This window comes from Populus alba, chromosome 19, assembly GCF_005239225.2.
Source record: "Populus alba chromosome 19, ASM523922v2, whole genome shotgun sequence".
Classification (NCBI taxonomy): Eukaryota; Viridiplantae; Streptophyta; class Magnoliopsida; order Malpighiales; family Salicaceae; genus Populus; species Populus alba.
Genome location: NC_133302.1, coordinates 11,016,430 through 11,160,608, shown reverse-complemented (window position 1 = coordinate 11,160,608; position 144,179 = coordinate 11,016,430). Strand labels below are relative to the sequence as shown.

The 144,179-nt window shown below is 31.4% G+C and overlaps 5 protein-coding genes and 2 pseudogenes across 5 annotated transcripts; 3 read left to right on the top strand and 4 right to left on the bottom strand.

Annotated features, from left to right (window-relative positions):
- Positions 1 to 13,614: 13,614 nt before the first annotated feature.
- LOC118027738 (transcription factor MYB60) lies at positions 13,615 to 15,322 on the top strand. Its single transcript, XM_035031178.2, has 3 exons — positions 13,615 to 13,915; positions 14,070 to 14,199; positions 14,365 to 15,322. Exons 1-3 carry the CDS (start codon positions 13,783 to 13,785, stop codon positions 15,077 to 15,079), a joined length of 978 nt encoding a protein of 325 aa, XP_034887069.1. The 5' UTR covers positions 13,615 to 13,782; the 3' UTR covers positions 15,080 to 15,322.
- A 10,615-nt stretch (positions 15,323 to 25,937) lies between these two features.
- LOC118027739 (cysteine synthase) lies at positions 25,938 to 32,695 on the bottom strand. Its single transcript, XM_035031179.2, has 11 exons — positions 32,358 to 32,695; positions 32,053 to 32,162; positions 31,674 to 31,731; positions 31,302 to 31,565; positions 31,060 to 31,197; positions 28,820 to 28,871; positions 28,680 to 28,729; positions 28,028 to 28,087; positions 27,514 to 27,594; positions 26,465 to 26,647; positions 25,938 to 26,380 (listed from the first exon to the last, which is right to left on the bottom strand). The coding sequence occupies exons 1-10, from the start codon at positions 32,652 to 32,654 to the stop codon at positions 26,558 to 26,560; spliced, it is 1,200 nt and encodes a 399-aa protein (XP_034887070.1). The 5' UTR covers positions 32,655 to 32,695; the 3' UTR covers positions 25,938 to 26,380; positions 26,465 to 26,557.
- Positions 32,696 to 40,637: 7,942 nt separating this feature from the next.
- On the bottom strand, positions 40,638 to 43,927 carry LOC118027740 (probable arabinosyltransferase ARAD1). Its single transcript, XM_035031181.2, has 2 exons — positions 42,378 to 43,927; positions 40,638 to 41,609 (listed from the first exon to the last, which is right to left on the bottom strand). The coding sequence occupies exons 1-2, from the start codon at positions 43,338 to 43,340 to the stop codon at positions 41,055 to 41,057; spliced, it is 1,518 nt and encodes a 505-aa protein (XP_034887072.1). The 5' UTR covers positions 43,341 to 43,927; the 3' UTR covers positions 40,638 to 41,054.
- Positions 43,928 to 49,765: 5,838 nt separating this feature from the next.
- LOC118027808 (uncharacterized) lies at positions 49,766 to 53,640 on the top strand (annotated as a pseudogene).
- A 13,737-nt stretch (positions 53,641 to 67,377) lies between these two features.
- On the bottom strand, positions 67,378 to 74,487 carry LOC118027741 (chromo domain-containing protein LHP1). Its single transcript, XM_035031182.2, has 6 exons — positions 73,848 to 74,487; positions 73,553 to 73,578; positions 73,294 to 73,380; positions 72,197 to 72,970; positions 67,841 to 67,901; positions 67,378 to 67,686 (listed from the first exon to the last, which is right to left on the bottom strand). The coding sequence occupies exons 1-6, from the start codon at positions 74,160 to 74,162 to the stop codon at positions 67,645 to 67,647; spliced, it is 1,305 nt and encodes a 434-aa protein (XP_034887073.1). The 5' UTR covers positions 74,163 to 74,487; the 3' UTR covers positions 67,378 to 67,644.
- Positions 74,488 to 94,642: 20,155 nt separating this feature from the next.
- LOC118027781 (RNA polymerase sigma factor sigB) lies at positions 94,643 to 100,582 on the bottom strand. The gene is made up of 7 exons (XM_035031266.2): positions 100,373 to 100,582; positions 97,839 to 98,020; positions 96,871 to 97,476; positions 96,044 to 96,274; positions 95,603 to 95,743; positions 95,216 to 95,416; positions 94,643 to 95,092 (listed from the first exon to the last, which is right to left on the bottom strand). Exons 1-7 carry the CDS (start codon positions 100,467 to 100,469, stop codon positions 94,811 to 94,813), a joined length of 1,740 nt encoding a protein of 579 aa, XP_034887157.1. The 5' UTR covers positions 100,470 to 100,582; the 3' UTR covers positions 94,643 to 94,810.
- A 5,272-nt stretch (positions 100,583 to 105,854) lies between these two features.
- Positions 105,855 to 130,559, top strand: LOC118027813 (AUGMIN subunit 7-like; annotated as a pseudogene).
- Positions 130,560 to 144,179: the final 13,620 nt, after the last annotated feature.

Here is a 144,179-nt window from a genome sequence, read left to right as displayed (position 1 = left end):
TTACTCAAAGTAGATTCAAGTTGATCATGAACTAATTCTTCAATATGATCTACTTCTTGTAAATCATTATCATCTCCAGGCTGCTTGCAAATGTTGAAAATATTCATCTTCAATGTCATGTTTCCAAAAGATAACTTCGTGAGTTCATTCCTACAATTAATCATTGCATTAGAAGTTGCAAGAAACGGACGTCCTAAAATAACAGGAAATGAATTACAAGCTTCAACAGGTTGCGTGTCCAAGATAATAAAATCCACAAGATAAATGAATTTATCGACTTGTACTAACACATCTTCAATTATTCCTCTAGGCACTTTTACAGATCTATCGGTAAGTAAAAGAGTTACAGAAGTTGGTTTTAACTCACCTAGATTGAGACTCTGAAAAACTGAATATGGAAGTAAATTCACACTAGCTCCAAGATCAAGTAAGGCTCTTTCAATTTTATGTTCTCCAATAAAGCAAGAAATTGTAGGACAACCAGGGTCTTTATATTTCAAAGCATTATTATTCTGAAGAATAGCACTTACTTGTTCGGCTAAAAAGGCTTTCTTTTTCACATTTAGTTTTCTCTTCACAGTGCATAGATCTTTCAAAAATTTAGCATAGGAAGGAACCTGTTTAATAACATCCAACAAAGGTATATTGATCCTTACCTGTTTGAAAGTTTCAAAGATTTCAGAGTTGTGATTGACTTTCCTTTGTTTGGTCATGGCATGAGGAAATGGAAGTGCTTGCGGAGAATCAGTCTTTTCTTCACAATGTTTAGATTCAACCCCTTCCTTACCCTCAGAGATTGACTCATCATCTTTCTCACAAGGTTCAAAGTGGGTTTTTCAATAACCTTACCACTACGAAGAGTGATGACTCATTTGACTTGATCCATGTGTTGGCTTCCGGAACTACTTGCATTTACATTGTATTGTCCCTTTGGATTTTGCTGTGGTTGAGATGGAAACTTACCTTTCTCTTAGAAACTAAGAGCAGATGTTAATTTTGCAAGAGCATCTTTAAAATTTGCCATGCTTTGAGCAAATTGAGTGTTGATTGTCTCTTGCTTTTCAATGAATGTATGCAATGTTTCCTCAAGATTTCTTCTAGGAGGTGGAGCATAAGGAGGTGCATATCCATAAGAATTTTGAAAATTATGGTGTGCTTGAAACGGTGGCTGTGAAGTTTGTGCATTATTGTTATCACTCTTCCAACTGAAATTTGGGTGATTTCTCTAACCAGGATTGTATGTTTGCGAGTATGGGTTATGATTGGGCCTTTGAAAATTGTTTAAAGCATGGGCTTGTTCATGGAGGCATTCCTTGAAAGAAGGCAAAGTTGGACAATCATTGGTTGCATGTTCATTTGTTTCACAAATTTGACACACAATGTCTTGAACATATTTTAATTCACCACTCTTTTTCATTTATAGTGCCTCGACTTTTCTAGCTAAAGATGTAAACTTGGCTTGGAGGTCATGATCTTCCCTAGATGTATGAGGTTGGGTTTTACTTGGTGCCTTATAAGTGCCCTTAGTGTCCTAATTTTGCACATTTTCAGCTAGCAAGTCTAGGTACTCCATTGCTTCATTAGGATCTTTATCTTCAAAAGTTCCATTGCACATCAATTCAACCATTTGCCTATCTTTAGGTGTTAACCTTTCATAAAATTGTGAAACCAATCTCCATGTTTCAAAACCATGATGAGGGCAAGTATTAAGCAAGTCTCGATACCTATCCCAACATTGGTAAAATGTTTTACCTGGTTTTTGAGTGAAAGTAGTGATTTGTCTTTTGAAAGAGTTGGTTTTATGAGATGCAAAAAACTTCTTTAAAAATTGTTGTTGCATTTCATCCCAAGCATGAATGGATCCTGACCTAAGATTTTGTAGTCATGTTTTAACTTTATCTTTTAATGAAAAAGGAAAAAACTTTAATCTAATGGTATTCATGCTACAATTTAAGTCATTATAGGTGTTACAAACTTCTTCAAATTCTCTCAAATGCAAGTATGAATTTTCTAGATCTAAGCCATGAAAAGAAGGTAAAAGTTGAATAATGTCTGGCTTAAAATTAAAATGAGATGCATTAGGAGGAAAAACTATGCATGAGGGTGCACTTGTCCTTGTGGGATTCATGTGGTCTCTAAGTGTCTAACACGGTTATTCTCATTATTCTCATTATGAAGTGACTGGTTATCTTCTTCGGTCATATTTTCTGAAAATGATGAGGATACCCTACAAAGTCTACCACTTAATGTACGTGACCAAACACTCATGCACGTGTAGAAAGAGAATAAAAGGAAGAAGAAAAGGAAACAAAACAAAAGAAACAAAGTTAGATACAAGAAAAGTGAAAAGAGAAAACAAAATAAATACTATAATTTGTACAAGAATTTACCTCCCCGACAACGACGCCAAAAACTTGACACGACCAAAAGATTGATGTCTTCTCCCAAGTGCAGGAGTGTCGAAGTAATAAATAACCCGGAAAGACCGGGGTCGAACCACAGAGAGGTTAATTGTATAAATTATAAATAACAAGACAACAACAACAATAACAACAATAACAATAATAATAGCAATAATAGTAGTAATAGTAATAGTAATAGTAATAGTAATAGTAATAGTAATAATACTCAGTACGTGGCGTTGTTATACCTGAGAATGATCTAAAAGATCGGGTCACAGGTTTCCAGCCTATATACTGAGTTTATGAAAAGATTAAAGAGATATATTATATAATATAAACAGAATGTAAATAATAATAATAGTAATAATATTAATAGTAATAATAATACTAGTACTAGTACTAGTAGTAGTAGTAGTAGTAAAAGAAGAAGATGAAGAAATTAATGAGAACTTTGAGATGAAAGATTAATGTAAGGATTAAACAATGATAAAAACAAATGTCAAGGTTAGAGGATCCACTAATGGTATTTCAAACAAGTATAGTATAAACTCTTATTATTCAATTGGAAACCACACACAAAGGAGGTTTCAATCGAATGATTTCTCATTAATAGCTCATTATAAATTATTAACATGATCATATTAATTATCTTATTTACATAACACCAAAATTTTAAATATTGTTAGGAATTCATGATGTTAACTGATGTTAACAACAAATCAAGTTCCTTTCATAGCCCAGGTGTAGGTAATACCATACGGTTGGGCTATGAGAGTTCCAAGCATTTGTTGTACCAAGTGTTATACAACACAAATTTAGATTAACCATTTAACAAGCAAAGTATTAAGAATTAGTAAGATAAAAATATATGACATGTTAATATTAAACATTAAGGTCCATGTTGAGTTTACACCATACTTGTTCTTACACCATTAGTGCAACCTTTTTACCTTGACATAATACACTTAGCTAAACATAATGAAGAAGAGAAACATAAATAAACAAAACAAGAACATAAATAAGATACAAGTTAACTAAGGAAAGGAAAGGAAATGAAAAGCATAAACAAGAAATTAATGAAAACAAAACTTAAGAATTATAAAAAATATAAAGAGAGAAATAAAGAGCATGAACTTGATCTGAACAACCAAGCCCCCAAATTCATGGCAAATGCCTCCTTTTATAGGCCAAAATTCGAAATTATTGATTTGATGACTAATTGTTGAGTGGGTGGCCAACTTTTGACTTGGTGAAAATCCTTATCTTCTTGTCTGAATAAAAAAAAATGCTACCATTCGAACTGGGTCCACTGGAAAACATGAAAGTTGTAGGAAATTGACTCGGCTTTCCAGAAAAAAAAAATAGAGGTCATTTGGACTTCTAGAACTCCAGATATAGGCCACACACTGAACAGTGTCCGGGCTGTAGGACAAATTCAGACTTCTCCGTTGTTGCTATAATTTGGACTTGAAAACGGTCTTCTTAGATCTTGATGAAAACATGCAAGTTGTAGGCCCAATTATCGAAAAGTGTTCCAGTTTGGATTGCTCCAACATCTCTTTTCTAAGTTTCACCCTCTCTTTATCTTCATAAATTTCAGTAGTTGAATTCATTAATCAATCCTTTGATTTATGTGATAGGCCTGCATTTAAGATGAACATTTACTATATATTAGGGCATTTTATAGTATTAGACTTGTTATTATAAAACATGCTTTAGTTAAGGAGTTATTGATACTTAAAGTGCAAAATGATGATATAAAACCTTGATAAATATGCACTTTTAAGTACTAATCAAGAAACTCAATGGATAACAATGAAGGAGAGAGAAAGTTGTTAGTTAACTATATTTTGGAGACTAAAAAGGTTGATCTTGGTATCAACGAGTTTAATTTGACAATATGAGTTTAATAGAGGTCTTTATAAACTTTTAACTTGCTTAAAAAAATAGATCGAAGTCGAGAGAGTATTTTTTTGGTTTAATTTTGTGATTTTATGGACAAATTAAGAGGCATTTTGAGTTGAAAGATTGGTTTGTTAAGGTGCTAAGGATGTTTATTAAGTGTTTTTGAGTTGAAAAATGTTAAAAATATATTTTTTAGATAAAAAAAACTCTAGTACTGATTTTCCAACCACCTAATCTTGTTGTCTACTTCTTTTTCTTTTTTTTTCCCCCTCCAAGAAAATAGTGTGAAAGATATGTTGTCTAACCTTTTTAAAAAATAAAAGATGCGAGCTATGTAGGCTTGGCCTTGTAGGGCCAAATGCGTCTGGCTTTTCTTTTAGGTTAGGTGTAAGGTCCTGACCCTTTTATGTTTTTTTTCTCTTTATTTTTTTGGATTTAGATTTAAATGCATTATAATTTTTTTTAACAATACATTTCAATTATTATTTAGTTTTTTTCATGATTTTCAAATAATATTATAGGTTTCTACGAGGAAGTTATCATTTTTTTCTAATTATTTTGTGCCTAATATGAAAAAAAAAACTCATGAATATTTAATTAACATAAAATTTATGTTTTTTTTCTTATATTTTTATATAATTTGTTCACATATACCAATTTTGTTTTTCTCTTCAATTATATAGAAAACACCTAGACTTTGTTTTAACATCTTATTTTAAATCTGTTTAGCCATAATGTATTTTTTTGTTTAAAAAACAAAGCTTGCAATTTACAAATCACTCGGTTTTATATTGTATTATTAAATAATAAATAGTTTCCAACATAAAGTTATTAAACCTAGTAAAGTCCATGATCCAAATTGTAGATATAACGAGTTAACCAAAGTTATTATTATACTTGTTGGAGTCCATGACTCGGGTTAAACCAATTTTTTTAAAAAAACAAAAAAAAATTTAATATTCATTTAATATTGGTTTGATTGTGAATTTTGTTTAATAATTTATTTTAAGTTGCTTTCTATAGAGTTATTAAGGTCTCAAATAAATATGTTGATATTGAGTTAGTGCTTGATTTTGTAATCATTTATTTATTATCATATAATAAAATTAAAAAATAGTTTCACAAAAAAAGTTTTTAAATCTAGTAAAAGTCCATGACTTGAGTCACATGTTTGACGAGTTAAGTTAGGGTGATGTAGGTCGATCCAATATATTATTATCTCAATGTTAAAAAAAAAAATATCATCTCTATTTTTTTTAAAAGCCAAATTATATTTGTACTAATTGTCCAAGTTATCTTTAAACATGTTAAGTCAATCAGGTCATAGTGAAATAATTCTCACTCAATTTAATATGAAACCTTATTTAAATAAAGAGTCGGGTGGGAAAAATTTAAGATTAATTAATTAAACCGAGTTTAATAATATTATTAAAAAATTTCTATAATATTAATTTTTTATATATATTAAAATAAATTCTGTTCGATCCGTAATATACTGATAGCCTGCTATCTAGTTTAATTTCTCTTAACGTTGCCACGTGTTGAATTACATGATAATTGATCAAATTATGAAATTGCTTCCACTATTTATAATTAAAGGGCAGGAAGACATTCCAAATTCCAAATTACTTTTAATTTAATGTTTTTAAGTAAAAAAATAAAGGAGAAAAGAAGATGAAAAGACAGAAACAGGGATTAGAAAGGGGGCAGGCGTAGGCACCTAGCAATTGGTTAAAGATAGGCATTCCTTTCTAGTTGGACTGCCTCACACAAATACAAGAGATACACAGAGCGGGAAGTCTGTGGGTTCAGGACAAGAAGGTGCATGTGGATGAAGATAAACCCATCTTCTTCTCCATCCTCAAGAATCCCTCTGTTGGCCATGGACGGTTGCAGCTACAAGGCAGCTGCTGGTGGATCTCTTTCAAACAGCCTAGTGGCCCTGGCAAAACTTTGTTGTAAACCCATAGGAGGCCCATCCCTAAATGTAGCCATGGCAGGCAGTGATCCATTGGGAGGCTTCTTCAGGTTAGGTCTGATAACTTGCTTTATTTCTTTTCTCTCGTGGTTTGCATATGAGAGCAAGGTTATTAAAAATAATTTTTTAGCATGACATAATATATAAACTTGAATGGTAAATTTAAATCGTATAATTATAAATAAAATATTATAATTAATTATATATTAATAATTTCAATTAAATAATAATTAACAATATAATACAATTAAAATAAATAATAAAATAAATAATAAAAAAATCCTAACACTTTTATTCTATTCATATTAATTTCTCTATTTCTTGAAAAAATCAACCCATTTATTTTATTATTTACGAGTATTCCTTGGTAGGCATTTTAGAGAGCTGAACAAGTATTTTGATCCTCTTCTTGTCTACTCTCCCTTAATAATGTATAAAGAATGAATCTCAAAGTCGTTAATTTGACCATTCGCTGAGGAAGTAAAGGTTTTTTTTTAATAATATGAATGAGCACTAAATGAATCAACAATGGGTTCCAGAAAAGCATCCTTGATTTCATACAACTCCTAACCTTGGGAAGTTGGCATGTACTAGCTGTGTACTTCAAATGATGTCTATCTTGTCACTTCATCTAGTCTCCTCCTAACATCAACATACTTCTTCTATACGTCTTGCACTGCTTTGATGCGATCCTTTATGGTGACTTAAACCAACTCCGTGTCATACAACTTTCAATCTCTAACTTTTTCCCAATATAAAAGAGTTTTGCACCTCCTACCATACAGGGCTTCGTATAGGCCATCCCTATTATGGCTTGGTGACTATTATTATATGTGAACTTCACCGATACTATGTGTTCCTCCCAGTTTCCTCTAAATTCTAACACACATACCCGTAGGAGGTCTTTCAATACTTGGATGACTCTTTCTGACTTGCTATCAGTTTGAGGGTGAAACACAGTGCTCATATCCAATCTTGTCCCCAAGACTCTCTGTATGCTCAGCCAAAGTCGTGAGGTGAACTTGGGATCCCGATTCTAGACAATGGATACTAGAACCCCATAGAGCTGTACCACCTCGTTTATGTAAATCTTGGCAAGCTTGTTTACCAAATCAATCCTCTTTATAGGCAAGAATAGTGCAGATTTCATCAAGCAGTCTATGATGACTCATATTGCATCATTCCCTTTCCTTCTTTTCGGAAATCTAGACACAAAATCCATGGTGATCAACTCCCACTTCCATTTCAGAATTTGTAATGGTTGCAATGATCCCGTGGGTCTCTAGTGTTTCACTTTGACTTGTTGACATATTCTGCACTTAGACATATACTCGGCTATTTTCCTTTTCATTTTTGGCCACCAATAGAGGTGTTTCAGGTCTCGATACATCTTAGTGCTGCCACGATGCATAGAGAACTTGGACTCATATGCCTCTTGTAGAATCATCTGTTTGACCGTCTCGTCATTATGATCAATGATCCATCATCTGCTACCTAGAATTGTGTTTCTACCTCGGCCTCCACTTCCTTCCTAATCTTGAACCCCTCATTGTCATGGAATTAGGCTTGTATTATTTGTTCATGATATGTTAGTCACACCAACAGTTGGGCTAATAATTTACCTCCTAATTGATGCCCAATTCTGCACCCATCTTTTTCAATTCCATCAATTGTCGATCCTTCCACATTGTTGGCTTACCCAGGGTGGATTTATTATTGTGAATGAGGGCATTTGCTACAACGTTTGCCTTCTATCCACCTTCTTTGCCACATGTTCAACTTTTTTTGCGACATCAAATACTTTAAACTTTTGTGATTGGTAAAGATTTAAGTTTGAGACCCATACAATTAATGTCTCTATATTTGTAAACACCTAAAAAAAAAAGAGTAAAGCTAAAAATGACTCCACTATAGCAGCTGATTTCTAAATTGGCAATGACACAATTTTTCATTGTTGATTTTTGAATTGGCAGCAACAATTTGGCTATTGATTTATAAATCGGTTGTGGCACAGTTATTGGCTATCGATTTCTAAATCGGCAGTTGCTGATTTCTGAATTGGCAGCAACAGTTTGGCTATCGATTTCTAAATCGGCAGCAACACAGTTTTTTGCTACCGATTTTTAAATCGACAGTGACATGTTTTTCATTGCTGATTTCTGAATCAGTAGCGATAGTTTGGTTGTTAATTTCTGAATCGGTTGCGACAACGTTTTTCATTGCTAATGGCATCCGAGACGGATGACCAGGTTGTGATTGTTGATTAGCTTTGGCTAATGGCATTCGAGATGGATGGTCTGGTTGTGCTTGTTGAGTAGCTTCGGCTAATATCATCCAAGATGAATGGTTGGGTTATGCTTGTTGACTAGCTTCGACTAATGGCATCCAAGAGGGATGACCGGGTTATGCTTGATGATTAGCATCGTCTAATGGCATCCGAGATGGATGACCGGGTTGTGGTTGATGATTAGTTTTGGTAAACAGCATCCTAGATGGATGGTCGAGTTGATTATGACGATTGACTTTGGCTAATGGTATCCATAAGAGATGAGAAGTTTGACTTTTATGATTAGTTTTGGTTAATGGCGTCCAAGACGGATGACTGATCAGTTTAGATATTGCGATTAGTTACGGTTAAAAGCATCCCAGGTAGATAACCGGGTTAAGGTAAAGTTAATCTTCATCTGATAGTACCCTGATCTCAAATCTACTTTCAAAAATACTTTTACTCCCTTTAATTGATCAAATAAATTATCTATCTGCGAGAAGGGGCATTTATTTTTCATCATTATTTTGTTCAGCTGATGGTAGTTAATACAAAGTCTATTGGTTCCATCTTTCTTTCTCACAAATAGGATTGGCGCTCCCCAAGGTGAGTTACTGGGTCGTATAAACCCCTTGTTTAACAACTCTTGTAATTGAGTCTTTAGCTCATTCAATTATGCCAGAGCCATCCAATATGATTGTTGAGCTATGGGTGAGACTCTAGGAAAAGTGTCTATAGACATTTCTACCTCTCGCTCAGGGGGTAGTCCTGATAGTTCTTCAAGAAATACATCTGGGAATTCCTCCACCACAAGAATATTTTTTAGTCGTGGACCTTCGTCATCAGAGTTTAAGATGTATGCAAGGTATCCCATACATCCTTTTCTCAAAAGTTTATGAGCTGTCACAATCGATATTAAGGCGATCGGTTTGAGAATTCTCTCTCCCTTGAAAACCATCCTTTCACCCTCAGGTGTTTGGAATATAACAGTTTTAGCATAACAATCTATTAGCGCCTTATATTTACTCAGCCAATCCACGTCTAAAATTATGTCAAAATCATGCAATTCCAAGGGAATCAAGTCTATTTTTACATCATTGATCATGGTCATTTCATTAAAAGTAGTTCTTACATATACGCATAATATTATGTTTACATAATTACAACTTAGCCTTAAAATATTCATATATCAACTTGAGTTTGCATTCATACTAGTTGAACATGAGTTTGCATTCATATCATACTAGTTGTCATCACGAATTTAAACAAAAACATTTAATATCAATTATATATTCAGTACATTTTGTTCATACAAAATACATTATGACTTAAAATGCAACTACATCATTCCTTACAAAAGTGGGTTCCCGTGTCATAGGGTCCCTAAACACTTTATTGGTGTGATGTCCCTATTACAATACAAATATTTATAAGAATTATGAATAATTAATAATATACAATCAAGTAGTTTAATGAAGCATTAACGTTACTACATGTTCAAGGCATAACATTTATAGTTTCTTTATATACTTGGTTTATGCAAACATAATACACATGAACGCATCAATTCATGCAACTACTCATAACCTTTAAATCCTGTTATCCTTGTAGGATATCATTTATTCATTCTAACCATCCACTTATAATGCCATTAGCTGAAACATTCATTTATCCCAATCATTCATTCGCTTGCAAACTAAAATTCTCATGACATAATTTTAATCATGTTATCTCCTTTTTCTTATCATGTCAAATAAAAAAAGTGTGATCAAATGATACATGCAAATAAAGCTCATCAATACGATGAAAATGTTTTTCTAAGTAAAGCCTGCAAGTCCGACAACAATTTTCTTTCCTTTGGAATTTTATTTCAAGTAAATCTTATTAGTCTCATGGCAATTTCTTTTCAAATGAAATGCCATTTCAAACTAATCCCATCAGCCTAATGATAAATGTTTTTCAAATGAGATTTTTATTTCAAGAAAAGCACATTAGTCCATTGACAATTTTTTTTAGATATCTTTTTATTTCAAGTAAACCCAATTAGTTCAGTGGAGTTTTCTTCTCAAATAATATTTTTATTTCAATTGAAGCTAATTATTCCGATGAAAATTTCCTTTTAAATGGAATTTTATTTCAAAATATAGCACATCAATTCAATGATAATTTTCTTTCAAGTGATATTCTATTTCAAGTATAGTCCATCTATTTTATTGCAATTTCCTTTAAAATGATTTTTTTTTTAAAGAGAAGCCCATCAATTCAATTGCAATTTTCATTCAAACGCAATTTCCTTCTAAGTGAAGCCCATCCGATGGTAATTTTCTTTCTAGTAAAGCTTATTAATTTGATAGGAAGCTTCTTTCCAAATCCCATGGAACTTTTTATTTCAAGTAAAGTCCAATAGTCCAATGGCAATTTCCCTTCAGATATCTTTGTTTCAAGCCCATTTATCCGATGATAATTTTCATTCAAATAAAATTTTAATTCAAGAAAACCCCATTAATTCAATGACATATTTGCTTTTAAGCAAAACTCCTTAACTTTTTTTTCTTTACAAATTCACCATTCAAAGTCAAGAGAGAATAAGCTTTCATTGTCTTTGTCCCATAAATATTGTAAAGATGGGAAAGTATTCATAACCTGTTTTTCACATATATTTTTAAAATAATAAGAAATTAAAAAAAAATTTAAAAAATTAGTGAGTGAAACAACATGCAAGTGAAGAAATTGATGCCAAAATAAATATGAAAGCTTAAGCCCCTCTTCAAAATAATTATGTGATAAAATGATAGAAGGATAAAGAGATAAGAGATAAGAAGTGATGAAAAAATGAGTTTATTATAAATAAGAGAGCATAAGAAAAAAAAATCACAAGAGAAACAAGAAACACAAAAAAAAATTACAAAGACTAGAAGAAATAAAATAGAAAAAGAGAGAGAGAGAGAGAAAGTACAAAAAGAAAGAAAAAAGAGAAATGGATTAAAAAAAAAAAACTATCTTTCTTTTCTTTTGAAAAACCCTAGCCACCACTTCTTTCTCTCTCTCTCTTTTAATATGATTATTGTCATTGTCATCTAATACCACCACAATAATGCTCTATTTTGTCCTTCTTACACTGATCAAATATTGATATACTTCTCTTCACTGAAATCCTAGCCAAAATCAACCCAAAAGTAACTAAAAAATCACAACCCTCATTTCAACCTAAAAATCCGAGTTTTTCTTCTTCTTCTTCTTCTTTTTTTGCATATCTAATAACAATAAGTAAAGTGCACGCATATTCACCACTTTGTAAATTTCAGCAATGTCCAGCACCTGATGACAACGCATCACCATTACCTAGTTTTTTTTTTTTCCGGCCTTCTTCAATTTATTCTAACAGATCTCATATGTTGTTTTCGATTCCCAAATAAATTGTTTTTATTTTTTATAAATTGTAACATATTGTGATTTTTATGTATTATTATGAATATTTTAAAGTGTTAGGATCCACATCATTTTATGACAACAATGAGAGTAATGAAGCCATCATGTTTAATTTTTTATGTAATAAGATGAAATCAATACCCTACAACGGATTAAGAGGATAGGTTGCAAAAGGTGTAAATGGTATGGTAGCATATGGATATTTTTTATTTTGTGTTTGATTGTGCGTATTGGATATGTTTAACCCATGATTCTTAGGAATTTTTCTAAAAAAATAGTAGGACTATTTTCTTATAAAATGTTTATATTTTTTTTTTAAATGAGAATCAACCTAGTGGTAGTGTAGTATGATCCTTAAATGAGTCAATGTAATTTTGATCTTTATAAATATATGTTTTTGTCAATGTATGCAAATGTTTATTTAAAAAATTTCAAGTGCTATGATACATTATCCAATCATTATGACTGCATAAGGATTCATTGAGTGCAAGTGATGGTTTTTAGACTTATTTTAGACCTAATCAAATAGAAATGGACCAAAGTCTATTTTTTCATCATTAATTTCTCGGATTCAATACTTGTATTTTAAAAGTGAGAATTGGGTCTTGATATCAAGTCTAGGTCCTAAATTATTGTTGTGGGTTTTGATAATTTTCTTCTTTACACACATATTCTAATTTAGACAAACTTTAACAAGAATATATTAGATATTTTTATCGTTAAAAACAAGAAATAATACAATTTATCTTAGGTAATATATTTTAAACTGATTTTCAATTTTTTTTTGTTGTATAATCAACTTTTTATCTAGAAGTTTTATAGACCAGTTAGGATTTTTAGTTAACGACAACTCTATTTATATTTTTTTACCCTATCAATTCTAATCAAGCTCGCTAAAATGTGCCATACAATATTAATTAATTAATTAATAATTTTTCAGTTTGTCTATATATCATGTTTATGATTCATAGCATTAAGATGAGATTTATTAAATAAGATATTGATATTGCTAAACTTATTTATATTAACTTAAATTTTTTGGTGAATTGAATATTCGAATCTAACATTAGAGCGAATATATATGACGGTCATATGATTTTGGAACCTTGATTTTCTATACACTAGAAACCGACCCTGATCACATCATGATGTTGAGAATGTGTTGGGTGTCATGAACAAAACTTACCATAATACATCTTGTTGATTAGGGCATAATATTAATTATTTGGTCTCTTTCAAACATTAATCTCATTAATCCTATCTTAACAGCTTGGCCATGTGAAAGATTAAGACGACCAAACTTTCCCTCTTCCCTCTTCTGTATACATAGAAGCATTGATCCATATTAAATACAAAATTAGCATTATACTAAGTTTACATCAATTCACCTGAAGACATCACTACAAAGTGAGGTGCAGGATAGAAGAGAAATAAAGACTGAAGTTCCTACCTTTGGGTGATGAGAGTTGCACGTGATCGGCCAGATGGGAAAAGCCATAGGAGAGTAGACAATCACTTCCCTTCTGACCTTGGTTTTTCTTCTTACATTTGACTAAATAGTGAAATTTAATAAAAAGGCTAGTTGAGTCAGCATGGTAGATCAAATTTGGTGTATAAAGAAACTTGTTTCCCTCTCTCTTTAAAAGTCATCGTGTGTGTGTGTACGCACTTACACATGGTGATCGATAGGAGTCCTTTGACAGGTCCAAATAGAGAGAAGCCTAGACGAAAGGGAGAGTTAGTAGTGAGAGGAGAGAGAGAGAGAGAGAGAGAGAGGAAGTTGTGGGTAGAGGTAATAAGCCATGGGAAGACCTCCTTGCTGTGACAAAGATGGGATCAAGAAAGGTCCATGGACCCCTGAGGAGGACATCATCCTGGTGTCTTATATTCAAGAACATGGTCCAGGAAATTGGAGATCAGTTCCTACCAACACTGGTGAGTGCCACAACTTATTAGATCCAACTGATATATTGGTTATGATCATTTAGGAATTGAATCCCACTTGGTTTTTTTAATTTTTGGATGAGTATGTATGCAAACATTGAATTATGGAATACACTGATGGATCAGTATCTTGCTGTATGAAAAGGGTTGTTAAGGTGCAGCAAAAGTTGCAGGCTTAGATGGACTAACTACCTCAGACCAGGAATTAAGCGAGGCAACTTCACACCCCATGAAGAAGGGATGATAATTCACTTGCAAGCTTTATTGGGTAACAAGTAATCCTCAAAAACCTCAATCTTCTGTTTAAATTTATGTATTTTTCATTTGAGAAATCAAACTATACCATTTAATAGGAGATTTCTTTATTCTCCTTCAATTGTTTTTGATAGAATTACATATCAAGAATAAATTTGGATCCTTTTCGTTGTTGATATGGATAGATGGGCAGCTATAGCTTCATATCTTCCCCAGAGGACAGATAATGATATAAAGAACTACTGGAACACCCACCTGAAGAAGAAACTAAAGAAGTTGCAGTCAGCTTGGGACCCTATGGCACAAGACTCAACAAGCAGTCAGTTTATCTCAAAAAGTTTCAATGATAGAAAGAGCTTAGATAATTTCACCGCCAATTCCTCACCAGCCCTCAGGCCTAATCAGGCCTCCACATATGCATCAAGTACCGAAAACATTTCTCGTCTTCTTGAAGGTTGGATGAGATCATCTCCAAAGCCGAATAGTTCGAGTTTTCTTCTCAAAGAAAATCGGGAGCAAGAAAATAACAGCCTGGAAAATAATGATCATGACATTGCCAATTCAGTGGCTATAAATTATCTTCAACCTTACAAGGAAAAACCTGAGCAAGAAAGTGGTGATCTAATCTCTCATGAAGAGTTTGAGTCCATTTTATCACTCGAGAGCTTGCATGATGTTGCATGGGACAAGCCCTGTTGTGATTCTGGTACTGTTACTATCACCACTACTACGGAAGGTTTCCATAACTCTGCAAGTGATGAGAAGGAAAATATGACAATGATCGAGAGGAAGCAGAAATCTGAGAGTACTCCCCCCTTATCATTTCTTGAGAAATGGCTCTTGGACGAAAATGGTGCTGGTCAAGTGGAAGAAATTATGAAACTCTCTCCAATATTCTGATCATATCTTTGTTTCCTCTCTCTCTCTCTCTCTCTAGCTCACTCACTCGCTCTCTCTCTCTCTCTTATTTAGTTTGAGCTAAACCAGTGGAGGAAGAATTAAAAAAACATTGTGATCTCTCAGAGTTTAATCTTTGAGCATCTGGGGTTCTGAGAACGTGGGATCTCTTTGAGAATTGTAATTAACCTTATTATCTTTTAATGAATTAATTGTCATGAAATAACCAAAGCAATTCACTCTCTATGTAATTTGTGTGAGACCTTATTTGATTGAAAGAGAAATTAAAAGGCCCTGCAAAGTTCGTCATTGCAAAGAGTCAAATTACGCTGGATATGTATGCGTGGATAAAATTTTATCCAAGGGTTAGAAATGGTTGTGTCTACTGTCTAACCCACAACAGCAAAGAAAAATGAAAGAGATGAGTCACACATTTATTAGAGACCCTTTCATGGGTCTCCATCATATATTTAATTAACTAGTTATTATTTTTTTTAGATTCACCTTTGTAGGTATTCGACCAGCTTACATATATATTAATTAATATTATGAGTTTTGAAATTAATGATCATATAAATCTAATTTTGAGATTTATAAAATTTAAATTAGTGATTTTTATAAAATAAATTCAAAATTTAATTAAGAGTATTTACATCATATTTATCTGGACATACAGATGTAATTACACGTAATAGAAGAGATACACAAGTGGACACAATGTTGTTCAAGTCAAAATAAGAGCACTCTTTGCAAATATATCGATATTTGATATCACCAAAAAAAGTACTTTTAACTTTGAATTAAACCCTAAACCTAGCTAGAAGCAATATAATATATTACGTACAGAGTTCTCATATTTAAGGTTTAAGCCTAGAAGCTATCATGCACACAATTAACCTATTTTTGCTGCTGGGTCGATCGATTTTAGCAGAATAGGGCTTAAGACTTTAGAATTATTAGTATCTTTAACATTATTAGCACTCAACCCTTACAGTTTTCTTAATTAGATATCAAGGATATGCAAAATGTGGTAGTTTCTTGAAGCAAAATGGGACTTTTTGCAAAGTGAAAGCAAGAGGAATAATGGCCATACAAGTGAAAAAAGGAGATGGTGTCACGGAAGTCTTGCATCCAAATGAGGTAAAACGGTTGCTTCAGTAGCTTTTCAGAAACCTTGTAGTGTGTGTGCGAATGCTGGGAGAGAGAGAGAGAGAGAGAGAGAGAGAGAGAGAGAGAGAGAGGAAGGAAGTGAGAGAGAGAGAGGCGTGATCTTAAATGACCTTTCGGTGATGTGAAGAAAAATGCTCATCTTTGAGGCCAATCTTTCACAAGATACAGCCTCGGTTTTGGCTTCAGATCTCTTCTATACGTGATAAAATTCGGTCCCCCACTCCCCCCAAATCATTCGGCTATTGAGTGTTTGGCAGTGTGTTTTTAAAGTACTTTTAAAAAAAATTAAATTTTTTTTATTTTAAATTAGTATGTTTTAAAAAATTTTAAATTATTTTAATATAAAAATTATAAAAATAATTTTTAAAAATAAAAAATATTATTAATATATTTTTTTAAATAAAAAATATTTTAAAACATAATAACTACACTTCTAAATATACGAGCACAACCTCACAGGGTTAGGCTTAGAGATAAAAATATTGGAGCTTGGTATGTCAAGTCCAGCACTGTTGAGTACAATAAAACAACCGTCAATAAACAAAGGATAATATATATAACTGTAGTTGTAACAGATTATAACTGTATATAATCTAATGGCGATTTTATGTGTTAATTAGTTATTTTATTGTAAATTTTGATGAGTTATTAAAAACAAATATACTCTTTAGATTAGTTCAATATATATAAGATGTAAATCAAAATATATTATTTAAAAAATCCTCAAAGAAAATATTTATTATTATTATAAAGGAAATGATTGCATCCATAAATTGGTGTAGGTAGAAACAATTATATCATTAATAAAAATTCATTTATTTAGGAATTAATTTTAAATTATAGGGTTAATATTAAATCACTTTTAAATTGAGTAAAGACTTTTATAGAATCATTATCCCGAATTAAATTACTTGTTTCTGTCTCCACGAGGCAATCTAAAGGAACAAACTTTTTTAATTTATAAACTCTTATAATTTGATCAAATAAATCCTATAATATAATTAGGTTAAATCATTTTTTTTCAAATAAAAGAAAGAATATACTATGTGTATTGTTTGTGTTAAAAAGGTTTGGGATACAAGATTAGAATTTATTCTTTTATGGATATTGTTTAAAAGAAAAAAAAAATTAATCAAATTTTAAAACTAGATCATTACTAACAAAAAAAATCCAAATTATTTTATTATTATTAAATCAAAATTATAATACAATTTCTTTTTTAGATCCTGCTGTAGCTACACAACCCTTCTCATCTTGCCTTAATCACATAGAAATATAAAAACTTAATGTAAATAAAATAGAATAATAATAATTATGAGGAAACCACAAAATATTAGAACTAAGATTTCACTATCCAAAGCAAAAACAAGTTTTAAACTTGATACTCTGAATTACAAGGGTACAATCATTAAGTAACAAATCAATAGTGTGTGTGAGAGATAAAATCAATAATCAAATTAAAAAATTATCATAAAAAAAGTTCCACTACATGCAATTCACTCTTGCTATACTTTGACAGACATGTTTAAAAACAAATATAACAATAAATATTTTATTTTACAAGGTTAATTAGTCATTACCAATTCAACCGAGAACAAATAAGATTTTTCTTATCTCAATTGCATAATAAAACAATCAAAAATGTCCTTAGAATAAAAAAATTTAAAACTGAATTCAATGAGCAATTTCATACTTTCACAATGATTTTTTTTATAATTATTATGTCAAATGACAGGTAATTTAGTATTTGACTGGACATAGAAAATAAAATAAAAATCACATTAAAATAACTAAAATATCCTTAGAAGCTATAAAATTAAAACTTGATTCAAGAGGCTTTTTATCTTTTTCACAAATATTTTTTATTATTATTAGGTTAATTATAGCGTAATTGAGCATTTTAAAAAGTAAAATAAAAGATAGCTAGCAAGCGTAGCCCACACTAACATGTGCAATGCATATGCTTATTTTTTCTTTTAAAGTGTCATGTATTGGTGTTGGGTTCATAGTTTGTTATTAATGAGACTTTTTTTTCTATTTTTTCATCCCTGTAAAATGATAGCTTGATTTTCTTTTGTTATTAGTATTTCAAATTCACTCCTTATTCTTTTTATTTTTTTAACTTTTTTCTTGGTTAGTTTGTAAAAGTTTTATTTGTTTTTAATTTTATCATACAATCCAAATCTATAGTATATTATTTTTATAAATTTGATCCTCATTCTTTTGATTTTTTTTTCCTTTCATTAAAGTTTTTTTTTATTTCACCTTTCAAACAAAAAAAAATTATGTCAATTTTGATAATCATTTTTTTTTTATTTTTTTAGGTCCTTTTGCTAAATTGATTTTTCTACTATAATTTTGATTTTAATTCTTTTAATTGCTATTTTTTTTTAAAATCCTTTTGTATAATTGGGCTTCATGTTTTTTTTTTTTTTTTTTTCAGATATGATGCTTTGAATCTAATTATCTAGGTCATGGGTCTAATCACGTGTTTAAAAAGTTAACATGATCCGAAACTTAAAAAAATAGGTTTTGTTATTTTCTTTATTTTTTTGAAACCTTATAGTGACTTAAATTCTGTTCCGATAGATTTCTTATCAAAACAAACATAAGGGATGCATTGATTCACAATGGAACACAAGGGGATATACTGATTCAAGCGAAAGATCGAGAGAATAAACTATGGACTTGCCTCAAAATTCATAGGGTAAATAGAAATTAACTCTGAATTATGCAAACCTAGACTTAACTTATAATAACTTTAATTCTGGACCTATTACTCTTTTACATAAAACAAAATGAGTAATTAAGCCCCATACATGTTTATTTATATATCTCGAATAGATATATTGGATCTCGTTTTGCAAGTAAAAGTGTGCAAGTACTAATCCATGGAATTTATAAATCTTGAGCTGAAATAAAATTAATTTCATATTTGTAAATTCGAATCCAATAGTTGGATTTATTTAGTGTTTTTAGCATAATATTAAATAAATCCTTTCATCGTCTCTCTGCATTCCATTCCATTACTTCTTCTCTTTGATATATTCGATTTGAATTCCATTCTATTGCGTGCATTATCCAACAACTACATCGAACATGATCTCTTTCATTCAAGTGACTGCAGAAATCTTTACTCATCAATAATAATATGTGATGTTATGAGCTGCAGCATATTTATTGATTCACCAACTAGAAGGAAACGCAACACGCAGCATGACTTCAAGCATAAATTTGCTTTGCTGTATATCATTAACTGCACTGCTTAATTATCAAGGATCCAACGTCAGACAATAATATGAAAGTATCAATAGGATCATATATATATATATATATGATGGACTGAAACTTTCGGTGATTTATATATTGTTAGTGGCAAGATTATGTAATTTTTTTTAACTCTTGAAAACTCTTTGATGGATTTATTCCATCGATAATTCCGTTTGTAATGATAAGTGGTATTTCATGTATTTTTTGAACTCCCATTCTAATGGTCATCATTTCGCATGTAAGTTTCTACAAAATGCTCTATCAGTCTTGGTTCATATCCAAGAACTATAGCCTGTAAAAAGAGATTATTGATTAAGACGACCAAAAGATTGATGTCTTCTCCCAAGTACAAGAGTGTCGAAGTAATAAATAACCCAAAAAGACAGAGGTCTAACCACAAGGAGGTTAACTATATAATAATAATAATAATAAGTTAAAGAGGACTTTGAGATATAAAATTAATATGAGGATTCAACAATGATAAAAACAAATATCAAGGTTAGAGAATCCACTAATAATATTAGAAATAAATATATAAACTCTTTTTATTAATCAACTAGAAACCACATACAAAGAAGGTTTCAATCGGATGATTTATTCTTAATAGTTTATTATAAATTTTTAACATGATCATATTAATTATCTTATTTAAGTAATACCATACTTTTAAATATTGTCAGGAATTTATGATGCTAACTTAATGTTAACAACAAATCAAGTTCCTTTCATAGCACAGGTGTAGGTTATACCATACGGTTGGCTATGAAAGTGTCAAGCATTTGTTGTACCAAGTGTTATATAACACAAATCTAGATTAACCAATTAACAAGCAAGGTATTAATAATTAGTAAGATAAAAAGATAAGACATGTTAATAACAAACTTTCTTGGATATAAATATTGAAATCCATGTTGAATTTATATTATAACTATTCTAACACCATTAGTGAAACCTTTTCACCTTGACATAATATACTTAGATAAACATAATGAAGAAGATAAACATAAATAAACAACATAAGAACATAAGTTTAGTAAAGGAAATGAAAAGCATAAACAAGAGATTAAGGAAAATATAACATGAAATAAAACTTAAACATTACAAAAATATAAAGAAAGAAATAAAGAGCATGATCTTGATCTGAACAACCAAGATGCCTAAATGCATGGCAAATGCCTCCTTTTATAAGCCAAAATTTAAAACTATTGATTTGATGACTAATTGTCGAGTAGGTGGCTGTATCTTGACTTGGTGACAATCCTTATCTTCTTGTCTGAACACAACGTCATTGATAACGTCTAAATTTGAACCATCTATACCCATGAAAGTTCTAGGAAATTATCTTATCTTTCCAAGAAAAAAAATTGAGGTCATTTGGACTTCTAGAACTCGAGATATGGGCTGAACACTGAACAATGTCTGGGCTATAGGACAGATTCGAACTTCTCCGTTGTTGCTATAATTTGGACTTGAAAATGAACTTTTTAAATTTAGACTCCTCATGAAAGTTGTAGGCATATGTCTTACCTTTTTATCCATATAAAGCAGACTTAAATTCGAGATCTATAGCTCTAGATATGACCCAATTACTGAACAGTATTCCAGTTTGGACTGCATCAACATCTCTTTTCTAAGTTTGGCCCTCTCTTTGTCTTTTTAATTTCAGTATTTAAACTCATCAATCAATTCTTTCATTTATGTGATAGGCCTGCATTTAAGATGAATATTTACCATAAATTAAAGGTATCTTATATTATTAGATATGTTATTATAAAACATGTTTTAGTTAAGGAGTTATTGATACTTCTAATGCAAAATGATGATATAAAACCTTGATAAAAATATATTTTTAAGTACTAATCATTGATGGTTAAATATTTTCATTTAAAACAATAATTTTTTAAAAAAAACAAAAGAATGTAATAAAAAATAATCTTATCATCTACTTCACATGCAAAATAAAGGGAATGGATTCATTGATATGCGTGGTAATCGAACCATAAATATCCTTATTGTAATTCTTCACCTTAAACTGGGACTACCACATGAAATGCTCAAACATCAAGTAGTAAATATAAGTTTTTTATATAGTCTCCGAGACATGCGAAGGTCTGAAATCTCTCTAAACTACCATGTCTCCCCAGCATAGAAGACCTCTTTCTTTAGCATATTTTTTTACATCTCATATTAAAAATCAAGCAACCTATATGGTAGAAAAAAATTATCGGTTAAGATGAAGAAAAATAAAATTTTAACATTTAAATAAGAAAATAAAACATTGATAGTTTAATCTTACCTAATTGCATGCGTTGTGATTCTCCTAAGCTCTCCTAACAACAACGTTGTCAGCCCTATCCCAATAAAACTCTTTCTTACATGTCAAATTTGTAAAAGAACTAGTTCATTAACATTAAAAAAAAAAAAAAAACCTAATCGAATTAAAATAATAAAATAAAAATTGTTTAAGTATATGTTAAACTTGAACTTTCTAAACCATACATCAATCATAAAATTAATTTCCTTCCAGAATTTTTGAAAACTTGACTACACAAAAAACAATAGCACTTTCATCAATGATTTCATTAAATTTGTTAATTGAAATTAATTATTAAAAAATTATGCATTGTTGTTTATTTTTTAACCATGCAGGATATGAAAACAAACTTACATTGAGTTATTGGGCCTCCACTGAGCAATGTATTTTCCAATATATATTTTGCTCAAAATAGACACCCCCTTGTGAGGTGACATCGCACTCGACGAGCATGCATCAAGAGAGGATGCTTTTGCATAAGGTGCCTATTCATTGTTGACATCTAACGACTCATAATCATTAAAAGTGTTGCTACAAGAACTAGCAATGCTAAACAATTAAAAAGGTAATAACATTCATATTTTAAAAAAAAAAAAAATAGGAAGCACTTTCTATATACAAGAGACTATACAAAATTTATTACTTATAAATACATATCAATAAATAAAAACTTCAGACTAATTGATTTTATTTATGACAAGTCCTTGTTCATATCTCTTTGACTAACAAAAAAAAGTAGTTTCTATATGTTACATTGATCTATTTTATAAATCTCTTTGATTTAAAAAAAATCTTTTTATGTGTAGATTAAGTGTAATGTTTTTATTTTATTATTATTACTATAAAATCCTATTGATTTCTAAATAAAAGAGGAACCCCTAAAAATTCAAGGATTTAAAAATTTTCAAAATCCTTAATTTTTTAAATACCAAATATAAGGGTATTTCTATATAAGGGAAGAAAAAACACAGAAAAAAGAAAAGAAAAACGTGAAACAAATAAGATTGAAAATTTTAGTTTTTTAATTAGATTTTTTACTAATGAATAATTAAATATCCATATGTAATTCGTTTTATAATGAAAACTTCAAAATTTCAATTAAACTAGAATTTTTCAAAGAACAATTAAGTTAGGGTTGGGCTTTGTTCAGGGACTGCCTTTGGCAGCTTTAGAAAGGAGAGGAGAAAGTCTTCCCTCCGACCTTTTACTTTCCATCTATCCATAGAAAGAAGTGCGAGAGACAGTCAATGTCCGATGATTTTTCCAGCAAAACTAAAGGTTTTTTTGGTCTTTATAATTCAAGGAACGACCACCGGTTTGTTTTGGAATATAGTTATGATTATTTTTTAAAATATTTTTTATTTAAAAATATATTAAAATAATATATATTTTTTTAATTTTTTAAAAATTATTTTTGATATCAACATATTAAAATAATTTAAAAAAATCAAAAAATTATCAATTTAAAATAAAAATAAATAAATTTTTAATTTTTTAAAAATACTTTTAAAATATAAAAACAAAGAATAATATTCGCATTTTAGTGCTTCAAAGAACTATTTTTCTCCACCTTACTCTATTTAGAATAGTGGTCGATCCCTCCAGTAAGTTATGGATGTAACTTAATGTTATGTTCACGTGGTGATATTCTTTCTTTTCAAGCGTATCACCCACGGTTCCCATTAAACCTCTGTCTTTCTTGACTAAGACCACCTTTGACTAATCTACTACCATTGAAAGGTTAGCTGCCTATATATGCCTATGTATGAACGACTAGGATTGCCTTTGACTAGTGACGAATTCATAGCAGTATTGGACTTATTTTCTTTCTTAAAGGAGGAATAATGGCGAATAAGACCTATATATAAGCATGGATGAGAAAAATGCTTCGATAAATCTAAATTAAATAAAATCTTCATCCCCTCTTTTACTTGAATAATACAATATGAAACTTCAGAGATGCTGATATGCTCTACTTCAGAGAGAGAAGAATCAGATTTCATGCAAGTATATATCTATAATGGTACCAGACCACAGGTCAGGCCAGGCTTCCCCGTCGATTTTGGTCGATAAATACTATTCGATATCAGGTACGTTCAGACATATTCCTGCCTAAGCGATCTCTCCTGTCCAAGAAGGGCTGGTTATAGCCATGACATCCATCATGGTTGGAACCATGGTACCCACACGAAAGTGGAACGAGTGTTCAGCCAAAGCACCAAGACATAAAACTCATTATATTTGAATTCGATTATTAAAGTTTAAATATTATATTAATATAAATTATTTTAATCTAAAAATTCAAGAGTGTTTGAGATTTTAAGTGTAGTTTTATATTAACTCTCTAAAATATTATCTTACTTAATTTCATCATGAGAAAAAAAAGGGAAGAATTTTTGCACAAGAATTAAATGACATATAAGCATGTGTCGTGAAGAAGGTAAAGTGTTTTATCTTAACTCTTTAAAATATTATCTTACTTGTTTTTTTTTTTAATTTGATGATATTCTAAATGAATGATAAATGAAAACTTCTTGTTGTTTTACCTTATTTTAAAAACATCTTACATTTTCTCATCCCATATTCACACGATAAAGTCCAGAATACGAACATCCAACACACAATATTAATGTACATAAAAAGTATAAAACTCGACATTGTAACACTATCTCTTTATAAATAAGAACTTTATTCCCTAAATTTTGCATGAATATAAAGGAGAAATACATATGTATACTAAATCTACATTGCTCAATTATTTATCTTCAAGTACAAGTGACTGAGATCGATGCACTAAAATTAATTTTGTTTTAAGCATGCTTTTTGCATCTAAAGTAGTGCTTTATTATTATTATTATTAAAAACACCATTATCGTGATCTCTTGAACTCTGGTTGATAACATGAGAGGAACATCACATTAAACAGACATGCAACTAAAAAATGACTAGTTTTTTTCAAAGACAAACATAGACATCGACATCTCTCCAACTGGCACAATCTAAGAACCCTAACCAGGACCCGAGGTTTAATGGAACCCATCACATCACTTTCTAACATAACTATCAGCTTCTTCTCTACCCAGAATATATACATTGAGCATGGTCGGTATGTGAGATAAGAGCAGCCACCTCTTCTCACATATTATCCTCATGAATGAATTAGCCCTCCATTGTTTAAGAGAGATGACCATTGCTATTGGGACCCACTAAAACCCTACCAGTTTAATTAGACCACCCCCACAGTACACTTATTGTTAATAAATAAGGACGCGTGGCAGTTTGTTATTTGACCTCAGAGACTCTCTTGACAGGCTACTACCACACTGGTTTAAATATTGGCTAGTATTAATTAGCAATGAAGTCAATGCTAAAAAATTGGAGGCCAATAGCATCCAAACAGGTGACCCTTATGGCCCAGTTACTATCACATCTCACTACTGCCTTCAATGGAATTAATTTTGTAGTGTTTGGTTTGATTTTTATTAAAAAATATAATTAAATTAAATAATTTTTTAAAAAAATTGAAATCGGTTAATTTATTAATTTTTGATTCGATTTTTTAAGATAAAAACCTGTTTAAACCAGTTTAGTTTGGTTTTTAGTTCGATTCAGTTTTGGTTTTTTTTTATTTAGCTTGGTTTTTTTCCTGTTTTTTTTTTCAGTTCTGTTCGGTTTGGTTTTAGCCTTATAAAATCAAAACTGAACTGAATCGATCAATTTTTTTAAAATTTTAATTAGTTTTTTTTTTTCATGATTCAGTTTTTTCGGTTATTTTTTTTTAATTTTTTTAATTTAATTAGTTTTTGAAAATTTTTTGCTCACCTTTAATGACCTATGTTAGTTTTGAGTTTGCCCTTAAAAGTCATTTTAATTGAAAATTATTAAAAGTTTATATAGTTGTTAATTTTAAAATATTAAAAATTAGTTGAAATGGAGGTAAATTATTTTAGATAAAAAAAAAAAAAAAAAAAAACTTTCCGCCCCCCTTCTCAAATCAACCTCTATGCTGTAATGTGGAATAAGAAATGGATTGCCTTACTACTTGTCTACTGTATTTATTGATCTTTGTTGATGGCCTTTAAATTAGGCTAAGAACATGGGCCACCCTACAAAGAAAGATCAAAGCCGACTCTCTCATAAGCACATGAGATCACAATCACCATGACACTGACGTTAAGCATCAATGTCTACATAACAAAACAATTTCCAAACCAAGGGAAAATCCTCCTCACGCCATTAATTTTTTAATACGATACTATAACTTCACCGCCTAAACAGTTTCCACTTCCAAACTCCCTCATCTTTATATGATGATGTGAATGTGTGAAAGGTTTACAGCAGCTCAATTTGACATTGACTGCTTAACTTAGATATATAGCACATGATAAGCTGTAAAATGCAGGGACAAGATAACAAGGCATGGACACTGGGCCAACACTCTCAGCTGCTGAGCTCTGAAGGACACCTTCCTCGAGGACAAAATTTGGTATCCCACGTTGCTTTAAAAGTAAAGCCAGGTTCTATATATATATATATATAAAACATGGCACCTGCAGGAAAAGATGTGGGGAAGTTGAGGGATCCAGGAACATTCAGTTTAAGAAGTTGCTTGGAAACCTGTTTAAGTTACTGACCTATCGATCAATGTAATGGTTACTTCTCACTTGAAGATACGAGGAAAAAATAACCCAATTCTTCAGAAGAGACTAATTTTCTGGATAGTTCAACTATCTTTGTTCCATATTTCGAACCTCTTCATATATAGAATGAAATAGAACAGTGGGAATGTACCTCTCACCAAAGCTTGGAAATATAACCTGTAACATTGAACCATTAAAGGGCAAGTTTAGATACAGTTTTTCAGGTTGAGAATAATGACTTCATATTATTTCACATAAAAAAAAAAATTACACATAAAATATAGAAGAAAATATTAGTTAAATATCTTAATTGTCCATGAAAGAGTGTATACAGGTTCTGCCGAGTTGTTGCTTTCAAATCAGGAAATGTATCTAATGTAGATATCTAGAAGTTTATCATGTTTCAGAACAAACCCCAATGAAATCATAAAATCATCATCACTATAAAGATGCAATTTGCATCTGTTCAAGTCAAGACAAACGAATTTTATACCTTTGGACATTTTGTTTAGGCCCCTAGCCACCTTCAGCTTGGTTTTACCGCCAATTTATAAAAACAGATTTAATCTCAATTGCTTTAGATTAGGTCATTAGGGTGCCACATCCACCAAGCCCTCTTTTGTAGGTTCTAGTTTAATCCAGATTGAACTATATCCTAATTATAAACACAAAAATGCTTCTCAAGTATAGTTGAAGCCTACATCTCCCTTGAAAGGAAAAATATAATATCACCCTCAAATCAAAGATAAGGCTAGCAAATGCTACTGAAGAAAAGTCGATCGCACTATTGTGAATAGAGGAAACCACAACAAAAGGATCTTTAATTTTAAAGTGGCCTGAAAGATCTTCAAGTTCCCATCTTATTGAGGAACAGGTGACTTGGAATTAACATTTGTAGACAATATGGAAATTATAACTTCTCCACTTTTGATTTTGTTAATTGCCAGTAACCATAGGCTGGCAACTAGCCATGCATAACCTCCACAATCTCAAATACTTGTGCTAAATATGAACAATTGATCAAAATTACAAAATTTACTTACTGTAATAAGTTTTCCAGCATTCTCAGGCCTTCTACCTAAACTGATTGCTGCAGCTGCAGCTGCTCCTGATGAAATACCAACCTGGAGACAAGCAAGGAATATAAATTCAACTAACCAGCTTATATAAATAACACATTACATAAACATAGAGATACAGGCTTGATGTAAAAAATAGCCAGCCCATATACGTATTCATTTATTTGCTTATGTATTAATTAGCAAAGAAGTTCTTCTGGCCTTCTGGAATCACCCTGAGACACTGAGAAAGCCAGCATGAGATTGATATAACATTATTTTTTCTTTCTGACCCAGAAAAAGAAAAGAAGTGAAAGAACAAATATCATTTTGAGGTCAGCACCTAGCTAAGACAACTGTCATCTGTAACACAACCCTAGATCATTACTCAGCCAGGATTAAAATTAAGCTAAACCTTGAAAGCAAAGCAACTGATAAATAATAGGATATGAAATGGAGAAATTTCAACCAAAACTGTTGAAAGTTCTTTGTATATTACCAGTAAACCTTCCTCCAATGCCAATCTCCTTGCCATTTCAACAGCTTCATCATTTGTGACCTACAGTTTTGAGGACAAATTTATCAAAAAGTTCATCCAGATCAATTTTTGAGATAAATACACTGAAAATCAACCTCTTCAACCTCGTATGAATTAGCAGACATAGAGAATAAGGAAAAAGAAATTGTTCTTGGACAGGGAGATAAGCATCAATATTGTGCACACAATGCCCTTTAATGTGGAGGAATAGTGGGACTTGTGGATCAAACAGTTCAAAATATTGAAGTATTAAAAAATATTCAATTTCAATTTTTGCCATTTTTAATTTTTTTGGTTCAACAAGGATTGGTGTTTTTGAAAAGCAGAAGTTGTGTATTTACTTCTACAAATGTTTGTGCAATCAAATTATGTTAAAAAAAAAAAAAAACCGAGAATTTCTTGAATTCCTTCATCAATGAGCATATGATATTGGTTTGCACCTTGCAATTTGTTCTTCTAATCCTACAAAACTCCCTATTTTATAACATTTCTATGAATTGATTTTCATTCTTTTAACTAATAAAAGATGAAAAAAATAAGACCTTTTCCAGGTTGCTAATACAATATGGACACCATTGATTATAAGAATATTAACTGGCTGGCATCTTCTTACCTTGACAACCTCGTCAAGCAATTTAACATCTAAGATGTTTGGCACATAACCTGCATCAAAATTTATGGGCAACTAATAGTGAAGCCATACACTTTTGAGAAAAAAATTATGAACATAATAGAAAATAAAATGATTTCTACCTGAGTTTTCCCCAGATATTATATTCCTTTCAGCAGGTTCCACTCCAACTACCTAAGCAAACAAGACTTAAAGACTGAACATCATGTTATACAGAAAGATGAACAACATATATAGAGGCAAAATGCTGCAAAATCTAATATTTGCCACTCATCAAAATCATGTACAGTAAAAACTCCAATTTTCCCTTCATAGTGACATGCAAGATGTAACTAATTGGGCAAGTATTACAACACCAGCTTAGTTTGGACTATAGAAAAAGAATATATTTTGGCAGCATTATCAAACTTGAAATCTAAGATCATTAGATGTTAACAAGTTAAAAGGCCATATCACACACGGAAACTCATAAACATATAATTATAGAAATGGCTAAAACATATTAAGAAGGTGTTGATGGTGTGCTATCATCCTGACAGATTTAGAATAAACATTATGATCCAGGAAATCATTTAGAATAAGATATAGCTTATTATCTCTTTGCATAAATACTTTTTTTTTTTTTTTCAAATTGGTACTGAAACAATCATTACATTTTCACCATGAGAATTTGGAAATGAACAAAAAATAAAATAAAATAAAATAAAAGCCACCAATCCCTTTAAAAGTCTAACTAACCACGTCTATATACTAAAAACCATACCAAACTAAGTACTGGTACTTTCTTTAAATATAAACAAAAATAACCCACAATTAGATGATCTATAAAGCATCTTTGTCAGAAGCTAAATGATAATCTAGGTTCATGCCTAGCCTTTGAGAAAGAGTTGCAGTATCATGCGGTGTTTAAATAGGCACTGAAACAGCTGCTGAAATCATCATTCAGGCAACATTATGTGAAGTCCTCTTATACAGTCCAACAGAGCATCCAGTAAGATTATGAATAAAAGTTAGGTGTGATAAGCTTGGAAAAAACAAATATTTAAATAAAACACAAATTGATGTCCGTCTAAAATGTAGCGTGTATAACTATCATCCAAAACATATTTAACCTAATGCTATTTTTCCATAAGTTAAAACACTTATCCAAGTCAATACCCTTGTCCAAGTAGAATTATGGCAGCATTCAGTATTGTAATAGAGCTGAAAGGCCAGCTGGAATGAAAAGATTAAACATGAATCCTTAAATGCTCAGATATAAGCAGGAATCACTCTAAACACGATCACACTCAAACTCATGTACGAGAACCCTTTCTGAGAGCAACAAGCAAACTCATCAAGGAATGAGTATGTCCCAAAATGGTGACTTGGCAATAATTTTCAGGGACTTTGAAATGACCACATAAGTTCAGGTGCCAAAAATTATGCATCTTCTTGGTCCATTGGAGTCTTCTCTCTAGTTGATTTTTATGACATGGGTATGCTAATTGATATCTGGACATGTCAAAGTTATGATTCTTTGGACGCATAATTGGTTTATCTAAGGCATCTCAAACATAGACACGCCTCCATTGCTTGTCTATAAATGTCAATATCCATTCTGTGTATCCCAGGTGTTACGAGTAGGGTTTGACTTTTCAAAAATTAGCACACTTTAGTTGTGTATGCTACTGTTTGAATTATGAAGCCTGATTCATTAAACAATCTCATTTTGTCTACGTTTACAAGCTTCTTAGAATTACTCTTCACAAGTACGAGTCTATGTTTACAATTTCTTCAACCAAAGAATCCAAAAGACCGCTCAGCTAGGTTCAACAACTGTTTAATTCAATTGAGGTATAATACAGGAATCTAAAACATTGTGAAGGTTATCATTTTGATTTCTTTAATCATAATATTCGTATCAAATCTATGTGACATTAGGGCCCATCAACCATTCTCACCATATGAGGTGTCTGAACTGTTGAACACTTCTATTGAGTGAACTATTCCAACAAGCTTGCTTTTGATAAATCAGAGATTATTATTTAGTCTGGTTCATGTTAAAACATCAGCATGCATCTTCTATTTTTAAGATTTCCTTCCTCCTTTTTAGTTCATTTTTCTCTCCTTGTTCTTATTTTGTAAAGCATGAGAATGTCACAATAAATAGCAACAAAAATAATCCACGTGAATGGAATGGGAAACACCCACAAGCATGCAGGAGCACCAAGAAATAGATAACGACATGTTACCAAAACACATTTCCTAGAATTTAATTATTACTGGTAAGTTGTTTCAGTACTATAGTTGCCTAAATGTAAACTCAATGTGCTATGCACAAGTTATCAAAAGGACTGAAACAATAAGAAGTGACAAAAACCTTAATTTCTTTGTTCATCATTTTCAAGAAACGTCCAGTGCCAGTTACAGTACCCCCAGTCCCCATTCCAGCAACAAGCATGTCAACACTGCCCAGAGTATCTTCCCATATTTCAGGTCCTGTTGTTTCAAAGTGGATCTGCAATTCAAGCAACAAAACTTTTTTCATATATCTATCTGAAGGAGAAGACTAAGATGCATCAGAGAGAACTTTTAAGTAGCATTAAATGAGGCACTAATGACCTTTGTATTAGCCACATTCTCAAACTGTTGAAACATGTATGCATTTGGTGTGCTGAGAACAATCTCCTCAGCTTTATCAACAGCGCCTTTCAAACCTTTCTCCGGATCAGTCAAGACAATTTCTGCTCCAAATGCACGTAAGAGGACCCTTCTTTCAAGACCTATGGATGCAGGCATGGTGATAATAAGTTTGTACCCTTTAGTTGCAGCAACAAAAGCAATTCCAAGTCCTGTATTTCCACTGGTTGGTTCAACTAATATACTCTGAAAAAATGACAAACATATGATATGAACAACAATCAAAATCAAACACTCTAAAAGGGAATTGACCAAACGGTAATATATCTCTACAACAAACGGTACACCACTTACCTTCCCAGGGGAAATTGCTCCACTTTCTTCAGCTTCAGACACCATACTATAACCAATTCTGAAATGTCCGCAATTGACAAATAGATGATTGAGTTAGTCCGCAATTGACAAATAGATGATTACATTGGTCAAATGCGACAACACTTAAACGCCTCAACGAGAAAAACATTGAAAACTTGCACAAATATCTTTCTTCTCAATTAATTAAGAATCCACACACGGCAATTCAGATGAAAATTTAACCAGCTAAGATATAGAAGGGTTATCTTGAAAAGTCGCGAATCCCATTATGGTACGAATCATTGAAAATGAAAAACTCCCATCCACACATTACATATAGTCAAGAAACTACAAAAGTAATAAAGCGGGAGAACATTACCTATCCTTGACACTTCGACAAGGTTCCATGGATTCAAGTTTAGCAGCAATATTCGCAACGCAGCCTTGTGTGACTTTGTTAAGATATATCATTGGTGTTCTCCCTATCAACTGTATCAATTTGTCACAACTGCTCAAATCAGTGAAGGTTTTTGAAACATAATGAATTGCTTACAAAAATTAAAGATTTCAAAATTTTAACTTTATCAAATCATTTGACAAGAAACCCGTCAGCAAGCAAGCTTTTCAAAAATAAATGAGCAAAACCCAGCGGCAGAATTAGTGATTTTGATTGAAAAACAGAACCTGGGTTACATCCTCTGCTATGTTGACAGCATCGAATTCCTCTTCTTCTAATGTTTCTACAGTGGCTGAGGCATGGAGCGAAGGAGGTGGCGGTGCCTTTGCTTTCTCTTTCTCTTTCTCTTTTGCTTTTGTTTTTGCTTTAGCATGGACAATAATTGAGCATTGTCGTTTTGAATAAAAGAGGTCCTTTCTTGGTGCACAACGTAGGGTGTTTAGAGTTGGGAAATGGTGTCGTTTATGGGGTGAAATGATGGAAGGGAAAGGAGGGAGGAGAGAGTGGGAAGAAGAAATAGCCATTGAATCGGTTAGTTAGAACTTAGAAGAGGTTTTTCAGAGGTTTATCTTCTTTTTTCTAATTTGTTATCTGACTTAATTATTTAATCAGTACCTTTAGTTTATTAAAATAAATGAACTAGTCCCTGTAGTATGAAATATGATAAAATAATATAATGATAAGTATTAACCATGTTTAATTGTAGTTTTCTGTTTCCAAAAATGTCCTCTTTTCTCCTCGATCTTTCCATGATATATATATATATAGACACACACACACACACTTTTATCTTCTCTATATTTAAAACAAAAATAAAATAAAAAAATAGCATGAAATGAAGGGAAAGAATAAGTTATAAATTAATATAAAAATATAAGAATTAAATATATAGTTTCTGAAACTAAAATTACTAAGAACTTATTATTTCAAAAGGCTAAAAGCCCAGGTTAGCACCTTTTTTTTTTTAATTCGGATTTAAGTAGCCATGAGAACTGTTGTTTGTAGTGAAATGGGATGGATTTGCTTTCTTCACCTTCCAATCAATCTGTACCATTCAAGAATATATACATTATAATTTTTAGATTTATTAATGGAATTTTATATCAGTATTTATAGTCATAATTTGTCGCATGAAACTTGCCAATGTGATCACAAATGGAAATAAAACTCTCGTATGTAATTTATGATTTGTCGGTAATAAATTTGTAGATGGATTTATTAATGGACAAAACAAGTTAAAAAAACTTTATCTACTTTATTTTGTTAATACTTTCATCGTTATATATAAAACATATCATCGATAAAAAAATTATATAATCATTTCATTAATAATTTTTTTGTCCGTCGGTGAATTTGATATGTAACCATTAGGGGTGATCATTTTTTATTCGGTTCAGTTTTTACATTAAAAATTTAACCAAATCCAAAATTATTATGTTTTAAAATTTAAATCCAAAACCAAACTGAAACCAGTTCAAACTAACTGATTTCAGTTCGATTCGGTTTGTTTTTGTTATTAAAAAACCGGTGAAACCCATAAGCAAATCTTGTTTCTGTTGTTCAAAAACTCGTTCCAGTTTGCATGACCAAGATATGATTGAATTCCATTTACAATACAAGCAAAACCAAAGTCGTAGATTACAACATAATAATAATAATAATAATAATAAATAATAATAATAATAATAATAATAATAAAAAGAAGCAAAAACCCATAAAATATCAAGGAAAATAGAAACTAAAATGAAGGCTCTCTTTGAAAAAGAAGCAGATGGACAAATCCTAGATGCAGTTTAGCTCAAGGTTGTCAATTCTATTTCGTTTCGTCCGGAATGGCTGAAACATTTCATACCAATTCAAAAAACGGAATAAAACAAAATAACTTTCATCTCATTTTAAATCTCGGTTCGTTCCGTATTTTTCGGCTAAATTTCGGTCAGAATGTTCCGGTTTCATTCCACATGTTTCGTTCCAATCTTAAAAAGTCCATTGAATCAAATTGAACCTAGTTCAATTTAATTAATCAAACCACCCAAGTACAAAAGGCTTCTTTTCATTACTATTTTCAATAACAATGATATTAATAATAATATTGAAAATTATTATTACTATTTTCATTAAACAATGATATTAATTTTTTAAAATTAGATTTATCACTAATATATATGGTTTATATTCATGTTGTTTTTTTTCATGTTTATACTTTGTGGGAATTTAAATAAAATAATTGATGCTTTAGATCCCATTATTAGCCTTGATAATATTGACCTAGCTTTATGATTAGTACTTAAAAATACATATTTATCAAGGTTTTATATCATCATTTTGCACTTAAAGTATCAATAACTTCTTAACTAAAGCATGTTTTATAATAACAAGTCTAATACTATAAAATACCTTAATATATGGTAAATATTCATCTTAAATGCAAGTCTATCACATAAATCAAAGGATTGATTGATGAGTTCAAGTATGGAAATTGAAAGGACAAAGAGAGGGCCAAACTTAGAAAAGAGATGTTAGTGCAGTCCAAACTGGAACATTGTTCGGTAATTAGGTCATATCTCAAGTTCTAGATGTCCAAATGACTTCAAAGTTTTACACAGATTCAGTAAGACATAGGCCTACAACTTTCATGTTTTCATCAAGATCTAAGAAGGCTGTTTTCAAGTCCAAATTATAGCAACAACGAAGAAGTCTGAATTTGTTCTGCAGCCCGAACATTGTTCAGTGTTTGGCCCATATCTGGAGTTCTAGAAGTCCAAATGACCACTATTTTTTTTTTCTGGAAAGCTGAGTCAATTTCCTACAACTTTCATGTTTTCAAATGGACCCAATTCTGATGCTAGCATTTTCGTTTTATTCAGACAAGAAGATAAGGATTTTCACAAAGTCAAGAGTTGGCCACCCACTCAATAATTAGTCATCAAATCAATAATTTCAAATTTTGACCTATCAAAGGAGGCATTTGCCATGTATTTAGGGGCTTGGTTGTTCAGATCAAGTTCATGCTCTTTATTTCTCTCTTTATATTTTTTGTAATTTTTAAGTTTTGCTTTCATTAATATCTTGTTTATGCTTTTCATTTCATTTCCTTTCTTTTCCTTAGTTAACTTGTATTTTCTTTATGTTCTTGTTTTGTTTATTTATGTTTCTCTTCTTCATTATGTTTAGCTAAGTTTATTATGTCAAGGTGAAAAGGTTACACTAATGGTGTAAGAATAAATATGATGTAAACTCAACATGGACCTTAATGTTTAATATTAACAAGTCTTATCTTTTTATCATACTAATTCTTAATACCTTACTTGTTAAATTGTTAATCTAGATTTGTGTTGTATAACACTTGATACAACAAATGTTTGGCACTCTCATAGCCCAACCATATGGTATTACCTACACCTGGGCTATAAAAGAAACTTGATTTGTTGTTAACATTAGTTAACATCATGAAGTCCTGACAATATTTAAAAGTTTGGTGTTACTTAAAGAAGATAATTAATATGATCATATTAACAATTTATAATGAGCTATTAGTGACAAATCATCCGATCGGAACCTTCTTTGTGTGTGGTTTCCAGTTGAATAATAAGAGTTTATACTATACTTGTTTGAAATACCATTAGTGGATCCTCTAACCTTGACATTTGTTTTTATCATTGTTTAATCCTTACATTAATCTTCCATCTCAAAGTTCTCATTAATTTCTTCCTCCTCTTCTTTATTATTATTATTATTATTATTATTATTATTATTATTATTACATTCTTGTTATATTTTATGTACGTTAAGTATGCTCTGTGTTTGATCAATGGATCCTGATATTGTTGGTCTTGCCTTGTTCATTCGCATAGAAATCTGTTTGTATTATATAATATATCTCTTTGATCTTTTCATAAACTCAGTACATAGGCTGGAAACCTGTGACCCGATCTTTGAGATCATTCTCAGGTATAACAACGCCACGTACCAAGTATTATTATTATTATTACTACTACTACTACTATTAATATTATTGTTATTATTGTTGTTGTTATTGTCTTGTTATTTATAATTTATACAATTAACCTTTCTGTGGTTCGACCCCGGTCTTGTCGAGTTATTTATTACTTTGATACTCCTGCACTTGGGAGAAGACATCAATCTTTTGGTCGTGTCACCATTCTCACTTAACCCACTGACTTGATGGTAAACACCTGTGCAACGACCGATAATTTACTGTGATTTGTGCACTCATCCCATAATGGTTCGTTAGAGTGCTTCAAAAGATCAAAAAACTTGGTCGCATCTGCATTAGGTTCTTCATCTACCATTAGACATTGACCGGTATAACCTTGATTCATTTTCATTAAATCTATAATCATATTTCTATAAGGATTACTATTGTCATTTACAGCTTCATGCACATTACTAAAACTAAAAGTTGACTCAATCATCCTTTCTACCATGGTCTTGTTAGGAACATATGATTCTCTATGTGCAAACCAACACAAGTATCTCTTGATGAACTCTTTTTGTAGAAGATGTATCATTACAATATTAGGATTGAGAAACTTTTTATTTTTACACCTCTTACATAAATTTCTAATATCGCATCAACTAATATTTCTTGGATTAGATAATGTGTATTTATAAAACCTTGAAACACCCTATCACAATAATTCATCCTACATAACCCTTCAGATGAATCTCGATATATTCATGAACAATCAATCATTAGTTATGTCAAATCTATATAAAATATTGATGACAACATGTATTAATTAATTACATAAACTAAATAAATAACAAAACATTGGTTTAATTCAAACTATTTTAATAGTACAACTTATTCATTATCAATTATCTATATAAATTTAAATTTCTATACATTTACTAAAAATTTCAACGCAATAATAAAATTGACAAATATAAAATGAAACCATTAAATAAGCCATTATTTATTTCATTACAAAACACGTAAGTCATAAATTCAAATTAAATTTCATCAATTTACAAATAAATACAATTTTATAAAATCTCAAATAAACTCTAATATGTACAAATCATACAACAAATTTATATGGAAAAAAAACTATAAAACAAGTAAATACCCAAACAAAATACATATACTACAAAAATATGCAATAAAAATAGGTAGTTTTGCTTACTTGAAGTGAAGAATTCTCAACATAATTTAAATCAGAATAAGAATACTGATAAACTAAGTACTGAGGTGGCTGAATTTATAGTAGGAGGTTGATTTATGATAAAATTAGGGGGGGTTGTGGTGTTTGTTGCAAAAAAAAAAAAGAAGAAGAAGAAAAAGAGATTCAGGGAGAGAAGAGTTGCTCGTTAGATTATAAATTAAATATTATAAATGAATTTATCAATAAATTTAATCAAATAATTAAATCCGATGATAATTCTGTACATAAAAAAAAAAAAAAAAAACCATTGAACAGTCTTCTCCAGCTCATTTCATCCTAAATATTTGGGATTTGGCCTATAACCTCTTTGAGAACGTCCTGGTCTGGCCTATCCGTAATGCATTTGGAATAATATATGCAAGCTAGGTTAAAGCATATAGATTAAAAGGGGGAGATTTTGGAGCCAAAAATGCACTAATGGTGGTGCTTGGTACTGGAACAAGCTACTGAAATTGAGGGAGCCAATTCGGAACCACATATTGTGGGAAATGACCAATGAATTAGCTTGTGGTAGGACTGTTGGCAACAACTTGGTATTTTTAGTCAGAAAACATGGAACGCAGCCTATTCAAGAAGCTCGAACCCATTCTGATGCAAAGCCAGCTGCGATAACAGGAAAGCAGATTGGGTTTGGCCTAGTTCAAGGTAAGATGCTATGGTGGAGATTCTGGGGGCTATCGCTAGTGTTATTTGTCCCAATCCTTTTAAAGACGATAAAATTGCATGGAAGCTCACTCCTGATGGAAGTTTTTCTGCTAGGAGGTCTTGGGACTTCACAAGGAAAGATTGGTATAACTGGGGACCCCTTGAACGTTCCCAGGCAACAGACATAGCCTCATTGCATGGCTTGCGGTTCACAACAGTCTTTCCACTAAGGTGAGATAAGTTAATTTGGGGAGAAATATTAATGCAGATTGCTTGTTATGTGGACTGTTGATGGGGATAGAGAGAAGTTATTCTTTGGCTGTTCTTACTCTGCACATGTGTGGAAAAAGATTCTGCAGAAGTGTGGCTAAAGAAGAAAAATGCAGGAAGAAGGACAGTGGAGTTTGATTGGGCTAAAAGGAAGTTGCAGAAGAAAAGCTTCCAGTTAGTCCTTACAAGCTTAGCATGGAGGCCCACAATCTATGGTATTACAAAGAATCAAAGAGCGCATGGTCACAATTGGCTTCCTTTTGCTGGTTTTAATCAGATGGATCTGTCAGATTGTAAAATGGACGTTGCATACAACTTGAATTCTACAAGAAGCTCTGCGGAGTCCACAGTTCTTTGACATTTGTAAGCACCGGATGTGTGCATGAAAATTGAAAGTATCCAATTTAACTGCACTAAGTACTAGTTTGTATCATGGATTCTCCCTATTTCTTTAATCAATGAAATTCTCACTCGTCAAAACAAAATGAAAAACAAAAAACAAAAGGGCATCTTTTCCATGGCTGTCAGAGGCTTGGCATTTCTCATCTTCCAGAACAGCTTGTATCCGGGGGTTTCTGTCTTTATCCTTCATTATCCATCAGGAGAGCTCAATTTCCAATCAAGGGTTCAAAACCAGGAAGGAAATGCCATGTCCATTCCATAATACAGATTAATTAGGCTTGGGTAGCAAGCTAAGGTTAATGGAGCCAGTTACCCGTGGAACGCAACACAAAGAACCAAGATAATATACTGTGGGAAACAAGCTGAACAAAGATATCCTACTATCTTACAAAAATCATCACTTCTCAACATACTAATTCTTGTATTAGATAATATTGTTATTTGTTTTATTAATGAATCTTAAAGATGCTCCTTTTTTATGAATATGACTAAATAAAAAATATTAAGTAAATTGTAGATAAAAAGATAATCAGATGACTATCCCTCAAATTATCACAATATAATTACAATTAGATGATAATTGAATACTAAGATGACATGGCCTATGTTTGTTATCCTCTTCAGAAGAGTGGCTCGGGAATAAAAAGTGCTTAAACTTGGAATAGAGCGGCTATTCTCAAGCATGTGTGGCAATTGTTTTTAGATAGATCATTAGTTTAGTCGGGATGGGTCCATGGTGTTCTACTCAAAGGTAAATCCTTCTAATATGTCAGGCCTCCTTCAATGTCCTTGTGATTATCGAGGAAGATTCTACTCAGCAGAGATTGGTGTACAGGGAAGTTTGTTTATAGTATTAATGATGGGACTACTACCTCTTTGTGGTTAGATTATTGGTTGCTAGATGGACAATAATTATGCAACCTAGTGCCTTTTAGAGTGCTTACTTCTACCAGGTTGTCATGAAATGCTAAGGTCTCAAACATTATTGAGGGGGACTCAATTACTTTTAACCCCATGAGTGCCTTACCAGACCATTGTGTCTAGAATGACCATTCATTGGGGAGGTTTTCCATTGACTCGACATGGGAGGTTTTTAAAGATTCCAAACCCACATATTCTATGCACTATCTTCTCTGGTTCTCAGGTTTCATTCTAAGACATTCTTTTATTATGTGGCTTGCCTCTATAGGTCATCTCAACACCATGGTCAGACTACTTGCTTTTCAAATCATTCTCTCTTCGACATGTAATCCTTTATGGGTTGTAGATTGAAACACATGAACATTTATTCTTTTAGTATCCTTTCTCTACTACAATTTGGAGTGTTATTACAAGCATAACCTTTATAAGTTGGCCTTCTTTGACATTGTGTCAGCTACTTTAGCGGGCATACAGATACTTGAAAAAGAAAAGGGTATTTACACATTTACTTGCTCAATTAACCCTCTCAGCCTCGGTTTACTTCATTTAGTATGAAAGAAATAACTGAGTCTTTCATAATACCGATCTCATCAGGATGTTTGTGATAATATTTTTTATTTGGTTTGGTCCCGTTTGGTAGAGCTCGAACCAAGGTTTCACATCCCAGATACTTTGAGGTTTATTTGGCGTCTCTGAAAGTCATGAAATAACATTACTATTGTTGATTTTCAAGATTTTGTTTAGCATAATCTCATATGTAATCAACCAATTGACTAGTTAATGAATTTTCAGAAACCGGTCAACTGGCTCATCTACTATTTGTCTACATAATTTGCTTTTGTCCTCTTTCATTTTTCATTTTTAGTTTTTGCTTCTTTTGCTTGTTATTTTTTGTAAGATAGACCAAGATAACAAACATTTGTATTTCTTGAGGTATGCCTACTGTACTTTATCCATTTCTTCCCTTTTAACAAAATTACTCTTTTTAAAAATATATATATTTAGCTGTGGGGGGAACTTGGCCCTTTTTTAACATAAGGGGAAAAAATTGATTCCAAAAGAAAAAAATGAATGTGGTCCTTCACTACAAAATTCCAATTTTCTTCTATCCAACTTCTAAACCCAGCAAGTGCAGGGTTTCCTTGCTTGGTACAATATTAGTGAGTGATTATATTCCATTCTTCGAAGAAGGATCGTAATTTATCAATAGCTAGACAAAATAATTTGTGCATTGTATATTTGAGTCAAATCCGGAGATGTATATAGCCAGCAAAGACAGTAAAATTGAGATACAAGAAGTGCTGCTGAGACATGCAGGGAAGCCCAATTCTTGAAACTCTTATCTTCTTAATTTTTTATATTTTTATTTTTACAAAAGAGTTGTCAAAATCTGCAGTGAGAATTCATTGAATTTCTCACCTTTTCAAGTAGCAGAACCTCGTGTGGACCATAAATGACAGGCTCAAAGGTCACACTATAGGGCAACAACGAATGTTTTCACCAAAAATTACTAGGTGATGGCATTTTTCTTAACTCTCCATCTTTCTGGGTGCCGAAACGTGAAAATCTCCTAAATTTATTTACCTTCAACCTAATTGCAGGAACTTTTCTCGCTACAGCCTGCCATATCATTTGAACCGCATCACCTTCCCTTGATGGATATTGGAACTCAAAGAAATTTTCTACTTCTTTCAACCTCTTCCACATTCTAGTCCATTCATCCTTCTTAATACTCCTGATGAGATTTAAGAGGAACTTTTCTCTGACAGCATCTGATGTGCGAACAAATATGCAGAATTGAGAGTAGTCAAGAACATTCTCGTAAGGGAGCTCAATGTCATCACTGATGATGACCGGAACACAGTGGCTAGCAATGGCATCAAAGAGACGATTTGATGAGGGCGTGTCACCTGCTATGTTAAGGCAGAATTTGGAGGAGTGCATTCCTTGAGAAGCTTTTCCCACTCCATCTTTTTGTACACTCCCAAACTGAAAATGCACTTCTTTTTCATCTTTAAGAAGATAAAATAATTCTTGCCGAGCGAAGCCACCCTGAAAACAAGAAACTCAAAATTGAAGAATCAAGGTATAGATACTGTAAAGCCAACCAAAAGAGAGGCATAGAATAACAGTTGAATTAAAGGAAAATAATGGATCATCTTAATTGGACGGTTTTCAGAATCTAATAAATATGAAGTTTTTAGTGAAAAACACTCAGCAAGTCAAATGTATCACATGAAATTATGAAGATCCATTAAGAGATTACGTCAGGAAAGTTTCATGAGATGGAATGGTGATTTTTGAGTTTATGACCGCAACCCATCCTCAACAGCAGCCCACAATACTTTACTTGAATGAACTTCCATACATGTGCATATGGCTAGTTCATTACACCCGTGGGAAGTAGACTACATGGACATCAAGTCCATGCTAGTTTCAGAGCCAAATTCAAGGTTTGACAATGATTTTACTTCAACAGCTTCAAGATAAGAAATGCACATTAAGAACCCAGTACGTTGAAATAGATGCCTTGAGATAGAATAACTTATCATTTAATTGGCATGTACTTTGACACCTAATCCATGAAATAATCCTATTCTAACTAATCTTCTGTTTCACAGAATAGGAAATAACGTGGTGAGAACTGGGAAGCTCATGACAGTTTATGTTATCACTATCACTTATTCATAGTATTGTCGAATCAGAGCTTATTTTTGAGTTGTAGAACATATCAAAAAGAAATTTCTGTGGAAATTAAGTTTTTAGTTACAGTAGAAATTTTAATGAAAGGCAGAAGTAGTCGAGAGGGAGAGAACATACATCTTTCCGGTATATGGCTCCTTGAAAATACAGCAAAGTGGGGCGGCTATCAAAGTTTGATGAGTCGTTGACGTAGCTTCTAATTACATGTTTGTATGGTGCAATCACATCTTTGCCAACGTTTGCTATATTTGGAGGATACCTCCCAAAGTCTGCAAGTATGAAGATTGCTGGCCATAGCTTCACCCTTGCATCTAACATACTATTTGGATGGTGAGCCAAAAGGACATGATCTCGCCCCCCAGACCTCTTCCATTCCTTTTGCGAAGTCAAAAACTTGACCAACTTTTCTTGCAACAATTTGTCCTTGCTCTTCTTTTGGTGTGGATTCACCTTGGAATATCGGTTATAGCATAAAGAAGAAAAGAACGGAACAAATATAACATCGGCTTCACTAGAATTTCGAACTCTTACAGCACTACCAGCTCTAGGAATGCCAGGAACCTCTGAAGCAAGAAGATCCAATGTAAGCCAATATTCAATACTATGTTGCAAGTTGAGCCCACCAGGGTATTCAGGCACTTTAGCTCTAAGATCAGGCCAAACACTACCCCCCTGAGGTTTCCAATCTAAGAGTCCAAAATGAAACTCAGAAGGCAAATCATACATGAAAATCTTAAGAACTTGTTTGTAATTATTATCAGAACCGCTGCATTTCACATCCCCTAAATCATCTTTCTTTTGAGGTTTTTCTTCTTCTCCTTCGTTGTCTACAAGAATCGCTCGATTTCCAATCGAGGGTTCAACATCCTTCCGATTCCAGGATGCAGAATTGCCATTATCAATAAGAGGATTAAGTTTGGGATGAGGTAACAAACTGAGGCCAATAAACCCGGCACTGCTCGTGGAACGCAACAGAAAAAACCAAGACAACATAAACAAGGCGGACGCAAACAAAAACAAGCAAAGCATAGATTTCCTAGAAATAATCCCAAGAGACGATGAGGAGTGCTTCTCAGCCATTGCAATACTAACAAATAATCCGGCCAAAAAAAGAGAAGAATATCAGGTATCAAACATCACATTACCACCAATATGATTCTCTACAAGAAACTGATGTCAATCACATTGGCTAAAAGATCTCTCTCTCCACAATATTCAGCAAAAACAGTCAATACCCAACAAATACAAATCACCTCCAGATTGAAGAAAAGAGATTAAAATTGATTTTTTCAATCTAAATTTCCTAAGATAAGAAGCCCACAAAGACTAAAATATCAGGTCAAGAGAAAAGCACAAAAACCCACCAAACAATGGTAGAGAAAAACAATTAAGTGCGTGTTTCTTTGTTTGTTGTATAGAATCGTACCATGGAAAATAAATAAAATTGGCCCTCGCTGTTTGCTGCGCTCTCCCTCTCTCTCTCTCTCTATTTGTTTTCTTTTTCCTTTCTTTTTGTTTTTAGAATGCAAAAACAAAAGAAAAAGGACTCAACGAAGTTAGCGTGGGAATAGGTACTATCTATCTGCACTGTAGAACCGGGCTGTGCATCCCCCCCCCCTCCCCCTCTCTGCTCTGCGTGTGTTTTTTTAGAGTATTTATCCATGGCTTTCCGTTGTGTTGTGTTGTGTTAAATATAATTATGGTGCTAATAAATAATAAATTAGTGTTTCGTTTTAATAAATCGATTAGGATTACACTCTCAGATTCTTTAAGGAAAGGGATTAGCTTATTATTATTATTTACTTTTTTTTATCAAAGATTCTTTTGAGAAACCCATAGTTTCTCTGTTTTTAATTAGGATTTCAATTCTAAAACTATGTTTGTTTTCTGAAAATTTATTTTTCATATTTGTATCAAAAAATTCTTTTAAGAAATCCATAGTTTCTGTGTTTTTAATTAGAATTTTAATATTAAATTTGTGTTTATTTTTTGAAAAATGATGTTCAGAAAGCTGCTTTCTAAATTTTTTTGTATTTGCTTGTTTTTAAAAAAGTTGATTAATAAAAAATTTAGTATTTTTATTTTATTTTAGACAGAAAATACTTTTTAAAAATTATAAAAAATTTAAAAATATCAAATTTAATAACATGTTAGTTAGTTTCTTACAAGTCAAATGAAAATTTCAAATTACATGTAAAAATCTTCCTCTGCTCTATCTAGCAATAAAAAAACATTCTCAAATTAAAATATAATTTAAAAATACAAAGTTTTTAAATCTAGTAAAATTAATCAATAATATCATAAATTAAATTGGTTAAATTACGAAATTTGAATCAATCTATTATATGGTTATTTCAATATTAAAAAATATAAAATTTATTTTGAAATTTTTAAAAAATAAAACATTATTTTTTTACCAATTATACATATTATTTTTTTATTCATTAAATCAATTGTATCATGTAATGTAACTCACACGCAATTCAAATTTAAACTCTAACTTGGTAAAAGAAATCGGATGAGAATATTTTAAGATTGATCCATTAAATTAGACTAATAAATATATCAGATATTTTTTCACTCCAATATCTTTTTTATATTCAAGCAAGTTTTAATTCAAACCTAATCTTTAGCGCGGCCATGTAAAATAATACAGTTTTCAGCTACCACAACCAAATCCCACAAAGTTTTATACACACACACACACACACACAAAGTTATATATATATTCTTGTCGTTTTCGTTTCGATACTAGGACAACGAAAGAATTGTTGAAAGTATAGTCATACCTAATACGCATAGAACAAGAGTTTTTACTTTCCATCAAATTTCATAGAGAAAGGTACAGTAACGAGGCCACCTGCCCCTTGTCAATTTTCAAATACATAAATGCAGTTGGAGGGTTTAAGAACTTTTTTATTTTTTTTATTTTTGTATTTTACTTCACTTATCCCACTCAAATGATGAGAGATGCAATGAAGGTGGATTTAACTTGTAAGAAACTAACTAACATGTTACTGAACTTTGAATTTATAGATTGACTTTAATAATCCAAGGGGTTGGCGGTTGGTCTCGTGCTTTCTTATCTGTTATCAAAGCTTAAATCTAATTAAATTATATAAAATGATGTAATTTTAATAAGTTTATTTAGCTTTGATACGTATGATGTTAGAGAATAATATAAATTATATTTTGAGATTTTACTTAACAACTTAAATTTTTCGGATTGAATTGGTTCTTTGACATGATATCAAAGTCTTGATGACTAAGCGATCACGAGTTTAAATCTCACCACCTCTATTTATTTGATAAAAATTAAGTACAAGATAATCTAGGCTTGTGCAAGTTTTTAGCTTAAAAGACTTTTATTTAACAGAATGTATTAAAAAATAATATAAATTATATCTTAAAATCAGGTCACATGTCTTGCTCAGTTTTGTAGAATGTGGAGAGCCTGTGAGGTTTTCTCCTGAATTTATCTATATTTATTTTAAAAATAATATAAAATTTATATGGATATACATGTGTAAGTAAATGTAATACATATTAATCAATTAGTTGAGCTTACAATCCACCCTTTTCCCATGAATTAAATCAGAATCCATCCCACTAATGTAAAAGTCTATGAAACAACCTTCATTTTTCTCCATGAGTTGAGAGAATAAAAAGAAAAAATGAGGTATATTTTTCTATTTTATTTTATTTATTGCTACAGAAGAGCTTGAAAGATTCTATAATTTGGTACTTTATGTTTTGGGGGGGGGGGGTGTTTCGGTGGGTTTGGTAGAAGTAGGTGTAAACAAATTTTCCTATCTTGATCTTGTTTATTATTATATAAAAAATATTAGATCATGTAGGGAAAGTATTATAATTTTTATATCGTGAATTTTTATAATGTTCTGTATTATTATTTTTTACACATGATTTTTTTTATCTTTTCCTTTCTTTTTTGTTATGATTTTTTTAAAGTTGTTTTTAATAATTTTATTTTTTAATATTAAGATAGTTGAGAATTTAACTTTTTTAATCTTTTTATTTTGTCTTTCTATGAGATTAGCGTGGTTTACAGATTTGTCGAGGTTAGGTTGCCCTAATTTATGAATTTGGTAGGTTTTTATCTTAATTGAACTTGATTTTTTTTAATCTATTTTTTTTCTCATATTGTTAAAAAAAATAGTTTTAGAAAAAAAATCATATTATTAAACTTTATGAAATAAAAAAAATTAAAACATGTGGGAGAAACCACTGTTCACCCAACACATTATGGATTACAATAGTAATTCACAGTGTTTTTTTTTTTCTTTTTTGAATTTTTGTTATGATTTTTTTTTCAAATATATTTTTATCGATTTCATCTTTTTAAATAGATATTCTTAAGAATTTAGCTTCGTAATTTGCTTCTTTTTATTTTTCTTTTATATGAGTTTAACGTAGTTTACGGGTTTGCTGAGATAACTTAGGTTGCTCTGGTTTACGAGTTTGATGGGTAGTCTTTTTTTTTTCTTTTTTTAGTTGAACTTAAATTTTTTATAATCTATTTTTTCTCATATAGTTAAAAAATAATTTTAGAAAAATATCATGTCGTTAAACTTTATAAAGTAACAAAAATTAAAGGGTGTGAGGAAACCATTGTTCACCCACACACATTGCAATGTGAATGACAATAGTAACCTATAGTGTTTTACTTTCTTTTCTTTTTTCTTTATGTTTTTTATATTTTTTATGATTATTTTTTTCAAATTTGTTTTTTTCAATTTTATCTTTTAATATTGTGATAGTTAAGAATTTGGCTTCATAATTTATTTATTTTTATTTTACATTTCTATAAGGTTGGGATGGTTTGCGAGTTTGCCAGGGAAACCCAGATTGCCACAGTTTGCATGTCTGGCGAGGTGTTTTTTTATTTTTTTTAATTGAATCCAACTCTTTTATCGTCTATTTTTTCTCATATGATTAAAAAAAAGTTTTAGAAAAAAGTTAAGTTAATAAACTTTATAGTTTACGTTCTGGTTGACTTGGTTTCGGGTTTGGAAAGTTTAACTTTTATAAAATTTTACTTTTTTATCCTTAGATACTAGGTTAATTGATAATTCAGTTTCATAATTGGTTTTGTTTCACCTTTTATGAGGTTATCGTGATCTAAAAACACATCTCGATATTGGGTTGGTGTTTGATTTCACAATTATTTATTTTTGTTATTACGTAGTTAAATAAAAAATAGATTAAAAAAACAAAGTATAATCTCAGTAGAGTTCATGACTCAGTTCATAGGTTTGACATACTAGCTCGACTTACACGATTCACAGGTTTGACAAATTTACCCACCAATATAATATGCTTTTTTTTTTATCTTTTAATTATTTCTAATTTATTTTTTTTCGATTTCATCATTTAATATTGGATTGGTTGAGAAATGGATTGCATTATTGATTTTTGTTTGCTTTCTAGGAATAATTGTCGCAAATAAGTGTTTACTTTTAGATTAGTGCTCAATTTTGTGAGCATCTATTTTATCATTTAATTAAATAAAAAAATTAAAAAATATTATTAAACTTAATAGAGTTCACAACCCGGGTTGAGGGGGGCGATGTCAATCCAATCTGTCATCATCTTCATATTTTTTTTTAAGAAATTATCATCTTAAAGTTTTCTTAAAAGCTAAATCATGTTTTTATAACTCATCAAAGTTGCATTTAGACTTATGAAATCAATTGATTTAAGTTGAGAATTTTTACATGGTTTAATTAAAAACTTGAGCTAGACAAAAAATTGAGTTAGAAAGTTTCAAAATTAACCCGCTTGATTATGTTTAATAACACAATTAAAAAATCCCTTATATTTTTAAAACTTATTTTACATTTCTTTTTAAAAAATTGATATTAGTCTGCAGCAGAACGGGAGTTAATATGCTATTTACCTTTGAAATTGAAAGGAGTCTCCTTCATCACTTTATTCTAAAAAAAAGAGGTGGTAAAATCCAATGGTCTGGTAGGACAAGGAGCATGTGGATTACGCACCATTTTGAAAATAAGTTTCAACTTGTTTTATTTGTTAAAATTTGATTTTTTTTTTTAAATTATTTTTAAAAAAATATATTTTTAGATTGTTTTAATGTGTTAATGTCAAAAATAATTCTTTTAAAATGAAAAAAATTTATTATTTTAATATTTTTCCAAACAAAAAACACTTTAAAAAATAACTACTATCATATTTTTAAACATTTTCTTAATCTCATAGGATTGATGTTTGCTAACTGCTACTATAACTTCAAGTTATTGTGAATACAAGAAAGAGTGCTCTCTTTTATTTATAGTTTCCTGTGACATGTTATGTCTCAAATAAAAATAAATGTCAAGATATAAAAAAAAATTGTTTATTATTATTATTATTATTAAGTTTTACTTAACAACTTAATTTTAAAATTTCTTGACTTGACTCTTTATATATAACCTAGTAATTATATAAAAATTATCATGATATGATCTAATCGACTTGGTAAATTTAAAAACATATCGGAAAACCAGTAAAAAATATGGTTTGATTTTTTAAAAAATTGAAAATGATTTTTTTTAATATTGAAATGTCAACATATTAAATCGATTCAGGCTTTGTGGTTTAACTCATCAAATATAGGATCCAGATGATGATCTCTACTAGATTTAAAAACTTTGTTTTTTTAAAAATATTATTTTTACTTAATTATACAATAATAAAATTAGATGCTCGTAAAATTAAGTATAAATTAAATATTAGAATATTTATTTGAGATTGCGATAACTTTATTAAAAACAAATTTAAATAATTTTGAAAACAAATTTAAAATCAATTAAATATAAAAAAATAAAATTTTAAAAAATAACATAAAAAACCCCCCACCAAATTCGCTGTTATATCAACAATGACAACAAAGGGGAGTTACCATCTAGAACCTCTAAAGTATTGGGTAATAAATTCAAATCTACTCTTTTGGGGTCTACTTCAGCTTTTAGGTTAGGATATTACGCACTCGTAGCTTGTTTTAAAAAAATAAATTTTAATTTTAAAAAAGTATAAATTATAGTTATTTTTAACTAAAATTACAAGATAAAGTTTTCAATATAACTCATAAAAAATTAACAGCACACTAAAATTTATAGTTAAAACAAAACATAAACCTCACAACATTACCCAAAATAAAATGAATTATTCAGTCTAATCATGTTTTTTAAAAATATTTTTTTATTTTAAATATTTTTTTTGTTTTAAATTTTTTTAAATATACTAATATTAAATATAAATTTTAAAAAATAAAAAATATTATTTTAATATAATTCTAAAAAAAATTATTTAAAGTTAATATCATTATAAACTTGGCTTTATCATTCAACTACTAGGTACTGTACTTTTAAGTCACGCAAAATCTGTTCAACAGAAATCCTCAAGTCTAAGGATCAACTGGAGAGTGGACACCAATACGGATTAAAGCAACTCAAGGAAAATTTATCTCCAAGTTAAAAGGAAAAACTAATGTTCCATTTCCCCAGCTCCAAGCTTAGCAGTTGATATCAGACATGGGGAACCAAAATACCAATTTAGTCTTTTTATTGAACCCATGATGAACACCCATCCAAATAGAGGGAACATCATCGCAGGTGCGTATCCAAGAGCTTCAAGGAGAGCAGTCATGGCCTTGTTCATTCCAAGAGAAGCTTCAAGGTGAGCAGTCATGGCCTTGTTCATTCCAAGAGAAGCTTCAAGGAGATCAGTCATGGCCCTCCCTGTTCATAGGTGATGGTCCGCATCTTAGAATCTGCAGATTGCATGATGGAAATTAGTAGCACTCCTTGTAGATATCTGATGCTGGTGCAGGGCAGTAGGTTTGAATCATTTCCTTGGATACAAAGGCAACACCATCATCCCAAACCTCAGGAGGCTGCCGAGAAAATATCATCCAACAAGAAAATTTGATCAATCACACAGTCATCATCGACCATACCATTTACAACAGACATCAATGGCCCAGCGAGCATGAGAAACCTGTTTCAGTTAGGTGGCGCTATGAAGAAGGACCTACCAGCAGAACAGTAGCCAGAATACAAGCACAAGTTTACGCAACCATGATCATGCCATCATACAGAATAGAAGACTCATCCACTTTTCTTAACGAATCTGCAAATTGCAATCTTTAATAACTTTTCTACACCAAGATCTAGAGAATAAGAGTTTCAAGCACCATGCAAGGGGGACAGGAAAGCAAGAGTATTTAAGGAAATGAAAAGGAGAAACAAACAACAAAAATGTTTTGCATAAGGCAACTAACCTGATTCAAAACATAGTAGACAGTGAAGCGACTAGGGTACCTCTCAGCAAGGGTGTCCAATTCTTCCTGTAAATAACAATAGAAACTACATTGATGTATTGACATCAATTGCGAAGCAAATTGCCACTGTCGGACTACACAGAGAAGGAACACAGGCATCTTACACGTAATGATAATATTCGAAAGACAGAGCAGACTATGACATCCTCTTGAACCAAAAACAAAACCCCAAGAGGCTTTGACAAAATTCCAACAAGAAAGCTGACATCACTATTCATGAGTTCAGCTCTGGAGGAGGAGGACAAGAGGATCAATGAAGTAGATGTTTCTCATGAAATAGAAATGATTTCCGATGTTGACCATGCCTCTCTCCTTGTTGAACCAGGAAGTTTATCATCTGAAGAGGTTGATTCTGTGGATGATGAACAGGTTGAGGAGGGTGATTTTCGCCTTGATGGGGCTGAAATCACACCAGGGGTCTTTGAAAACCATCATGAAGTAGATTCTGGCTTGTCTGAATCAGAAGGGGCAACTCCTAAGGAGCTTAACCCAAGTGAAATTCTTCTGTGTATGGGACCTGGTGAGGAGAATTACAGCAGTAGATCAAGCCTATCCTCATTGTCAGAGATAGATGAAAAAATATCTGATGTGAAAAGAGGATCAATGTGTATTGAGCCAGCAAACTTTCAGATTGAGGGTTCTCACATTTCAACCCAAACTTCACTTGATTCTGATTTTCATTTTGTGAGAGGGTTGGCAGATGATAATGAACACAGGGAGCCTATTTTGGAGTCCAGAAATGATCATATTGACGAATGTGACATCTCAACACAATCTTCTCTTGATTCAGATTTTCATTTTATAAGTCGGATGATGGATGAAAGTTCACATAGGGAGCCTGCTTTGGAGTCAAAAGGCTATCAAATTGCTGATTCCGGTATTTTGAAGGAATGTTCACCAGAGTTTGATTTATATGTAATTAGTGGACTGGCAGATGACAATCAAGAACATGTTTTGGATCCAAGAGGCCATCATATTGTGGAATCTGGCATTTCATCACAGACTTCTCATAATTCAGATTTTCATTTGACAACTGCAGTGGTGGATGACGGTCAACATAGTGATACTGTTTATGATTCAAGCCCCCCATCAATTGAGACTTTTCTCTCTTTTTCCTCTCTTTCTTCTGACACACACAGATCAGAAAGGGGTTCCCCTCTGGCAATGGTTGAAGATAAAGTATCTGAAGCACATGTTGAGAGCTTGGAGAAGTTTACTTCTGGTTACAAAGAGATGCTTGAAGGCTCTTCACAAGCACAATCACCAGATGAAAGTGAAATAAGATCAGGAGTTACAGAAAATACTGGGGATGAGATTGCAGAGCTTGGGCTGTCTGGACTGGATTCAAATTTTTATGGTCAGAATGGGGTCAGAAAGCTCTCATCACAAACAGGATCAACTACACTCATTGAGTCTTGTTACAGAAATCATTGTTGATGGGAATAAGCAGTTGGATTCTGCCTATTCTAGTTATAAGATGACTTCCGAAGATAGCAATTTGCCTGTACTGGAAAAAGATTATCCTCCACTGGTAGTTGAGCAGGTTTTTAGCAGACACTGAATTATCTGCTTCAAGGACCATGGACTTGTTACTGAAAAAAGTCTTGGGCTCTAGCAGGATCAAGTCTTAGAACGCTATAATTACCCAGGAGAAACATATGGGTCCCCCATTTCTGAGGATAATGTGAACGAAGAGGAAGATGAGATGAAGGAGATTGATGAAGAATTGTTGTCAGAATTGGGTACAATTGGGGACTTAAGTGTAAAAGAAGTTGTCGGCGAGTCACTCCATGACGAACAAGTACCTGAAAATACTAGCGTTAGTCCTGAAGTTAGTTTCTTGCCAAAAAATTCAAGCCAGACGGAGGTCAAGCCAGAGCTTCCAGTCCTTGAAGTTAGATCAGTTGAAGATATTGACTTGGCTTTCAAGCAACTTCATGAAGGAGTAAATGTTGTTAGCTGAGGATGAACCTAAACTTCAAACTAATTCAGATTTGCAAGTTGTTGAAGCAGAATCATTGGAAGATATTCATATTGCAATGAAGCTAGCCTCAGAAGAGAATTTTGAGGAACTGGTGGATTCAAGGGATGCAACAGCAGAAGTAAATGACTTGGCATCTACCAAGGAGATCCTGGTCCTTGAAGCTAAAACGATTGAAGACATTAACTTGGCTTTCAGGCAACTTCATGAAGGAGTAGAAGTTGAGGAGGTCATCCTTCCCAGTGCAATTGAGCAGCAGCAAGTGGCGGATGATACCAAAGATCTTGGGCAAACCTGTTCAGGCTTGCCAGTTGTTGAAGCAAGATCTTTGAAGGATATTCATATCGCCATGAAGCTGGTTTCAGAGTGAAATACTGAGGAGCTGCCAAAGTTGTTGGATCCGAATGATAAACCAGGACATGAGTGGCTTCTATCAAGGAGATTGATTCTAGGGATTCACAGATAAATGAAGAGGAAACCTCTGATGATATTGAATCAAGTACTGTAGAAGTAAATGGAGTGAATTCCACCAAGGCTGTGGAATCAAGCTCTGTACAAGTAACTTAAGTGGCCTCCACCAAGGAGAGTGAACCGAGCACCACTGAGTTGGTGTTGGAGAAACCAGTACAATTGCTCCTCATGAACCCGAGCATGGATTTGATGAAGCATCTTGAAATTCAAGTTCGAGCATATTGGATGCCAAAGGCTGGAAGGAAAAATCTCATAGTTCAAGCGCTAGTTCCAGCTCAAGCTTGAGCCCATGTGATTCAGATGGAGGATAAGCATTGTAGCAGAGAAAAGGGAAAGGAAGTTTTATGGTTTGAGTTCTCCTTATTGGTCTAGTTGTGTGAGAATGGGCTCTTTTTTTTTCTTAGTTTGGTCAGCCATCTTGGTTTACCACTAGTAGATGGGTTTTGATTGCTTTCTAATTTATTGATCTGATTTCTTCAAGAATGAGTTTTGGTTTTGATTTCTTGAAATTTTATTTATTTATGGTTATTTTTAGCTCAAAGAGAGAGTAGTTTGGATGAGATTTTCTGAAATCCTTACATATTGTAAATTACAATATGTAGAATGAATTTGATCAATTCCAGATGTATATTGTTTCGTTTCAAATTTCTCCCCACCTTTTTTCCCCATCTTTTATGTGGTCATTTATTAATTTTATAAGAGCTTTTTCTAGCATACCGGCAAGAGTGATATGCAACTCGTCATCTCTCTGCGGACCTGTTGCAACACAATTGTTTCAGATTTTTTTATAGTGTAGCTGCACAGTTTGGCTGCTCTGAGAAATGCAACATGTTATTGTATATAGCACCGTTAGTCCATGGTGATGGTTTTGTTACATGTATGTGTTGGTTGGGCTGAGGATGTGAATTATCAATTAAATTTGACATCAGCAACACTGCTGGCTTTCTACAGCTAGGGTTTATATGTGCTTAGAAGCCAGTTAGGCAACATTTGTACGATGCAGGGAAAATATCTCAAGATGTTCATCTTTATCTGTTGATGCCTGCAACAACTCTTAGCGATTGCTTCCTTTATAAGATTCCGAAGCTCAGTTGGCTTTTCCTGGGAACTTTAAAGGGAGGTGCTATTTTAATGGAACTTGAAAGAGGCACTCTTGATTTTCGTTTTATGTCAAACACAATCTGTCCTGCCCCAGTGAACCACCATGATGACCCATTTATGTGCCGTAGTGTAGAAATATTGATGCATATCATTTTATGGCATCGACAAATCTAATTGGGGGGTCAACAAGTCCATTACAAGTTCAAGAACCAAAATGACTAAAGAAGTTGTTTTGGGTTTAATGTTTTTTATTATTTGGTTTTATAATATTAAATATAATTTCAAATTTGATTATTGGATTGAGCTGAAATTTTATTAGATAATTTTAAAAGTGTTGTTCTATATTGGGGTAAAATTTTAAATCAATAAAAGTTCGGTAAGATAGTTGATATTGATTAAAATTTACAATACGTAAATTGCATAATTTTTCTAATTGGTTTAGGATTATTTTTCCTTATGATTTTTGAATTTTATGATTGGCAAGGATTCTTTATTTTATTTGGAGATATATATGATAACATATTACTTATATATTTTTGAAATAATTCCACATGTTAGAAGGAATACAAGTTTAGCAACGATTCCAAAGTTGCTAAGGAAGAAAAGGTCAACATCAATTCTTATTCTACAATGATTGTTTAGCTACAAACAAGTTTTCTAGTGCTTAGGGGATAAATAAGTGGCAAGGTGCACTAGTGGTAGATTGTTCCTCAATTCCAAGGAGACAAAAAGTGTTAGATTTTTTCTCAATTCCAAAAAGACTATAGATAATAATTTTTTCTTGATTCTAAGGAAATAAAAGGACGACTGCGACACACGTTATTTAAGCAATGAATCTACTTCTTATAGCTTCTTTTTCGTTCTTTAAAATTTGGCAACCTATATAAACTTGTTGTTTGCGATTTTTTTTTTTTGGGTAGATTAAGTCACAATGGCATTGGTCTTTGTCTTAGAGTGTGTTTGGTATTGCGGTAGCTAGGGATGTTCAAAAAAAACTGACCAACCGATTAAACCGAAAAAACCGAGAAAAAATTAACTAAAAAAACCAAACCGATAGAAAAAACCGAATAAACCAATTAAAAAATTTTAAAAACCACCCGGTTCGGTTCCAGTTTAAAAAGGCTTAAACCGATTTAACCGGATCAAACCGAACCGGTTTAATTGAATCTAAAAAAATATATAAAAGGAAACATCCTAAACCTAATAATAAATACCCCCCACAAAAACTTTCTAGCCCGCCCCACTCCGCAAAACCTTTCCAGTTGCCCCCCTCCCCTTTTCTCCATTTCCCCTTCCCTTTTCAGCAACCCCACCCATCCCTCCCTCTCTACTCTCTCTCCCCCCTTCCCCGCTCTCTCCTTCCCTACTCTCTCTCCCCCCCTTCCCCTTTTCCAGTGACCTTGCCCTTCCCTCTCTCCCTCTCCCTCTTCTCTGTGCACAAGGAAGGTTTAAAGCAACTCATTTTCTTTTATATTAAAATCTTTGTTAACATGTAGTTCTTCTAATATGGATAGATTCAGTGATTATGATTCAATTAAGAGAGATCTCTCAGATCTCAACCGAAGAGCTTGGATTCAAAGTTTTCAACAAGGATTTTTTTTAATGTGATTCGGCCAAGTTTGTCAAGTGATTGTGATTCGGCAAGTTTTCTCTTATTTAATTGATTTCGGTTTTTGTGGTTTCTAAGGCTAAAAAACCGACTCGAACCGAACAAAACCGGTTCGGTTTGAACTGGTTCTCGGTTCGGTTCGGGTTATATTAATAAGGAATAGTATTTTCTGGTTCGGTTAAATTTTTATGTTAAAACCAGACCGAACCAGACCATGAACACCCCTAGCGTAGCTGTTGTGGTTTGTGGTTTGAAAAAAATTGTTTATAAAAAGTACTTTTAGTTGAGGTTGGTTTTTTAAAAAATAGGTGTTTGGTTAAAATTGTGGCTGAAATTGAGGTTGAACAAAAAGTAGTTTAATGTGTTTGGTTAAAAATGCTTTTAAAATTGAGGTTATAAATAATTTAAAAATATATATATATTAATATTTATAGTTTTTAATTTAAATATTGTAGATTTAACCATTGATATTACATCGTGAAATAAATCATGCTTTATATATACAAAAAAATTATTGTTCCATTAAACTATCTACAATTTTATTACATATAAAATTCATCCGACAAGAACTATAGTTTCCATGATTTTTTGAGCGTGCAATAAAATTAAGTAAAATATTATTAGGAATAAAATTGAGATTACAGTACAAATAAATTTAATTCACCTTAAACTAATTTTTTGAAAAACAATGTCAACTGATTTTTTCAAAAAAAAAAAAGATATAAAAAAAAAACATTATTCACTTTAGTGAACAGTGAGAGTGCATTGTTCACTAAAGTGAACACTGTGGAGGGATGTTGATTTTTTCAAAAAAAAAAAAAAAAGGATTTTTAAAAAAAATGAATAGTGTGGAGGGATGCTAATTTTTCAAAAAAAAAAAAAAATTTAAGTGAACAATGTGGAGGGATGTTGATTTTTCAAAAAAAAAAAGATATATAAAAAATAAAAAAAACACTGTTCACTTTAGTGAACAATGCACTCGTACTGTTCACTGAGTGAACAGTACGAGGAATGCTGCATGGTGCAGCAAAAGAAACAGGTACAACCTGCTTTTATTTTTCAGCGTTTCAAACGTGAATTTTGGTGGGACCCATGAATAGTATTTTATATTTTTTTTGTTACCAAATGTTGTTGCATCTGCGTTTTAAGCAACACATAGATGCAACAATGTAGACAAACACTCTCTTAATATGTTTAGATGTTTAAACATTGATTTTGTTATTTTATGGGTTTAGTTGGTTTTAGTTGTTTCAGCTATAGTCTATGATTGTTTGGGCTTAACTTATATTTGGTTTTAATTGTTTTTAGCTACAACCCAAGACCTATCTAAGCTTAATAATTTCTTTAGGATTTCAGGTTTAATCATGTATTTTGGATCAATTTTGTAAGTGAGTTCAAAACAGTCCACTAGGATAGATCCATCAATGTATTTTTGTTTGGAGTATAAAAACTCCTTGTAAGAAACACTTTTTATTCAATTTATGATCTATTGTTTTTTAGTGTTGAGAGGATTTCTCGCATTCTTTAGTTATTTAACAAAGTAAATTGACTTATTGAAAATTAATTGATTTTGTGGTATCTTTTTTACACTTCTTATTCATGAATTAGTATTCATAAAATAAGAGTTCTTATTCTAATAGTGCGGGTGCCTTGAAATAATTTTTCATTGTATCACATTTCTAACAAACCTGTTTTTATTTTAAAGGATTTGTTATCAATTTTTTTATGGGTTGTGTGACCACGTAATCACAAGATTCATATCAGTTAGTATCAGAGCCATGCTTCGAAATCAGGTCATATCTTTCTAAAAATTTCATTTTCTTATTTGTTCCATAAGTTTAGTTGTGTTTCCAATCTTCTTCTCTTTGTATTTTTGGCATCTTATTACAAAAAAAAAAATGTTATTTCATTTTGTTATTGTCCATAAACATATCAATAGCATAAAAGGTCAAAAAAAGAGGAAGAATAGATGTTATTCAATCTTGTTTCAATTATGTCACGAAAATACAAATAATAGAAAAACCAAATCAAACCATCTTGAAATCACCTCAAAATTGATATATTGGTTATTTGGGTTGAAAATGCACAATATATTAAATTGGTCTCTTTTGATATCGTTTGATTGAGGTTTTAATTCTAAGTTAAATTATATTGTAAACTAATCATACACGAGTTTTTGATACCTTGGAATACGATAATGACTTATAAATTAAGATATGTTATTTATTGGTCATAAGGATACTATGTATTAAATTTGAGGTTATTCCGATATCATTTGGTCTAGGCTTCAATTCTGAAGCTTTAAATTGTGTAACGGGTCAAATTTTTGTCAAGGTTCAAAAACATATTAACTACTATCTGTTTTGACCTAATCAATTTACTTTGGTTATATTTGGGTTATTGAGGATTCAAATAAGTGTTTTCATTAATATTTACTTTTATTTATTTATTTCAAGTCTTCATATTATCCATATTTTGTACGAATTCATTTGCTATTTGTGAAATCATAATCATAATTTTATTTTATTTGTTTTCAATATCTTATTGATTATTGAGTCACTTTATATATATTTGGATTGTGTTACGACAACCATTGACTTTGGTTCATTTATTTTGAGTTTTGAAAGAACCGTAAGAAGGTGAGCTAAGATGTAAAAAGTATAGTGAGAACAATTAAGTGAAAAACCTTGAATTTTATGAAACACAAGAGTTGTGAGAATATATTCTTGCTACTTATCAATTTTTTAAAATTCAAATATGTCTAAAAATAATGAGTTTGTAACACCAAAAGCAAATACAACTTTCCAGATTCAAGCTTTCGATCAACAACTCGAGTTGTTGATTACAGTGATGAAGGATCTAAAAGATGAATTGGCTTTAAAGAGATAATAAAATATTGTTGATGGATGGTTTAAGGATGGGGGCTAATCAAAGAGGAAACATTGTTCAAAAGACAATTTATGATGTTAAAATTGACTTTGTTGATGAAAACACAGATGCAGATGATGATGATGATGATGATTATGACTTTGCATTCATGTGATAAGGGAATAGAGTTGGGTTGAACAGGGCTAGGAGGCATATTAGTTTCAACATGGTCAAACATTCAGCCAGATAGAGAATTGCTAGGACTTTATGCATTGTGATGATTTAGTTGGAGAGTTAGTCATCATTAAGTTGTACATGATGATGATTATGACTTTGCATCCATGGGATAAGGGAATAGAGTTGGGCTAGACAGGGTTAGGAAGCATGTTAGTTTCAACAGGGTCGAGAGAATTTCTAGGACTTTAGGCATCACGACGATTTAGTTGGAGAGTTAGTCATCATTAAGTTAAAAATACCTGTTTTCCAAAGAAAGAATGATTTAAAGGCATATCCAGAGTAGGAAAAAAGGTTGAATGGATCTTTAATTGTCATCATTACACAGAACAAATAAAGGTAAAACTTGTTGTCACCGAGTTTACATATTATGCACTAATATAGTAAGATCAACTTGTTTTGAGCAATTAAAGAAATAGAGAAAGGCATATTGATTCATGAGATGACATGAAAATTATAATGAGGAAACAATTTGTTTCTAACTTATGTTATAGAGAAGTCTTTAAAAAATTATAGAGTTTACATCGAGGGCCAAAACATGTGGAATATTGCTACAAGGAGATAAAAATTGCAATGATCAGGATTTATGTGGTTAAAGATAAGGAAGTTAATATGGTTAGGTTCCTTAATGGGTTGAAAAGAAAGATAGATAGTGTTGTTGAGCTACAACACTAAGTGGAGCTAGAAAGCATTATTCATATGGCTATAAAAGTGGAAAGACAACTTAAAAGGAAGGGGAATGTACGGCTAACTTACATTTCAGGTTCTTTATCATCATGGAAGTTGGATTTCAAGAAAGAGAAGGTGCCGAACAAAAAACTTCACTAGCTCCAAAACCAAACCACCCAAAGCCAAGGTTGATGTCTCTATAGGTTCTAAAGGTATATATGATACTTAGCCTAAATGTACTTATGATGTTAAATGTTTTAGGTTTAAATGGCTTAGGCATTACGCTTTAGAGTGTCTAAACATGAAAATAATAGTTATCAGAGATAATTGAGTCATAGAGTCTGAAGGTGACAAAGATTTAATTATGAATACATGTCATCATTGGAGGATAGTATTGATGAAGAGGTTGCATGCACGATTAAAAGTGAGTTCATGGTTATAAGGCATTACCTCCACATTCAAGTCAATAAAGATGATATTGATAAGCAAAGAAGGAACATCTTCCATACATGTTGCCACGTACAAAACAAGATATGTATTTTGATTATAGATACTGGAAGTGTACTAATATAATTAGTTTTACCCTTATCATTAAATTGAACTTGTGTACTATTACGCATCTTAGACCTAATAGATTGTAATGGTTAAATGATTGTGGTGAGGTGAAAGTGACTGAGCAAGTCCTGGTTCCATTTTTTATTGAGAAGTATGTTAATGATGTTCTATGTGATGTGGTTTCAATGTATGCAAGTCACATCTTATTGGGGAGGCCATGATAGTTTGGTGGGAAGGAAACACATGATGGGGTTAGAAATCAATATATTATTATAAAAGATAAACAATCACTCTTATACCTCTTACATACAAACAAGTATATGATAATCAAATAAAGTTAGAAAAGAAATATGATGACATGAGTAGAGAAAATCAAAGTGAGAAATAAGGTGAAAGATGACAATCAAATTTAACAACAACCCAAAACACTTCTCTCATAACTCAAAACCATTCGACCAATAACCTATTAAACTTATAGTCCATAATTAATTTAGAGAAATCCCACAAAATAGACCTTAATCCCTTAAGCCATTATATACCCAACCCCATTTCATAACCAACCAATTGAATCATCAGGGCTTGAGTAGTGAACTATTATCCCTGAATTTCAAGACTAAAATCAGCGCACCTTATTTCACTTTGTAGCATAGTATCATTCATTATTTTACTACCAATAGGATCTTCAGCTAATATTTATAGTCCAACCTTCTGCCACTATAGGATGAATAAAATTATACATGCTTAATGATTAACACCACCAAAATCTAGTTATTAATATTTGTTTTTAACTGTATGGTTTTAGGGTTTGGACTTCCCACCATTATATGCAATGAAGTCTCCACTTTATCTTTCAACTCTGTAACTACCATTAAATCAATTAAATCACCTAACTCCTTTAATGATTCCATAGATACCACATCTTTAGCTTAAAAATAACTTAGGGTCACCATACTTTTTCCCCAATCCCTAGTTGTTGTTCAACCTAAAACATAACTCTTTCGTATGGGTTGGTGTTAACCTATAAATAGTCACTCCCAACTTATTTCTATTCTTGGATTTTCTAGATAAACTAGGCTTCTCAAATATAGTAGTAGTGCTAAATCTCCGGCTTCTCTTCATGTTTCTCAATTTCTCATCCTATGTACGAGTTAACCTATATGTTGCCAAACATTTGAGAGGGTTAAACATACATACGTCAAATTTAATTTCATCCCTCAGGCCTTTTAAAAAACAGTCAAGTTGGTGTGTGTTGGGTAAGCCTCTAACCCAATTTGAAATTAACTCAGATTACGTTTTGTAATCTTCCATTTTTTATTATTGTTTTAGGCTAATGAGAGCCTTTATGATATCATCATATTAAGAAGCTCCAAGTTGCACCTGTAATGCCTTAACAAAAGAATCTCAACTAGTTAATAATCCAATTTCTTCTATCTCTTAAAACTAGGAAACATCCTTCCCTTCCATATGAAAATTAAAGAAATGGCTCACTTTGTAAACCCATCCCAAAGGATCTTTTTATTAAAATTGGGAAAATCCAATTTGAAAAGTCTTACCTGAATTAATTGTTAATGGCCCCTAGTGATGTGCATTGATAGAGGTTATTAGAGTGTTTGGTGGTGATTCCAGTATTTTACCTTACACTTTGATTAACTTATCAATCTTAAATGAAATGTTTTGTAGTTGTTGAATCAGCTCCTCTAAAACACGTTGTCGTGAATGTTATTATTGCTAGTTATGTCTTCATACTCACCACTTTACTCAACAAATAAGATTCCATTAGTCATGATTGCCAAGGAATAATGCTTTAATACCATTTTGTAATAAACCAAAACAAAATTGTATGATAATTTCAAGAGGATTAATAGCTATAAATAATTTACATTTTTATTTCTAGATTTTTATTGAAATTAAAAAAACTAATACACGAATAAGGCTAAATTTGAAAGACATACTCAAGACTAAATTAAAATAAGACCCAATAAAATAACTAACATACTCAATTCATGCAATACTAGCTATAAAAATCCAAATTTTCACACACCATTTAAACATAATTTTCTTATGATTAATCTGTTTCTTAGATGATTTTTTTTACAATCACAACTGCAAATAAAATTTACCAAATTTTCGACAAAATCTCTCTTATATCAGGAGATCTTAAGTTATCAACTAGAACTTGTTCTCAAATCAACAATCATCAAAATGCAACGTGAACTTTGTCCAATCATCCTGGCCATTCTCACATCAAATGAATTAGATTAACTTTTACGCTATATTCCAATACTTTCATCATTATAGTTTATTTATTATATAAATAAATAAACAAGTATATAGGTTATCATTAAGCATTATGAGTCATTTCCATACATTAATAATTCTGTCACAACAAAGAGTTTATAATTCATAAAGGTTGATTAACATATTCTAATTTAAATAGTTTAATAGACAAAAAAGGAATTTCTCATTCCTTGCATGCAAGTAGACATTGCAAAAGAAATATAGAATTACATAATCATTAAATTTAACAAAAAAAAAAGTTCTTATATTTGTCTACTCATTGATGTAAAGTGCTTGAAATTAATTCAATATAAAGTAAGGTGAAGTTAATAAATAAAATTTAAACAAAAGAACCAACCTTAAAATTCCACTATATTGTGTCCATATCAACAATTATACAATATGAGTTAAAGTCTCTTTCAACTCTAACCTCTCTTTGAGAATTTGTTCATCCAATTGAGTATTTATTTTCATCCTTCATATCCAGGAGATAACCCATCACCAGACAATTAAGTCTTCCTAACCATTTTTCGGGCACTATTATCATCATTGGAAAGCTAATTTCTTTGCTCATCACCGAGCATTAGTCCCAATACAAGGAAACTAGTTTTTTTTGCTCATTTACGAGCATTAGTCCCTTTACCAAGAAGTTAATTTCTTCCCTCCTTACCGAGCACTAGTCTCATTACCAAAAAGCTAATTTTTTAGCTCATCATCAAGCACTAGTCTCATTACCTAGAAGCTAGTTCTTTTGCTCATCACATAGCATTAGTCCTAGTGCCAGAAAGTTAGTCCTTTTGCTTATAGTAGCATTAGTCTCATTACTGGGAAGCTAATTCATTTCTCTTCAATAAAAAATTCATTAATTAAGATCTTACATTGGTAGTTAAAAAAAAAAAACTTAATAAACAAAAGAATCAATGTATTAGACACTTACCCACTATCAAAGCTTTCATTATGTCTCCCTATTGTTGCACAGCTCTTAAAACCTCTCCCATAACAATAGGTATACATTATTATATCTCGATTCACTTTTATCACCACAACAATTTAGTTCTTACATTATAACTACTCTTAAGAAAAATAAATGTTAACCAACCTCGATCAATCCATTTTGACCATTTTAAAAACATAGTTTTTTTTATTTTGATTATATCTAAAGTTATAAAAATTTAGGTTTGGGTGTGGCTTATTTCTTGTGAAAGCTAAGATTTCAAGCTAAATTTTTAATGAAGAATTGAAGGTGCAATTTTTCATTAATGCGCCTAAACCTCTTGTTATTGTGATTTGTCGAAACTATTCAATATAATTTTTAGCTTGACCTGCTCTCAGATTTTGACCCATATATAAAGTTTTAGTACTCTAAATTAAGCAAGGCCAGACCCGTTAGAAAGCTAACATCTTAGGAAGAAAACTATCCCAAATTTTATCCTTTTCTTGCCTTAATCTCCTTTGAACTTCAAGAGATGAAGCTATCCAATTTTTTCTTATGTAGTTTTATAATAAGCGGAACATTTTTATTCAATTTCTCACCTTTTAAAACAATCCTTACTATGTCATTCACTTTGGAATATCATTAAATATAACTTTCTAAAACTTATCACTTGAATTGCATCTATTTAAAATAATCAAAACTATTTTAAGAAAGAACATTTTCATCATAGGAATACCTACTTATTTTAGCTTTCACGATATTAGCATAGTCATATACACTTTTAATTTATCACAAATATTTATTATGATTCACACTAACAATAACATAATGAGATAAAAATGTATATTTTTCATTGATTCACCCTTATACACAAAATCAACCAATTACAATGACTATCATCTCCAAGTTATGTAACTATTCTCAAGGTTTCAATTCACAATGACGTAATTGATTCAATCGAGTTAGAAAAAGTAATTAAACTTACCTAAAATAATTTTACACACGAGTTGATAGATCACAATTCACTTGAATAAACACATTTTTATAATACATCAATTTGTATCCCATGGTCGGCCATGAATGCCTTTAGTATTACCATGTTTTCTTCCTCAATTTCTACTAATTTACTCAATTGCTTCAATTCATAATTAATTTGCATTTTCTCTAAAAATTTCCATAAATCCTAACCTAAAATTTATGATTTCCACTCCAAATTTTGTTTGATTTGTATGAGATTGCTATGATAGGTCCAGAACCCCTTAGACGTTATTCTAGTCGTCAAATCATAGTCAATCATTCGGGACATCCATAGACATTCAAGAATATACTTCTGCAACTTTCCATATATATATATATATATATATATATATATATATATATATATATATATCAATAAAAATAAATGATAAAGACTTCAAAAGTTAATAAACACATCACATTACTCAAATAAATTGTTAAAATCTTCATTCAACAGGTTAAATAACAGAATACTTTAATTACATATCACTCAAATCTTTCTACATAATTAAACATTTGCCCAAAATAATATTACAAGTGATGATAAGTACATTAGTGAATGATTCATCATTCTCTAAACAATATTATGCAAGGATGTCTTTCCTACAAGTTGCTCGGTTAGCTTTTATGTTTGATTCCTTGATAAGAAATTCATCTCATCTTTCATGGCTAACTCTAACTCACTTGATTCTTTTGCTTACATAACTTCATCAAGAGTTTCAAGCTCACTATTATATGTCAACAAAATATAATTTAGCGATGAAGAGAATTATTATAGAGTTCTGATATTCCTCAGAGACCTTTTAACAATCGTTGCTACTACACTTAGCTCCACTTGGATCAATATTTTATTTGCCATGAACATTGGTTTGCATAATGTTTTCTACAACATCATCAATATTAACCACCTTGGTAATCTTTATTTTTGGTACAGACCCACCAGAATTTGTTGTTTCCTTGTCCTTATACATCATCACTTTCTTATTGAATATGGCATCTTTACTTCTAATGATTTTTTTATTTTTCTCATCCCAAAATCAATATCCAAACTCATTAGTGTTATATCCAATAAAGGTAACTTTTATATACTTCAAATCAAGATTATTTCTAGCTTCAAAGTCTAAATTCCAAGTCTATATATGCACTTAAGCAACACAACCAAGTACTTCCAAATGTGAAAGATTTATCTTTTTTCTTGTCCATACCTCTTATAGAATTTTGAAATTCAAAATATCAAAAAATCCTTGATTGATCAAATTATTAACTGCTTCTAACTAAAATATTAAAGGTAACATAACATATAACCTAATGCTTCTAGATAGTTCATTGATAGTTCTATTTTTGCACTCAACAACACTATTTTGTTGTGGTGTGCAATTATCTTCTCTGTTTGAATACCATTAACATCAAATCATGTTCTCAACATGTACTTAATATATTAATGGGATATTTGTTATATTAATTATATTTAATTTCATGGCATGAGTGATATTTCATACATAACAAATATATACACCCTTAACATGTTATTCTAATTGGATAATTTGGATATATCTAAACTATTTTTTTCAAATCATCTAAGGTAATTAAGTGATCAAAATCTAAGTAGTTGATAATCTTCATAAGTCTTTGAAAGCATAATATTTATATTTTTTTTTTTTTTTTTTTTTTTGTCTTGGATTATAAAATAATTTTTCAATTTAATTTTTGTATTTTTTTAATTACATAATCAAATAAGAAACCTCAAATTAAGAAGAACTAAATAAGAAAAGAATTTTATATCTCCGAATGAGAAAAGGTCAATGAAACTTTGGTCTTGTATGTAAGTGTACACATTGCAAAAGGCATACGTGGCGGAATATCGTTCTAGCTATTTTCTTGTTGCTAGCTTCTGCTCTTGGTTGGACGAAATATAATAAACATAGCACACCCTAAACCCTCCAGGTAGGATTAATCTTGACACCAAAACATTATACAAACTAAAGCACCAACTAGCAGAACGCAGTAGCTTCATGAGTTTCTTCCTTTTCCTTTCCTATTTTACAGTTCTTTGGTCTCTTAAAAACTTGCAGAAAAGATAAGGAGAGTACACAGGCGCATGCACAATCCTAGTGTAACAGTCATCTTCATGAGCCAAACAGAACTCCAATTCTTGTGAGAAGAAAGAGCAAAAGACTTTGTAATCACGTTAGCAAACATTATACAGAACAAAAAAGAGCACAAGAAAAGGTAAGGATCCCAAACCGTATCCATCAGCATCGTAGCTAGAGCTACTACTTCCCTGTTTTGTACCAAAATACCAGTTGTCACGGGAGGGAAAGCAAGAAGAAAGCAAGTGTACAAGCAGTAACAGTAAAAGAGGAAGCTCCCAGTAGTTGAACGCAACATCTTCATCACCTGCCTGAAATAGTGGCAGTACATAGTCTGCAAATGACAATATCGAAGGGCAAAGGATGATCAGTCCCGGAACTCCCATCATTGGAGAAGGTACTATTGGCACGGTCCTCGAATCCCCATTCCTCTCTAATCTTTTGGATTCTCCTGTTTCAGTGGATACACAAGGACTTCCGTCTTAGAGGTATTTGCTGTAGTTAGAGATGACAATCTGATTCTTTTCTTTGGTCCAGTATGATTAGTTGACCTATGGCGACTTCCTTGCGTAAATATACCTCTGAATTTTTATTTTTATTTTTTTGTCCTTTTTGGTTTAATAGTGATTATATCCAAGGTCGGCCAAACCAAGTAATCCCAAAACAAATTAATCAAACTTCTTCAAGGACATCATAGTGTCATCCCACATGGAAAAAAATCATGGACATGTTTACTTCAGTGACAATAAATAAATAGCTTTTGAAAATGACAATTGGTTATCTTCGATGCTTCCAATGAGATCAAGTAAACTGATAATGATAAGAAAGGGAGTAATATGAGTAATTTGGTGTTCAGAAACATCATTCAACAGAATCATATCCAAAAGCAACAGAGAAAGTTTGTTGTGGAAGGAACAGACATGTAGATAGAGAAAGAGAGATGACAGCACGATTACAAACTAAGTGAACTTCTATAGTTCTAGTCTTTGTCATGTAAAATATTTAGATAACCGTAGTTAGATGAAATACCAAAAACCTAATCATATGTGGGGAAAAGTTTGAAATACCGATGCGCTAAAGCTATATCAATCAGTTTTGCATTACAGAACTAAGACAACACTATGTTTCCTGCACTATCTCCTGCAACTACAGAATTACAGCACTGTACACAGACAAGCATACAATGGTGCAGATCCCCCATATACAAACTGCCATCCAATCATGTACTGTATTTGAGATGTTGCTCATAAAAGTTGATTAACTGAAATGGAAGGAAAAAGAAAAGACAGTAAATACAACAATAAAAATCATGAAAGATATTTTGAAAAAATCATAAGCAGTTTGAAGGTTGAAGACAGTGCAGTGTGGATGGGGAAAAAACTCTAAACATAATCAGCAACATAATAATCATTTACCAGATGTGGATTATTAGCCTTGAGAAACCTGTTATCCACTGTTACTTCTTGTCCATCAGACCTGCAATGTAGGAAACCACTTAAAAAAATGACACTTCGCAACAAGAAGACATACATAAATCTGAAATTGCACGAAACACAATCCATGCATAATAAAACTCGTGCTCCAGACTTCTAAACTCTATTTATACGAGAGAAAGCATGAAGACATACTGAAGTACGATTTGTTTGATAAAGCTGTACGAGGATGATTTTAAAGGCAGCTACAGACAGATTGCTGCTGTATTTAGAATTTTAGACTATTATTTAATCATTTAGAGAAAAGGCAGAGGTTTGAAAATTTATTAGGGCTTCGGCAGCAACATTGTTACAACAACATAGTGAGTTATAATTCTTGATGACGTATGTAGGGTGTGTTGATGGGGTGTGTGGGGGGGGTAATGAGAAAAGTAGGATATAGAAGGCTGTTTGAATGCTGTAAACAGTGACCCAAGGGATTTCTCGACTTATTTGGGATTTGAGATGGCTACTGCAGGGGAATGAATGGTGTTTATGTGGTATGCATTAGGAATTCTGTAATCAAAAGTCTTAAAATATCTTAAAATGTCTAATAAACAGCAAGAGATGGACTGGTTGTCAAAAGTTAATAAACTTAAATATCTTAAATTGAAGAACTAAACTTGACAAATCACATGACACAAAGAGTGCCTCAATTGAACATCAAACTTACCCATCATTGGAAAATTGTTAAAATAAGAATTGGACAAAAAACACAGCTCCTAATTCCTTTTTCCTTGGATGCATCATTTGGACCAATTCATAAGAATTCTGCTTGCTCACTTTGTCATCATTCCTTCTAATTCCTTATCCGGAGTTGTATGTTTATTCATAAAAATTCCTAGGATGTAAATCATCCCCAAAGTTGATGCATTAGAAAAGGGAGTCTCAACTACAAAGTACTGAGTTTACCCTTCAATAATTACTAATTCTCTTTCTAGAATCAACTCCTTGCTGTCAGTTTTCTCCAATATAGCAGTCGTCGCTAGAGGAAAAAAAGCAGGCATTATTGACACAAGGCATGCCATACCAGCTTTTGCCATTTTAACAATGGTAAATTCACATAGATTATGATTTAGGCTGATATTATTAACACAATAGATCCATTTTATGCATTCACAACAAAGTTAAATATAGCATTTCATTTCTTTCTTTTGACTTGACACAATGGTGTTCTTCCTATTCTACCAATCATTAATCCCATTCCACGCTTCTATAGAATAACTAAATTAGCCTTCATTTTAGTTACCACTTTTTTTAGATTAACTTGTCACTTTTAATTACTAGTCAAATTTCATTTATATCAACTCTAACCGTCACAAGGCCAGCATATTTCTTTTAGAGAAGCCCGACACAATTTGTTAGTAATACACGTAGTGTCTTATTCAATTGTGGAACTCCTTACACTTAAGTTTTTAAGATTTTCTAAATTTAGAAGTATTTAGTTTAAAGTTCATAAATACCTAAAATCATAAAAATCTTATTTGAGAATATTTTTACAATACTATGTTGGGTTTGCATCTTTTTTATCCAACTAAAATATAGTACCTCATTGCTAGAAAATTATTGCTAAAACCGCGGATTAATTTTACAATCAAATTTGGGAATGTAAAATGTATTTGTCATAATATAACAGTTTAATTTTCATAATATTCTACAATTTCAAAATTTTATTTATAAATTTTAAATTTCAAGATTTACCTTCTTTTATAGCATTTTGCATTAGGTTTAAGATCATTTTTATATTTGATGTTATTGAATTTCAATTGTGATTAAAAAACCTATGGAGTGAGGCTAGTTTAGTCACTCATTAATGATGTCACATAGAATTAAGAATTGGTAGAGTACGAATAACAATGCCTTTGAATTAAACATAAAATAAATCATGAACTCATTTGAAATCAATTCATTCTAACAAGCACCAATTTCCCAAACTTCACCATTTTGACACTTCGATTAGTTTGTGGACAAAATCAAAGACCAAAGAGATGATATTGTGCCTAGTATTTGAGTGGGTTAAGACATTGTAGGAGAAATTCAAAGAAAGCGTTGGAAATGAAGTGGGTGATGGGTAATAGTGAGGTTGGCAGGAGGAGGAAGAGCACACGTGCACGTGTCTGTATGTGAGAAAGGGGGCAATTTTAAACAAAAAGGTTTTTATGTTTTTTTTAATGGGATGTTAGGTTATTATTACTATGTTTTACGAAGAAAGTGATACCCTTTAATGAAGTATTAACTAAGATAGAAATTTAAAGCACAAAATGGGAAAAGAACAAAAAAAAAAAAAAAGCCGATTCTAGAGGTACAAAACTTCAACTCTAAAAAGAAGAAGAATTCTCAAAGAAGAATTCTCGAAGCAGTTAGAATCTAGTTGGGAATAAATAGTTTGTGGGAAAAGTAAATATTTGCAATGGCAAAGTCAGGAATCCAGCAATATTTGGACAGTGAGTTAAGATTGAATTCAATGGTCTGCGTAAGTGATTTAATTAGGGGAGAAAGAGTTGAAAAATACAGAAATAGGTTTATATAGGTTTGATGATGAGAACATGCAATACTCATATTCTATTATCAAAGCCCTGGCTGTAGACAGAATTGGTGCTCTGTTAGCATACAAACCTTATTTAGATAAAGAATGACAGATAACCTTAATTAACTGCAACTAACATTATAACTAAAGTAACTCGCTAAAATTTTCCTTGATTGGCTGCATCATACCAATAAAACTCTTTACTCTTCACCAGGTGGTGCCTTCAAAAGCTAATAGGAGAATTCTAATTTTGCCTCCTCCAAAATGCCATTTTTAACATTAACAACCACTATCAACATTACCTAAGGTCCCATTGACACTGGCTGCTACTTTTTCAGCTGCCATTTTTAACATTAACAACCACTATCAACATTACCTAAGGTCCCATTGACACTGGCTGCTACTTTTTCATCTGCTCTTTGCTCTCTTTTTTAACCCCATTCCATCAGTTTTATTAATTTCCTCTCTCTTCTTGTTTACAATAATTCATTTCACTAATCTCGAGCACAAATGCATCCCTATAGTTAAATAATTTCTTATAGGAGGTAAATAAAATAAAAGCATTGGTAGGCAACCCCAGATACTGTACAAGTTGACCATGGAACCAAAAGAAATAAAAAAGGTTTAAACCATATAACCATTCCAAATACGCAAATTAAAGACCGGCAACATAAAGGTCACGAATGGCCAAGAAAACATTTTTTTTTCTCAAAAGCCCTCTTGTTGCAGTCCATACACAGACTTTGTAATGCAGTCAACGAGAGACAAGTTTAGAAAGTACAATTATTTAATCTTTAATTTTATATATTTTGATGTTATATGTAAAATTAGTCTAAATAATATTAATACAAATTTAGAAATCTTACCTTATTTAGGAACTAGAACATTAATTAGCATTTTTCTGTTAGATTTTTTGTTTCCTTCTTAGTTTAGAACTAGAAGAGCTTTTGGTGCCTATAGCTATCAAATAAATTTATATATCTAGTAAAAATTTATATAACATGTATATTATATTAAACTCAACAAAATATATATTATGTGTCCAAATTCAATCCCTAGCAAATATGTATAAATAGTTACCTAAAGTATTTGTGTTGTTATTAGTAAAAGATATGCCAGTCAATCTAAATATTAAAATGGAGGTATTCAAGTTAAAAAAAATATTGAATGTTTTGGCATCTCCAATTCCCCTTATTTTAGAAAGGAATCGCGTTCCCATATTTATGAGCAATCTAATATCCTAGCACATTCAAGATACCTGAGAGTTCAAGATTTATTGACATACCAAATGCAAGCATGCTTGACATCTGAATTGCTTTCCCCGGGTAATCCTGAATGTCCTAATACCAAACGCCCCTAAGCTTATTTCTATTCTAAAATCCCTAATTCTCTAAACCTAGCTCACATGTATCCTTTGTGGGACAAAATCCAAAGTTGCCCAACATTATTTGTTAAACATGTAATAGTGTCTCAACAAGCTATTTCACTCCTCTCCTTTAAAATCAATTCCACGCAAACTAGCCAAAATAAAACTGGGGAATTACTCAACATGAAAACTAGGGTATTACTTAACATGAAGAAATATTATTGTAGATAATTGGCTAGGTACATCTTGGAAGATGTGTATTCTTTGTGAATGATGGTTAGAATACACAATGAAATCCAGCTACTCTCAACATGTTGGTTCCACAAACAGAAGCATGCAAGAAATAGAAATCATTAAATATCATACAAGATAGATGCAAGAAATTGAAGTTAAAAGATAAACAAACCTTAATGCACGAAAGGTTATAAGCACATCCTGGACATTGTCAAACACAGAAGCTGAAAAGCCTGTAGGCTTGAGGATCTTGGTGATAGCTAATGCATTAATGGTATTTTCTGCCATGGGCATGTGACTTGAATTACCCCAAGTTAAGCTAGGATTTTCAATCCCTAGTTGTGCAACTCCACCAGTAGAGCCAACTGACAAATTTGCGGATGAATTATGTAAAAAAGCTGGCTTGACAGAGTCCTTTTTGAACCTCTTCACAGAGCCAGACTTTCTTTTCTTAGCACCTGTGCGTTGACTGTTCTGAACAGGATCATAATCAACCTTGGGAAGCCCATTTGCCAGACCATTGCCTTCTAAAGTCTTTTCTTCTTGGAAATGTATTGCAAGATTATTCATGTTTACATCAATGTTAGGAATTGTTCCTCTAAGTTCACTAAGCTTTGGATCATATTCATTATCCTCTTTCCTTGCAAAAATATGCTTTGAAGCATTCATGGATCCATTCTCATCGATTTGCTTGAATGTTTTGACATTGTTTGCTTCTCCATTACTCTCTCCTCTAGGATCTGAGCTGATAAATTGAAGGGGTGAAGGTAGATCACCAAGCAATGAGCTACTAAGAGGCGCAGAAGCGAGATGTTTATCCGCAATACTTATTTCAACATCCAATACATTGTAGGCAGTCGAGGAACGTGATTGCTTCTTCTTTGACTGAGTATGAGGACCCCCATGCTTGCGTTTCCGTTTTCGGAAAGATTTGCCAGATTGCAAGCTTGAAACTCGACAGAAAAACAAGAGAAAAGAGGGACAGAAGAAAGAAAATTCAGTGATAGTTAGTAAATAGATAACTCCATTAAGTTATTATATACTTTAAACTTCATTTTGATTGCCAAAAAAAAGAATACTGAAAATAAATTAACTTGAAAATCAAGAGAAGCTAGCCAAGCAAACAACTCATTTATCACTCAGGTTATTTGAATGACAGTTACCTTGAGAAAACTCTAACTGGAAGTTTGAAAACATAATTTTCTTTGGCATTGATGTCGTCAGCAACCAAAGAAGCTTGTGTAAATAAGAAGAAGAAAAGAAATCTACCTCTCTTCAAATGCATCAATGACATCAGAACATGACTGCAAATTCTCCAGAGGTTCCCAGGTGTTGGCTGTTTCAGGCCATCCTCGCCTTTAAAACAAATAGAGCATATCAGTCAACAAATTACCTGGAATCAATAAAGTGGATTAATAGCTCCTTGCATTAGCCCTACCATAATGACATATAAGATAAGAACTAATTGAATACCAATTCGGAAGCAGAAAAATGTAAAGCCTTGACAGGATATAAGAGATACACTTACCATTTAATAAGATACTGCAACTGACCCTATTTTTGCAACAATTGGGGAGTCATTTGCCATCATCATCAGCCACAATTAGCAAGACAAACACACTCAAATAATCAGTAAAAAATCATCAATAACAAAGAAAAAACACAATTCACTTCAGTTCACCAAATAAACCCCTTGTTGTATTCCTTGGTCCCGTATTCTAAACCTCCCCACCAAGAAGCAAAATGTCCCAGCAAAAGAATTAAACACAAGATTCTAAAAAATGGGGGCGCAAAAATCTCGTATAAAAAAATGTGAATCAGACCTTACGAACTCGTTTTCGACGAATAGCCTCGATTTCGAAGAAACCCTCATCAAGTTTTGTCCTTTCTTCATCAAATAAATTGTCTCTCTCTTGTTCTCCTTTGGAGTCCTCTTCCTCTTCTTCTTCTTCCTCATCATCTTCATCTTCTTCTTCTCCTTCAGTTTCCTCTCGATTCTCCCCATTATAAGCCCAAATTCTCTCCTCCTCTTCATCAACATTCCCTTCCCTCACTTGGGTCTCAAATAAGTTGCTACTACTGCCCTCTGCCGCATCAGTCAACACAGGATTTGCAGTTGCCTTCCTCTTTCCCTTCATCGTATTCAAAAAAGTTTGATTCTTTTTGGAGGGAAGAAATGTGATTTTCTTTTGTTTTGGAGTTTGGGTTTGGTTGCCCGTGTTTATGTACAATTAATAAATATAGACTGCAGTGGAAAGATGGCAGAGTCCTAGACCTACCACACGTACCAACACCAAATGTGTGCGTGTGAGAGAGACAGAGATGGATACCAGACCTGTCAGCAAAACTTGGTAACTCTTGACACTTGAGACTCTGGGGTTTAGGGATGGTAATTTCTGCCCAAATCCGTTCAGCATCGGAATGGCTAGAAAAGAATTTTATTTGATCGGATTCCGACAAAACTCAAAGTCAAAAAGTTTTAGATTAATATGGTTAGTTATATCCGAACCTAATCTAAAATGCTTTAATAATTTCAAAAAATTACTTTTACACTCTAGTGTTAAAAAAATAGTTTCATTTATAATATTTGTATTATTTTACTTCATTCAATCTGTAAAAAATCAATAATGTAAATATTATAGATAATAATTAGTCAAAAAATCTAAAAAATAAATATCAATCAAGTCAGAATTTTAAAACTTAATCCATCAGACTCAATATGTATATCCAATATTCTTTTTGTTTTTATTTCTAATAATTTGTAGATTAAAAATTTATTTTTATATTATTTAGAAATGTTTTGACTTTAAAGTTTTTGTTAGTTTGCTTTTTATTAGATTTATTTAACATCATAAAAAAATATATATTTTCTTTACTAAAAGGGATGGAGAGATTGCTAGAATTGAATGATGGTGCAATGCATGAAAAATAGACATGATATTTGGGGTGTCATGGCATCTAATATCCACGTTATAGATTCACATGTAAATACAAACTTTGTGATATTTATAATTTCAACAAAAACAAAAATTAGTCCACCATAATATATTCAACTTACTTTAATTCAAAATAATTGAATGGATTAAATTTATAATTTTTAAAATAATTATAAATTGAGTGAGATATGATTAATAGCAAAAACTCGAACCAATTATATTTATAAATATCTATAAACATGAACATGTGAAAATTAATAATATAAATATAACTCGTGAATATCTATAATATCTAAAAAAATTAATTTAACCTAATATATTCCACCGCTTAAATTTAAAAAAAAAATTATAACTTGTAAAATATTAAATGTTATTACATATAATTATGGATCTAAACTTCATCCTAATACATCCATAAACCCCTCTAGTGTCTATGTATGTATGTATGTATGTATATATATATATATATATATATATATATATATATAGAGAGAGAGAGAGAGAGAGAGAGAGAGATGGGGTTACTTTCCAGCCGTCAACTTCCCTTCCCCTCACTCCCGTGCCCTCACTCTCTTCTCCAACAGTAGACCCGCTGACAGTAGTAGCAGAACCGACAGCCCGCCCTTCCTAGTTCCAGCAACTTTTAGATGGGACTAATTATTTTTTAATTCGATTTTGTAAGCAACATTTAGATATTGTAGCAAGGATCTAACCATGGTGGTAACCCTTGGACACGTGTTTATAGAGTTCACCGAGATATTCCTATGCCTTTGATTACATCCTATTGTTTTTTAAATAGAGATTGGGTAAATTTTGAAAAACAAAATTGAATAAAAATAATTTTTTATATATTTTTAGATTATTTTAATGTCTTGATATGAAAAATAATTTTAAAAAATAAAAAATATATATTATTTTAATACATTTTCGATAAAAAAAAATATCTCACATAGATGATGAGTGTTTTTTTCTACTTATATATTTTTTTTTGTAGTTTATCATTTATAATAATAATGATTGATAAATAATTAATAAAAAAATTCAATTGGTATTTTCATTTAACTTTGTGTTTTTAAAAAATTAAAATTTAAAAAGTATTTTACAAATGTATGAATAAAAAAAAATTTATTCAGCGCTTTCATACACACTCTAAAAAAAAAGTATTCTTATGCCTTTGATTTATTGTGTTTAGTTACTTCATTTCTTATAATTAATTTTTATTTAAGAATATAAAAAAAAATAAAATGAAAAATATAATGCAAGGTTACTTAAACACTTACTAATATTAAAATAAAAATAGTTATGTGGCTTTTTGCATTTAAAAAATATAAAATAAATTTGCACTTAAAAACAAAACAAAGTTTGTCTATGTGAAGAGGTTCAAATAGCAAAACTTCCTAACTTGTCTCCTTACTTGGTCCATTTTCAAATTAAATTGTTTTTTAGTTTTTCTAATATGACATAATTGACTTAATAAGTTCAAAAACAAGTCGATGACATGCAGAAACATGGTTTGAGATTAAATATAAATTTTAATATGACATAATTTTTTTAAAAAATATGCCACTACAACCTATTAGATTGTTTCAGGGTTTTATGGTCGAACCCATCGAACCTGCGAAATTGGATCATGAACTCTACATTTAAATTTCTGAGACTATTTTTAATTTAATCGGATAAAAAAAAAATAATACCAGTAAAATTGAGCATCAACTTTATGTTAGGACATTCGTATAAGATTTTGATAATTTCGTAGAAAGCAAATCGAAATACATTATAAAGCTTGATTCCTAATCAACCAAAGTTAACCAGCCAAACATGTGACCGGGGTCATAGATTCAATCAGGTTCAAAAAAAATTAAAACTTTTTATTTGATTATATGATGAAAAAAATAGATACTCATAAAATTAAGAATCAATTAAATATTAAGATAATTTTTTGAGATAGTGATAAACCTACAACTATCAAACCGAAACAAATTACATTGTCCAATTAAAAATCAACAAATTATTAAAGAGTAAAATTTAAAAAAAATAGCAAGAAAAATCAATAAATATTCAATTGTGAATGATCAAATTGAAAAAAAAATCAATAAAAAAAAAGAAGGCTCAAGCACACGAGCCTTTGAATTATTATTTTTATTTTTTCTTTATTATTATGGGGCGGATGACTTGTTGTGTGATGAGTGTTGAATTCGAGCAAATTTAAACCCTTAAAATTAATGATTTGTAGCATATAAAAGTAAGGGTTTCATCCTACAAAGATACAAGTATTATAACTTAATTACTCAAACTATTTAAGTTTAGATTTAAGCAAACCAAATAAAGATGCACTAATTAAGCAAATATGATGGAATCAACTAATATGCAATTTAAAACTATAAGTAATTATGATTTTAAACTAACTAAAAAATAGCTTACTAAGCAAACAAAATAAATAAATTATGAAGGAAAAAAAAAGGCAAATCAGCATAATATAAAAAAATAGAAAGAAAAATTTTTTAATAAGAAGTATTCATCAATGATAATTAAATATCAATCATTGAATTTAAATATGTTTTCTAATTTGATTTGTGATAATAAATAAATCAACTATGAAAAACAACAAGTTTTTTTTACCTATCTTTACTTTTTAGTTAATCTAACACTTGTGTATCAATTAACCTTAATCATATAATAACATTTATTATGCATGCAAGATTTAATTACATGAAAGCATTAAAATTAAGTTTAGTGCAATTGATTCATGATAATTAAACACATATGAGAAGTTAATTTAATCAAGACTTATGCTTTTTAAGTAAAAACAATCAAACATGGATTTGAAAATTAGATATTTTGCTATATTAGTTAATTAGTCCTGAATCCATCATAAACTAATCACTATCAATAGATTTAAAACCAAAAACATATGTTACACATTATGTAAAATTTAAGTTATAAATCATTAAATTTAATCATAGAAAAAAAAATTAGATATTCATATATCACAATCAAATACGAAATAATCTTAAGCACAAATCCTTATGATAATTTAAACTCAAGAGTACTAACCTCTCAAAATTAAAAACTAAGCTTGTCACAAATTCAAGGAACAAGAAGATAAAAAAAACAATAATTTTAAAAACAATAAAATCCCTTCTTTTTCTATGTTGTATTCTAAACATGATTCTTTTCTCTTTTTTTTTAGAGGTTAGGATTGGTTATATGTGGAGTTTAGAAGGTGGAGAAGTCTCCTAGTTAATAACTAATTTCTAATCAGATTATTTTAAGGTTTTCTTGTATTAATTTGATTCTAATAACTTGTGTAATGACTTTGACCTTTCAAAAAGGTTTTTTTGATCATATAGGACTCTTACCACATCATTAATGAATTGTCATGTCATCATCCCAAGATGAAAAAGATTAGGTTGGATTCACGGTAGTTTGCTGGCAGATTTTATACCTCATTTTAAAGATATCATTATCTCTCACTTGGATAAGGTATTGGGTCTACCATATATAGATATGAAATTTGAGATGTTTAGTTTTCATCACAACTTGAATTGAAGACAAATTACATCTGTATTTCTAGATATGGTCCAAAGAGTACATACTGGTCTAGCTTAATAGATTTGCTTTGACTAATCCTAATCCTATTAGGATTCGATGTTCAAGTTGGATTTCTAATCGAAGTAGAATTTTTTTAGTATAATTATTGATACCTATATGCTCTTTCTAGTTCTATTTTTTTAAAATTATGTTAAAAATGCTTCATTTAGCTTCCTTTTACACTTTGTGTCTCCACAATATCGTTAAGTACAAATAAGTAAGCTATTGTAAGACATAAAAACATGTATAAAAGACTAATAATAAAGTATAAAAAAATATAGAGTAATATTGAGTGCATCATTGTGCGCCCTTTGATGTTTTCGAAAAAAAAAATAGCAAGTGACATGTCGCTTGTCGCCTGCTCCACTTAGATTTTAGCGATTGATGTTACTGGAAAGTCGGGTTAGGAGTGTTTCAAACCCAAAAATCTATTTTCAACTATTTTTTTTTCAAAGAATCTAAAAAAAACTTTTTAGAAACCTAAATAAACTTGTTTATGACTTCAAATAACCAAAAAAAAGTCCAAGAAAAATCAACCTTAAACCCAAAAACTTCTCAAGCTTATATCTATTTTTTCAAGCAATTTGAAGGTGAAAGAATACTTTGATGAAACACTTATCATCAAGACCCGAGTCTAAACTAGTTTTTCATTTTCCTTTCCTTGTTCTCTTTGAAAAATATTACAAAAGTTTTCATATAACTTAGTGATAAATATTATAGTGGTTTATTTTGAACTAGATTATTGGTTTGTACTATTCTATTGGTCAAATCATTTTTTTTTAATAGATGTTGCTAATGTTTTTCTAGTAAGAAAAAAATTTAAACCATGTGAGAGTTAATTTAATATGATCTAGTTAAATTAGCAAGTCTAAAGACAACCTAGACAATTAGTAAAAATATAGTTTGGTTCAAAAAATCAAGAAAATATCTTCTTCTTCTTCTTCTTTTAATATTGAAATGACAATATTGGATCAACTTGGATTAACCAATATTAACCTGCTAAATCCACAACTTAGATCATAAGACCATGATAACTCTATTTAAAACAAATTATAAAGCTCAACTCTCAATCAAATCAATATTGGATGATGAAATTGATAAAAAAAAAAAATTCAATAGAAAACAACAAAAAAATACTTGAGTTAATTTGCCAAACTTACAACCCAAGTCATGAGACCTAACACTATAAAAAATAAATCAAAATAAATTATAAAGCCTAATTTTTAATCAATCCAATATTAAATGATGAAATTAAAAAATAAATCAATAAAAAAAGAATCGATTCAACCAGGCCACAACCATGACCTGCGTCATGAGACTAAAATAATCTCATAGAAAATAAACTGAAAAAAAAACTCGAGTTAACCCTGATTAACCTGCCAAAACCACGACCAAAGTCTTGAGACTAAAATAACCCTATAGAAAGCAAATTGAAATAAATTATTGAAGGATAAAATTAACAAAATACTAATTAAAAAAAAACTCGAGTTAATTGGGTTAACCTGTCAAACCCGCGACATAGATAATAAAACTAGAATAATCACATGGAAAGCAAACCACAATAAATCATGAAACCCGATCTCCATTAAACAAAATGTAAAGGGTGAAATTAGGGGAAAACATAGATGTAAAAAAAAAAACTATTATAATGAATACAAGTAACACCTCTTTTAGTTTTTGTTTATAATTAATAATTAATTATTTTCTCTAATAAAAATATAATTTAATTAAAAACTAAAATATTTCATGGAAACAAATAAAAAATTATTTTTATAAACTTTATTATCTATACGAAGAAATACCTTGGAAAAACCTTCTTATATAATTGATGGTGCCTCTTTGAATTATTATTATTAATTAACATATACGACCTTGACATTTCAAAGTAATTGTCAAAAGTGAAATGTCAATGCATTTTTCAATTTGATATTTAATTTTTTTAACATTCTAAAAAAAAAAATTAGTATTTTTTTTAATTTTATCATTTAACATTGAGTTTATTTGATATTATACTTCATAATTTGTTTAGATTTCTTTTTATGGAGTTATCCTGGTCTCATGATCTAGGTTGCCAATTTTGTGACTTAGATGTGTTGACTCGGTTATTTTCTTGTCATTTTTCTTAATTAGATTTTTTTTTATTTCAACCTTCAATATTGGATTGATTGAAAATTAGATTTCATAATTGTTTATTTGATTTGCTTTCTATAAGGTTATTATAGTCTCCTGACCTGGGTCGCGAGTTTTGCAGGTTAGCTACATTGACTTGTTGTTTTTTCCTAACTGATTTATTTTTTAATTTCATCCTTCAACTTTACATTAATTAGGAATTGAAATTTATAATTTTTATTTATTTATTTTATATCTATCTTGGTTTCCTAACCCAGGTTTTAAAGGTTAACATGAGTTGATTCGAGTTAGTTTTTTTGTTATTTTTTTTTTTTCAATTTAATCATTTAACATTGTATTGATTAAAAATTGAGCTTTATGATTTTATTTTAATTATATTTTCTATAGGGGATATTATGATCTTATGATCTAAGTTGCGGGTTAGGTTGGTTGAATAAAGTTTTGTATCCCTTTTTAGTTGAATTTTGTTTTCAATTTCATCCTTCAACATTGCATTGATTGATAATTGAATTTATTTATTTTTTATTTGCTTTCTATAAGGTTTTTATGATCTCATGATTTGGGCAGTAGATTTGACAAGTTAACCTTAGTTTATCTAACTTTATTTAATATATTGGTGTTTCAATTTTTTTTTAAATATTATCTTGATTTTTTTAGTCAAATTATATTTTTATTGGTTATTTGAGATTGTCTTTAGATTTTCCAAGTTGACTAGATCACATCATATTAACCCTCTTATAGTTTTTCTTCTTATTAAACAACACATTAAACAAAATCATTCAACACAACCAAGTCAAAAAGCCTGTATTGTTATGTAAAATATCTTGATCTTTATATACCTATTAATTTTTTTTTCATCTTCATTTATTGTTAATGATCTATTTTTTATTTTTTAACACACATATTTCCTGATCTACTTGATTATATTTATGCATAAAGTTTTTGATTTACATTTATAATTTTTTTATATACAAATATGCGTTGAAAAAACTTGTATATATAATTTTTTTTATTGAAAAAAGATATCCAATTCATGGCATAACATGGGTCAAATAGCTAATAGAAAAATCTAAATGGTGTAAGTAATTCATTGTGCAAAATATATTGTGAATCCCCTCATAAAACATCGTGGACTCACTATTCATAATGTTTTTTTTTTCATCCATTTTCATTTGATTTAAAACCAAATTTTATGTCAATTTAGGCTAATTTGCTAGGAGAGGGTGAGATTGAAAAATTGAAGATCAAAGTAAAAAACAGTAAGGAAATTAATGGTTTATTTATTTATTTTTTATTTTTTTTTACTTTAGGCAAAATGTACATTGTAATCCTCATACTTTCCAAATTATAGATGTTGTATCCCTCCAAATTTTAGAATGCAAAAAAAAAAAAAAAATCAATTTTAGTTCAAAACTTCATTTTTTTTTATTTTTAAGTTCCTGGTTTTAGAGAGAAGAGAGAGTCACTAGATTCCAATGATAGAGAGAGAAAATTGGTGTTGACACCGATTCTGACTATTAAAATAATCAATTTTTGTGTCAATAGATTTCATTTCATAATAGAAGTTTCTTTTAGGTGTTTTTACACATTCAAGCTGCCTAAAAAACCAAATCTAAGTTTGGGAAGAATTTTGGTTTTAGTTTTTAATACGGGTTTTTAGGTTTTTTTTAAGGCCATTCATGAGTTTATTAAGGTGTTTAGAGTGTTTTTAAGGTATTTTAAGTAAAAAATAATAGATTGAAAATTGGGTTTCAAGATAAAATATAAGCCGTCCTATTTTTTCAACCACAATGGTGGCCAAATATGGGAAAAACAGATAATGCATTGTTTACTCGACTGACAAAGCGTCATCTAAGTTTATTTTTTCAAACAAATTTGGGACAAATAAAATGTGGTCTACCTTATCAATATTTTTTTAAATATAAGGTCCTATGCATGGGGCCATAAATGGGCCAAACATGTTGACATAGCTTGCAAACTTAGCAGCACTTGATCTCTTTATTTTTTTTATTTTTTTTTAAAAAACAAATTGATACTTTTGTTAACATGATTTTTTTAATTATTATTCAAATTAACACCCCTTTTTTCTAATTTTTTATTTTATTTATTTATCCATTTTAAAATAGTGGTTGTTTTAATTATTTTGCATATATTTGATTTTTAAAGAGATTGTTATAATTTATTTATAATTTTTTTTATGTTTGAAATTTATTTTTGGTTAATATTTCTAATATGTGCAACCTTTCATGATATTTGTTTCTCTTTGATTTTATTCAATCAATTTCATATACATGTTTATTTCTATTATTATTTGATTAAACAAAAAAAACTTAATTTTAACAAACAAAGTCATTGAATATAACAGGTAAATGACCCTATGTTGTGAGATTAAATATCTTGATCTATATTTATTTCTTAATATTTTTTATTTTGTTTATAGTTATTGTTAATGATTTATTTATATATTTATTGACACAAATAATTATTAATTTATTTAGTTAAATGCATATAAATAGGCCCTTTTGATTTACACTTATAATTTTTATCTAAAAAAATATGTTGGAGAGACCTGTGTATTCAAATTATTTTGTTAAAAAACAAACATATGAATAGCTAATAATGAAGAAGCCATGTTTCCCTTCTTTCCTATTCCTTTTCTTCCGAGAAAATTTACTTTATTTAACAATCAAAGCAATCTACGACTTTTTTATTTTTTTCCTTGCCGATCATCCCTCTCCATCAACAATCGCATGATGTAAAATACTCAATTTCACATCATAAACATGGAGCAGCTTGAATCGTGAGACCATGAGCAAATGACTGGATGAAAGGGCCAAATTGAAAAGGGGTAAATTAAGTAATCTTTTTCTTTCATTTTTTTTTTATAATAAAATGCTACTAATGCTATGATTTTATATTTTTTGTTATATCAACTGATTTTTGGATTACTTTTAGGCCTGCCATTTTCTTTTTCCTTTATCCTCCTCTTTATAATGCAATGTATTTATGTGGATTATTAGGTTAATAACTTTATCTTTATTTCCTAATAATTTCATTTCTTGAAGTTTGATTAACCTCATGTTATACAATGCATTCATTGACGCCTAAGAAGGAAGTTAAATTTTCAATTTGCCTTCTATTTTTAGTTACTCTTTGATTTTGAGTATTTTTGTTAAAAAAAAAAACTATTTCAAAACTCCCTGTTTATTTTTGTGTTTCAAAAGTGTTTTTTTTAAAAAATTAAAAATTTTAATTTTTTTTCTTTACTTCAAATTAATATATTTTTAGTGTTTTCAAATCATTTTGATGTGCTGATGTCAAAAATAATATTTTAAAAATAAAATAATATTATCTTAATTTTTTTTTAATAAAAAACATTTTAAAAAACAATTATATCCACATTTTAAAATAAACATTTGAGTTTTGTTTGATGGGATCTCTGGTGTTTTGTTCAAGCGTGTTTTGCTTCATATTTCTCCCATTCTCAAGGAAGTAGCTAGTGCCTTTATTGATGTGAGTTCTATTGGAATTTTTATTATTGAAAAAATACGTGAAGCAAACTGTTTTTTGAATGGAAAGAAAAAAAAAGTGTTATGTCATTTCTAGATAAAAAGCTTATTTATGTTTAAAAGAAGAACAACATCATTTTTATTATGTTCTTTCAAATTAAAGATCATCTTTACTTTTTATCTTCTTGTGCATTTTTTTTTAATTGTCAATAAATTTTTATTTACAATTGATATTTTAATTCAATACTAGTCTTGAAAAATGAGAGATTTATTGATTTATATTTAAAAATTAAATATAATGTTTAACAACATGTTATAATCTCTTATATATTAAAAAAGTAATAAGTGATTTGACTAAAATTTTTAAAATTTAATTTTTTTAGTATAATTATTATCTTTTTTATTAATAATATTTCAATTTAGATATTATTCCAACTTAGATATCAACAATAGGAGAATAAAGAATGAGGTTCCCAATCAAACATATGTTTTTTATTTGCAAGTGGCTCAATCGTTGGTGGAAATAAATTTTAATTTGGGGAAGATGAAGAACAATGTCATTTGGAACGATACATTAGTTAAATGATATGTCATTTCACATATTTTTAGTTTACGACGTTGTTTAGCTGGAGTGGGTTTTTTTTTTTTTTTTTGTTTTATTTGAGTCAAAACAACGCCGTTTGGAATGGTAAAAAATAAACTCAGCCTCCGCATTTTCATTGTAGTCACTGTCCATTTGATTCCCAAATTTGTATCTTCAATTAGGCTTTAATCCTTGTATTTCTTTCGATTTCATATCTGCTTCAACATGATTTAACCCTCAAATGTTATCGTATTTCTCTTCTCGATCCTTGATTTCCAACATTGCACATTTTTTTTTTCAATTTCAACCTAAATCTTATTCTTCTTCAACTGAGTCCCTGATCAAGCTAATTAGACCCTTATACTTGGCTGCCTTCTCAGTTTAGTCATTAACTATCCAATTTGTGCATTTTAGTCAAATTGACCTTAAATTTTATTTTTTTTATTCAATTGAACCCATGAATGAATTAATTGGACCTTTTAATCTACCATTTTTTTTCATTTTCATCTTTGGTCCTTTAATACTTTCAATTAAAACCAAATTCAAAAATTTTCCTTATTTTTCTCATCAATTAAACCCCCTGAATAAGTTCATTCAACCCTTTAATTTTTCATTTTTCTCAAGTTTAGCCTGTGGTCCGTCAATTCTTTTAATTAAAGCTAAGTTAAACCCTTTTCCTTGATTACTTTTCAATTAAGACCCCAATTTGCAATCCAAATCATTCATGGATATTTTTACACTTCTCAAACTCAATCATTAACTTGTTAAACACAATTATTTGTCCAATTTTATTTCCTAATTTTATTTTCTTCCTCTCTCTCTTTTTGGTATTTTATTATTTATATATTTTTATTTAATTTTTTTTCCTGATTATTTCTTGTTTAACTTGACACATAAAAATAAACAAAAGTAATGAAAAATAATAAAATAATTAAAATTGATTAGATTTACTCAAAAGACACATTTGTTTTTTGAGATTCTTCTATTTTCTAATATGTATAGGGTTAAAATTGGGTTATAACACTTTGGCTAAATTCAAATTTAAGAATGAACAATTCAAGACTCATTTACTTTATAAGAAACAGTTTTTTTTAATGAAAATAGGAGAACTTGAGATTGGTTTTAGGGGGTGTTTGGGAGTGTGGTAGTTCTTGTTTTTTTAAAGTGTTTTTCTCTTGAAAATGCATCAAAATAATATTTTTTTAATTTTTAAAATATTATTTTTGACATCAGCATATCAAAATGATATGAAAACATAAAAAAAAAATTAATTTGAAGTAAAGAATTTTTTTGTTTTAAAAAAAAGCTTTTAAAACACAAAAACAAATATACTCTTAGACTTATTATAATAGGTGTCACACTTTCGAAGTTCGTTGGCAGCATGTTCAAGATCATAGATTGATATCTAATATGAAATCATTGTGAATAGGTGAAACAAAGGTTGGTAAGAAATTCCACAATCATTTCTTTTTTAATTAATTTTTAATTTTAGTGAAGAAATCATCTACAAAATTATATAAATTAAGATAGTAAAAAGGACAATAAGTCTTACATATACAATATTTTTTTTTCCTACAACATAATGTATAAGTTCAAAAGTTTTCTCTTATGATCATATATTTTAAATTTTTGTATATACTAATAGTTATAATATAAAATAAAATCTTATTGTAACAAACTTTGACAATTAGATCATGCAAAAACATCTCAAATTTTAAAAAGCATGAACTCTTTAAAAACTTTCGAACACTTGATAGAAACATAAAATTAATATTTTTATACACAATACATATAAAAAAAGTAAGTTTATTTTTAAAGACTTGAAATAAATTACTTAGAACTCAATATTTTTTTTTCCCATTCTTTTCTCTTCTAATATAACAAATTTATAAAATAAGTTTCATAAACAAAAAAGAGTTTGCAGTTAAGTTTTACTACATATGAATGAAAAATCTTGCTTGAATAAGACAATGTTTGTTTTTGCTGTCCAACTGTGCTTTTAAAAAAAATTAAATTTTTTGACCCTAGCATCTGGTTTTGGCATGATTGCGAGACCCAGGTGCAAGTCGAGCAGACCAAGACTCGTAAGTCTGACATGGTTACTAGGCCCAGGTGCTTGGGTCTAGATTTTAGTGCCTTTGGTCTAGCAGTCATGCCAGACGCAAACGCCTTAGGTCTATCAGCCATTTCAACCCAAATGACTTAGGTTTGACAACAATTCTAGATTTAAGACCCTTAAAAAGTTTGGCAAACATGCTAGCCTCACGGTACTTGGTTCTGGCATCCATGGCATACCTAATTTACTTGGGAAAAGACTATCATACCCGGCTCAAACGTTTAATGACCATGAAGCATATGAAAAATACTGAAATGTCCTCACAACTAGGGCTTCATTTTTTTCATCCAAATAGCAAAATGATAATTTAACTTTCTATGAAAAGACAACATTAGCCCCATCCCAAGCCTCCAGAGCTTGGAAAATTCATTGTGCAAGTCTATAGTGTTTTATCTTGGTCCACGGTACTCTTGCATAGGGTTGCCAAACCCAAGTAGCTTGGGTCTAATACCTAGGATTTGCATAATTTTTGTGAGTTAGGCAAATGTAATGTTTTGGTTAAGGACCTTAATGCTTATGAAACTGTGTTGAATAATCTTAGGACATCTAACAAATAATTCCTTGAGGACTTATGATGTATTGTAAAAAAAAAAAAAAAACAATAAAAACCTTGTCAGACCCAGGTGTTTGGGTTTGACAACCATGCCAGCCCCATGCTTGGGCCTGGTTTGACCCAAGGGCCTTGGCCTAGAAACCCTTGCGTCTTTTTTGAAAATATAGGAATACACTTATAATTGTTCTAAAAATATATTTATTTTGTATTTTCATCTTTGTCTTTTTAACCAAATATATATTTATCTTTTCTATATTTCTTTCTTCTATTTTGGTACATTAATCACATGCATCCCTAAAATTCACTCATTTTTTATTAATCTTTAATTTTAGTGAAGAAATAATCTATAAAATTGCACAAATTAATATAGTTAAATGGGCAATAAGTCTTTTACATATACAATATTTTCTTTTCTTACAATATAATGTATCAATTCAAAAGTTCAAAAGTTTTCTCTTGGTGATCCTATATTTCAAATTTTTGTATATGCTAATAGTTATAATGTAGAATGAACTTTCTTTGTAATAAATTTTGACAATTAGATCATGCAACAACATCTCCAATTTAAAATTTAACTAGTAATTTCTTATGGACTTCTGATGTATTGTTTTAAAAAAAACAACAACAAATACCTTGTCAGGACCCAAGTGCTTAGGTTTGGCAACTATGCTAGACCCATACCTAGGCTTGGCAACCATGTCAGATCCATGCATATATATTTTTTAAAAAAAAATATAAGAATACACTCATAATTATTCTAAAAACATATTTATTTTGTATTTCATCTTTGTCTTTTCAACCAAATATAGTTTTATCTTTTCTATATTTCTTTCTTCTATTTTGGAACATTAACAACACATATACCTAAAATTCACTCAATTTTAGGTGCAAAGGTCTAGCAGGCCCAGACACATAGGCTTGGTATGGTTATCAGGCTTAGGCGAAGGATTTGACATGGTTGCTAAGCTGAGGCGCTTGAGTCTCGCAGCTATACTAGACCCAAGATACGTGGAAATGACAAACATGTGTGATTTGATAAACAATAAACAAATAAGATAATTGTTCATTTTAATTGTCAAGAGAGAGAAAACAAAGAAAAAAATGCAAACAATCGATCACCAATGACAATTCAATCATTATCTGCCTATTTACGCCACACCATGTGGGAGAGGGCATGACTGTGCATTCAGATAGATGATGCATGGCTAGATTTGGCCATCGGAAAGCGTCATACACGCCTCCTTAATGGTGCGAATGCTGCCCACTTGCTAGGGCATGAATAACACGTGCCTACAACTTTTTTATCTAAAAATAACAAATACATTATGAAAATGCTAAAATGCCCCCATGGTCCTTTTAATTAAACAAAATGCCCATATAAAAATACTAAAATACCCCTAAAGGCAAAGCTTTTTTTTTTTTAAATCTTTTCTGAGGTTAAAAACGTTATTTGACTATACTTGAAAATTGAAAAAATCTGAATGCCTTTGTGGATGAAAGCCAAAGAAACGTTTATCCACTCATGAAAATATGAGAAATTAAAAGTGAAACTACTATTACAATCCACAGTAACATGCTAGATCCAAGGTGCATGGGTCTGGCATGGGTGCCAGATCTAAGATACGTGGGAATGACAAATATGTTTAATTTGACATCCAACAAACAAAGACGATAATTGTGCACTTTAGTTGTCAGGAGAGAGAGAAAAACGTAAACAATCGATCATTGATGGCAATCCAACTGTTATCTATCTACACGCGCCACACAATATGGAAGAGGGCACGATCGCGCATCCAATTAGAAGGTGAATGGCTGGATTTGGCCACTAGAAAGCATCATATGTGCCTCTTTAATGACGCGGGGGCCGCCCACTTGCTGGGTCGTGAGGAACACATGCCTATATTTTTCAATTTAAAAATAACAAATACATCATGAAAATACTAAATGCACCCAATGATCCTCTTAATTACACAAAATACCCCCTAAAGAAAAACTTCGTGAGGAACACATGCCCATATTTTTTTTTTATCTTTTCTGAAACTAAAAGCGTTATTTGATTGTACTTGGAAATTATAAAAACCTGAATACCCTTGTGGAAGAAATCCAAAGAAAGTTTTATCCACTCACAAAAAGATATGAAATTGAAATTGAAATCACTATTACAATCCATAGTAAAAAGTTAAACCCAAAGTGCGTGGGTTTAGCATAGGTGCTAGACCCAAGCACCTTGATTTGACAGTTATACCAAACCCAACATACGTGGGAATGGAAAATATGTTTGGTTTGACAAACAACTAACAAAGAGAATAATTGTATATTTTAATTGTCAGGAGAGAGAAGAGAAAGAAAAAAATACAAACAATCAATCATTGACGGCAATCCAATCATTATCTATCTACATGCACCACACCCCATGTGGACGAGAGTACGACTGCGTATCTAGTTAGATGGCGAATGGCCAGATTTAGCCACCAGGAAGCATCCTTAAAATTCACTCATTTTTTTTTCTTCCCTTGTTGCTGTATATATAGGTTGATGACTGCTTTGATTTGTTTCTTAGCTAAGTTGTGCCACTTTTTATGGCTTTTTCCAACCTCTCTTATTTGACTGTTGATTTCTCGCTCTCAGCTATTAGCAGAATGCTTTCCAGCCTCTATTGCTTATAGATTCTTCCTTACTATTGTTTTATCAATCAAGTTTCACCTTTGCCTTTCCCTCCCTTCTTTTTAATTTTGGTTTTGGTGTCATGTTACTTGTGAAAGATGCCATAGCAGCTAATTCAACAGTTCTCGAATGCTTTCTCATAAATTCTTATGGGTTTGTTTTGCATATATTTTCCATTATTAATTTTTTTGGACCTACCTAGGTGAGCTATGGAGCCTATTATAGTGTTCTGCTACCTTCATGCCAGCTCTATAGTCAAGCCTCCTTCGCTGCCATATAGATCCATCATGCTTCTCAACGTCCTTTCAGAGCTACTATTGCAACTTTGATAGGATGTCCTATCCAAATTTGCTTCATCTTTTTCCAATTTCTAATGTGCCCGGCTTCATTTTTAATTTTAAGAGGTATTGTTTAATTAGTTATATTTTAAATTTGATTTTTAAAAAATTATTAATTTGAGTTTTATAAATTTTAAAATTATTAAAGATTTACACGATCATTAATTTCAGGTTCCGTAAAATTAGCTGAAATATATATAAACTGACATATCCATGTTAGAAAAAAGAAAAGTGTTGAGGAAGTTTATTTTATTGCTGCTGCTCAATAAACTCTACTGGGAAATATTAGCAATAGATAAATGTCATGGGGATCAACTCTAAAAAGCCAAGCATACAATAAAGCAATTTGGGTGCTCACTCTGTCTTTTTTCATGCTTCAGATATTTTGTTTTGAAACTATGCATATTTGAACGTGGAACTTACCAAGTTACATACCTAACTACGGTCGTACCCGCACTGTGTCGTGGTTTTGTATTATTTTTCTAGTAAAATATTTAGAAGTAATAAGGATTTTTATTTTTACTTTCAAATATAATAACTCAGGTTAAAGTCTTGATGAACTAAATAAATTGGATTTATATGAATCACGTGGGAGAAAAAAGATGTAATGATAGTAAATGGGAAAACATATATATATATATATATATATATATATATATATATATATATATATATAAACTTGATAAATAAGGATCAAAATTGAGAAAAAAAAGAAGAAAAAAACAATGTTCTATCAACTTGGATTGGAGGGTAAAATTTAAAATAATCAAACTTTTTATAAAAGGGTTAAGGAAAAAAAAAACCTATAAGAATAATGATCAAATTGAAAACACCAACACATGTTGACAAAAACTTGAATATGTAGAATTTTTCAATGTATTTTTTTAGATAAAAAAATCATAAATGTAAATTGAAAAACTTATGCATGCATTCAATTAAATAAATCACAAACTATTGTGTAAATGAATGAAAAAAAAGTAATTAACAAAAAAAATAACTGGAAAAATTAATATACCAATTTAAATCAAGATATTTAATATTTTAATACGGATCATTTATCAGATTGTATTTAATGAATTTTTTTTTATGAAAATCAATTTTGTAATAGAGATTGACATATAAAATTTATTGAATAAAAAATATATTATTCAAGGCTATACATATTAAAAATATTATAAAAAATAAATATTTAATATAATTTAAACACATAAAACATATAAAAAAAATTAAAGATGAATCATACTAACCCTAGAAAAAAATTAAACATATAAAATATAATTTAAAAAATAATCACTATTTAACGAAGGATAAAAACCCAAAAAAATAATAGAGAAAGAGTATTAATTAAAAATATAAATTTAAAATTATTTGAAAACACACACACACACAAATATATTAATATAAAAACAAATTAAAAAAAAATAAGATAAGGTGTTACTAGACCTGACAAGCTAGGCTTAGCACCTGGCCTTATAAATAAAAAGGTTTGCAAGCATGCTTTTTCTTTTTTAAGTTTAATAGGTTGGACGACGTGTCATTCACCTTAGCTGATTAATTCCAGAATCAGCAAAAAGAAGACAACATGTTGTCTATTAATCCCAGAATCCAACCACTGGTTTGATCGGAAAGCATGGTTCTTGTTTTTTACCAAAAAACTTATTGGAACCTATTTTTTTATCCAAAACACCTACGAAACACCATAGGAACTTTGTTAAATCAATGCATGACCTCTAAGAACATAAAAAATCAATCCATAATCCAAAAATCAACCCGAAATCATAAATCTTTCTGAGCTCATATATGTTTTTTTTAAGTATTTTGAAGATAGAAAAACACTTAATAAAAATCCCCTTTATCATATAGAACCATTTAACACTAAAATCAACTCTTTTGGTGATCTAATTTTTTCTCAATGACAACCTTCTCTCTCTATGCCATAATTCAGTGACCCCATCTCTCTACTCCAAAAAAAAAAAAAAAACTAAAAATTGAGGAAATAAAGTTTTGTATCAAAATGTTATTTTTATAAATTATAAGAGAGACTGATCACTTAATAGTTTTAAAAGATAAGGGATGAAAATAAACTTTCTAAGAAAAATCTAAAGAACCATCAATGTTACACGCATGTTTGACTTCAATTTTTTTTTTTTTTTTTTTTTTATCTTTTAATTAAACTCTAACAGCAACAAAAAAAAAACATGTAATTAGACTTTAATTTAATTCAAAAGAGTTCAATTGTACAAAATATATACATAGTAACATTTATTGGAAATGCTAAAATACATTGAGGCCTCCGTTTGTTTTGACGGAAAGTGGTTTTCTAAAAATTACTTTCCAAACTTTCATGTATTTGTTTGCTATTAGGAAAGTTTATCAATGGAAAACATTTTTCAGTCAAAGAAAAATTTGGTTTGGTTTTCAGGAAAGTGTTTTTCTTTTATTTTGGACGGAAAACACTTTCTAAAAGTTGTGAAAAAAAATTAGAAATGTCATATTATTTATTAATTATATCAAATTTGGTCCTCAAACTTTTGATTGCTATATATATTTTGTTTTGAATATTATTTTTCAATTTTATCCTTTAGAATTTGATTTTTATATTAACTTTGATCCTTATTTTTATGATTGTTATTTGCTTTTTCTCTTATCATTTTTTAATTGAAATTTTTTATCTATAAAATTTGGTCCTTATTCTTTTGATTGTTACTTATTTTATTTGAAATAATTTATGAAATTGTAATTATTATTATTTTAATTTCATCATCTTTTAATTTTTTTATTTGTTAGATTTGATCTTTATTATTTTGATTATTATTTATTTTATTTGAGATAATTTATGAAATTATATATTTTTTTCAATTTTATTCTCATTCAACTTTTTAATTTGTAAGATTTGTTCCTCATTATTTTAATAAAATTTAAAAAAATAAAATATTAATAAGTTATTTTACAGCTTATTTTCTATGACATAAACCAAATACTGGAAAATATTTTCCAACTTATTTTTCATGATTCTATCAAACATTATAAAATTATTCATTTTTCTGGAATTGATTTTTAAAAAAAAATTATTTTTTTTTAAAAACTACTTTCCAGCAAATAAATAGATCTGTATATGATATCATTTTGCAAAATAACTACTCTCACCAATAAATAAATGATAAATACATTGAAAAAGTCCAGATTACCATATATACAGAGTAGCATTTGTTGGAAATAAATCAATTTATGGGTAAAATAAATTCAGGGTCCACAAGTTCTTAAAATTGGCTCTGTAGCCTCTTTGCTTCAATTTTGGTCACTCAATACCTCGTATTTTTAGTTATTGTCACCTACCACTAACGGTGAAAGATGCCTATTAGAGACATTCACTTCAAGAATCAAAGATTTTGGAATGTGCATATATAGACAAATAAGATTAATCCAAATAAAAAATAAAAATATCAAGCATCAAATTCGGAAGACAAAATTTTCCTTAAAACATTTTAACACTGTTAAACCTAGAAAAAAAAACCAACTAAAAGCCTATCTCTTTTATTACTTTATCTTTTCTAATTTTATTTCTACATAAACTAAAATTAGATTTTGTCCTCTCAACTGATTTGATAGGTTAAGTTATGACTCAACCTTATTTTCATAAAATTAATATTATTTTGTTATTATAATTATTTTTTAAAATATTTTCATTTGAAAATGCATCAAAATAAGATATATTTTTTATTTTTTACAAATTATTTTTAATATTAACACATCAAAATAATTTATAAACACTAAAAAAAATATATTAATTTAAAATGAAAAAATAAAAATTTTTAATTTTTGTAAAAATATTTTTAAACAAAAAAAATAAATAATATCTAATCTAATGAAAGAAAAGGAGCTTGGATTCAAGCCCTGTTCTGAGGAATTGTAAACTCCTTCTCCCTCCATGTCATTGCCATTTCTTGAAATTCTCGAAAGCCAAAAATGAAACCTATCACAAACATGGACAGAAACACACATTCAATTGGAATTTCTCAATGGTGCTTGCATGAACAAGAGGTTAAAAGAAGTTGTTTAAATTTCCTGATGGGCTTGGCTACAGAGATGCTAATATGAGAAAGCTAGCCGATATTTAAAAAAGGAAAATGGGAAAAACACACTTTTGAAAAACATTTTCAATTAGCTTGCCTTTTGTGCACTGTAAAAAAAAAAACACTCAAGAAAATGATTTGCTTCTATGCACAACTTCTTTCTAAGATCCTGAAACATAAAATTTCAATTGCTGAAGAAAAATTAAGAAATAAATATACATGAAAGACAGGCCCTTTGGATCCCTAGGCAGGTTGCGAGGTTCTTCGGCAAACCAATTCATGAATGATGTGATTTATGAAACCAAATACTGCCTCAACTGTTTGGTTCTATTCTTGTTCTTTAGCTTTCGAAATGCGCTCAGCTCAATTTGCCGGATTCTTTCTCTGCTGACACCCATCAACTCCCCAATCTCCTGCAATGTTTTCATCCTTCCGTCCTCCATACCAAATCTCCATCTGATGACCTGATTCTCCCTTGGACTGAGACTTTCCAGAACCCTCTCCAGGTCCTTTTTCATAAATTCCTTCATTAGCAGATCTTCTGCTGTTTCTGCTTCGGGATCTGCAGTGACTTCCTGGGGAATATGATGCACAAAATTTTCAGCAAACCAAGCAAGCTGAAAGATGCAACTATGACTGCAAAAGTTTAAGCAAAAACTGCAACGCCAAGAGTACATTTGAGAAAGAATATTACGGACCGAAAGTTTAAGATCCATGTTAAACCCCATCTTCTGGTCAAGAGATCTTGGGGCTTTTGGAGTTAGTAGTACAGCACTGAGCCTCTTCATCGAGAGCCCAGTTGCCTCTGCAACTTCTTTATCATCAGGATGTCTTCCATTTTCACTATACAATTGTTTTCTAGCCTCCTTCACTCTATAAGTTGCGTCCACCATGTGAAACTGTAAACACAAAATATTGAAAAAAAATGTTAGAACAAAAGGTATGTATTTAGTACAGACATAAGCAAATGAGTTGGTCACAGCAAGCATACAGCTACTACCTCATGTTTAGATCACATTTTCTAAACGCAAATTGTTTAAACTTAGACAGACAAAAGGACAACTGAGAGTTGGAGCAAAACTTACAGGTAAGCGAATTGTCCTAGATTGATCAGAGAGAGACCTGCGTACTGCCTGTCTAATCCACCAGTGAGCATATGTCGAGAATTTGAAACCTTTTGATGCATCAAACTTCTCTGCGCCACGCGCTAGGCCTCGACATCCTTCCTGTAAGTAAAAGAATAAGTTTTAGGAATTACACGCATGATGCCAAGGATTATTACAAGTTTCAGTTTCCTTGTTTCCTCTTTATTAATTAATTCTATTTATTTGGAACCTTATGGTGTAGTTGGAGTATAACAGGAGGAACTATAACGAATCCGAGTATTTGTAGTCATAAATGTGACGGGGGTGCATATTGTGTTTTCTTGCTTGTGCTTATTGGCAGTTATCTGGTATTGGGATCTAGAAATATTTTGTGATGAACATACAGGAAAACCCTCTGACCCCATTTGGTGTTTTACACACCTGAACAAGATCTTGGAGATTCATCCCAGCTCCCTGATAATTTTTGGCAATTGAAATAACAAGCCGAATGTTGGATTTTATCATTTTGTCTTTGCAAAGGACACCATAGTTTAAGCGCTTCCTCAAAGTCATCTGATCAACTCTAGCTGCAGCAGCCCATTGTGCAAAGGTGGGCTTGCCTCCAAATCGCTCCTTAAGCTCCTCCTCGATCCCTTCAAGTTTTAGTAGGTCCTGAAGAACATTAACAAAATATGAGAAATCACAAATCTGATTGGCATGTAATATATAAGTGCAGCAATAACCTTATTTATCTCTGATACAAAATACAAATTTCAACTCTTGAAGTCTCTACTTCCTCGCAAATGGTCACATAATAGTAATCTTCTTTTGTTATGAACGAAGTAACAGTTTTTCTAGTTATCCATAGCATAAAAACTCGAGGAAGACATGTTGGAAGCTTCCTATTCTAGAAACCTAATGCGCTGGAAGACATTGTCAGGTACACAAAATAGCAAGGGAAAATTTTCTTTTTCAATTTCAAACAACCAAATAACAAAATTAGCTCCCATTTATAGTGCATCTAGGATAATTTACCTCCCTTCTACCAGGTCCTTTAAAGCTTTAGCAGATATTAGTTTACACTGGACTCTTGGGTCTCAAAACATGCGAGAACAAATTGCTGAATTACCAGGAATATTCATTCCTGTAAAAATGTATTTCAGTGGTTGACATCTGGAATTTATCAAAGAAGCATTCTTAAACCAAACCCCCTTAAAAAAAGAAGTGTTCTTTAAATAACATTAAAATTGGTTATACATAAATCAGACCTGTATTCCTTCTGACAACTCCACTTCTTCGGTAGCACTGAGAAGCCTGGAAGAGGTGCTGGCTCCTCTAAAAAAACGCAATGGATCAGACTGGTCTACCTCTTGCACGGGCACATGCTTTTTCTTGCAAGCAGAACTGGACTTCATGAACACAAAATTTGCATCAGCCTTTTCGGCTGCTCTTGCACGTTTAGCTTTTCTCTGTGTTTGGCGCTTTGATCGCACAACTATACTCTCAGAAAGCTGTTTCTGCAAAAGTGCAAGTTCTTCATGTGTTGGTCCGAAACATTCAGATTCTTCGGTAGGGTATTGAGTCGAACATTCTTCTCTTAGTCCAGTTTCAGCTGAGAAAGGAACTCCAATTATATCAGCTCGTTCTTTTCCAGTAAGCAGAGACCACATTGAAGAAAAGGAATCTGCTGTGGATGCAATTGGAATTTTAATTTCTGTATTCATAGAACAGTAATTTTTGGCCATTTCAGCTGCGTCTTTCGCAACCTTTACAGCAGCTCTTGCAAGAGCAACTGCTTCAGCAGCAGCTGCAGCAATTACAGCCTCATCATTTATAATAAGTGTTTCAGTGGCTAAACTAGTTCCAAAGAGTGGCTGCACAAATATCAAAGCAGAAAATAGATTACATCACCATTTATTACAGATCATTAACAGATTATATCAGAAACAAACAGACTGCAGAAACTACATATATACAAAAAGATTGTTCAATAATTAGGCCAAGCAATTTTGTAACTTAGATAGCAGGATAAAAAGAAGAAGAAGATCATGAATAGCTTGAAAAAGAGATGAAACTAATAGAAACTAAAAATCTGATTAGAGAGGCCCTGGGAGAATGGTAGAAATTTTTTTGACTGTGGTTTGATTGGCAATATGACAAACAAAGCATCTAGGGAGCTTGCTACTAACTTAGTGGACTGTAGTTGCAGTGATATCCCAAATAATGCAAGTCTCACCTCTTTGGGTGGACCAATTCCCCCTATATATGTCCACGGCCTGTTTGCAGCGATTGAATCAGAATGAGATTCTAAAGAAGGCAATCTCAATTTCTCCAGATTGAGCACTGCAGTTGATGTTGATGGTGATGCAGAGGACAAAGCACATTGTGCTCGGAAACAAAATGGCTCCCCATTCTTTGCTGCCAATTTACACAAAGCAATCATGACCAAAAATAATGATAATAAGTTCTAGGACCTCAAATCATAAATAAACATAAAACCAATATAGTCTTAGCAATGACTGCACTTCATTCAATAATTATGTTCCAGATAATCTTGACAAATTTATGCTCTATTAAATGAATGTAATCATGAACAAAAGTTTAGCAACTTAACAAAACCCTAGAATCAATATTCTACATGGAGCAACAACATCAAACTAAAACCAGGAACATCTATGCAAACAAGTGGTAATAGCACCCTTATACAAACTACAATTGCAACAAGTTAAATAATAAAATAAGCAGTAGATGCTAGATAAACTTGCATAACAGTCGGCAAGGAAATTAAACAGCAAGCACACTAAGTTTTCTCAAAGCATGAACTTATATTACAAATATTTGGTGATTCCATGTGGCCATAGGAATACAATTACAATTTGTTTCAATTTCACCATTCATAGGATTTTCTAATCTGGATTTTTAGTGAATAAAATCCATATCACCATTCCTTAATTGCAAAAACTATGTTACTCTGGAAAAGAGGTATGTTGAGGTAATATTATGGTTCTGGATGAAAGAGATTCCTCCACCGTACAAAAGAAAGACTGTTATTGTGGAGAGCAGATACAAGAAAGGGGAAATATGAATGGCTGGCCCCTGTGAAAAATGAGACTTGGAAATTGTGCCGCTGAATAAAGCAACAGGTTTCTGCAGGCATGGTTCAACTTAAAATGTTTATAGAGACAGTCTGTTTGCTAGTAATTGTTTCCTCATGATAAAGTGAAACATCTGTATGATTTCTGAAGGAGATGTAAAATTAGCTCCTGGAGTTGTAAGAATAGACAATTTGAATGAGGGTAACACATGGGAGTAACCTAATCCTAGGAGCAACAGCAGATGCAAGCCTCTAGATGGGAAAGCTCTGAAGGAAGTGGCAGACAACATGATACTTCGATAACGCAAATGCTTTTTGTTTCAGGTGGAAGGTAATAAAATAGCACAAATCTGTAATGAAGTCATCAAACCTTGTCAAGGGTAATTAAAGTGTGTTATGATGATTCTAAAATCAGGATAGAGGAGATTAAAGAAGATAATTCAACAGTAGAAAAAAACTTAACATGAAAATGTTTATCAAAACTTGCCTCCAGTTCCCATCTAGCACTTGATTTTTTTTTTAATCTCTGCGCGCTTTCCTTTTGAAAAAACATTGTTTGCCTAGCTATTTCTTGTGCAAAAAACAAATTAGACTTTCCCATGTAAAAGAGGTCAGTTGCATGAATTTGTTGGCCTTTCCAATCAAGGTTCTGCTATTAGAGAAGGGGATCCTGAAATGGTAATGGCCCATATTGACAAGAGAGAGGAATCTGTTCCAATGAAGAACAATAGCTCTTGATTATAGTGCTGACACAGCAGGAACACTGGATACCCCACAAAACAAAATCCATTGTCCTAAGGTCCAAGATATGTCTTGCAGTTATCAATATTGGAGATAAGAAGAAAGTTCACAATGAAGAATCCCCATATCTTGAAATCCTTAGGAGCTCAACAACTAAATTACACCAACAAACATCACTCGATCAACTACTAAACTATTTGGGAAACAATTTGTTTTGGAAAAATATCACAAATTGAAAAGAATCATGATTGGAAAACAAATCCTTATTAGACCTAGAGATATCACACTTTCTTTGGGTAAATATTTTAAATTTTGCTGCAGATCTAACATAGAAAGTAAGTTTAGTTAAAACACTATTTCCAAATTCTAGAAACAGGGAATAATGTGAAAACACAAGATCAGGAATGGAGAAGCAGAACACACCCATAATTCTATTTGAAACAAAGACATGTATTGAGGATGCCTATCATGCAACTTAACACCAAAACAAACCCACCTCAATTCTTACGGAAACAAAAATGTCTACGATTGCTGGCATCAAATACACATTGAACCAAAACCCACCCATTTCAGTTATGGTATCAATTAAAGCATTTGTCATTAGATATCAACTATAAGAACACAAAAACATAGTCTTCCAAAAATTATTATCGAAGCCAAGACTTCCATTACTCAACGGCATTCAAAAAACACAAAACCAAAACAAGAAATCCATTTCAATTCTGATAGAAACGAAAGCACTCAAAATTGCTTATGGTCAAAACAAAGAGAAACCCAGTTCAACTATTGTCAAAACAAAGGCAGTTGTGATAAAATATCAAGAAAAGGCAACACCAAAACAAACGCACAAAACCCATTTGAATTCTAACTGAAACAAAGGCAATGGTGAGTAAACAATAAAGAAAAAAAGAAAAGAATGCAAGAGATCAACTCACAGAGCTGGATATGGTTGGTGCTGTGATGTTGGAGATTTCTAAACTGAATAGAGAAAGAGTCTGGTTGGCACTTGAACTGTGGCAGTAAACAAGACATCCTCCCCTTAGCTACTAGTCTACCGCTAGCTACTATAATTATTATTACTGTATGCTTCTTTTATCATTCAATTCAAAGAAATCCATGAAAGAATTATTATTTCTTTTCTACAAAGAAATCCATGAAAGAATTATTATTTCTTTTCTATAAAGAAATCCATGAAAGAAGAGCCTTCTTATCTGTTTAGTGACAAAGATTTGGAATTTAAACAGAGAGAGGGAGAGGAAGAGACGGAGACAGATAGGTGGGATGTTATTTGTTGGTATTGAGGTGATAACATGACAGGATAAGGGGGGAGAGGCTTCCTGTCTTTGCCTGCGGACGAGAGGGACAACCAGTCCAATTTTATATATTTATATACTTTCCTAAGGAAAGCAAATCTACAGTATTTTCCACTTTTTGAAACAAGAAATCCATATTTAGGAGTTAGGTCCTAATAACATATTATTTAGCCTTGCCTAATAAATTTATAACAAAATTAAAAATTAGGAGACAAATTGTTAAATGATTAAAATGTGTCAAGTAAAAGTTAGAAAACAAAACATATTCAATATTATGAATAACAAATTATACTAGCTAGGGTCCTATGTTATCAATAATTTATTTTGTTCTAAGATAATTATATATTTATATTTTTCATAAATTTAATGAATATTATATGTGACATAATATAAATTTAATCAATATTATATGAACCAATATTATGTTTAACATATCAATAAAAGAAATGGTTTAATAACGTTTAAGCCGACTTCAATTGGTTTTATTTAACTATAATAGTAAAATATAGAATTTAATTGATCAATAAATAAACACATCAAATAAAAAAATAATTATATAGATAGTACAAATGACGCGGGATTAAAGTGAATCATAACAAAATTTATTATAAATCAATATTATTAAAGGCTAAGAATATCATAACAATAAATAATTCTTAAAATACTTAAAATTTTATTCATGTATGTCTCTGCAAAATAAGATTATTGCAATCTTTTGCTTAGAAAATACTAGTAATATTGAGTTGGAAAACTAAACTAAAAAAGCATAATAATATAAAATAGAAAAATATAAAATTAACTAAAAAAAATATATATTTTCTTAAAAAAATAAAAGTTTCTACATTAGTTTTTTCAGATTGAAAGGAACTCATTCTTGAGTTCAACTCTTAATTAGAAATTGCCATCCATAATGAATATCTTTTTTGTATGGGCTAGGTCGCTATGAATTCCCTAACACATTTGTGCAAGCCTTTCCCATTATAAATCCTTAGCACTACACATTTGTGTAGGTTACCTTATCTTAATCCTACCACTAGAATTTTCAATAACAACTAAAATAGATAGATACAATACATTAGTTTTTAGACATTATTTTCTCGTTGGAGAATCTCCTTATCCCCTCACACATAAGCACATCATATTCTATTATCTTTTCAATTATGATTATTCAATAGAACACAATAACTAACCACCAAGACTTGTTGAGCTCTGATATATATCCTCTATTACATCCAACCAAAATCATTAGGAATCATTGGATTTTGATACCAACTAACATCAATAGACCAAAAGATAATGGGGGTTTGTTACAAGTTATAACTCTTAAAAACCAAGAACATTATTATTATTATTATTATTATTATTATTATATAATATACTAAAAAAGCTCAATGACCTTGTTACTGTTTACCTAGACACAAAGCACTGTGGATTAAAGCAGTGTAATGACAGGGCTACCCTTGCCACAGTAAGTTGCAAAGACTGCAGGGGAAGGGTGGGCTTGTCTTTTTTATTGGGATGCATTTGGCATTGAAGGGATGGTTGGAAAGAAAATGGTTAGTTTTAATATTGATGGGGGTATGGTCGGGCTACAGGCCCCTGGTTGCTGACACCTGGTATGGGGCTAGATCTCCGTGCCTGGCTGCAAACCCAAGTGAGTGAGTCTGCAAAACCGCTCCCCTGGGTTTGTAGACCAGTGCACTAGGTCTCTTCTGACCCGTGCCATGTTTATGTCTATATTCTACTTTATTTATTTATGATTATTTATGATTTTAATTAATAATGCTTCTGCTTTCTTATCCATTTGTGTGATAAGTTATCATTTTGTGATGTTATTACTCATGCTTCTGTGATGCTTCATATATGTTTGTACCTTAAATGATATTATTTTTGCTTAATTGTTGTTCTCTTCTGCTTCTGCTGTTTAAAGTGATGAGTAAAAAACTATATTGGCATTCTTGTTAATAAATAAAATAAATCTTATTCAAACGATCAAAGATTATTTTGTAAAGAATAAATATAATTTAACATATCTGTACTCCATGCTTTAATATTAAATCAGAACATTATTGATGAAATGATATTAATTACATTGAGAAACTAATCACTGAAAGGTTAAGTCAAACCACTAATTATTTTTTTAAATATTTGAGGGATTATGACATACTGCTAGACGATGCACCTGATCTTCAAATATAAATTAATCAATTATTGAATTGATAATAAATTGAAATATTTAATTTATTTAATTATATTTAATTAGAATTAGAATTTATATCTAGGCCAACATATTAAGAACTTGATGACATTATAAACTATTAGTCAAAAATTTAATTATAATAATTAATCAAGCGTGACTTGATTCAAAATAATTTTAGAAATTAAGCACTAGAATGTTTTTAATTTAGGAATTATAAATTCTAGTCCTAGAATAATCAAGTAGAGACTTTATTGATTATTTCTAAAATTATCCTTAAATAATACATGGATACTATTTAAAAGGCAAATTGATATTTTGTTAATTTGTAGGGTTTTTCAAAATTTCCTATAAATAAATAATAAACTATGCCTCTTATTTTTTTGAAGTTGTTGTTTGTTAGAAATATTTTTTTTATAAGTCACATAATAGAGAGCTGGCACTCTAGGCATAACAATTCATCTATTCTAAATAAGAATTTAGGATATTTTTCGTTAGTAGTTCGTGTGGATTACCGTTGGAAGCCGAAAAATTAAACGATTTGTGGTTTGTAAACACTCGACCTTTAAAGAATTATTCAAAGCTGAAAAAGATCAGATCTTAAGGTAATAAATACTTAAACAACTCTAGATTTGTCGAACAAGATCCTAGAGACTTCTAAATAATTTTATTTTATTATTTTTGCTATGTGTATAATATTTGGGAACCCAACACAATCAGCTATATTATGATCATTTCTAAATGAAGAAGTGTATGCATAATACACTTGTTGGCATTATTTTACATAAATGAAAACATCGTTGATTTTGCGAAGTCTATCTTTTTTATTTATTTCAACCACACCATGGTGAAGATCCACTCTAATTCCTCTATTGGTATCAAAACAATAACATTTGAATAAAAATATTGCATCTTTCGACCTATAACCTCTTGTAACTTGTCATAATAACCAACTTCAAACTTATTGGATATTGAACCCTTTATACAAATTTCCATTATTATAGATCTTTATAACCTCATCATACTTTTTTAGTATAAAAGACATATTAATTGATAAAATACTCATTATAACACCTGACTTTTCTTTTAGGATCTAAATATAAGAATTTTATTCTTTTTATATTGGCTCCCATGTTAAACATCTTATTAAAGTTAATAACCATTAATGGTCAAATAAAAAACATAACTAAATCTAAACTTATGAGTTCTAAATTATTAAATATTTACACGTGCTTAAAACCACGTGATAAATTATTCATCTTGTAATTGTTAAATTTAAGATTCATTAACATTTAAATATTGCGATAAAAATAATTGATAATGTTGCTTACAAGAAAGTTAACTGAGTTTATTTTATAAGAGAATATAAGAGAAAGTTTTTTAAAAATATTTTTATATAATTGTAAAATTTACTTATTGAACAAACTATGTCAATTCATCACAATTGAATAACATATAATTATTTGCTTATCTGAATTCGATGTTTATCAAATATCTTCTCCTAACTTTATTATTTAATAATGGTCATTTAGGATGACAAAATATTGACAAATTCCTACATGAAGCCAGTTCACCACCACCATTATTTTTTGGAATATGGTTGATTCTTGTCCTTAAGCGTGGCTCAAAATAATACAAGAAAAATATTGAAATCTCTTCAACAATATAAGACTCACATATCGAAATCTTAACATGTGCTTTGTGTTTAACTTTTTTTTAAGGTTAAATAAGTATCTGCATGTAAGTAATTGAAGATGAATACCTTATTGTTTAGAAAAAATAAAAATAAAAGCAAAAGACAATTACTAAGGTTGCATGCAATCCCTAACCCCTCGAATTAATACATTTATTTGTATTATACATAACCTTTAAACTTTTGCCTTGTACACTAAATAAATGGGAAAATACTCTATTGAGTTGAAGAAGAAGAAATGGAAATCATTTAAAGTTTGCAAATTATCCATATAAAGTTCTTTTCAAGCTATTCAATGTGTTAATTATGCAACTTGTTTGAAAAAATATCTCTAAAATAACTAATTTTTATGAGTACATCTTATATTTTTTTTTTGAAAAATAAATTCCTATAAGCATTTAGAATATAAAGAATGGGCTTATGTATAACTCAAATAGATAATAAAATTAGAAGACATATAAACAAAAACATTATCAAAAATTAGGCATCAAAAACACAATTTTCACATTTAAAATTTTAGGCAAGGACAAGTGAGCAATTTGAGGGATATTCAATCATAAGCACAATTACATATTCCTTACAAATCCATCTTTTAGTGTTTTTTTTCAATAGACTTTAATTTGAGGTATGAATATGAAGAAAAATAAGGCGTTCAAGAACATTTTCCAGGTGAAAAGCAACAAAATATTATTTTTAAGTATTTTTGGATGGTTTTGATGTGTAAATATTAAAAATTAGAAAAAATATTAAAAACTATTATTATAATGTATTTTGATTAAAAAACACTTTTAAAAACACATCATGCATAACAATACCAAACACACATTAGCGATTATTTGTTTTTGTGTTACAACCTGTTTTTTTAAAGTGTTTTTGAAATTAATTTTGTCTAAAAAGCATCAGAATAATCTTTTTAGGTGGTTTTTGGATAATTATGATGTGTTAATATAAAAAATTTTAAAAGTTATTTTTGATATATTTTTTATTTTGATATATTTTTTTAAAATACTGTGCATCTTAATATCAAACAAATAATAGAATAAAAAAGATTGCAACTTAGTCTTGTGGTAGTTTTTTCATTATAGTAATTTTTTTTTCTCTTTAAATATATTTCATTGTAATAAAAATTCTCAACCTCTCCTCATAAAAAAATAAAAATAAAAAAGCATTTGAAAAGGATAGTTTAGGAACTCCCAATAGAAGAGGACTAAGTGCACATCTCTAACAACAACCAGAGTTGTACTTTGTCTCTCCACTCCATTGAAAAAAAGAAGCAAAAGATCAGCTACTGAATCAAAATCAAGAAATAGAAGAAAAGAAATGGCAGCGAAGCAAATGGAAGAGATACAGAGAAAACTGGGGATGCTGAATTATCCAAGAGCCAATGCTCCTGCTCAGTTTCTTCTTTTCGCTGGCATGAAACGTTATGCTCTTCTCGAATGGCTCTTCTTCAAGTACCCCATTTCCCCTTATTATCGTCATCATGTTCTTTGTCACTTTTTTTTTTTTTATCTTTTTCTGGGAAAATTGAACCAAATGTATTATGATTTCCTTTCCTCTTTTTTTTCCACCTTCTCTTTGTTGCCGGCTTGTTTGGTTACTGGGAAAATACGGGTCAAGGAGAAAATTAATTTGGGAGATTTGCCTTGTTACTTCTTTGATGATGTATGTCTACTTTACTTGGTGATTCTTGATTGTTTGGTTGCTGAGAACTGTCTATTTGACCCATAAATTTGGACATATATACAAGGGCGGAGCCAGGAATTTTTCTTATCCTGGGCTATGATATAAATACACATACATTATTTTTTAAGATCAACCATTCACTTAGATATATAAATTTGTCAAGTTAACAATAAAGTTTTAATTCAAATACATAACATAAATATATAAAAAATAAAATTTAAAGTATATAAAATTCAAAATAAAAATAAAAATAAAATTACACAATCAAAGCTGCACCCTTCGATGTTTTGTAGAATAGAATTCATCTATGATCGAATCCGAATCAATATCTTCAACAAGCTCTTGTTCAATGTAAATCATCATAGAATCTGCTAAGAACTCCTCTTCCATTTTATTGCGAAGCACAGTTTTAACATGTTTCATAGCTGAAAATGCCCGCTCTGTAGTGGCAGTGGAAACATGCAAAGTCAAAACAAGACGAATCAACCTGTCAATCAAATGATAATGCTGCGACTTATTTGTTTTAGCTAATCCTCGACATAATTCAGAAATGGTAGACATATTCTGAAAGCTCTCATGATGAATCACATCAATCTGATAATGCTTTAGCTGAGATCTCAAATAATACATCTCTTGTTCATTGAAATCTTCAGGATAAAATTTCTCAGCAAGCTTGTAAATAACATCAACTTTAAATGATTTAAAGTTGTCTTTAGGTTCTAAAGCAAAGCTAAGTACAAGAAGTTCCACTGTCCCATCACTGAATCTAGAATTTAATTCTTTCAACTGAAAATCTATTATTGAGTTAAATATATCATAATGATAATGCTGGTAAACTGTCACTGAACCTTGTTGTTGACATGAACGACTTGTAGCCTTTTTATACGAAGCATTCATATGTTGTATGTCAATCTCATATTTTGTGCAAACAAATTGCACATTTACAAGGAGAAGATCAAATCCGGCATCTCTCAAAGTTTGAAGCAATACTTTAGTAGTTGATACAAGATCCATTGCATTTAAGATGTCAAGAGATTTTTGCTGCAAAGCTCGACAAAGTAAATTAGTAATCCCCATTATTTTATGCATCAAATATAAGATGAATATAAATTCAAAAGATTTCATCACAATCAAACAACCACCAGCTTCTCCACGTATAGAATTAGAAGATCCTTCTTGAACCATACTTTCAAGCACAGTAATAGTTGCACCATACATATCTATTAAGCTGCAAATAGAATCAAAATGAGAGCTCCAGCGAGTAGTTCCACTTTGATGTAAATTACCAATTTGATTAGCCCCTCTACCAGTCTCACGTTCTCTAGTAGCTACCATATGTGCAATTTCTATAGCCTGAACATAATGTAACTCGGTATGACGTTTGGGAGAAGCACAAATAAGGTTGATAATGGTTGTCAATTTTGAGAAAAATAACCAAATAGAAATCTCATTTCCAGCTGCTGCAACTAATGCCAGTTGTAGTCGGTGAGCAAAGCAAAGTACATAATATGCATAAGGACAATCTCTGAGAAATAAAGCTTGTAGTCCATTCCATGCGCCACGCATATTGCTAGCACCATCATACCCTTGACCTCGGATATTGAAAATATGCAAGTTATATCGAGCGAGCACATCACAAATTTCTTTTTTAAGTGTTGAAGAAGTAGTATATGAAACATGCACAATACTAAAGAAACGCTCTCGTACAAAACCCTGAATGTCAACAAATCTCAAAACAATAGCCATTTGTTCTTTATTTGATGCATCTTTGGCTTCGTCAACCAAAATACAAAACTTTGCATCTCTAACTTCTTCACAAATCTTTTTCCTCACTTTGTTCGCAAGAATATGCAAAATCTCTTTTTGAATAGTCGGTGAGGTATACTTTGCATTTTTCGGAGCTTTTTCTAAGACAACATCATCAATGTCAACATTCAGTCTCCCCATAAGTTTTATCATCTCCAAAAAATTACCTCGATTATTAGAAGCTGAAGATTCATCATGACCTCTAAATGCACATGCTTGTAAGCTAAGCCATCGAACACTTTCAATTGTTGTCATAAGTCTCAACCGATTTTTCTGAACTTCTTCAACAGTTTGTGCAATCAACACTTTATCAATATGTCTACTTACTTTCATTAAATCTTCAGCAGATTTCACAACATTATTATGTGGTGAAGTTGGACTTCCCACATGCATCAAAAGTGCACATCTGACCCCATCATTAACCCTTTTCCAACTTCTAAAGCCTTCGGTGGTGAATGTGAGATGACGAGACACTTTGTTTTCAAAGATAAAGCATGGAAAACAAAATATTGCATCCTTTGATGGAGAGTACTCTAGCCAAGGAAATTGATCAAACCAAGTGTATTGAAATCGACGATACTGTCTCCCTGATTCAGTCCTTGGATACTCTGCTAACTTAGGCTGATATGGACCCATTTTGATATAAGCTCTTCTAATTTCATCTTGTTGATTAATAGGATGTTTTCACATTGGAATTCGTAACCCAGGATCTCGTTCAAGAGTATTAACATCAATTTCAACTCTTTGAGATTTGAAAGGGGGCTGTTCACTATGATTTAACACATCAACATTGGAAGGAGAATGTCCTTTACTGGTTGATGTTTGTTCGTTTGGTTTAAAGAATGAAAACATAGTTTTTCCTCTCTTGTTTCCTTGATTTTTCATTATAATTTATAACCTATTCAAGTAAAAGGGATTAGGGAAATCAGGTGCAAGATGAAAAGATACTAATACCATAATAAAATATTCATAAAATACAGAATATAAAAAGGATAAACTAGTGATGCAAACTACTGGGAGATCTGGAGAACTTAACTTTGAAATAACTAGTAAATTATTAGTACTAGACTACTAGTGTGTTAACATGCATCAATTTCTAGGGTACAGTCTACTGTTTACTCCATTAACAATCTACTGTAATGAATGTGAAACATTGAATTCAAAATGAAAAGTCATGGTTTGTAAATTCTTACCTGATGATTTTACACTCTTGCGGCTTTTTGTATAGATTCTTCTTCAAAATTCAAGCTAAAATTGTATATTGTTGAGAAGAAAAATAGCTAAAATCCCAAGTTATTTAGAAGATATGTAATCTAATTAATTATTTATATTTAGATAAATTTACTATAAAATATAATAATTAATTAGTATTGAAACTTGCAAAGAAAGGTGGGTGGCTTGCTAGGGAAACTAAAGTGGCGGCTAATGGCTATGTATTGCAAGGAAAAGTGGAATATTAGGTTTGCAATATAGAAAGAGTGTGCTGTATAAAACTTAAAAGGAAAAGTGGACTTTTAATTTTTTTTTTTGACCTGGGCTACAGCCCTCCTTAGCCTTCTACAAGGCTCCGCCTATGCATATATATATATATATATATATATATATATATATATATATATATATATATATATAGTGCTAGACATGTTAGTTTCTCTGTAAGGAAATAATGAATTTGCTGTCTGAAGGGCATTTAAAAATCTCTGGTACTCTGAATTGCAGGTTATTGGGTGATAAATCGCCATTCTCGCAGCTGAATCTACAACGGGATACTATGGATCGTGACGAAGAGACTGCTCGTATCCAATGTAAGCCTTTTCTTTCCGTTACTTTTTTATATATTTAACCTTCAGAAAGTCAACCTTTTCGTTTTTTATTGTACATCTAACAATTGCATAGTTGGAGTAAAAAACAATCGGATCATAGAATATGATGGACTTGATAAAGATTTTAGTGTCTTTTCTCATTGTTACTCGAGTCTTTTTTATGCGGGGTTGTTGTGAGGGTCATGTTTAGAATTCTCTGAGGATCATGTTTAGAATTCTCTTGCCATTGTAATGAGAATCATGGTTCATTAGTGGGGATTTCATATATACGCATAGATTTCCAGTGATGTTATTCCTTAAACCCATGGAGACTTGGAACCTTGGACTTTCAATGAACTAAATATTTCCTTGCTGGGCAAATGGATTTCGTGCTTTCTTTTAGAAACTGAGTCTCCTTGGTAAAAAGGTTATCAATAGCAGTTTGAGCTTCAATCTAATGGTTGGAATTCTTAAGTTAATCACGTATATGAAGTTGGTAGTGGTTATTTCATACTCCTCTGGGAGCTTGTTGAGAAACATCCATTGTCTATAGTCCTCCAAAATCTTTATCGGTCATCACAAGCCCATTTGTAGTTTTTTTTATCAGGTAATATTATTTCTTTGAAGTTTCATTTCTTTGAACTCCCACCTCTTCTTGTTTCAACATGATACCTGATTGTAGAGTGTGGATTTAGACAGATATTGTACAACTTATTTTCTTCTAGAAAATCTCAGTCAGAATCCTAACCCATTCCAATTTATCCTTAACTCGCTTATTTAGAAAGTGAATTGTATTGCTTTTTTTTTTTTTTTTTTTTTTGTCTACAATGAGTATTTTACAAAATTTCATTTCCTATTCTTCATAAAATGGATTCATGGAAAAGCTTGGTGTGAGAATTTTCTATCATTGCCAGTCTAAATTTTTGGACTTTGGCCTTCTGATATACCTATAGGTTTTCTATGTTGTATTTTTATAACTATTCTTTTATCCGGGTATTGCAACATCCCTGTTTTTGTCATTCTTTTATCCGGCTCTTTGTAATAATATCAAAAAGGCTCATTAACATTTGTGATTATATTACTGCTGCTGCAACTTGCAATTCAAAACTAACTGAGCATTTTTTTGCAGATCTGGCAGAGATTGCAATGTTTCTGGGCATCACTTCAACTTTAGACACAGAAGTCATCCAAGTAGGTTGCTTAATTTTGTGTATGAAAAAGCTATCTTTTGATCAATAATTGTACCTTTTTATTAAGTAAGTTTTCATACATTTCACTTCTTAGTTTGCTTCAAACATTAAGTGCAGTTGAAAACCCTTCTTAACTCTAACACAACCTTTCAGTAGGAACCCTGGTAACTTATGAATTTAATATCCTTTCACGCTTTACAAGTGATGCACATGCTTATGTCTAGTTTGTATAAACTACAATTTTAAGATGGACCAATAGATGAATGGCTGGGGAGGTAAAAGATTGTGCATTTTTCAAATGAATTGAAATGTCTAGATTTCAAAAAGTGAAGATTAAAAAGTTATTGTGAGCAAGTCAACTTGGAATCATATGTTAGATGTTCTAATCTCAAGTGAGTGCAATGTTAATGCCTCTGTGTTTCAGGGGCAAGGAAGCTATGAAGACAGAACTGAAAAGCTTCGCCTAATAGTAGATCATGTGGAGGTTAGCAGATATGCTAATAATCTAGAATGGAGGTTGACTTTGCTTAAAGTTTGCTGTTTGAATTAGTTTCATCAGCTCTTAATGTTACAACCTTTATTGCCTGCATTTCCTTACGTCCTTTGTTCTTATGAGATTTGTTTGTATTATTTTGCAGTGTAGATGAACAGGTGGCGAAAGACATACAACTCATAGATTCTATTGCAGAGAAACAAGCTCTAATTTTCTCAGAGGAGTGCAAGCTGTTCCCTGCTGATGTGCAGATTCAATCCATATATCCATTGTAAGATTATGTCATTCTCCTCTCTTGTTTTGCCTATTCACCCTTCTTGTTTAAGTATATTAAACCATGCCTGCCAACTGCTATCAAAGACAAACCCCTTTGGTGATTTTCAAGTCTGACCCTAGGTAGATTACCTAGAAAAGTGTTATAATCTTTTCCCTAGACAACCAAGTTTATTGATAACTTGTTTTATATGGAATGAATTCCATTGTAAGTCCTGAAGAAGACATATAAAAGCAATTTATAGAACACAACTATCAATGTTGATGCCAAACATATGACATGATCATCCCTTTTCATTTATACTGATAAATGATGATTATTCTTTTTCATGTCACAAGATGTAGTAACATTACCTTTCTTTTATTGAAGTACATTTGCAGACCAGATGTATCTGAGTTGGAGACAAAGCTTGCAGAACAGTAAAAAATACTTCTGAATCTTCAGCAGAAGGTTAATGATTTGGCATCTAAGGTTTATCCAAATCTCGATTCATTTTATTTATTTATTTATTTATTTTTCTTTTCCCTTCAAATGGGCCCTTTGCATTTCTCTCGTTCGATCAATTTACATTATCATGTCTACAATTCACACTGTGTGCACTTTCGGGAAGAGAGTTTCTGCAAAGTGTTAATTAGATTTGTTGCTTTAGACATGATGTTGCCATTTTTGGAGAAACTATTGTTATGATCTTTTAAAACAACTGTTCTTATTGTTTTTACATTTCCATGCCTTGAAAATATAATATTAATTCTTAAATTCCCACCTTTTAACAAATTGTTCATTTTTTGAATACCTATGCTCCTCTATTGGTGAGTCATTCCCAATTTCTTGTGTTGTGAATAAGTATTAATGCAACTCTTTTTTTTTTTCATCTCATTCATATCTGATTTCACCTCGTTTTTAACTCTGTGCAATGCATATATGTTTTATTTAGCATGCATACAATCCAGACGAGGAGTATGCTGAGGTGGAATCGGACTCCAGGCACATTTGGAATCTTTTCTGGAAATTGCAAGGTCATTCAATGCCATATACACTAAGGTCTGAATTTTCTCTGCTAGATCACAATTTATAAGTTTAATCATCCTGTCTACTTAATGTAAATGAAGAAGTTTCTAGGAATCTCTTTAGGAATTTCAAGATCATTCAATTTATTTTTTGTGTTTTCTCTGCTCCATCCTAACATATCTGAACAAAAAAACTTTCTACATTACTCTGGATCTCTTTCATGCATTAGGTATTATGAGTTGCTATACCCATTTGTTGAGTTTCTCTGTCTTGTTGATTATGACTCTTCATAGAAATGTTTTAAGAAAATCTCAATAGAAATTCTCTCAGATCTTTAGCACGTTGTACCTTTTTAACTGTTCTCAGCATAAAACATTATTCCTGGAAGCCTATGCAGCTATGCTCGAGCATCTTTGTCTTGAAGTCTATGATAGTGAGTGCAAGCATTCTCTTGCTATATTTTAACTGTAATCTGATTTTTCGTTTACCTTTTCAGGAAATACGCCCTTGGACGCACATGATGGAAGTGCCACAACTTCATGGGTTTGGACTCGCTGCCAACCGGTTGTTGGAGGCATACAAGATGCTTTGGAAGGTATCTCAACATCATTTCTTGTTTTTCATGTTTATCTTCTTGAAAGGTTACATGGCATAAAATTAATATTTCTTGAATCCTATCAACACTTTATCAGTCAAGTCACTACACAATGATACATCATCACAAAGAGTTATGACTAATAATATTTCATCTCCTGAGTTTATATATGACTAAGTAGTTGAGGGTAAATAAAGGCCCTCAATTTCCGTTTTAAATTTCTGAAGAGGTTGAAATGCCAAGAAAGATTCTCTCAATTGTGCTGGGGCATCATATTAGATTAGGAACATGAATCATTAGAAAAAGATTGGTTATCATACCATAAATCTTTGTATAGCAAATATGAGAATTATCACTAACATTATATGGTACTAAAAGGAGAAAAGTAAGAGAAAATGTGGGAGATGAACTTCCAAGGGCTCGCATGGGCAACATTGACCCAGCCTTGGCAAAGCAATGTTGCCTTGGAAACTTGCGTTCTTTCCATCAATTTATGCTAAAGAAAATGTGGTTTTAGACCAAGGGAGAACGTGATTTGTTTTCCACCAAAGCAGTTTTCTTGGACACTAAATTATGGAGACCTAACATGCCCTTTCTATAAGCCTAAACTAGAACTAGAAGTTTTGTTCTTCTACTGTTTTTTTTTCTTTTAAAAAAAAGGAATTTATATGGTTTAATATGAAGATTTGATTCGGTTTCTACTATAGATTTGAATTTATATGGCTAGCTTAGATGCTTGAGAACAATTTGAGTTTTACTGTTGTTCTTTCTTTTTTGTTTTTAATATTGTGCTCAATTGTTTTCGTGCTAGAAAATCATCTAGCACCCTACAAGTGGAGTTATTATATTCTTGATAATTATGCTCTCCTGCATTGTTATACTATAATGATGAGTACAAATTTAGGAAGAAGTAGGAAAGAAGAGGACAATAACTTTGGATAATTTCTGAGATATCCTTTATTGAATGCTCTCAAGCTTTATATACATGAATGAATAACAATAATGCTAGAAAGTAGGAAAGTAATTAGCGATTCTCGAAAGGAATCCTTATTATCTGCTAACAACCTAATTAAAACAAACTTGACTTATTCTATAACAACTTGGTGACAAATCATGATCCACGTCTATGTGTCTCAACGTTCCCTTGCTTCTGCCACAACTCACCTCTGTTGCTATAGGGATATTGGTAGGGTCTAATATTTACTGGTCTTGAATTTGGTTGCAATGGTATGTGATGGTCATTGGATCTTTTGGGAGGTAAACTGGTAGGCTGTTCAAACACATGAGAGAATTTGGAAAGAAGGTTATTCATCTCAAGAGGGTGGTTTATAGTGTTATTACTGGGATAGGAGAGAATGATTGAAGGAAAAAGCCAATCCCATGTAGCCCTTACAACTCTTTGCCTGTGAAAGTTGCGTTTGTGTGCCTTAGTCCATGAAGGGTGTGTGTTTCTCCTTGCTTTTTGTAGCTCATAATGAGCTTTTTGAAATCCCTTTTAATGGGGCCAAGGGTTTCAAGCCACTGTACACCTAACACTAATTAACAAGCGGTGACTAGAAAGATATAGTAATTGGCAGTGATGGTTTGCCCTTGAATGTTTAGTGTGAGACCTTGGCATTGTCCATTGCAGATAATCTTCTCATGGTTAGCAACCATGATCTGAAACTGTTTGCTGCGATTTACTGGCAATCCAAACTTAGAGACCACTGCTTGATCAATGAAGTTGTAAGTGCTGCCTCCATCGATGAGCATTGTTACTCTTGTTCCTCAAATTTCCCAACACACGTAAGGTTTGGGGGCATTCGGCACCAACAATGGCATGAAACGAGATTTCTGGTATGTCTTCATAATTCATCATTTCTTAAGAATCATTAGTGCCTTCCTCAAGGCTCATGTGGGAAGTGTCTTCGAGCATAAACAGTTGTGGGCGTTCGCAGCGATGGCCTGGAATGAATTTCTCATCACAATAGTAACATAACCCTTTTTCCATTTATTCCCTAGCTTCTTGATTGGTTATCCTCCGAAATGATGTTAGAGAAGGAGTTGCTTACTGTGATGGTGGTGGTCTTAGGTTTCCCGCTACTGAATTGGTGGGCACCCTGGACGTCAGCATAGTGTGTGATGATCGGGTTGGAAGGTTGGCCTTCTTATGTAATAGATTGTGCTCCTTAAGCAGTTGTGCAACCCCGATTGCATCTGCCGATGTATGAGGCTGTTTGATCTTGACATCGATACGAATATCACCTCGAAGACCGGCAACAAAACATCCAATGAGGAAACCTTCAGGTAGGTCGTCAACTTGATGAGAGAGTCTTTCAAAGGCTTCTTGGTAGGCTACCACAGTGGTGGTTTGTTTGAGACGCATGAGTGACTCTGATGGGTCCTTGTATTCTGTGGGTCCAAAGCATAGCAAAATTGCCTGGAGAAACTTGCTCCACATGAGGGGTCCTCGAAACTTGTTCAGCCATCTATGCCATTGAAGAGCAATTCCATCTAAGTGGAAAGAGGCTAACTGGACTTGTTGAGGAGGTATAATGTTCGGAAAATCAAAATATTGCTCTGCTTTATACACCCAACCTGTAGGATCATTACCATCAAAACGTGGAAAGGAGAGCTTGAGTTATGGATGCGGCTGACCAATGGTGTTAAGAGAATGGGAAGTGTGGAATTGTGATGATCCTTCTAGTGCGAATGAGTTGATTTCAGGAGAGTTAGGATTTGGAATTTGGATGGTGTGAAGGGCTTGGAGTTCAGTTAACACTGCTTGTAAAGTAGAGTTTACCTGATCAAAACTTGATTCATGCCTAGTTAAGGCTTCATTAACCTCGTTGCGGAATTCGACATTGCTTTTTCCACGAGTGTCTATGATAACCTGGCTCTAATACCACTGATGAGTATAAATTTAGGAAGAAGTAGAAGAAGCAGGAAAGAAGAGGACAATAACTTTGGATAATTTATGAGATATACTTTATTGAATGCCTTTAGGCTTTATATAGATGAGTGAATAACAATAATGCTGGAAAGTAGGAAAGTAATTAGCGATTCCCGAAAGGAATCCTTATTATCTGCTAACAACCTAATTAAAACAAACTTGACTTATTCTATAACAACTTGGCGACAAAGCATGATCCACGTCCATGTGTCTCAATGTGCCCATGCTTTTGCCACAACTCACCTCTGTTGCTATACTGACAACAACAACAACAACAACAACAACAACAACAACAAATGAACAAGGTTTCTAGGCTATATACTGAGTTTATGAAAAGATCAAAGAGATATATTATATATAATATAAACAGATTTCTGATGCGAATGAACAAGGCAAAACCAACAATGTCAGGATCCTTGATCAAACACAGAGCATACTTAATGTACATAAAATATAACAAAAATGTAAATAATAATAATAATAATATTATTATTATTAGTAGTAATAGTAGTAGTAGTAGTAGTAAAAATAATAAAAAGAAGAGGAGGAAGAAATTAATGAGAACTTTGAGATGAAAGATTAATGTAAGGATTAAACAATGATAAAAACAAATGTCAAGGTTAGAGGATCCACCAATGGTATTTCAAGCAAGTATGATATAAACTCTTATTACTCAATTTGAAAATCACACACTGAGGAGGTTCCAATTGGATGATTTGTCATTAATAGCTCATTATAAATTATTAACATGATCATATTAATTATTTTATTTACATAACAAACTTTTAAATATTTTCAGGAATTCATTATGTTAACTGATGTTAACAACAAATCAAGTTCCTTTCATAGCCCAGGTGTAGGTAATACCATACGGTTGGGCTATAAGAGTGCCAAGTATTTGTTGTATAAATTATTATACAACACAAATCTAGATGAACCATTTAACAAGCAGGGTATTAAGAATTAATAAGATAAAAAGATAAGACATGTTAATATTAAATATTAAGGTCCATGTTGAGTTTATACTATACTTATTCTTACACCATTAATGTAATATTTTCACCTTGATATAATAAAATTAGCTAAACATAATGAAGAAGAGAAACATAAATAAACAAAACAAGAACATAAATAAGATACAAGTTAACTAATGAAAGGAAAGGAAATGAAAAACATAAACAAGATATTAATGAAAGCAAAACTTAAGAATTACAAAAAAAATATAGAGAGAAATAAAGAGCATGAACTTGATCTGAACAACCAAGCCCCTAAATAAATGGCAAATGCCTCATTTTATAGGTCAAAATTCAGAATTATTGATTTGATGACTAATTGTTGAGTGGATGACCAACTCTTGACTTTGTGAAAATCCTTATCTTCTTGTCTGAATAAAACGAAAATGCTAGCATCAGAACTGGGTCCATTTGAAAACATGAAAGTTGTAGGAAATTGACTCAGCTTTTAAGGAAAAAAAAATGGAGGTCATTTGGACTTGTACAACTTCAGATATGGGCCAAACACTGAACAGTGTTCGAGCTGCAGGACAGATTCGGACTTCTCTGTTGTTGCTATAATTTGGACTTAAAAACGGCCTTATTAGATCTTGATAAAAACATGAAAGTTGTAGGCTTGTCTTATTGAATCTGTGTAAAAATTTGAGGTCATTTGGACATCTAGAACTCGAGATATGACCCAATTACTGAACAGTGTTCTAGTTTGGACTGCACCAACATCTATTTTCTAAGTTTATCCCTCTATTTATCTTCACAAATTTCAGTAGTTGAATTCATCAATCAATCCTTTGATTTATGTGATATGCTTGCATTTAAGATGAATATTTACCATATATTAAGGTATTTTATAAAACATGCTTTAGTTAAGGAGTTATTGATACTTTAAGTGTAAAATGATGATATAAAATGCCTTAATATATGGTAAATACTATAAAATGCCTTAATATATAAAATGTGTGATTAAGTCTAATACTATAAAATGCCTTAATATATGGTAAATATTCATCTTAAATGCAAGCATATCACATAAATCAAAGGATTGATTGATGAATTCAACTACTGAAATTTGTGAAGATAAAGAGAGAGCCAAACTTAGAAAAGAGATGTTGGTGCAGTCCAAACTAGAACATTATTCGGTAATTGGGTCATATCTCGAGTTCTAGATGTCCAAATGACTTCAAATTTTTACACAGATTCAGTAAGACATAGGCCTACAACTTTCATGTTTTCATCAAGATCTAAGAAGGCCTTTTCAAGTTCAAATTATAGCAACAATGGAGAAGTCTGAATCTGTCTTGCAGCCCGAACACTATTCAGTGTTTGGCCCATATCTGGAGTTGTAGAAGTCCGAATCACCTCCATTTTTTTTTCTGGAAAGCTGAGTCAATTTCCTACGACTTTCATGTTTTCAAATGAACCTAGTTTTGATGTTAATATTTTCGTTTTATTCAGGCAAGAAGATAAGGATTTTCACAAAGTCAAGAGTTGGCCATCCACTCAACAATTAGTCATCAAATCAATAATTTTGAATTTTGACCTATAAAATGAGGCATTTGCCATTTATTTAGGGGCTTGGTTGTTCAGATCAAATTCATGCTCTTTATTTCTCTCTATATTTTTTTTGTAATTTTTAAGTTTTGCTTTCATTAATATCTTGTTTATGTTTTTCATTTCCTTTCCTTTCATTAGTTAACTTGTATCTTATTTATGTTCTTGTTTTGTTTATTTATGTTTCTCTTCTTCATTATGTTTAGCTAATTTTATTATATCAAGGTGAAAATGTTACATTAATGGTGTAAGAATAAGTATAGTGTAAACTCAACATGGACCTTAATGTTTAATATTAACATGTCATATCTTTTTATCTTACTAATTCTTAATACCCTGCTTGTTAAATGGTTCATCTAGATTTGTGTTGTATAATAATTTATACAACAAATACTTGGCACTCTCATAGCCCAACCGTATGGTATTACCTACACCTGAGCTATGAAAGGAACTTGATTTGTTGTTAACATCAGTTAACATCATGAATTCCGGATAATATTTAAAAGTTTGTTGTTATGTAAATAAAATAATTAATATGATCATGTTAATAATTTATAATGAGCTATTAATGACAAATCATCCGATTGGAACCTCCTCCGTGTGTGGTTTTCAAATTGAGTAATAAGAGTTTATACTATACTTGTTTGAAATACCATTGGTGGATCATCTAACCTTGACATTTGTTTTTATCATTGTTTAATTCTTACATTAATCTTCCATCTTAAAGTTCTCATTAATTTCTTTCTCCTCTTCTTTTTACTACTACTACTACTACTAGTATTATTATTATTATTATTATTATTATTATTTACATTCTTGTTATATTTTTATGTACGTTAAGTATGCTCTGTGTTTGATCAAGGATCCTGACATTGTTGGTCTTGCCTTGTTCATTCGCATCAGAAATCTTTTTATATTATATAATATATCTCTTTGATCTTTTCATAAACTTAGTATATAGGCTGGAAACCTGTGACCCGATCTTTTAAATCATTCTCAGGTATAACAACGCCACGTACTGAGTATTACTACTACTACTATTAATATTAATATTATTGTTATTATTATTGATGTTATTGTTGTTGTTGTTGTTGTCGTCTTGTTATTTATAATTTATACAATTAACCTCTCTGTGGTTCGATCCCGGCCTTGCCGGGTTATTTATTACTTCGACACTCCTGTACTTGGGAGAAGACATCAATCTTTTGGTCGTGTCACCAAGGCTGCCTACTCCATACACTAAATGAATCTTTCACTCAGCTAGTACCTGACCAAGATGATTTGCTGATTCTAAAAACTCTTTCTTTCTTAGTACTGGATTCACCGAAAACACAAATATTGTTTGTGATGATTTGAGGAACCTGCCATTTCTACACACTTCTGTATTTGATGAATGTATGGGTTGAGTAGAAATGAAGGGAAGGAAGAGAAGAATTCATAGATGAGAAATTGAAAATACAATCATACCACCTATATGTAAGCTAGCCGTACTCTCACACACACACTCTCTCTCTCTATTTATTTATTTTTAAAAAGCATGTGTATGTACAGGTAGTTGTGATTGTGGCTCACATCTTTCCTTGATTTTACATCCAAAAACGGCTTAAACGCCCTTTATAGGTCATTCCAATAAAAGTTCTTCACTTCGTTCAAGAACTTTCTTTTGTCTTGGGTACTCCAATAAGTTGGCAATTGTCTTGAAACAAGAAAATTAACAATATTAGCAAATCAAGGCATTGTAGAGACATAAAATAAAGATTCATCAGGAAAGTAGTCATCGATTGGTGTGGTGTCAAATCTCGAATCGATTGTCAATCTTGACAAATGATCCGCAACAACATTTTCGGTGCCTTTCTTGTCTTTGATTGTGATATCAAATTCTTGAAGTAATAAAATTCACCACATCAATCTAGCCTTAGAATCTTTCTTAGAGAGAAGATATTTCAATGCTACATGATCATTAAAAACAACAGGTGAGCCAACAAGATAAGATCTGAACTTGTCACATGCAAATACTACTACAAGTATTTCTTTTTTAGTGGTAGTGTAATTCATTTGAGCACTATTTAAAGTTTTACTTGCATAGTAAATCACATAAGGTTTCTTATCTTTTCTTTGGCCCAAGACAACACCCACGGCATAATCACTAGCGTCACATATTATTTCAAAAGGTAGTGACCAATCAGGAGGTTGAATGACAAGAGCAGAAGTAAGCAAGCTTTTAAGTTTTACCGGAAGTGGTTTGAAATTGATCATGAACTAATTTTTCAATAAAGTCCACTTCTTGTAAATCATTATCATCTCCAGGTTGCTTGTAAATGTTGAAAATATTCATCTCCAATGTCATGTTTTCAAATGATAGCTTCATCAGTACATTCCTACAATTAATCAATGCATTAGAAGTTGCAAGAAATGGACATCCTAAAATAACAGGAATTGAATTACATGCTTCAACAGGTTGGGTATCCAAGACAATGAAATCTATAGGGTAAATGAATTTATCAACTTGTACTAACACATCCTCAACTATTCCTCTAGGCACTTTTACAGATCTATCAGTAAGTAAAAGAGTTACAGAAGTTGGTTTTAACTCACTTAGATTGAGACTTTGAAAAATCAAATATGGAAGTAAATTCACACTAGCTCCAAGATCAAGTAAAGCTCTTTTAATTTTATGTTCTCCAATAAAGCAAGAAATTATAGAATAACCAGGGTCTTTATATTTCAAAGCATTATTGTTCTGAAGAATAACACTTACTTGTTCGGCTAAAAATGCTTTTTTTTTTCACATTCAGTTCTCTTCACAGTGCATAGATCTTTCAAAAATTTAGCATAGGAAGGTACCTGTTTAATAGCATCCAATAAAGGTATATTGATCCTTACCTGTTTGAAAGTTTCAAGGATTTCAGAATTGTGATTGACTTTCCTTTGTTTGGTCATGACATGAGGAAATGGAAGTGCTGGCGGAGAATCAGTCTTTTCTTTACAATGTTCAGATTCAACCCCTTCTTTACCCTCAGAGATTGACTCATCATCTTTCTCTTAAGGTTCAAGAGTGGGTTTTTCAATAACCTTACCACTACGAAGAGTGATGACTGATTTGACTTGATCTATATGTTGGCTTCCGGAACTACTTGCATTTGCATTGTATTGTCCTTTTGGATTTTGTTGTGGTTGAGATGGAAACTTACCTTTCTCTTGAAAACTGAGAATAAATGTGAATTTTGCAAGAGCATCTTTAAAATTTGTCATGCTTTGACCAAGTTGAGTGTTGATTGTTTCTTGCTTTTCAATGAATGCATGCAATGTTTCCTCAAGTTTTCTTCTAGGAGGTGGAGCATAAGGAGGTGCATATTCATGAGAATTTTAGAAATTATGGTGTGCTTGTATGTTTGCGAGTATGGGTTATGATTGGGCCTTTGGAAACTGTTTAAAGCATGGGCTTGTTCATGGAGGCATTCCTTGAAAGAAGACAAAGTTGGACAGTCATTGGTTGCATATTCATTTGTTTCATAGATTTGACACACAATGTCTTGAACAGATTTTAATTGACTACTCTTTTTCAATTCTAGTGCCTCGATTTTTTTTATTACTTCGACACTCCTGCATTTGGGAAAATACATCAATCTTTTGGTCGTGTCAAGTTTTTGGCATCGTTGCCGGGGAGGTAAATTCTTATACAAATTATAGTATTTATTTTGTTTTCTCTTTTCACTTTTCTTATATCTAACTTTGTTTCTTTTGTTTTGTTTCTTTTTCTTTTGTTTTCTTCTTTCTTTTATTCTCTTTCTACACGTGCATGAGTGTTTGGTCACGTACATTAAGTGCTAGACTTTGTAGGGTATTTTCATCATTTTCAGAAAATATGGTCGAAGAAGATAACCAGTCACTTCATAATGAGAATAATGAGAATAACCGTGTTAGGACACTTAGAGATCACATGAATCCCACAAGAATTGATGTGCAATGGAGCTTTTGAAGATAAAGACCCTAATGAAGCAATGAAGTACCTAGACTTGCTAGCTGAAATGCGCAAAATTGGGATGCTGCAGGCACTTATGAGGCACCAACTAAAACCCAACCTCATACATCTAGTGGAGGTATGTATAACCTTAGGGAAGATCATGACCTCCAAGCCAAGTTTGCATCTTTAGCTAGAAAAGTCAGGCACTAGAATTGAAAAAGAGTGGTCAATTAAAATCTGTTCAAGACATTGTATGTCAAATCTGTGAAACAAATGAACATGCAACCAATGACTGTCCAACTTTGCCTTCTTTCAAGGAATGCCTCCATGAACAAGCCTATGCTTTGAACAGTTTCCAAAGGCCCAATCATAACCCATACTCGCAAACATACAATCCTGGTTGGAAAAATCACCCAAATTTCAGTTGGAAACATAGTCCACCTCCTAGAAGAAATCTTGAGGAAACATTGCATGCATTCATTGAAAAGCAAGAGACAATCAACACTCAACTTGCTCAAGGCATGATAAATTTTAGAGATACTCTTGCAAGGTTAACATCTGCTCTCAGTTTTCAAGAGAAAGGTAAGTTTCCATCTCAACCACAACAAAATCCAAAGGGGTAATACAATGCAAATGCTAGTAGTTCCGGATGCCAACACATGGATTAAGTCAAATCAGTCATCACTCTTCATAGTGGTATGGTTATTGAAAAACCCACTCTTGAACCTTCTGAGAAAGATGATGAGTCAATCTCTGTGGGTAAGGAAGGGGTTGAATCTGAACATTGTAAAGAAAAGACTGATTCTCTGCCAGCACTTTCATTTTCTCATGTCATGACCAAACAAAGAAAAGTCAATCACAATTCTGAAATCTTTGAAACTTTCAAATAGGTAAGGATCAATATACCTTTGTTGGATGTTATTAAACAAGTACCTTTCTATGCTAAATTTTTGAAAGATCTATGCACTGTGAAGAGAAAACCGAATGTGAAAAAGAAAGCCTTTTTAGCCGAACAAGTAAGTGTCATTCTTCAAAATAATAATGCTTTGAAATATAAAGACTCTAGTTGTCCTATAATTTCTTGCTTTATCGGAGAACATAAAATTGAAAGAGCCTTACTTGATCTTGGAGCTAGTGTGAATTTACTTCCATATTCAGTTTTTCAAAGTCTCAATCTAGGTGAGTTAAAACCAACTTCTGTAACTCTTTTACTTGCTGATAGATCTGTAAATGTACCTAGAGGAATAATTGAAGATGTGTTAATATAAGTCGATAAATTCATTTATCATGTGGATTTTATTGTCTTAGACACACAACCTGTTGAAGCATGTAATTCATTTCCTGTTATTTTAGGACGTTCATTTCTTGCAACTTCTAATGCATTGATTAATTGTAGGAATGGACTCATAAAGTTGTCTTTTGGAAACATGACATTGGAGATGAATATTTTCAATATTTGCAAGCAGCCTGGAGATGATAATGATTTACAAGAAGTAGATCATATTGAAGAATTAGTTCATGATCAACTTGAATTTACTTTGAGTAAAATTGAGTTGGATGAATCTGAAGATTTGCAAATGATTTATTCTCAGGAAGAAATCACAGATGAAAAAAACACCAAAAATGTTGGTGTTGATCTTTTGTCAAGAGTGACAACATATTTGGTATCTGACATCCCACCAATCGATGATTACACTCCTGACGAATCCTCACTTTCTCTTAGTTCAATGCCTTTGTTTGCTAAAAATATCAACTTTCTTGCTTCAAGAGATTTGCCAGCTCACTGGAGTACTGAAGACAAAGAAAAGTTTTTGAACAAAGTGAAGAACTTTTATTGGGATGACCCTAACTTATTCAAATATTTTCCTGATCAAAAATTTCAAAGATGCATTCCTGACAATGAGTCTCTCTCACCCCGGTCAAATGACGGATAACGGTACTCCGTGACTCTTAAGTCGGTTCTTTCAGTTTCCTATGATAACTGATATCTGTGTATATATTTGTGCAATTCTTTGCTCTTTCTCATTTCTTTGAATCTCTCCCCCAATTCTCATTTGAAAATGGACACCACTTTTAAAAAATTGAAAAAGTATTTTCCCTCTCTGCCTCAGAATGCGATTACAAAAATTTATCATGCTAGGTGTGAAAGATTGAGGTTGTTAATGAATCATGGAATTCCTGAACAATGAGTCCTCCAATTTTTTCATTTCACATATGCCTGGAACAGGTAAAACACTTTTGCAAAGAAACGTCATGCAAAACGACTGAAAGTCTATCATAGATGTGCTAGATGGACTTGTGATGCGACATGTCATTCTTTAGGAATTGTATCTGTAAACTGTGAAGATAAAATACAATTTATTAAGGATGGCCTGAGTAAGGAGTCTTTAGATAATCTTCTATTGACTCTTGAGACGCACCTTAGTGGAGATGTGCATCATGTAATTTATGATTTATGGCCACAATTCCATAAAGAACATGCTCGACTTAGTCTTGGGAATTTGACTAAAAAAGACCCTGTTTGCCAGTTTTTAAGAAAACTGGATGGGAAGCCTATCCCTAACCCATAGAGGGCGTTTAAGCCGTTTTTGGATGTAAAACCAAGGAAAGTGTGAGCCACAATCACAACTACCTGTATATACACATGCTTTTTCAAAATAAATAAAGAAAGAAAGAGAAAGAGAGTAAGACTACGGCTGGCCTACATATAGGTGGTATGATTGCATTTTCAATTTCTCATCTCTAAATTCTTCTCTTCCTTCCCTTCATTTCTTCTCAACCCATACATTCATCAAATACAGAAGTGTGTAGAAATGACAGGTTCCTCAAGTAATCACATAAACAATATTTGTGTTTTCAGTGGATCCAGTCCTAGGAAAGAAAAAGAATTTTTAGAATCAGCAAATCATCTTGGTCAGGTACTAGCTGAGCGAAAGATTCATTTAGTGTATGGAGGAGGCAGCCTTGGGTTAATGGGGGGGAGTGTCGAAAGCTGCATTTTTAGGAGGTAGTCAAGTTTTGGGGGTTGTCCCCAAAGCTTTAGCACAAAGGAAAATCATTGGAAAAACAATTGGAGAGGAATTACAAGTCCCCACAATGTCTGATCGACTAAATGCAATGTTTAACCATGCTGATGCCTTCATTGCCTTCCCAGGTGGTCTGGGCATATTGGAAGAGATCTTTCATATTTCCTCTTGGGCCCAACTGCATATTCACCATAAACCTATATGTTTGTTAAATGTTAATGGTTTTTATGATAAGTTGTTGTCTTTTCTTGATCATGCTGTGGAACAGGAATTTCTAAAATCTTCAGCACGACAAATCATAATCTTTGCTGCTACTACTGAACAATTGATTGACCAACTACAATCTTTCATCCCTGTAATTAATCCCTCCATGAGTCGCATAAATTGGTCAACTAAGAAAAGCCGTAAAAAGCTTAGATTGGATTTGAGTATTTGTTTGTAAGAACTTTGTGTCTTTTGGTTTTATTATTGTGTTTTATTGTTTCTTATATTTGTTTAAATGTGTTTCAGGTTTGTCACTGTTCGCTATTTCAGGTGATGTCTTCTATACTCTATCTTTCTACTTTAAGACATTGAGGACAATGTCTTATTTTGGTTGGGGGGAAAGGGTAGTTGATATTTTTTTTGAAAAAACTGTGTTTTCTATTTCATAAACTATTTGCAAAACTGTTGTTACTAGGATGACAGAGTAAAATGAGTTCTTTTGTTAAAGTGACTTCTGAGACGCATCTTAGTAAACATTCTTAACAAGGTCTATCAGAATACTTCTTGAAATATTCAGGTTTACAAACCTTGTATTAGTAACACTTGATTCTGCTCATATGCTCATTTAACAAGTATTGTTAAATCTTCATTTTCACACACACACTTTAACATATGATTGTGGGTTGCAAATTAGATTATTACATTATTTATGTTCTTTTGTTAAAGGTAAGAACTAAGGGAAAGAGAAAGTACATAATTTGCAAAAAAAAAAATATAATGATAATAAAAAGGTAGATAAGTTTGATTTCGTAGCCTCCCTAACCTAAGCAATTAAACCCGAAGGGGTTTTTTAACACTTAATACCCTAAAGTCAACTGACTTGGGAGCTATTGGCCCAATGCTTGTTACATGGGTTGAGGAGAAAAGCTTAAGGGAATCAAACATTGCACTATTTACGTATCAGTATCTGCAACCCGAGTTGTTAAGCTCATAGGGGTGTCTCAACACCTAATGCTCTAAGACCAACTGGTCTGGAAGTCATTAGCCTAAAAACTCGTTACATGGGTTAAAGATACATTGTGTTTCAAGTTGTATGTGTATATAAAAAATAAATAAAAAAATAAAAAGAAAAAATAATAATAATCCCAACCTAAGAAAGTTAACCTTAAACATTAGAACAAAAATTTGTTTTTCTTCCAAGTAAAGCCCCATAACTATATGTTGATATTTTGAGCATAAAAGAAATGTTTAGTAATATCTTGTTTGAGAGGTATTGAGCAGATATATGAATTTAATGAGAGTTTGTTTATCTGGATAAATTAAAGTAAGTGGAATGATGAATGCCTTGCTTTATGGAATTTGCAAATTGTTTTTCTATTTTAACGCTTTGATTACTAGGGACTAGTAATAAGCTGGTTGGGGGGTGTGATTAGTACTTAAAAGTGCATATTTATCAAGGTTTTATATCATCATTTTGCACTTAAAGTATCGATAACTCCTTAACTAAAACATGTTTTATAATAACAAGTCTAATACAATAAAATGCCTTAACATATGGTAAATATTCATCTTAAATGCAGGCCTATCACATAAATCAAAGGAATGATTGACGAGTTCAAGTATGGAAATTGAAAGGACAAAGACAGGGTCAAACTTAGAAAAGAGATGTTGGTGCAGTCCAAACTGGAACACTGTTCGGTAATTGGGTCATATCTTGAGTTTTAGATGTCCAAATGACCTTAAATTTTTACACAGATTCAATAAGACATAGGCCTACAACTTTCATGTTTTCATCAAGATCTAAGAAGGCCTTTTCAAGTTCAAATTATAGCAACAATGAAGAAGTCCGAATCTGTCCTGCAGCCCGAACACTGTTCAGTGTTTGGCCCATATCTGGAGTTGTAGAAGTCCAAATGACCTCCATTTTTTTTTTCTGGAAAGTTGAGTCAATTTTCTACAACTTTCATGTTTTCAAATGGATCCAGTTTTGACGCTAGCATTTTCTTTTTATTTAGACAAGAAGATAAAGATTTTCACAAAGTCAAGAGTTGGCCATCCACTCAACAATTAGTCATCAAATCAATAATTCTGAATTTTGGCCAAAAAAAGGAGGTATTTGCCATGTATTTAGGGGCTTGGTTATTCAGATCAAATTCATGCTCTTTATTTCTCTTTATATTTTTTTTTGTAATTCTTAAGTTTTGCTTTCATTAATATCTTTTTTATGCTTTTCCTTTCCTTTCCTTTCGTTAGTTAACTTATATCTTATTTATATTCTTGTTTTGTTTATTTATGTTTTTTTTTTTTATTATGTTTAGCCAAGTTTATTATCTCAAGGTAAAAAGGTTACACTAATGGTGTAAAAACATGTATAGTGTAAACTCAACATGGACCTTAATGTTTAATATTAACATGTCTTATCTTTTTATCTTACTAATTCTTAATACCTTGCTTGTTAAATGGTTAATCTAGATTTGTGTTGTATAACACTTGGTACACCAAATGCTTGGCACTCTCATAGCCCAACCGTATGGTATTACCTACACCTGGGCTACGAAAGGAACTTGATTTGTTGTTAACATCAGTTAACATCATGAATTCCTGACAATATTTAAAAGTTTGGTGTTATGTACCCCAGTCTTGCCGAGTTATTTATTACTTTGACACTCCTGCATTTGAGAGAAAACATCAATTTTTGGTCGTGTTAGTTGGGCTATGAGAGTGCCAAGCATTTGTTGTACCAAGTCTAATACACCACAAATCTAGATTAACCATTTAACAAGCAAGGTATTAAGAATTAGTAAGATGAAAAGATAAGACATGTTAATATTAAACATTAAGGTCCATGTTGAGTATACTTATTCTTACACTATTAGTGTAACCTTTTTACCTTGACATAATAAACTTAGCTAAACATAATGAAGAAGAGAAACATAAATAAACAAAACAAGAATATAAATAAGATACAAGTTAACTAAGGAAAGGAAAGGAAATGAAAAGCATAAACAAGATATTAATGGAAACAAAACTTAAGAATTACAAAAAAAATATAAAGAGAGAAATAAAGAGCATGAACTTGATCTGAACAACCAAGCCCCCAAATACATGGAAAATGCCTACTTTTATAGGCCAAAATTTGGAATTATTGATTTGATGACTAATTGTTGAGTGGGTGGCCAACTCTTGACTTTGTGAAAATCCTTATCTTCTTGTCTGAATAAAACGAAAATGGTACCATCAGAACTGGGTCCATTTGAAACATGAAAGTTGTAGGAAATTGACTCAGCTTTCCAGAAAAAAAATAGAGGTCATTTGGACTTTTTAAACTTAAGATATGCCAAACACTGAACAATGTTCGGGCTGTAGGACAGATTCGGACTTCTCCGTTGTTGCTATAATTTGGACTTAAAAACGGCCTTATTAGATCTTGATGAAAACATGAAAGTTGTAGGCCTATGTATTACTGAATCTGTGTAAAAATTTGAGGTCATTTGGACATCTAGAACTCGAGATATGACCCAATTACCGAACAGTGTTCTAGTTTGGACTGCACCAACATCTCTTTTCTAAGTTTGACCCTCTCTTTGTCCTTTCAATTTCCATACTTGAACTTATCAATCAATCCTTTGATTTATGTGATAGGCCTGCATTTATGATGAACATTTACCATATATTAAGGCATTTTATAGTATTAGACTTGTTATTATAAAATATGCTTTAGTTAAGGAGTTATTGATACTTTAAGTGCAAAATGATGATATATAACCTTGATAAATATGCACTTTTAAGTACTAATCATATACTCACATCCATATCGCTACTGTGCACATATCATATAATCTGATTGGTGATAATGATTTTTGGAGATGTTGCATTTGATCTCAAAGCCATTTACAGTTAATTACTCATCTTGAATTTATATCAAGAAAACAAGCAAAATTGCCATTTTTTTCTTTCTGAATTAACATTTTTCTACTTTTGTGGCAGTTCATAGGGAATTTAAGAAATCTTAGAGACTCACATTCAACTCTTGCTGTTGGGTCATCTGAAACAAAATTTGCTCCTGTTCCAAGAATAATTTCAGAGTGTGAGTTTGCATTGACATTCTTAAATCTTGATCTTGGCATTCTCTCAGCTTTTATTATACGTGAGCAAGGTGACAATGTCAGTTTATGATGAATGCATGATTAGATTACTAAATATTTCTGAGAATCAGAAATGTGGAACTACCAGCTTTTTAAAGGGTGATTGAATTGAAGGTCATAGTACCTTCATTGTCACAACCAGAAATGTGGAACTACATTTCTTCAATAAGGTATAAAAATACCTTCATAGAACTTTTCTCGTTGAATGAAATAAGTTGTTGAAATGTGGCTAATCAATAGTTTTCACTCTATTTTTAGCAAGTATCTCTCTCCTCTCACAAACAAAAATGAATAAAAATAATTTTTTAAACCAAAATCAGAATTATATATATATATATATATATATATATATATATATAAAATTAAGATTGTGGTCTCCTCTCTTTTAATTTTTTTTTCTTTCTACTACAATTTAAAACCCTCTCTCTCTCTCTCTCTCTCTCTCTCTCTCACACACACACACACACACACATTAACTTTTTTTTTCTTTCTACTACAATTTAAAAACCTTCTCTCTCTCTCTCTCACACACACATACACACACACGCACGCACTAAGTTTATTTCTTATATTTCATAGTTATAATTAGCATGTATGCTTGTGTTAAGTAGCTGGAGGATATAAAATTTTTAAACATAAAAACAAACTTCTAGGTCTTTGAAAATTCTTTAGCATTGTCACTAAAACTGAAAACACAATCAATTTATTTTTTTGTTATAAAAATAAAATTTCCTATCAATGTATCTCTTGTTTATTTTATTCAAAGCAATGTTTTTAATTGGAAGTATTGTTTTTATTAAAAAAAATATTCATGATAGTTGAAGCAAGTTAAGAAAATAAAAATAAAATAGGATGTTTATATTTTGTGTGATTTTCGCTTCAAATATCTTTAAACATTTTAATAAAAACCCCAATTGTTTTTTTAGTGTTTTAAGTCATGATAATGGTGCTGCCGCGCTATGCTTTAGGGACCAGATAGTAATAGATGGTGACAATGTAAAATAATGAATTAAAAAAACATGGTTCAACACAAATTATGGTTAAGAGCCTAATTCTCCTTTTTTTTTATTCTTTTTTCCTTAAACGAAAAAGAAATCTTTTGAGTTGTTTAGGAAGCTGCTGCCACTAAGAAAAGGGGGTAAAGAAATAGCTGGAATGAGGCTTAAGGTTGTAGTAAAAGCTGTTTAAGTAGAATTGTTTGATATTGTGGTAATGGTAATGGTTTTAATTTTTTTTATTTATAAATACATCAAAATAAAAAAAAATTATTTTTTAAAAATTATTTTTGACATTAGCACATCAAAACGATATGAAAAATATATATATAAAATTTCATTTTAAACAAAAATAATTTTTTTTTAAAACGTGATTTATACCGTGTTTCCAAACATACCAGTAATCTTATCACTTAATGAGGGTCCACAGAAAAGAACGATATTATATTTAGAAAAAGTTATGTTTCATAGAAACGATAGGTAACTAGGTAGAAATAATGTTAAAAAAAAAAGAATTGATAAGAATTGACATATCTTTCTAATATGTAGTTCAACTTCATTTATCTATATTCAAAATATCAAGAAGATGGTGTCGAAGAGGTGTCAAACTATAAGAACAATAAAGTGGACATGTTAATTCCCCAAGCAGCATATGGTTCTATGTTTTTGTATAGGGTTAGCAAATGATAGAAGAAAGCCGAGAATATATCTTGACCATCTTTATTAAGTAAATCTTGGATACATAACCCAATGCTGTTTGATAATTTGGCCATTAAATCAAATCGTAAAATACCCTTGTCTTCTAGTTAGATCAACATTGGCATATATTTCTAGTTATTTATGTTAAATAATTTTAATTAATGGGTAGAGCTTAATAGTTGTATGTTTTAGAATTATGTTATTTATATGTTTCTCTTTCAGTTTGTGAAATATTTTTTGATGATTGAATAAAACTAACAGACTTTTTTGCTTTCCTGAATTCTCTTTTCTTTGTTTGCTTTTAATTCTTAGCTTTTTTCTTTCAAGTTTTAGTTCTTTTTGTTTATTGTTCTATGTCAACTTTGATATCAAAACTTTGAATTTTTAATTACTCACAATTAATCGATCTATTATGGCTTGTGAAATTTCTAGTTTGACATGGAAAAAAAATTATTCATCATCAACAACTACAACATCAAGATCTCCAGTAGCACCACCAAGCACCCAGAGATAGTGCAACCAGGACTCATGACAGATTGGTTTATATCAATAGCAATCGATCACCTCTTCCAATTTGTGCATCCATAACCAGCAATAGATCTACCATTTAGCAGTGTCGCCTTAACCAGTCTCTCTCCCTCAACCTACAACAACGTCGATCATAACAACATTTGAAGATCAACCACCAAGAAGACCACCATGTTAATCCATAAATCTATATCGATTTGCTGCCTCCCAATCATAACATGACCAATATGTGTGAAGACGACACGAGTAGCAACAACAAATCATAAAAGACAAAGGAAATAGGCTCTCAGAGCAAATTAATTCACCCCAGCCACGTCAATGATAGTGATGCTAACCTTGTGATTACGTGGTCACGCAACCCACACATAAAGACATTAATTCTCGGAAAGCTAAGTAAATCGGGTTTGATAGAAGTGTGACACAAAGATAACTTGTACCTAGACACCATCACTATTGGAAATGGAGACCCACACCTAACAAATATTGATTCGTGAACGAGAAGTGTAAGGATGACGTAAATAAGGCAGTTCTTCAATAAGTTGTTTTTCAATTCTTTACAGAACCATGAAAGGGAAATTATCTCATCAACACACACACACACACACAAAGTGCGGCAAACAAGAAGTTTTATTAATTTGAATTGTCTAGCCTTACATCTCTGGTTATGCCTTTATTTATACTGACCTTAGACTTATATAAACCCTAATGGACCCCTTATGTGGACTAATATGATGCCCACTTACAATTAAACCCAAATAATATAAATAAACCCTAAACTAAGAAGAAAATAACAACAAAATAAATAAATTCGAATTTAATATCCTAAATATGCTAGGATCAGATTTGCTACTTTTTAGAAGTCCCATATAAGCTAGGAGAATCAAATCTGAAGGTGGAATTAATTCTGAAATCTTCTTTCCTTTTTGTAGCTAGGATGAATAAGGAATGCTTGTAAGAAAAGGATTCTGAAACATTTATGAATCCTTGCCACACTTGGAAATTATGTTGCTGCCCATTAAAGATCTTTGTAGAATTAGAAGATTTCTAAAATAAGCTGTGACATCCTTTTAGGAAAAGAATCCTAGCCAAATAGGAAGTCCACAAGTCAAAATGAAGTAAATAACAAAACTTGTACAACCTCTGTTGACCTGTGTTTGGATGCCTTGCCAATCTTCGATTGACATGATATTTTAACCCAACGTAGGACAACATGTTGAGAGACTCCACATAAAATTTCAGCCCAATCCAACGGTATAATTGAGAATTATGACTATTTCCGTAAAACTGGATAGTTGCACATTTTACGTCAAAATCCGAATTTGACCTTGCCTGGATCATATCATTCCCTCTCTCTTTAAGATGATTCGTCCTCGAATCACCAATAAGTTGAATGGACAATTCCTTAGCCTCATTTTAAATCCTTTGGAATTATTTTCTTGCCAACAATCATCGCCAACAACTTTGGATGAAAGTAACAGTCATTCTCTTTCGTATTTCATCATTGCAACATTTTTTCTCCTCTCTTTCTAAAGCTTGCTGCGCATTGACTACTGTAGTTAACACATCAAGTTCTTGCTTCGTCTCCTTGTGAATACGAGATAGACTCTTTGGAACACTAATCTCTTTATTTCTGTCCCTTTGATACCACCTCTCCTTTTGAATCCTCTTTTTTTTTTTCCCCATAACACCTCATCAAAATACATGAAATCCCTTCGGTTTCTAAGCTGTCGAAAACCTTCTCGATAGCTTATGGTCTCATCCTTAAAACCACCATCACCAATATCATCAACGGCCTTCTCAAAGTCATAATCAGCCCACCTTGGCCTTTCGGCCCTACTACCATTGTTTGCTTTCGGTTCAACCCCAAGCTTCCTCACATTTTGGGTGCTTGTACTAGCCTTGTTACCACCTTTCCCCACCCAATCAAGTCTGTCACACACATTTCCTATCATAAAATTCATCCTCTCCATCATCTGCATCACAGCTTGCATTCAGAACTTAAGTTCTCCCTCGGGATGGGGTGGTGTGTTGTTTTGATCTGACATGATAATACTTGTAAAAATTGGTTAGTGGTAAAAAAAATTATCCTCACGTCGCTTGTGTTTCACTAAAACACTCTTAATGTCCTCACATGCTTACACCTCTCGTCTCACCTTCTTATGGTTCTTGCGAAACTGAAACCAACACCAAATAAAATCAACTTGGCAGCGCAATCCAAATATATATATATATATATATATATATATATATATATATATATATAATATATATATATATATATATATATATATGACTCAAGAAGCAATAAAAACCAGAAAACAAGCACAACGAAATTGCGATGATAGTCTTGCGAGTAACAAGCGAGTCTATCTGAAACATGAACGAAACTAAAGACTCGAATAAAAAACAAAAACAAAATATGAAAAACGATGAAACAACACCCAGATATGTTGGATATGATGAAAATAAATTGCAAGAAACGAAAACAATAGATAGAATCCAAATTTTAAAAGTTGACGCAAAATAGACTTGTTTACGACGAGTTAAGTCAAAATTTGGAACCTACAGTAAACAATGTTCAATTGAGTTAAAATTTCAATTATAGTGCGATATCAACCCAAATAGACAGAATATAAATTTGATCAATTTACGATATGGTTTGATATATGGATGCAAAAACGTTATGAATCAGATCTGATTAGACCCGAATTTGAAACCCAAAGCAAATGATATCCAATTGACCCCAAAATCAATATGTGGTGCGATTAGGGTCCCAGTAATAATAGAATCAAATTTGAGCTCATTCCGAGTTGAGTTGGTCAAAGTTTCCTTTGTTTAGTTTTCTGCGGCAGAAACAAATAAATGCCTTTTTGAACGACTTTTTTTTTTCTCTTTTTTTTATGCCATTGATATAGTTTGGTTAGGAACCAAACGAAATAACTTTTTTTTTTCTTTTTTGATATGCTGCCAAATCAAGAGAAGAAGAAATTGGACACTAGGGAATTTTTTTGCGGAAACAACAAGAAACAAAAATTTTAGAAGGATATAACCTGATTAATGGAGCCAAGTTCTGATACCAAATGATGCGAACCTTGTGATCATGTGGTCACACAACCCACACACAAAGACAATAATTCCCGGAAAGCCAAGTAAATCAAGTTTGATAGGAGTGTGACACAAAAATAACTTGTACCTAGGCACCAACACTATTGGAAACGGAGACCCCCACTCAATCAATATTGATTCGGGAACGAGAAGTATAAGGATGACGCCACGAAGACAGTTGTTCTTCGATAAGTTGTTTTTTAGTTCTTTAGAAAACCATGGAAGGGAGATTATCTCACCAACACACACACAAAGTGTGGCAAATAAGAAGTTTTATTAATCTGAATTGTCTAGCCTTAAATGTCTGGTTATGCCTTTATTTATACTGACTATAGACTTAAATAAACCCTAATGGACCCCTTATGTGGACTTATATGAAGCCCACTTATAATTAAACCCAAATAATATAAATAAACCCTAAACTAAGAAGAAAATAAAAATAAAATAAATAAATCCAAATTTAATATCCTAAATATGATATGATCATATTTGTTGCTTTTTAAAAGTCCTATATAAGCTAGAAGAATCAAATCTGAAGGTGGAATTAATTCTGAAATCTTCTTTTCTTTTTGTAGCTAGGATGAATAAGGAATCCTTGTAAGAAAAGGATTCTGAAACATTTATGAATCCTTGCCACACTTAGAAACTATGTTGCAACCTATTAAATATCTTTGTAGAATTAGGAAATTTTCAAAATAAGCTGCGACATCCTTTTAGGAAAAGAATCCTAGCCAAATAGGAAGTCTACAAGTTAAAAGGAAGTAAATAACAAAACTCGTACAACCTCTGTTAACCCGTGTTTGGATGCCTTACCGAACTCCGATTCACATGAATATTTAGCCCAATTGATGTAACCATATTATTCGATAGTTTTCACCCGCATTTAACTAGTGTTTTGCCTATCTTATTTATATAAAATGCGTTGATATTCTTTTTTTTATGTTTTGAAGGCACTTTTGAATGAAAGATACAAAAAGGAGTAAATTGGAGGTAATTGGCAGATTTGACGTTCAGTCGATGTTTTGTGCAGAGCGTGAGTTCTAGAGGTCGAAACGAAGTGATTCCAATGGAATTAAAAAGCTAACATCCATACCTTTCTGTAAATGTAATGCAAGAAAAATAAAAAGAGAAAGATCATGGAAATAACATCCTTCAAATTCAAATCTCGCAGTCTGCCAATGTTGACCTTTGCCCATTCAAAATGCAATATCTAGAGCTTCAGAAGTCCAATTGATGCAAACTCAATTGTTTTGGATTTCTTACTCAAAGATCTATAAACTCTCCAAATTTCAGCCAAAAACGATGTCATATGAGTTTTCAAATATGACAGCTGAATTCTGCTAGCAAGCAGGTTGCTTGAAGAAACGAATCCAAATTTCATTCAGAAGCATCCAAACCAACCAGCAATTTAGCTCCTCTAGTAAATATTCTAGAAGGTCAAGGAAGGCAGCCACCAACCTCAAGGAAGGCAGCCACCAGCCACCAGCCACCAGCCACCAGCCGCTAGCCGCCAGCCGCCTTCACACTACCACCATCTATTGATGTTCACACTTGAACTTTGATTTTCTTACTTACAATTTGTGTATAAATAGAGGGAGAGGAGAAGGAAGCAGCAAGAAGAAGGGAGGAAACACAAACTCTCCTATCTACAAATCAGAAATTATGTATTCTTTCATCTTTAGGAGTAGTTGTTCAATAGATATGCAAGGCTAAACTCGTTTTCTTGGTTGCAAGGACACAACAAACCTTCGGATTTCAAGAACTGTGAGATTTATTCTTCCTTTTATTTTCAGTTTATGTTAAGAATGAGTATGATTGTTTTTCTATGCATATTTCTTATGATTGTTTATCTTAATTGCTAGAGCGGACTCTAAGTTATTTATTGTGAATAATCTATTGCTAAGTTTGATATCAAACCGGAGTTGTGGTATATAAACTTGTGAAGCAACTAAGCTTGATAATTGTAACGAAACTACGTTATTAAACTTAGGGAGAACATTCGATCAAAGCAACACAAACTGACAACTTGGTTGTTAAGATTAATGAATTTATCTGGATCTTAAGGCTGCCATTGGATTAAATCATTAATGCGGACACTGTGATTGTTTGTTGGTTAGGGTTAGTTATACGGCACATCCGTTAATTAACCAATATTAAGAAAAGATAAAATTCATAATATAAACTGGAGTTTCGTTTCAAGGATCGGTTCTAATTTCCATTGGTGGATGTGTGCTTTCAACCAAGGTTTGTTTTCTTGATATATTTCAATTTCAATTGATTTTGTTTGCTAGTTTAATTTCTGTCATAGTTTAAATCATTGCAAATCAAACCCCCCCCATTGCATAATGTATAGCATAAAAATCTAAACTAAACCTTCCTCGTGGGATCAACCCCTTGCTTGCTCTATACTATCTTGTGTGTTGTGTTTGAAGCTAGGGTAATTAATTTGTGCGACCGCGACATCGCAACACCAATGTTGTTTGATTGTTTTCTAAGTCGGGTTTCTATTCGTTGGTCTTTTCTAAGGTTCAAGGTAGATCTCTCTTTATAAGAGAATCTCTACCATATTGAGTTAAATTCTAACCGTTCTAAAGTCTACATTTTAGTAGCACATTTATTTATACTTTGTATCTTTAATACCTAAAGGTGTACTTTATCGTGTAATTTTACACTTCCAAATATTAAAGTCTACATCTAGACCTTTAAAAAAAGTTGGAAAAAAAGGTTTTTGACATATTGGCCAAATCTTAATGGATAATCATAAACTGGTTACGATATCCATTTTTTTTTTGAAATCTTATTTACATGAAAAGGATGCATTTTTTTTTTAAATATGCTTGAAAAGTTAATGGATAATGCAAATCCTAATGCTTGAAAAAAATTTAATGGATAATGGATAATCATAAACTGGTCATTTTTATCTTTGTATTAGGGTTTTAAGTAACTCACATAAAATGTGGGGTGAAGTTTCAACTATTCTGGTAAGATCAAACTATATGCAATAACTCCTATTTTCTTCTTAACTTTAAAATGCCTATCATATTTTGGTATTAACCCTTGTTGAATCAATTTGCTAGTGATTTTTTTTACATATTTGGTGAATGTATCCCCAACCACAATCACTACATTCATGTCATCTACTTTCAGATGATAATAAACATGATCGCGTAATTGTTCTTGTTGGATTCATGTAGTCTCTAAGTGTTCTAACCCGATTATTCTCATTATTCTCAATTATAAAGCGACTGATTATCCTCTTCATCCATGTTTTCTAAAGAAGATAAAGATACCTTACAAAGTTTATCATTTAATGTATGTGACCAAACTCTCATGCACGTGTAGAAAGAGAGGAAAAAGAAGAAGAAAAGAAAAGAAAAGAAATAAAACAAAAGAAACAAAGTTAGATACAAGAAAAGTGAAAAGAAAAAATAAAATAAATATTATAATTTATACAAGAATTTACCTCCCCGGCAACGGCGCCAAAAACTTGACACGACCAAAAGATTGTTGTCTTTTCCCAAATGCAGGAGTGTCGAAGAAATAAATAACCCGGCAAGACCGGGGTCGAACCACGGAGAGATTAATTGTATAACTATAAATAACAAGACGACAACAACAACAATAACAACATTAATAATAATAATAATAATAATAATAATACTCAGTACATGGCGTTGTTATACCTGAGAATGATCTAAAAGATCGGGTCACAGATTTCCAGCCTATATACTGAGTTTATGAAAAAGATCAAAGAGATATATTATATAATATAAACAGAATAATAATAATAATAATAATAATATAATAGTAGTAGTAGTAGTAGTAGTAGTAAGTAGTAATAATAATAGTAATAATATTAATAGTATTTAGTAGTAGTCATAGTAGTAATAATAATAATAATAATAATAGTAGTAGTAGTAGTAGTAGTAGTAGTAATAATAATAAAAGAAGAAGATGAGAAATTAATGAGAACTTTGAGATGAAAGATTAATGTAAGGATTAAACAATGATAAAAAACAAATGTCAAGGTTAGAGGATCCACTAATGGTATTTCAAACAAGTATAGTATAAACTCTTATTATTCAATTGGAAACCACACACAAAGGAGGTTTCAATCGGATGATTTCGCATTAATAGCTCATTATAAATTATTAACATGATCATATTAATTATCTTATTTACATAACACCAAACTCTTAAATATTGTCAGGAATTTATGATGTTAACTGATGTTAACAATAAATTAAGTTCCTTTTATAGCCCAGGTGTAGGTAATACCATACGGTTGGGTTATGAGAGTGCCAAGCATTTGTTGTACCAAGTGTTATACAACACAAATCTAGATTAACCATTTAACAAGCATGGTATTAAGAATTAGTAAGATAAAAAGATAAGACATGTTAATATTAAACATTAAGGTCCATATTGAGTTCACACCATACTTATTCTTACACCATTAGTGTTACCTTTTCACCTTGACATAATAAATTTAGTTAAACATAATGAAGAAGAGAAACATAAACAAACAAAACAAGAACATAAATAAGATACAAGTTAACTAAGGAAAGGAAAGGAAATGAAAAGCATAAACAAGATATTAATGGAAACAAAACTTAAGAATTACAAAAAAAATATAAAGAGAGAAATAAAGAGCATGAACTTGATCTGAACAACCAAGCCCCCAAATACATGGAAAATGCCTACTTTTATAGGCCAAAATTTGGAATTATTGATTTGATGACTAATTATTGAGTGGGTAGCCAACTTTTAACTTGGTGAAAATCCTTATCTTTTTTTATGAATAAAACAAAAATGCTACCATCAAAACTGGGTCCACTGGGAAACATGAAAGTTGTAGAAAATTGAATCAGCTTTCCAGAAAAACAAATTGAGGTCATTTGGACTTCTAGAACTCCAGATATAGGCCAAACACTGAACAGTATTTGGGCTGCATGACAGATTCGGACTTCTCCGTTGTTGCTATAATATGGACTTGAAAACAGCCTTCTTAGATCTTGATGAAAACATGAAAGTAGTAGGCCTATGTCTTACTGAATCTGTGTAAACATTAGAGGTCATTTGGACATCTAAAACTCGAGATATGACCGAATTACCGAACAGTGTTTCAGTTTGAACTGCACCAACATCTCTTTTCTAAGTTTGGCCCTCTCTTTTTCCTTTGAATTTCCATACTTGAACTCATCAATCAATCCTTTGATTTATGTGATTGGCCTGCATTTAAGATGAACATTTATCATATATTAAGGCATTTTATAGTATTAGACTTGTTATTATAAAACATGCTTTAGTTAAGGAGTTATTGATACTTTAAGTGCAAAATGATGATATAAAACCTTGATAAATATGCACTTTTAAGTATTAATCAATGAACAACTTATATTTTCTTAACCTACTCAAAACCCTAGACAAATGCACCACATGATCCTCCATAATTGCACTAAAAACCAAAATGTCATCTAAATACATGACCACAAAGTCATCTAAAAACTCATATAACATATCGTTTATCAAGTCACAAAATGTAGTTAGAGCGTTAGTTAACCCAAATAGCATAACTAAAGACACATATAAATTGTACCTAGTCATAAAATTCATCTTATACTTGTGCCTTTAAGAAATTCTAACATGCCAATAACCAGACCTAAAATCTAGTTTCATGAAGAAAAAAGCCCTATTTAACCTGTCCATCGAGTTCTGCACTAGCAGCACCAAATACTTATTCTTTATTGTCACCTTGTTTAGTGCATAATAATCCACACATATTCCAAGACTATCATCTGCCTTTTTTTGAAACAGAATAGGAGTAGCATAGTTTTGGAGACATATGATATAAGGACTATAATGGTGGTGTTGCACTAGGTTAGTTCAATTATATGATCAATAGCTCTTCTCGATGGAAGCTTTTTCAGTAACTCAAGAGGCATGACATCTTTGTACTCTTTTAACAATTTAGAAAATACATTGAACACTTGCTTAATATATCCAAATCCTTTACCCATTTCTACTATTAAAAACATTTTTCTGCCTTTTTTAAGGCTTTGTCGATCACAATGGATGAAATCATGATACTGCTACCCTTGCTAATTCTGACCACCAAAGTCTTTATAGGCAAGACATAAAAATCAAGGCATATTTTTATTGGTAATCAAAATTCCACCCAAGCACAACATCAACACAATCTTAGCCTTTTTCAATAAGTCTAAGCTAAAAATGACATTAAAATCATCAAGTGTTATAAACCAATAAATCATACTTCCCCAACCACTTTTTCAACATTATAAGCAGTTCCCATTATCCTTTGTGCCTTTGCATTCAGTGCCTTCATTACCGTATAATTGTTACTCAATTGCAGTTCCAATTATGTCACCAATTTGTCAACAAGGGTGTTTGTAGCACCAAAATCTAACATGGAAGTAATTTCCCTGTCATACTCTAATTTTAACATACATTAGAGTGAATAAAGCACCTAATTTTCCTTGTCGTAAAGCATTTAGACGCACCAAATCAATGTCAACAATGTTGAATTTGTCCACTGAATCCTCTAATTCCATAACCAAACAATTCAACACATGCATTGGGTTCATATGCATGATTGTTTCCTTATGTTCACTATCATTGACCAAAATAGCTTTCATATATTTTCTAGTGTGGTCCCCCAAATATAATATTAGCCAACATTTAGCTTGGGTTTTTTTGTCATTACCCTTGTCATAAGCAGACTTGAATCCACCCTTACCAATTTCTTCTTCTTCTTCTTTTCTTCCCTCTTATCTTTTATCTTTGAATTTAAGGGGGCTGCAATAGACTCATCCTTCATCACTACTTTAAAATCATACACCATTTGCGACATCAATTGCTGAAGACAAATCAATCACCTTTTGTCGACTCAATTTTGCTTATGCCCAAGGTTGCAAACCAGATAGTAAGTTGAATAATTGGTCCTCTTTAGACATGTTCTTAATGTACAAAATTAGATAACTAAAGTCTTTCATATATTCCTGAACCAACTTGTCTCATTTCAACCGTTTCAAATCTTTCCTTTTAGGACATATTATTTGATAGACACTATTCATTTAATCCTTGCTTCAGACGCACCCAAGTATCAATAATTGGTCCTTTACCATAATTTTGCATCCCCTGATAATTAAGTACATCACGGTGATGTTCACTTGTTCACCCACATCAATCTTAGTTACATTAGAGTATTGTTCCATATCCCTCATATAATTTTCCAACTCTTTGGAACTTCTCCCACCACCTAATGGATTTGGCTCTAACAGTTTTGGTTTGGACATGCCATCACCCTTAGGAATATTTGTTACTACTCTCTTCAAAACATAAATTTCATACTCAACAACCTGTAACTTTTAGCCTGTCTCTGCCATGAGTTCCACATACTTTTAGTAGCCTTTTCTACAATATCCATATCCAATTCTAGTCTCTTATTAATGGAGCAATCTATGTGTTCTAGGGTTGGCCTAATCAAGCTTTCTAGACGTGTCAATGTTTCACAAATTGATTTCATACCTGAGCGATGGCATGTGAAGTCAACCACAAGTTTCAAAAACTTACCAGCAATAGCTTTCACATAACAACCAAATATCCTTTATAGCATGTAACCATGCTCTAATACCACTTACCACAAGGTTAATGTTCCAACAAAATATGGATCCCTATGCAGTAGTCTAGTCCCCCTCTAGACTCAACCTATCTCACAATTCAACTCATCTTTGGCCTATACACTAAGGTGTTTCACATACCCAAAAGGCTTTCCCTAAACTCTTATAAGTTTTAGACAAACTACAAGAGCACAAATATATGAATCAGAATCACAAGCATAATTACAAGAAAAACTCCTAATCTTTATTAATAATACCAATAACAAAGGATACACAAAAAATTTTATATGTGCAATGCACAATATCTTACATGCTACATAAGTCTTGCTTCTATTTATATTATAACAGATACATAAGTTATATAGAAACTACCATAATACAAATCTAAACAAATATGGTTAGTGTTGTCCAAAAATAGTAATTGCTGAAAATTATGGCCCATTATTGTAACTTCTCTTGATCTTCCACCCATCAAACCATCAAGCCAATCAGTTGAACCTCTCTACAAAAACCTAGTTATTTTATGTATACATCCTGGACAACTCACCATCCAAGTCTAAAGTCGTGTCAAACATGAATTCGATGCTCATACATACATGTTATGCGCTTGTATCTAATCTACCTTTACCCAAGGGTATTGTCACTGTCCATACATGCTATTAAGATCCCAACAGTATTTTACCAGCGCGCCCTCGCACCTAGACATATGACACGTGTATTTGATTTATTAAACTTGGCCTTAGAGGTCATGATCTTCCCTAATGTTATACATACCTTCACTAGATGTATGAGGTTGGGTCTTACTTGGTGCCTTATAAGTGTCTATAGTGTCCTAATTTTGCGTATTTTCAGCTAGCAAGTCTAGGTACTCCATTGCTTTATTAGG

Bases quoted from the DNA above. Each gene is read 5' to 3' on its own strand.
- LOC118027739 (XM_035031179.2), bottom strand. From the start codon at position 32,654: ATGGCTATTTCTTCTTCCCACTCTCTCCTCCCTCCTTTCCCTTCCATC. The intron at 31,732-32,052 runs GTAATGTTCTCC...CGGACATTTCAG, and splicing joins TGTCGAAGTGTCAAGGATAG to AATTGGTTATAGTATGGTGT. The intron at 31,566-31,673 runs GTAAGTGGTGTA...TCATTTTTTCAG, and splicing joins GAGCAATTTCCCCTGGGAAG to AGTATATTAGTTGAACCAAC.
- LOC118027740 (XM_035031181.2), bottom strand. From the start codon at position 43,340: ATGGCTGAGAAGCACTCCTCATCGTCTCTTGGGATTATTTCTAGGAAA. The intron at 41,610-42,377 runs GTATGTTCTCTC...TCTTGTTTTCAG, and splicing joins GAGCCATATACCGGAAAGAT to GGTGGCTTCGCTCGGCAAGA.
- LOC118027781 (XM_035031266.2), bottom strand. From the start codon at position 100,469: ATGTCTTGTTTACTGCCACAGTTCAAGTGCCAACCAGACTCTTTCTCT. The intron at 98,021-100,372 runs GTGAGTTGATCT...GTAAATTGGCAG, and splicing joins CACCAACCATATCCAGCTCT to CAAAGAATGGGGAGCCATTT. The intron at 95,093-95,215 runs GTCCGTAATATT...CATATTCCCCAG, and splicing joins ACATGGATCTTAAACTTTCG to GAAGTCACTGCAGATCCCGA.
- LOC118027738 (XM_035031178.2), top strand. From the start codon at position 13,783: ATGGGAAGACCTCCTTGCTGTGACAAAGATGGGATCAAGAAAGGTCCA. The intron at 13,916-14,069 runs GTGAGTGCCACA...CTGTATGAAAAG, and splicing joins ATCAGTTCCTACCAACACTG to GGTTGTTAAGGTGCAGCAAA. The intron at 14,200-14,364 runs GTAATCCTCAAA...TGATATGGATAG, and splicing joins CAAGCTTTATTGGGTAACAA to ATGGGCAGCTATAGCTTCAT.
- LOC118027741 (XM_035031182.2), bottom strand. From the start codon at position 74,162: ATGAAGGGAAAGAGGAAGGCAACTGCAAATCCTGTGTTGACTGATGCG. The intron at 73,579-73,847 runs GTCTGATTCACA...TTGCAAAAATAG, and splicing joins GTCGAAAACGAGTTCGTAAG to GGTCAGTTGCAGTATCTTAT. The intron at 67,902-72,196 runs GTTTGTTTATCT...CCTACATTGCAG, and splicing joins ATAACCTTTCGTGCATTAAG to GTCTGATGGACAAGAAGTAA.